At 38.5% G+C, this 141,578-nt stretch overlaps 16 protein-coding genes across 18 annotated transcripts; 9 read left to right on the top strand and 7 right to left on the bottom strand.

Moving 5' to 3' along the window:
- Nucleotides 1-2,984: 2,984 nt before the first annotated feature.
- On the top strand, nt 2,985-11,080 carry gucy1a1 (guanylate cyclase 1 soluble subunit alpha 1). The gene is given in 9 exon segments (XM_034130514.1): nt 2,985-3,383; nt 3,661-3,728; nt 4,397-4,485; nt 4,555-4,931; nt 4,933-5,313; nt 6,759-7,244; nt 8,868-9,011; nt 10,107-10,261; nt 10,540-11,080. Coding segments are annotated over 9 exon segments (2,076 nt in total). The 5' UTR covers nt 2,985-3,131; the 3' UTR covers nt 10,664-11,080.
- A 1,716-nt stretch (nt 11,081-12,796) lies between these two features.
- On the top strand, nt 12,797-25,630 carry gucy1b1 (guanylate cyclase 1 soluble subunit beta 1). Its single transcript, XM_034130515.1, has 13 exons — nt 12,797-12,904; nt 13,234-13,307; nt 15,355-15,455; nt 15,576-15,694; nt 16,082-16,279; nt 17,377-17,607; nt 17,820-17,936; nt 18,611-18,744; nt 19,768-19,965; nt 21,360-21,597; nt 22,320-22,460; nt 23,819-23,973; nt 24,286-25,630. The coding sequence occupies exons 1-13, from the start codon at nt 12,902-12,904 to the stop codon at nt 24,431-24,433; spliced, it is 1,857 nt and encodes a 618-aa protein (XP_033986406.1). The 5' UTR covers nt 12,797-12,901; the 3' UTR covers nt 24,434-25,630.
- Nucleotides 25,631-31,240: 5,610 nt separating this feature from the next.
- Nucleotides 31,241-33,154, top strand: fabp2 (fatty acid binding protein 2, intestinal). The gene is made up of 4 exons (XM_034129318.1): nt 31,241-31,454; nt 32,039-32,211; nt 32,556-32,663; nt 32,904-33,154. The coding sequence occupies exons 1-4, from the start codon at nt 31,388-31,390 to the stop codon at nt 32,952-32,954; spliced, it is 399 nt and encodes a 132-aa protein (XP_033985209.1). The 5' UTR covers nt 31,241-31,387; the 3' UTR covers nt 32,955-33,154.
- A 5,138-nt stretch (nt 33,155-38,292) lies between these two features.
- usp53b (ubiquitin specific peptidase 53b) lies at nt 38,293-57,641 on the bottom strand. Its single transcript, XM_034130225.1, has 17 exons — nt 57,339-57,641; nt 55,648-55,844; nt 55,150-55,310; nt 54,311-54,403; nt 54,000-54,134; nt 53,083-53,196; nt 52,821-52,903; nt 51,769-51,874; nt 49,938-50,084; nt 49,457-49,606; nt 49,183-49,351; nt 45,708-45,830; nt 44,846-45,572; nt 43,585-43,646; nt 42,168-42,246; nt 41,224-42,056; nt 38,293-40,059 (listed from the first exon to the last, which is right to left on the bottom strand). The coding sequence occupies exons 2-17, from the start codon at nt 55,739-55,741 to the stop codon at nt 39,983-39,985; spliced, it is 3,153 nt and encodes a 1,050-aa protein (XP_033986116.1). The 5' UTR covers nt 55,742-55,844; nt 57,339-57,641; the 3' UTR covers nt 38,293-39,982.
- A 1,674-nt stretch (nt 57,642-59,315) lies between these two features.
- myoz2b (myozenin 2b) lies at nt 59,316-65,246 on the bottom strand. Of its 2 annotated transcripts, XM_034130223.1 has the most exons (6): nt 65,015-65,246; nt 63,879-63,995; nt 62,636-62,802; nt 61,650-61,743; nt 60,898-61,060; nt 59,316-60,821 (listed from the first exon to the last, which is right to left on the bottom strand). In XM_034130223.1, the coding sequence occupies exons 2-6, from the start codon at nt 63,958-63,960 to the stop codon at nt 60,596-60,598; spliced, it is 732 nt and encodes a 243-aa protein (XP_033986114.1). In that variant the 5' UTR covers nt 63,961-63,995; nt 65,015-65,246; the 3' UTR covers nt 59,316-60,595. The 2 variants fall into 2 exon arrangements, with proteins under 2 accessions (XP_033986114.1, XP_033986115.1); XM_034130224.1 differs by lacking the exon at nt 63,879-63,995 and having other exon boundaries at nt 65,015-65,115.
- Nucleotides 65,247-65,896: 650 nt separating this feature from the next.
- synpo2b (synaptopodin 2b) lies at nt 65,897-73,908 on the bottom strand. Its single transcript, XM_034130222.1, has 3 exons — nt 73,233-73,908; nt 70,419-72,502; nt 65,897-67,507 (listed from the first exon to the last, which is right to left on the bottom strand). The coding sequence occupies exons 1-3, from the start codon at nt 73,906-73,908 to the stop codon at nt 67,025-67,027; spliced, it is 3,243 nt and encodes a 1,080-aa protein (XP_033986113.1). The 3' UTR covers nt 65,897-67,024.
- A 10,127-nt stretch (nt 73,909-84,035) lies between these two features.
- Nucleotides 84,036-89,243, top strand: LOC117482224 (solute carrier family 22 member 7-like). 2 transcript variants are annotated; one of them, XM_034130265.1, is made up of 10 exons: nt 84,036-84,432; nt 84,516-84,619; nt 85,294-85,448; nt 85,600-85,768; nt 86,019-86,142; nt 86,241-86,350; nt 86,966-87,180; nt 87,726-87,834; nt 87,975-88,181; nt 88,266-89,243. In XM_034130265.1, exons 1-10 carry the CDS (start codon nt 84,058-84,060, stop codon nt 88,303-88,305), a joined length of 1,608 nt encoding a protein of 535 aa, XP_033986156.1. In that variant the 5' UTR covers nt 84,036-84,057; the 3' UTR covers nt 88,306-89,243. The 2 variants fall into 2 exon arrangements, with proteins under 2 accessions (XP_033986156.1, XP_033986155.1); XM_034130264.1 differs by having other exon boundaries at nt 88,263-89,243.
- Nucleotides 89,244-89,849: 606 nt separating this feature from the next.
- On the top strand, nt 89,850-95,288 carry LOC117482207 (solute carrier family 22 member 7-like). Its single transcript, XM_034130230.1, has 11 exons — nt 89,850-89,896; nt 90,589-91,016; nt 91,115-91,218; nt 91,570-91,724; nt 92,110-92,278; nt 92,377-92,500; nt 92,580-92,689; nt 93,121-93,335; nt 93,598-93,706; nt 94,831-95,037; nt 95,121-95,288. The coding sequence occupies exons 2-11, from the start codon at nt 90,636-90,638 to the stop codon at nt 95,140-95,142; spliced, it is 1,596 nt and encodes a 531-aa protein (XP_033986121.1). The 5' UTR covers nt 89,850-89,896; nt 90,589-90,635; the 3' UTR covers nt 95,143-95,288.
- Nucleotides 95,289-95,556: 268 nt separating this feature from the next.
- On the top strand, nt 95,557-99,202 carry LOC117481571 (solute carrier family 22 member 7-like). Its single transcript, XM_034129299.1, has 9 exons — nt 95,557-95,989; nt 96,123-96,226; nt 96,330-96,484; nt 96,593-96,761; nt 97,100-97,223; nt 97,347-97,456; nt 97,617-97,831; nt 98,501-98,609; nt 98,764-99,202. The coding sequence occupies exons 1-9, from the start codon at nt 95,609-95,611 to the stop codon at nt 99,008-99,010; spliced, it is 1,614 nt and encodes a 537-aa protein (XP_033985190.1). The 5' UTR covers nt 95,557-95,608; the 3' UTR covers nt 99,011-99,202.
- A 179-nt stretch (nt 99,203-99,381) lies between these two features.
- On the bottom strand, nt 99,382-107,318 carry LOC117481568 (pre-mRNA-splicing factor ATP-dependent RNA helicase DHX15). The gene is made up of 14 exons (XM_034129296.1): nt 107,144-107,318; nt 105,800-106,136; nt 105,424-105,617; nt 105,149-105,308; nt 104,484-104,702; nt 104,215-104,382; nt 103,671-103,757; nt 103,400-103,549; nt 103,135-103,243; nt 102,841-103,032; nt 101,724-101,846; nt 100,273-100,463; nt 99,943-100,112; nt 99,382-99,832 (listed from the first exon to the last, which is right to left on the bottom strand). The coding sequence occupies exons 1-14, from the start codon at nt 107,206-107,208 to the stop codon at nt 99,715-99,717; spliced, it is 2,283 nt and encodes a 760-aa protein (XP_033985187.1). The 5' UTR covers nt 107,209-107,318; the 3' UTR covers nt 99,382-99,714.
- A 1,219-nt stretch (nt 107,319-108,537) lies between these two features.
- LOC117481572 (extracellular superoxide dismutase [Cu-Zn]-like) lies at nt 108,538-110,574 on the top strand. Its single transcript, XM_034129300.1, has 2 exons — nt 108,538-108,827; nt 109,285-110,574. Exons 1-2 carry the CDS (start codon nt 108,814-108,816, stop codon nt 109,916-109,918), a joined length of 648 nt encoding a protein of 215 aa, XP_033985191.1. The 5' UTR covers nt 108,538-108,813; the 3' UTR covers nt 109,919-110,574.
- A 724-nt stretch (nt 110,575-111,298) lies between these two features.
- Nucleotides 111,299-112,169, bottom strand: LOC117481932. The gene is made up of 2 exons (XM_034129868.1): nt 112,052-112,169; nt 111,299-111,956 (listed from the first exon to the last, which is right to left on the bottom strand). The coding sequence occupies exons 1-2, from the start codon at nt 112,167-112,169 to the stop codon at nt 111,430-111,432; spliced, it is 645 nt and encodes a 214-aa protein (XP_033985759.1). The 3' UTR covers nt 111,299-111,429.
- A 3,689-nt stretch (nt 112,170-115,858) lies between these two features.
- LOC117481573 (extracellular superoxide dismutase [Cu-Zn]-like) lies at nt 115,859-117,403 on the top strand. The gene is made up of 2 exons (XM_034129301.1): nt 115,859-116,167; nt 116,632-117,403. The coding sequence occupies exons 1-2, from the start codon at nt 116,154-116,156 to the stop codon at nt 117,263-117,265; spliced, it is 648 nt and encodes a 215-aa protein (XP_033985192.1). The 5' UTR covers nt 115,859-116,153; the 3' UTR covers nt 117,266-117,403.
- A 6,006-nt stretch (nt 117,404-123,409) lies between these two features.
- LOC117481574 (extracellular superoxide dismutase [Cu-Zn]-like) lies at nt 123,410-124,978 on the top strand. Its single transcript, XM_034129303.1, has 2 exons — nt 123,410-123,691; nt 124,154-124,978. Exons 1-2 carry the CDS (start codon nt 123,678-123,680, stop codon nt 124,785-124,787), a joined length of 648 nt encoding a protein of 215 aa, XP_033985194.1. The 5' UTR covers nt 123,410-123,677; the 3' UTR covers nt 124,788-124,978.
- A 685-nt stretch (nt 124,979-125,663) lies between these two features.
- Nucleotides 125,664-132,903, bottom strand: LOC117481569 (coiled-coil domain-containing protein 149-like). The gene is made up of 13 exons (XM_034129297.1): nt 132,726-132,903; nt 130,254-130,415; nt 130,068-130,106; nt 129,802-129,909; nt 129,481-129,597; nt 128,909-129,081; nt 128,641-128,713; nt 128,383-128,467; nt 128,087-128,234; nt 127,904-127,980; nt 127,742-127,777; nt 127,037-127,102; nt 125,664-126,941 (listed from the first exon to the last, which is right to left on the bottom strand). Exons 1-13 carry the CDS (start codon nt 132,774-132,776, stop codon nt 126,415-126,417), a joined length of 1,662 nt encoding a protein of 553 aa, XP_033985188.1. The 5' UTR covers nt 132,777-132,903; the 3' UTR covers nt 125,664-126,414.
- Nucleotides 132,904-134,438: 1,535 nt separating this feature from the next.
- Nucleotides 134,439-139,886, bottom strand: LOC117481570 (leucine-rich repeat LGI family member 2-like). Its single transcript, XM_034129298.1, has 8 exons — nt 139,656-139,886; nt 139,425-139,496; nt 139,135-139,206; nt 138,827-138,898; nt 138,625-138,696; nt 137,716-137,885; nt 136,966-137,130; nt 134,439-136,350 (listed from the first exon to the last, which is right to left on the bottom strand). Exons 1-8 carry the CDS (start codon nt 139,829-139,831, stop codon nt 135,515-135,517), a joined length of 1,635 nt encoding a protein of 544 aa, XP_033985189.1. The 5' UTR covers nt 139,832-139,886; the 3' UTR covers nt 134,439-135,514.
- Between the last annotated feature and the right edge of the window lie 1,692 nt (nt 139,887-141,578).

Genomic DNA, 141,578 nt, shown 5'->3' with positions numbered 1-141,578 from the left:
GTTTTCCGACCAAACAAGGCCAACAAGCGGTGCTGCAGCCTCATCGTGGCCAATGATATCTATTTTCGACATGTAATGTATTAATGATCACCAAACATGTATAATCAGCACTGTAACATTCCTTAAAAAACAAATGGGATTCACTGTTGCACACACAGATAACACCACACTGACACTAACAGCTGTTGTGCTGTAGATTTGGATATGTTGTGTTAGTAGAAGCTGATGTAGCCTCGAGCCAAAACAATTTTTAACGCTTCAACCCCAGACTTTTTTCCTCTTTCAAAATGTGTCTTCAGACTCAACCGAAGTGACTTCACTTAAGACAATGTATCAGACTTTCCACAGATCCCTCTGGAGCCACAAAATATGGGCTCAGAACAGTCTCATAATACACACATGCACACAGAAGGATTCACACTTGTATTTCATGATCCGCAAAAGGATTCACACTTGTATTTCCGGATCCACACTTGTGTTTGTCAATGCACACACAAATGTGTTCCGTTTCATATACATGTAAATAAAATGCAAATACAGAAAAAAGTTTTACATGTGTATTTTTGATCCTCACATATTTGTTTTCCTTTTAAAACCTCTGCACCTACAAACACAAACCGCTTTCTGTGCATGGATCGCTGTGCATTCGTGTGTGGGTCTTTTGAGACTCCCCTGACGGTCACCCGATTCGTACTTGTCATTTTTTCTATCTATAGCCAATCAGATGTCTCCTCAATTCTAAGCCAATCACATGAGCGCGCCCCCACGAGGGTAGATTTCTTGCGTTCATGACGTAGCGCTTCATGTACGCATTTTGCGCTGTCCGGAGCTGACAGGTCCATGGAGCCTGCCTGCAGGCGCTAATCTCAGGACACCTCCACTCTCAGTACATTGCCACTTTCCGAGCAGGAAATGCACGCAAATACAAGCCTTTATATTATTAAGGTACAGTGCCACTTTCCGAACCATTAATGAATGCTTGTGTACATAAAAACGGCAGGCAAAACCGTTTTAAATGTATGTTTCCTGTATGGCGAATACAGCTGCTTTATTTAAGTCTGTATGAAGTTGTTGTGAGTGTGGAGGGAGCAGCTACAGGTTAGCTTAGCCTAATCGATCAGTGCACTACGAAGCCAGTGCTAGACAGTGAACTGTCAACGGGGGGAGCCCCGCCGGTCATTATCGGCCGATATTCACTCTTAATAGTTTGATCGGTGCTTTCTATAAAGGCCGATCAGGAGAGCTGGATCTGATCGATATGGACATAAACGCGAGTGAAGTTTTAGCGAGCTGCATGAGAAACTGACGGGCTGTCAGGAGAGAGGGAGGGAGAGAGGAAAATAGATGATCCTTACTCCCGTGTTATTAGCCATATCCGGTCATAGTCCGGTAATTACCTGCTAACGGAAACTCTGCTACACAATTCTTCTTCTTATTATTATTATTATTGAAACATGACCGGTAAGTTTCAAATTTGTCCGGTAAAATAAATTCTGTCGGCGGAAACCCTGCTCCGGACAGCGCAAAATGCGTACATGAAGCGCTACGTCATGAACGCAAGAAATCTACCCTCGTGGGGGCGCGCTCATGTGATTGGCTTAGAATTGAGGAGACATCTGATTGGCTATAGATAGAAAAAATTACAAGTACGAATCGGGTGACCGTCAGGGGAGTCTCAAAAAACCCACACACGAATGCACAGCGATCCATGCACAGAAAGCGGTTTGTGTTTGTAGGTGCAGCGGTTTTAAATGGAAAACAAATATGTGAGGATCAAAAATACATATGTAAAACTTTTTCTGTGTTTGGATGTATATGAAACGGAACACATATTTGTGTGTGCATTGACAAACACAAGTGTGAATCCGGAAATACAAGTGTGAATCCTTTTGCGGATCATGAAATACAAGTGTAAATCCTTCTGTGTGCATGTGTGTATTATGAGACTGTTCTGAGCCCATAACAAAAGGCTACTTTATCCACACATGCGGTAGTACTCCCCAAGTCCTTCAAACAGATGTGTCAATTGGTTAAAGTCATTTTAAAGGAAATGTACCCAAACAATTGCTGATACTTACTTCTTGAATGTGAAGATTTGCTGCTTTTCATGCATGCCCAATATGTCGTCTTCGTAGGAATGGGAGCATTTATTGACCATTCTGCATATGAATAAAATAGGTTGTTAGTTCCAGACCTATAAAATAACAATAACATTGGCATTGATGACCAAAAGCAAATATAATATGTGAATTAGGGGTGTTCATGTGTCATTTTTCACAAGTCAAGCGTTGAGACTACTGCCTTTGAGAAGCTCTTGAACAGAAAAGCAAGATTGAAAGTGCTGGTCCTGCAGGGGATTAAACAAAGAGTCCGTGTGGGCCTTTTTTCTTGAGTTTTAATAAAAGCACAAATCGGAACCTTGCTATTTATAATCAGACACATCAGACAGGCGTCCATTCACAGGTATTTCACAGGGGAAATACAGCAGGGGAGTTCCAATACAGGGATATGTGTGTAAGTGTGTGTATGTCATGTGTGCGGGAAACACATTCACAAATTAAGTATTTTGGTTAAAGTATAAAATGGTAGCAAATACACAGGTACAACTATTAGTATTCTGCAAGATTATTATAGTGGCAATATCACCATAAAGACCACAATTTAGCACCACAGGCACATGTACTTGAAGCACAATGTGAATACCATAGAATATGATTATTCGTTTATGCTATGAATGCCACTCTATAGACTGATCTAAATAAAAAAGTGTACTGCATGAGAGTAAGTCGCCTGGAAATAATGTCTCATTGCTGATAGGTTGTTCAGCTACACCATCCCCACTTGCGCATGGATTGGGCTAGTGCTCTTTTTTCTCCAGTTTCTCATTGGCTTTTGGTAATGATAGTTCCCTGCCATCATTTGCTCGTGCAGTTCTCAATGAATATTGTATGTGGTCTCTGGCTTTGGTGCTGATCATTTGAATGAGCGCGTCGCGAGGAGGAAGGTATCTTGGATGAGCACGCACACCAGATGATGGAATTTCTCTCAGAGACCGCAGCTGCTCGACCAGCACTGTCTCCCTCCGAGATGAGATAAGAAGAGCAGAGACAGCAGACCATACAGCGGGAAAGATGTTCTGCACGAAGCTGAAAGAGCTGAAGATATCAGGAGAGTGTCCGTTCTCCAGCAGCAGCAGCAGCGGCGCCCAAAATAATGAGCTCGGAGACTTTGAGGAGCGCTCAACTGACGCCGCGGATTTAATGCCTATTTCTAAAGACGTGCACGGAAAGATAGGTGAGGATCTACCTAAACAGAAGACAAGCAGAGCCAAAGTTAACCTGCATACACTTGGGCAGAGCATACGAAAATTGGCATGTCCCGAGGTGAGTTATCAAAAATAATGTATTCATATTCACATCATGCAACTTCTACAATATGTTACATTTGTGATGGAGAAAAAAAAGCATCTTGACTCCTGTTGTGTGTTTTCGCATTTCTGCCTTAACGCACAGACATCATGAATACTTAGTTAAAGATGTGCTTTTTATATGGCTTCAGAAAATACATTAATATATATTTTGTTGGCGTTCCTGAAATTAAAGCTGCTGTTTAGCCTTGCCAGACGATGACCTTTAACTCGCTTAACACTTTGTCATACAGTTTCAAAGGCTGCACACTGCTCTCCAACGAATGATGAGACTATCAGATCAAACCAGGGACTCTCAAAGGTAACACGTGTGTTTTTAAATACAGCTGCCATCAATAACAACACACTGATCATCCAACAATTAACACAACTAGTTCTGTAAATTATAGGCATTTACTAACAGATTAAAATGACAACCATGGTCAGGTTTCTCAGCGTTCGGCCCTCTGTTTACCTAACACAATCCATTACTAATCTTCCTTGCTGCTCTCACTAGTCTGATATTTATGATGATAACAACAATAAGGTGTGGTGCAGGCTGCTATGGATACCAGGAGGTAGATAGACATCCCTTACAAATCTGCTGAAAGACACATTATTATCCAAAATGGCAAGGAGATAATGACTCATTCTCCAAAAATGTCAAGCATTAGTTGGTTGCAGCTTTTCAAATGTGAGAATGTGCAGCTTGTTTGGGGGGCATAAATGATAGTAAACAGAATATCTTTGTGTTCTGGTCTGTTAGTCAGACAAGCAAGATAAGACATTTAAAGCTTTAGGAAAATGTAACTGCCCTCTTTCACTTTTTTTCTAGGCAAAGCAATGAGTGGATTAGTTAAAGAAATGTTAAGCACTGTATCTGATAATGAAAAACAATTGGTAGTTGTAACTCTATTATAGCGTATTGATTAAAAAATGAATGGTCCAGTGATTAGTTTGTGTCTGACTTTAATCGTTTTCACCTCGCAGTCCCATCATTTGCTGCACAGACTATCAGAGCTGCAGTGATGAACCAGAGCACTTAGTGGAAATGATGAACATGTACTCAACCAAAACAGGTAATTAAAGATCAAACTCTCAGCCTGTAAAAAATATATAAATTATATGTTTTAATTCTGTGTATTCAGGGCATCACAACTTCACCTATTTCCCTTCATCTGTCCTGACAGCAATCCAGATGGAAGCTTTAAAAGTTGCTCTTGGCGAGGAGCTCTTCAACATGTGTTATGAGGAGGACGGACACATTTTGGGGGTGGTGGGGGGGGCTCTCCACGACTTCCTCAACAGCTTCAATGTCTTGTTGAAACAGAGCAGCTCGACGCCCAACCTGGACAGAAAGGATTGTGTAAACGAACCTTCGGTGCTGTGCTTAGACAAGGATGCAGGTCTGCTTACTGTCTATTTCTTCAACCCCCGCCCAACTACTGAGCTCTTCTTCCCTGGAGTCATCAAAGCTGCTGCCCGCCTGCTGTATCACACCAGTGTGGAAGTGTTGATGGACCCCCCCCGGTGTTAAAGACAGCATATTGCAGTCAAGCCCGCAGCCTAGTCTTCTGTACACAGTTGTGGTTAAGGATGCTAAAGATCTGAGCCCCAGTCCGCTGCGGGCTACCTCAGCTGGGACCCTTCCTACCTCTCTGTTCTCCACCATCTTCCCTTTCCATCTGATCCTGGACCAAGACCTTGTTTTGATACAAATAGGACACGGGCTCAGGAAGAGACTGTTCAGGAAAGATTGTCCGAGACGGTCGTCTACCTTCCAAGAACACTTATCTATTGTCTCTCCCCAAATCAAATGTACCTTTCAAGGAATTCTGACCATGCTAAACACACAGTTCCTCATTCGGATCACACATGGATACTCCATCGCAGATAACACAGGGAAGGTATGTTGACATGTCTGGGAGATATAGCTTGAAAAGTGACGTCACTGACTAATGAGGCAAAAAATGTCTTCGGGTCATTGTCTTCTTGGTAAGATAGGGAGAAGAATCATGCTATTTATAAGCAGTCAGGCTTATTAGTGTTGTGTACTCTGGTGCGCCTGAGGTAGAGATCAACATTAGACCCCAACGGAGATCAGAAGCAAATGTCAAACCATTTTATCCATCAAAGGCACAGCCATGCTTGTGCTATTTATGTGAGGTTCCAGAGCATTGGTCGCCATGACAAGAATTTTATATCAGTGAGTAAACATAGCAGTGGTTTAAAGACATTCAGCCAGAGATGATTACTATAACTATAACACTACTCGCCTCATGGTCATTTTACTGTTAGTGGCTACAAACTCTAACTAAAAAAAGGTTAACATTCATAAGTGCATTTGTCTATTTCATCTGGGTTCACAATATTTGTCCACTTTGTACATAAGTGGCTAGGTAAAAAGAAATTCTGTTACCAAAAAAATAAAAATCTATATCGATGGGTATATTGTTGTTACAACAGTCAAGAAGACATGTCTAAACTTAGAGAGAAAAGCTGAGGTCCAGAGATATTGTTTGATCTTTGGTCATGGTAAAGTAAATGTAAACAGAGGCAAAAGTACTGTTGATGCTGTTGTGTAAGTCCTTATTAGTCCTATTAGTAATAAACCAAAGTTCTAGATAAATTAAAACGTTGACCTCGTGATGGCAGTAGATAAAGGGTCAGGAGATCAGTTCACAAAGATGTATTCTATATCGGTGAAAAAGGCAACACATCAAGATCAGATGACGAGGCCTGTAACTTTGATCCAAAAACGTCAACCTCATTGTGACTCCAGAGGAAAAGGTAGGGAATGATGAAATTCAATAGGTTTAAATATTTGGAATAATAAACATCTGTATGAATTTGCGTTGCTAAACCTACAATAGTTGGTTAGAGTATTCCGACCATGGCTTGTTAAAAATGTACGTTGAAAAGACCGGATTGTTTTAGATTTTTCTCCTGGAACATAAACAAACCATTTGGAGTTGTTTACTGTTGTGGGTGAAGGACTGCAGCACCTTCGTGAATACCAGACAGACATGTTTGCTTTTATTTACTTCAAATGTTTAAATGTCTATATATGTTTACATAGGGGGTATATTGTATATTGTATATTTTCAAGGGCACCGATGTCACATGGAGAAGCAACATTATTGTTCCTTGTTTGTCTGTGGGAATTGTGAACTCTAATAAGAAATACTTTTACATATAATAAGAGTCTGTTGCTGCAGTATGTAGCCTTCACAGTTATCGTTATCAATCTTTTTTCAAAATGAATTCATTCAGCTATACATAAACAGGTACAGTTATACATAGCAAATGTCACAAAAGTATTACTTTTCTGATCATCTGATTTTTCTTTCAGCCTATGGACCTCAAAGGTCAGATGATCTACGTTTCAGAGTCAAATGTCATCTTGTTCTTGGGCTCACCATGTGTGGACAAGCTGGAGGAGCTCACTGGCCGTGGCCTCTACCTGTCAGACATCCCGATACATAACGCACTGCGTGATGTGGTGCTGGTTGGTGAACAAGCCAAAGCTCAGGACGGTTTGAAGAAGCGTCTGGGGAAGGCCAAGGCCGCCCTGGAGCACGCTCACCAGGCCCTGGAGGAGGAGAAGAAGAAGACCGTGGACCTCCTCTTCTCCATCTTCCCTGGCACTGTGGCACAACAGCTGTGGCAGGGCCAGACGGTGCAGGCCAAGAAGTTTGACCGCGTGACGATGCTCTTCTCTGACATCGTGGGCTTCACGGCTGTTTGCTCACGCTGTACCCCGATGCAAGTGATAACCATGCTCAGCGAGCTGTACACCAGGTTTGACCACGAGTGTGGGGAGCTTGACATTTATAAGGTGGGTAAATGTAATATAAGTATGTACTGTTGAGCATTGTTTTTGAGATGATGACAAGGCTAACACTTTAGACCACACCTGTTTCTGATCAATTAGAAACGGAATCTGCAACGGCTCAGCCCCAAATACATGATTATTAAGAGAGATCTCATCTAGATGTCTTTCCTGTAATGCTTAAAAGTTATTTTCTGTACTTCTGACACCCCATTAATGTTACAACTCTGCCTCCAAATGTCTACACTGCCAGACACATTTTCTTTGCGTTTCTCTGCTGCAGTCAAATGCTATGACAGATTTTGATATTTGGCCAACAAAATACTCCAAAATGCATTAATAAGGACAACACCTCTGTGTCCTCAATGGTACAGTAGTTATTGCCCTTCCAGCCGCTGATATTGGTGGAAAAATCAAATGTAATATGTATATTTAAAATCTACAGTAGTGCACAGATTGAAAAAAAATATGTACTTTTCTGTATCTAATAATAATAATGAAAACAATTAATAATAATACCACTACTATTACTACTACTACTACTACTACTAATACTACTACTACTACTACTACTACTACTACTACTATAACTACTACTTCTGCTACTACTACTACTACTACTACATCTACTACTACTACTTCTGCTACTACTGCTGCTACTACTACTACTACTACTACTACTACTACTACTACTACTACTACTACTACTACTACTACTACTGCTACTACTACCACCACTGCTACTACTACTACCACTTCTGCTACTACAGCTGCTGCTACTACTACTACTAATACTACCACCACTGCTACTACTACTACCACTTCTGCTACTACTGCTGCTGCTACTACTGCTATTACTACTACTACTACTACTACTACTACTACTACTACTACTACTACTACTACTACTACTACCACTCCTACTACTACTACTACCAATAATAATGACAATAATCATAATAATAAAAATAATAATAATGATAATAATGATAATAATAGGTACTAAATACATCAGAAACTGGCATAGGGTTTATGAAGTTAAATATTTGCCTACGTTTAATAGAAATTGTGTTTTCCATTAAACAAGATAACACACTATTCCTGAACAGGTTGAAAAGACAGACTGAGAGTATAGCTCAACAAACTACCCAGTGTCTGCCAAGGGCTGCTAATCTCCAGGGAGGTTTGATAATGTAATCAAAGTGTCATGAAAGCATAACACAGAGAGCAGCATGTTTGACAAATATCTCGTAAAACGCAAGGAAGTCAGAGGTTCCTTCAGGACCCTGTTTCCACTCCACATGTATGAGCCTAAAAATAGTTTCACTTTGTCTCTGCCACATAGCCGTTGAGTGCTCTCCGGTCCAGAATTACTCGTTCCAAGAAGGAGAAAAAAAACCCTTGTGGACTTGTTAATATGCTCAGGGATCAAGCACTATTAAAATGTAAGTTTTATTACGCCTGAGTTTTCTGCCCTTTGTCTTCTGCTGCAAGATGGAGAGCAAGTCAGATTGTGAAGAGACTTTTATGAATATCCACTTCACATTGTCATCTCGCTAAAGTTTTATAGTTTTCTCTGTGTCAGTTGCCGGGTTAGAAATTATTTTAATGATCATCGGCTGTTTCCAGGTGGAGACCATTGGTGATGCGTACTGTGTAGCTGGTGGCTTACACAAAGAGAGCGAGACTCACGCCGTCCAAATTGCACTAATGGCCTTAAGGATGATGGGGCTCTCAGACGAAGTGATGACGCCAACTGGAGAAAAAATACAGGTGAGGGTCAAGTATTGATTGGTGTCATACTCATTAATCAACTTGATGATGTAACTTTAAACTATGCAAATGAGAACTCATACAAACACTCTATTGAAGTTTAATTTGATTTATTTCATTTTTTTTTTTAAATCTTATATTTTGAAAAGAAGAGAAACCCCTTCTATAACAAAAAGCTGCTGACATTAAAATGACGATTTTAATGTCTTATATTTACCATAATAAACCAGTGAATAAATTAAGAAAGCAACTACCTACCTACATGATTTAGGGTGTGACTGTTATATTATAACTACAAAACATTTATTAGATGGGAAGTATTAAGATATGTTAACTATATAAAAGTAAAAAGTAAAAATCGCAAATTCTATTTCATCTAAATATCCAGCCGTACTAAGTATGGTGTCTTGGATTGAGATGTTTGATTCAAATATTTCAAAGTCAAATAGATGATACGTGGCATTTATTTTGTCCAAAAACAGTCACATATTAAGATGTTTCTCCTCTTCATGTCAGTACGCCCCTAATTCACAGAAGTATTACACACTACAGTTGCTCCCGTAAATTGGTCAGTAGGGTCTAACAAATATTGCAATTTAATTCATTTCCTAATTAAACAATTTTTTGTAAATGTGTGTGCATTGCTTGGAGTAGCTTCTTTTTTGCCTTTGTTCACACATTGCTTAGCTTCTTTGCACCTGACAGCCATCTAATTGAAGATGAGTATAAAATCGTAAACTGAAAGGCAGGAATATGCATGTGCGCTTATATGTAAGTGGTCATGTGCGTGCATGATATAAGCTAAAGGTTATCCCACAAATAATACCACGACATAGTGCTGCTAGTCGTCCAAAAAAAGGAGTATGTTAGGGACAATTTTCAGCCTCAGAATTTGGCACTAGCGAGACAGCAGCAGGATGATGTGTATGTGGGATTGCTTGAATAATCCATATTTTAACTTTTCAGACTATACCTGAAGAAATATAGGATCTGTATTCATTTCATGACCAAAACTACAAGTGTGTATGGTTCAAAAGTGGAGCAACTTTGATGAACAAAAGCCTGAATCGTGTTGAATGTTGTATTTTCCATCAGATGCGCATTGGTGTGCACACTGGTTCAGTACTGGCTGGGGTCGTTGGAGTGAGGATGCCACGCTACTGCCTTTTCGGGAACAATGTCACACTGGCTAACAAGTTTGAATCTGGTAGCCTGCCTAGCAAAATCAACATCAGCCCTACAACCCACAGGTGAGGTAACACAGGTTGCAAATCACTCTTGCATTTACCATTAGAATTACAATGCTTACTTATAACCCCCCTCTTAGATTACATTTGACTGAAAGTATTGTAAATTAAAGTTCTGTTTGAAGTGGTTAGTTACCAGAACCGTTTTTTTCAGAGGGAAAAAAACATAGTGCTCTGAACAGGAAACTACATTTTAAAAGAGCACTGTGTTTCCTCTTGTGTCAAATAATTTGCCATATTGTCTTTAGATTCATGTTTTATTTGTGTTCTCTTTTACTCAGATTTCTGAAGCACCGGCCAGAGTTTGTCTTTGTTCCCAGGAGCAGACAGGAGCTTCCTGCCGACTTCCCAGAAGACATCCCTGGTGTTTGTTACTTTCTGGAGCCGTCCTTCAAAACTTCATAACTGACTATGAAATAAAGTCAAGATGCTGCAGAGCCCAAAAATGTTAGATTTGACGAAATATAAATGTATCCAGTGAACACAGTGCGAACACCTTATATATTTTGTTTAAGTTTGTTTAGATATTGATGATATTGTCTATCAGTCAAACTCTTGCAGCTGTTAATAACTGACATGTCAGTTTGCTGTCAAACATGAGTCTTGTCTTGTCTCTGTAAAATGATCCATATGTAGAGTGTAGCGCAGAGAAAAACTCACTTCCTTCATTTTTCTTCCAGAAGGAGTCATGTCTGCAAATTTGACTTATAGCTTATGGCTTTGTTGACTGTTGTTCATTTCAGAATTTTGGCGTACAATCGTTTAAGTCAGTAGCTGCTTCAGGACTGCTGTAAATAATTAAACATATCGTCTTGCATAATATGATATTACATTTTGGATGTTTATTCTCAATGTGATGTTACTAAACATGTTTCTTTTTTAACGAGATGGTTTTCTGTAAATATTGGACCTACTACATTCAGATTTGTCCATTAGGCACCTGCAAAAACTACATTGGCCTTTTGGTATGGCAGAAAATGTAAGACTGTATTGGTTTTGTGAGTTTAATGGGAGCATTTATTAACAAATAATTTGGAAGAAATTACGAAATGATAATGTTAGGGACCCCATTGACTTTTTAAACTTAGATTCAGAGCAGATTCAGGTGAGAAATATACAGGCAGGATATTATATTTTTCATTTTATTTAAGCTGTTTTTCTTTATATAGATATGGCTCAATATTTCTTCCAGAGGTTTATTATTTCAACTCAGATTATATTTGTTATAACATCTTACATAGACTTCCATTTATTACACACAAAGCATTCTAAGATTGTGATTCCTGATATAATTAATGTATTTTTTACTTTTTCCCCACTGCACACATGTTTATACTATATTTATTACGTTGGGTTCACAGTAGTCCTTTCCTTAACAGCGGGAATACAAGACAACACAAATACAATGAATGTTCTACTGTATCCCTCATAATGATGTGCTTTAATCATTCATGTAATGTAATGTTATCAAAGCGCAATAAATATTGATATTCAAATACGTGACTCTACAGTGTGTAAAACATAGAATTCAGATATTTAGAAATGTGCGATGCTTAATGAGCATTATGATATGATATACAATGGTGTGAAGTAGCAAATTACATTTTCTAAAGTAATAGGCCTTTCTATATCTGTAATTACACGTTTCAAGTACTATAACATTACTGTACTAATGAACTTCGATTTTACATTATACTTCTGCTTCACATACCCTGCAATTAAATGTAACATATTGTACAATACATCTACTACAAATCATGATATTACAGCTGTAGTTACTTGTTAATTTGGAGATTAAGATTTAATAAAAAAACAGCTCAATATATTGACAATGTATTGTAGTGACAGAACAATCCATAAAGCACATAAAGTTGTTAGATATAGCTTCCTTTTGACATTTTACAGCATTGAATTGTTCTTTAGATGTTCAATCATCAACAATGGTGAATTAATAATGAAGTTGTCTAATATATATTAATGTTCCCTTCTGAAAGGAGTCATTTTACTCTTACAAGTACTCTTGTTTTTGTCACTGACATGTAAATACAGTATGTGTGGAATTGACTTTTGTTACTTCAGCTGTAATAAATCTTTTTGCAACTAGTATTATTATTATCACTTAGAAGTACATTTTAGTGATAATACATGCTAATGACCAGAAATATATGTTTGCATTTTTCACTACATTTTCAATAAAGGACTCTTTTATTGTAGAAAAATGTAAGGAGCAGCATTTGTTATATAAAGTAAAGTACTTTTTTCAAATGTTGATAAGATATACATCATACATGTTTTTAAAGATATCTATCTATGTTTTGTTTTTGCTACAGTTGGCAGATATGATTAGTTGTAAAGTTCATAGTGTAACACATGATGTTCAATATCAGAAACGATGTAGCTGCCTGCGGTGAATTCAGGTTCACTAGCATCAGTTGGACAACGCAGCTGCATTCTCATTGGTCAGGGGGTTTACGTAATCCCGGCTCTGATCTGCTATTGGACAGATTCGCTGTCTGTTACCAGCTGAGGGAAAAAAGGGGGAATGGGCGCAGAGACACTCAGCATCTGTACCAAACGATGAATGTTGAGTCACATTCAACGGATTTTGCTTAAAAATAAGGGAAAAGAACAGCTACTGTCATCATGGTATGTTTACTAGGATTTTGTATTATGTATTATTGCTGGTAATATAATGTGTTCGTCGCTCGACGTGGTGTATTTGCGTTAGACATTTCCTGATAGAGACCGCTATGTAGTAGCAGTCATAGCCTACAATAATTGTCTTGTTATACTGAACTGTATTAGGATTATAATTGAACAGAATATGCATGCACATATATTTTTGTTTAAGTATAGTTTTAGGATACAATATATTGTGTAAACACATGCATATATATTTCTAGTAAAGTTACCATTAAATAATATTCACGTTGCTCGTGGATTTTCCATAATTGTTTGTATTTATACATTTACAGTATGGTTTTGTGAATCACGCCTTGGAGCTCCTCGTTTTGAGGAATTACGGCCCGGAAGTATGGGAAGACATCAAGTGAGTCTCTGGAGTGTGTGTTTACTATTCGGCCCCGTTGGTATCATAGGTTACACTGTGGCCAAGCAGACCAACAGGGACACACAGGGCTACTGTACTCTGACTCACTGTAATGATTAACATCCATCCTGCAGGCTCACTGACATTCAGATAAAGTTAGCAAACATCACATTTATATTCTGACCCATAAAAACTCTAATTTTAGTCTGGAGCTTCAAAAAAAGGTAGGAAATGAAATTATGACCACAACCGAAATGTTTGATAGTGAATAAAAGTGTTACCAAAAAAATATGCAAAAATACGGACAAGTAGGCTATTCAATTGAAAGTACACATAATGCCTGCCATTATTCCTTGTGGGTGCTATATTATATTATAAGATATAATTTACAAATATATTAATTTTTTTATACAATTTTATATGTGTAGCTGGTTGATGTTAAAATTCATCTGTTGGGCTTTATTTACTTATTTTTGCGTTGGTCCACTGAAAAACAATGCATCATATTTAAAAAATGTGTGATAAAAAAACTGCTAAGTAGTAACTCAATCTGTCAAATAAATACAGTGGAGTACCGTTGGAAGTACAAAGCAAAATAGAAGCACTCCAGTAAAGTACAAGTACCTCGTAACAGGACCGTAGACAGGGTTTTATAAATATTGAGGTCATTTGTCAGAAACCTGCCATTCCCCAAAAAAAGGTAACCAGGGACCTAAAATAAAATTCTCACAGTTCGTTTAAATGTATAGTATTTCTTTATAAATTTGAAAAGTTTTGATAAAATAACTTTTATTCCCCAAAATGACCCTCCAAAAAGATTAACTTTTAAACTTCGAATAAAAACTTCACAGGTTTTGAAGACCTTTATCAACATGTTTAATAGGTTAAATCTATATGAAATCACTATATTAGGAGACACTGGACAGGGACTGCCAGGAATACGATTCTGGTGGGAAAAAGATGGATCCTATATTTATTTCTTTATTTGTCAGACTACAAGTATATACACAATATCCCCAGATGCAGAATGTAAACTCCATCCAAGTTGCAAAAAACCCAAATTCCCAGAAGAAATACAAAGGGTATGACCTCAATGGTAGCTCTGTTCCTACTTCAAAGCTTAACTTCAGTTCAATATTTAACTGAATCTAACAATATACTGAATATTCCAACATTCCTAGGCTATTAACTGCATTCTGCAAACCTTTTGTATAATATAGGAAGCATATGGTACACCCCATTACAACATTTAGACGTACCGTAGGATGAATGTCTTCCACTATAATAGTAACATGTCATTTTTCAGCTTATTGAAATGTTTGGTTATAAGTGCACCAGATGTGACCCTGCCTAAAAAAAAAGAAGAATTAGAAAAAACATTACAAAAAACAGCCGCAGCTGTCTTGTGTAAATGTTTTTAAAGTGGTCCTTCTTTAGCCATCCAAAAAACACTTGATCTGTGCTGCATCTTGTGTTATCTTTGCAAATGTTACTCATAGTTTTTTTACACACAATTTATCATTGTTGGTCTGTTTTCAGACCTTTGATGAGCTGGATCATTTAAAAATAAAATCTTATTTTCTTTTGAAAAGCTTTCAAGGCTTGGTATGTGTGTTCAGCTGTTACACATCCTGATAACATGGTGGCGGCTGCTGAGGCCTGTAAATCACTTTTGTTTTCTCAGTTAAACAGTACTAATGAGAACATCATTAAGTGTTCGGACAATATTGTAGAAAGTGGGTTGTAAGATGTATAAATAGCAGATGCTCTCTGCGCTCTGATCAGCGTTATATCAAAACCTGAAAATCTGCACTTGTTCAAAAGTTTAGCTTTAGGACCACACAAACACTTCAAAGCTATATGGAAACCTTTTTTATTACTGTAATACAAATCAAGAAGACTCCTACTGTCGGCCACACACGAGACTAATACGTCCCGTAAAAATACTGTAACAATTAAACCTCTTTTGAAAAGGCAAATGCATGAGTTCAAGGTTTGTTTCTGCTTAGATATTTGGTAATGACTGAATGCTTCATTTTGTTTTCAGGAGGGAGGCTCAGCTTGATATCGAGGGTCAGTTCCTCGTTAGAATCATTTACGAAGACGGCAAAACATACGATCTTGTTGCTGCTGCAAGTAAAGTTCTCAGTAAGTGACAGCATGGTTGTTTAGTATAACAAATACTACAGTATATATGTGGGGTATATAACACAATCAAAAATGTGTATTGTTTTCCGGGATACTGATGAGATCCTTTATGTATTTCAGAGATCGATGCAGGAGACATCTTGCAGATGTTTGGAAAGATGTTTTTCGAATTTTGCCAAGAGTCAGGATACGACACCATCCTGCGAGTGTTGGGATCCAATGTTCGTGAATTCCTGCAGGTAAGCTGTCTCTTTGCATGTAGAAAAAGTGGATACTACTAATCTAATGGTTTGTAAATATGCAATCTTGAAAGGGCACTTCACTGATTTTAGACATGGGAGTCTGTTTACATATCTCTAAGAGTGCTGCTCAGCCAATGGAGAAAATAACCCTTGACGATGTCATTGGGGTCATCTAAGTTTAGCTGTGAGACTTTGATTTTCTCACATAAAGCTAGTGTTTATAACTTGGGATGAAGAACTTGAAAGACGTACAAAATCGACCAGGAAATAAGGGTCAAATTAATTTTAATATTTCATGTTTAATGTACTTACTTAACTTATTATATCCCAGCCAGGCTTGAATGAACTTTGATTGAAGGTTGCATAATTCATCTATATTTTCAGAATTTGGATGCTCTACATGACCACCTGGGTACCATTTATCCTGGTATGAGGGCTCCCTCGTTTCGCTGCACCGACGCAGAGAAGGGGAACAATCTGATTCTTCACTACTACTCCGAGAGAGAAGGCCTGCAAGACATTGTGATTGGCATCATTAAAACTGTTGCTCAACAGATCCATGGGACAGAGATAGAGATGAAGGTGCGCTTGGCTGTTTTTATTCTCTTTTCTTTGTGCAGCACTAATGAATCACTTTACTAATGACTGAGGACGGCTTGATGTTTTTCCTTTTTCCTCTGTTCATTTATGGTTCAACATTTATTGAAGCCTTTTAGTCCCTGTAATGCATTATGTCAGAATGTGTGTATGTGTCTCAGAGTGTAATTGAAGAGGTTATAATGTGAGGATTAAATAACAGAAACTTCCAAAACACCCAAACAGGAACGCTGCTGCGCTGTGGCAACTGCGGCTCAGCAGAGAGGTTTTGGCTAATGTCTGTGAGTCAGAGGATATTTTTAGATCTAAGTTATAGAGTCTTTCAGGGAGTTTGTTTCTTTCTCAGTTTTATTTGTACACTGTCAAACTGTGGATGAGTTGTTGTCTATTTACTCCACGTTTATTAGACAATACATCCTGGGCAGAGGTACATATTTCTGATCTCAGCTCATTTTCTCGACCATGCTAATCAGATTTTGTGAAACTCAATATCGTAAACTGTCATTGGTATTTTTATTTGTTTTTTAATGTGGAGGCCACAAATCACAGCCTGTAATCTGTACCAATAACTGCAGCATGTTATCATCCTTAAACACCCTCTGAACTTTGACTGGAGATTTCTCCTTGTTTCATAAGTGAGTGACATTTTATCCCAAACCTAATCATATGGTTCAGGCAGGATCATATTTTTCAGCAATTGTGTGTGTAATGAAAGAACACAAAATGGCAGACGCTCCAAATGTGACACCCAATTTCTGGAAATATTAGCCACTGTTGCTGTGGCAACAGGGTGCAGAGACAGCAGCTTGACGTCATCAGGCCTTATGCCCATAAACCCACTGAATAATGTCACTTTACAATGTCTTCATTCTATAATCATAGACTTTAGGTCATGACATCATGAATGGTATAGTATAAGTGGCACTTATATTGCAGTGGTGAAATATTGAATTGAAAACATTTAATGGCTGTAACCATATGCAGCAATATAGGCATGTGTAATTGTATTTTAACTTGAATATGCCAGTTTTTGCAACAATAACATCTATATTCAATCTATATTTTAACTACATCTTATGCAGATGATCCAACCGAAAAGTGCAGAGTGTGACCACATCAAGTTTCTGATCGAGGAGAAGGACTCGGAGGAGGAGGCTTTATACGAGGACCTGGACGGCTTTGAGGAGAACGGCACACAGGAAACGCGGATCAGCCCGTACACGTTCTGCAAATCCTTCCCGTTCCACCTGATGTTTGACAGAGACCTGATGCTCACACAGTGTGGGAACGCCATCTATCGAGTCCTGCCTCAGGTGTGGATTCACATCCAATAATGTTAAAGTCTGTTTCACTCGCAGCAAACACTATGTCCTCAAGTCAGCACCTGATTATGTTTTATATTTACATGAATTACTCTCTGTCTTAGGTCAGGATTTCCAGCCTGAAGCATTCATTTATTTTATGGATGAAGCAATAACTTCTAATCTCATGTAACTAATTATGCATATTTCATTTTATTCCCCAGCTCCAGCCCGGTACCTGTATCCTCCCTTCAGTTTTTTCTTTGGTCCGTCCTCACATTGACTTCAGCTTCCATGGCATCCTTTCCCACATCAACACCGTCTTCGTTCTGCGAAGCAAGGTACATATACCACATAATTACGTTCTTTGTCACAGTGTTCTTTTGATCAATCACATCAATACATCTTATTATATTAGTTTACATTTTACTGAGAAACAAGCATTCAATCACATCCAAATAAAAATCTAATTACAGTCCAAACTGGGTAAATGACAGAAGGTGTTTATATTACACAACATAAAAATAAAACTGTGCAGCATTTTAAATTGCAGTGTAATGCATGGAGCAAAGACTGAACAAATAACTTGTCTCTTACTCATTACTCAAGCCTGCAAGGTAGATATATTTTTGGTAATGTTGAGAAATGTGAAGCCAAATGTTTTGAGTAGCACAGAAAACGTGTAAGAAATCCTAATTGAAATAAGACAGTTGAAATGTTGGTATTAAAATAATAGTAGAAAAAAATGTAGACTGTATTCATTGTGAAAGGACTGCCACTCCTGAGATGCCACTCCTTTAGCCATGATAAGGAGAATTGATAATCTTTCTTCACATACTATACATAAGATCTGAACTCATTCTGTCCAATGGAGGGAGATGCATGTGACACTTCGGGCAATAAGCCCCATACAGATTTAGAAATAAAGAGTGAGCTGAACTGGTGCCCGGTTTTGAAGCAGATTTAGAGGAGAACCCATAATGCAATATTCATAAGTGTGATGTAATCCTGACAGGAGGGCCTGCTGAATGTAGAGACTGTGGAGAACGAGGACGAGCTGACGGGGGTGGAGATCAGCTGTCTGAGATTGAAAGGACAGATGATTTACTTGCCAGAGGCGGAGAACATCCTTTTTCTTTGCTCACCCAGGTAAATCCAGTCTGCCTTGAAAGGAGCACAGACTACACACACCAAGAAAACACTGCATTTATTTTACTCACTGAATGAGAACACTACCATTTTCGCAAAGATGAAAGTCCTGGTATTTCATATTTCAATGCCGTAAATGTATTTTAAAGAATACCATTACTGTTCTATGCCTATTGAGAAAAATCCAACTATATAAACCAGAATTAAGTAACTATTTAAAAAATGAGCTGAAGGGTAATTTTTTTATATCAAAATATAAAAAAGGGGCTCACAAAGAAATGATGAAGTGGGAATAGAAAAATTGGGGTAAATAGTACATTCGTGAAGGTATATTTTGAGATACAGTTTGATATGCGATAAGAAGTATTTAGGGCAGCAGAGCAGTTTATATGGAATGTATTGAAAATGAAATTACTGTGGAGATGTTAATGATGTTTGTGTTTTCAAAATGGTATTTCATAGTATTTTATTGAGCTTAATTTTACTTCCAAACTTTCATAAACCAGCCTTGTTTAGGTGCATGGTCAGAAAAAATATAAATCTGTGTGCTGGTTATTAAATTGGTTCCTCTGTTGTGACCTCCATTAGCCTCTGTGGCGCCTGTATAACCAATCAGACATTTCCAGTTATAGATTGGACGCAGGAGAGCAGGGTTCAATATATCTTGCCCTCACAGATCAAAGACACTTTGCAGAGAAGGTTGCTCCTAGGTTAGGACGAAAAGGGGCCGAAACATAAAAGCGTTCCTCCTTACCTGACTAGATAAGACTCATACAACACTGACCTTAACATTAACAACAGGGACATTTATCAGGAGACAGGAGGCTCGGCCCTGAAAGAAGGATAGTTTGAGGCTCATCGTCTGTTTCATTTACCCTGATTGAGTAGGTGAACAAGACTCAGAAAAAGGTCTGCAGTTTTCCTTCTGCCCACAGATAGAAATAAGACCTTTTATTGCATTTTGTTTTAAAAATAACACGGGCATATTATACCACTGTTTTCTCCTTTCCTTCTTTCCACTAGTGTCATGAACCTGGATGATCTGACCCGAAGGGGGCTTTACCTGAGCGACATCCCGCTGCATGACGCCACGCGTGACCTGGTGCTGCTGGGTGAGCAGTTTCGCGAGGAGTACAAGCTGACCCAGGAGCTGGAGATATTGACAGATCGTCTGCAGCACACCCTCCGGGCCCTGGAGGACGAGAAGAAAAAGACAGACAGGTCAGACTATTATTCTCAGGTGTAAACTACAGCTTTAGGTTTTAGTTAATGAGTTGCCAACTTTAGATTTCTCTCTTTAGAATAACAATAGAGGAACTTTTACACAGTTGTTTTATGTAAATAGTTTCAGTAATGATTCTCATCATATTTCAAGGTATACTGTTATACCTTATAAACTATGGCATTTCCCTTGTCAGATGGACTTGATCAAGCAAATCATATTTTCTATCTTCTGAAATAGTTTAATTTAAATCCTTTTAGAAGACCAAAGACGTAACAACTGCCCAGAATGTACCACGGAAAAGATAAGACAAATGTCATCAATATTTAATTCATCACTAATTTGTTCATTATGTGGATATCCCTTAAACTTATTTTCATAGCAAAGCAATGTCATTATATTTCAGTTATGAGTCAGCCTCAAAACACACTGGAATAATAGTGCCGTCATTCTTCACTTATCTTACTTTGTTGGAAAAGTAAGTGGCAAACATTGTTTATGATTCGTTTTTAGAGAGATAAAATAGTAGCCTCTGAACTATTCCCTTTTAAGGAAGATTTTGAGACAAGAAACACAGAAGATACAGCAGGACACTAACAGATGTCACTCCCGTACAGCTATGTTGAGTTTACATGACAGTAGGATGACAGGGGTCAAAATCTATTGTTATACAGAAGTGGATATTTGCCTAAGCTACTTTTCAGGTCCTGTTATGGTGAAGAGAGTTGGTTTGGACTCTGGGTTTCAGACACAGCGCCTGTCATAGTCATTTGTGGGTGACAGCATTGCTCTTTCATCCCTATATTATTATTCTCGCCATTCTCCTGTCTCAAAATGCCTTGGGCCTCCAACATTGATTTAAATTCATGGCTCTTCTCTAAATATTAAAGAGAACACCTGCTGCACTGGCTTTGCCTTTTATAAGCTTTAAAACACTGTTTTCCGATAATGAAAACATGCATTTATGCTTTATTTGCTTCTGTTCAGGCATGTACTTTAAGAAAAAAAAAGTATGTTACATGTAAGAGTGAAAGAAAATGTTAAAGATTAATATGTATAGCTTGGTATATAATATACTCCTATTTCCATGTATAGATTTGTGTGTGCTGACCGTTATTTGTTCTGCATGTGTCATGTGTCCACATATCATGATGCATCATGGAAGGTATTTTGCTTTTAACAGGCAGCCATGATCTAAGCAGTTACCATAGAAACACCACCCTCCCATCTGAGAGCAGCTTGTATAGCGAAATGGCCAAAAGGTGGTGGGTGAGCAAATAAAATGCTGATCCAAAGGATGAACTCGGTCTGGCAGTCCAAGCTTATTCTGCTGCTCTCGTACACCACATCTGCAATTTTGCTCAAAAGAATGATTTCCCTTCTTCCCTTTTAGATTGCTCTATTCTGTCCTTCCACCGTCTGTTGCCAACGAGCTGCGACACAAGCGGCCTGTCCCGGCGAAACGCTACGACAACCTGACCATCCTCTTCAGCGGCATTGTGGGATTCAATGCCTTCTGCAGCAAGCATGCCTCGGCCGAGGGAGCCATCAAGATAGTCAACCTGCTCAACGATGTTTACACACGTTTTGACATCTTGACAGACTCTCGGAACAACCCTTATGTATACAAGGTCGGAAGCAAGAATTTGACCATGACAGTATATCATGCATTTGTGTACATTTCTCTCAGTAAAGGTAAAAGAAGAGAAGGATCTATGCAGCAGAGAGATAATAATCAAAGTGTACAAAAAGTCTCAAATGAAGAATTTGTGGGCTTTTAACTGTTCTGTGCTGCTTCTTCAACGTAAACGCACCAGTGAAGCACATCGACCACTTGTTGAATAATGTTACGCAATTACGCACAAGAACACAGTAAGAGTATTTATATCAGTTGACGTGAGTTTTTCACCATAAGAAGAGTAGTACTGACTTCTAAACAAAGTATAGTTTTACAGAGACACTGCACCATTTTATAGGCCTCATGCAGCAGATTTACACTCAAGGCTTTCAGACAAGAATGCACTTTAAGAAGTCAAACAGACCTCGGTACTTCCAGGGGATCGGCTTCAGGCACTGGGTCACCAAAAGAAGTAATATTTACTCTACAAGCAGAAAGGCTAGGTGGTCCTCTGGTTTTAGCAGGGCTTAAAGAGGCCCTGCATGTCTTAAAGCTGATGTAAGTGTTTAAGTGTTTATTTCAGGGTGTTTCAGTTTATTTCTAGCTGTGCAGTGCATTCAAAAAAGAAAACAATCTTTGTAGCACAGTGGGAAAATATGACTTGTCATGAACCAAAGCATAATTGGTTATGATCAAATTAACATAAGGAATGACCAGATGTTTGTCTTTATACAGGTGGAAACAGTGGGCGATAAATACATGACAGTGAGCGGCCTGCCAGAGCCGTGCATACACCACGCCAAGTCCATCTGCCACCTCGCGCTTGATATGTTGGAGATCGCTGGACAAGTCAAAGTGGACGATCAACCAGTTCAGGTGAGATATGATTCTAATGTTTCAGACAGGTTTATGGCTAAATACTTATTGATTTTTGTATAAATAACTGTAAATGTCAATAACTACATATTGTTATGTGTATGTATTGTATGCATGCTAAGCTACTCTGAGCGCACACCAAATAATTTTTATATGGAGTATTTTATATTTCTGTAATAAATAACTATATTATTCTTTATAAACTGTGATCATTTTGCTGCAATATTTTCACAATAATATTTGTTGATGGTTTGTGTGTGCAAATGGTTGCCAACTAACAATATTTCTAATTTTAGTGTATTTATTGTCACAATTCTCAATCTTTCTCTTCACACATTTAATGATTTAACCATTTGTTCTTAGCAAAGCATCTGTTGTTTTGGCACAAATACCTTGGGCATTTTTCGAGATTGTTTTACAAATACTGAGTATCAGACCTGACAAACTGCTCACTGGAATTCAAGCGAATTCGAGCAAAACAATTTTCCCTCAAGAATATTTAATTGATTTTAACAAAAATGTATATCTGCATGTTTTGACGCTGAAGTAATGCTCCTTGAAAAGTTGGATAAAAAACAGCAGACTTTTGTTTAACTGACTGCTGGAGATTGTTATTGTATCAATGACTGTTGAGACTTAGCTTTGGAAAATCATGTCTGGTTAACAAAAGGCTGTTTATTTCGGGACATGGCACTGGCAGCAGAGGAGTGCGGTTTAGCAGCAGAAACAGACTCAAATCATCTCACGATCCTGTGTCTAAAAATACTTTCTCATTTGTCTCAGACGCTCAGCGTGTTCATGCTCTGAAGACAACAGGCACTGAAGTGTAGACAAGTTCAAGTGTAAATATTAGGCTGTGAATTGCCTGGGGCTACTTTTGGAATTGCTTGTTTATTGCAAACCTTAAAGAAAAAGATATATCTAATTTTGTGCATGGAAGGATTTCTGGCAAAGTTACCCTTATATCCACCCACCAAATATTGCACCTTTTCAGATGATAGCTTTAATCATTTGTTCCAACAAACTAAGAGAAGCATTAGGCTGAATATTTGCACAGCTTATTTAGCTCCTTTATCCAACATTTCATTTTTTTTTTATTGTTATGAAAGATTTTACACACATAATACACAAATTCTGCATTTTTGTTAATAAATCAGGTGTGTCATGTGCTGCCTTACATAATGAATTGCCCGCAGATAACTTATGATCAGAGCTCTTATCATATAATAAACATTTAAACTTGGTTTTGACAGGAAATAATGATATCTTTGTCATATGATTTACTTTGATTAAATTATAACTGACATTGTTATTGGACAGAATGAAGAGTCTCCTTTATCATTTTCTTTTCTGTCCAGATTACTATTGGGATCCACACAGGAGAGGTGGTGACTGGGGTGATCGGCCAGAGGATGCCCAGATTCTGCCTTTTTGGAAACACGGTCAACCTCACAAGTCGTACAGAAACTACTGGTGAAAAGGGAAAAATACATGTCTCAGAATATACCTACAGGTTAGTAGGTATATCAGGGGCCTATTGTCATCTGCTTTTTTATTTGTGTAAAGCCATGATAGGATTGTATCACTAGAGAAACGATGTGGTTCTGAAGGAGCTTTGCAACTTGGTATGTAAGTATTAAAAAAATATATATAAAAAAATATAATTATTAGACTTGGAAGGACAAGCTGGACCAATTAAAACCTAAACCAGTCTGTTTTGGTCAGTCGTTTTCATGTTTTTTGCTGACAACATGTTTTCATAGAGTGAAATCCCCCGGACCATAGAGCGCGAGTGATTTACGACAGTGTTGATGTTTTTCTCCAGGTGTTTGCAGTCTGCTGAGAACGCTGACCCTCAGTTTAATTTGGAGTATCGAGGCCCCATCACCATGAAAGGAAAGAAGGACCCGATGAAGGTGTGGTTTCTGTCCAGGAAGCCCACCGGCACAGAGTCCTCCGCAGATACAATCTAGATTGCACCACAAGGTCATCTTACAGAAGCTTCAGTTTGGTTCTGTGAAGTCAAAAAGGTCTTAATAAATGGCACATTTTCAGGGCAGGAGTGAGATGGATCAGGTCAAACAGAAAACCTATCTATCCAAACAGATATTTTAAATATGATGAACCTGTACAGCTGCTCCCCCTGCTCGGTTCTGCTTGACCATGAGCTGTCATGTCCTCACTATATTTTTTTAGCATAGACACAATAGTGAAGTGTTTCATGAATAGTAGCCGTTATTGATATTCAAGTTTGATACATTTTTAGATAAAATATTCTCACATTGTTATTGTATATAAAATCACTAAGGGATTTGATAAGAAAAACATTTACCCTAAACATTAGGTTGATAATTTTGTCATATACTGTACTTGTTCTGTGTTAATAATTGAAAGTATTAACTCTATCAGACCAGTTAGCCAATGAGAGTAAAACAATATATAGCTCGATATCATGTTTGTGCCAAAACATTACTGTCATTTTTTGAGCAGTCCTTTTTTCATTGGCTGTGAGAGTTTTACACCGAATTATGTGACACTGGCATCAAAACCATAAAAAGAAAACATTATTGAGATATTATAGCTGTTGTATTTTATAGAGATATATAGATATCACCACTTTCACCAGTTCTTATGCACAAAAAGTGACCATGAGTCATATATTATAGAAATGTATACATCACTGATAATTAAAAACAACAATACAATACATTATTTAATTGTATTGATTGCACCTCTTTACTCTATTTTTGTCTAATTCTATAATATTGAGTAATATTTTCAGTTCTACTAAATGTTGAGATATTCTAAATGATCCTCATATTTATTGTTAACATTGTGTTATGTATTTATTTGACTGTTTTCAAAAAGGACTAACTAAGTAAATATGGTTATAGGTAAAACTACTGTTTGTGCCTCTATACGTTTAGCAGTATACAGTATATGTGTTGGATTAATTTCACAGGAGTAAATGTATCACATCTTTTTCACCCTATTTTTCCAAAGTCATTCTTATTATTCTTAAAACTTTATGTAATGTCCTTGCAAGCAATCCTCTCCAACCATGCAGCTTCCTGTGTAATAAACAGATGCCTCTCGTACTGTGCATTTCTGTGATTGTAAGACACAATTGTTTTAATTAAACAATGTTTCAATAAAAACAATAAAAATAATTGTTACTTGCAAACGTTTGTAACAAAAGCTTTGTTTTCAACCTGCTGATTGTGGCTCTTAAGAATCAAATTAACAGATGGATAGAGAAAGTAATGCATGTTTTTTTTAAGTGTTTTAAGACATCAGTGATAGTCTTTAATAACAGTGGATTCTTTTGCAAAGAGCTCTACCTGGTGGCCACGAAGGAGATTACCATCCTGAGGATAAAATATCTATAAATTGGAAGCCTCCACCTTAACAGTGAATTTCTGAATCCTTGACCTGCAAGAGTCTAAAAACAGCTTTTTAATAGCTTTGTAACAAAAGCTTTGTTTTCAACCTGCTGATTGATAGTTTATTCAACAATATGGTAAGCGAATGACACTCTGAATATTGTTTTTAGTACATTTATGCTGCTGCAACGCAAACATTTCCCAAATTGGGATCAATAAAGTACTATCTTATCTTATGTACCTTACCCTTTTCTTCAAGAGCACCAGTGTTTGTCAATAAGGCTAGTCTTAAAAGGCTTATATTTAAGCCAGTTGGCGAGTTACGTATATACTTTTAAAATATATATTTTTTTAAAGTTAACTCGCTGAGGGCTGACGAGCTAATTCATGTTTGGTACATTAATCGAGTGTAACTAGGGTTATTGATAGTGTTTGGTATACACAATAATTCATGACGTCAAAACAGTTTTGGTAACTGTAACAGTTTTGGTAACTGTAAGAAAGCGCTATATTAGTAGATAAAGGCCTATGATAAATATATATAAGTGATCACGCGTAGTAATAATAGTTATAAGAAAATTAAGATAATATCTTGAGTAAAACATTGTATTTTCAATATATGTATTGTATATTTGTATTGACATTTAAAGGGGACCTATCATGCAAAATGCACTTTTGTACGTCTTTTATACATGAATATGTGTCCCCGGTGTTCCAGGGAACTCACCAAGTGTCAGAAAACACAACCCTCTCTATTTTCCTCCATACCCAAATCTCTAAAAAAGGGACTGCAACGGACCTGATAAAAACTGATCCAGATTTGAACACTGTCCTGACATCAGGACAGTGGCGCTACGGCTATTGGGCCAACTCCACCAATCAGGAGGAGACAGCCACGGCCATTGCCGTGCGAAAGCGCTGGAGACGCTGTAGTACATATGCCAGGCCTGTAGATGGTGCTGTTCTCACATAATCTGCCCTTGCAAAAACAGAGCTAAAAAATGTCAAATTGAGCAAAATGAAGCATGGCTAAAATGCATGATCTGTTTGATATTTTGAAAAAAAAAAGTATAAATATGCCTTATATAGGTATGGTCCTACACTATATTATTCAAATATAGCATGATAGGTCCACTTTAAGTGAACTAATTTCAGGTGCTGTTGATTTGACTGATTTCCTGTATTTAAAGTGGGATTTGTAGTTATTTTGGGCAATTATATTTCTATATAAAAGATAAAAAATGGGAATGTTAAATAGTAAAGAGGTAATTTTGGAGTATGAAGGGTGTGCAAAGATAATGTGCGACAAGCATGGTGCTTGGACATGTGAATATTTAAAGGGCCCATGTCATGCTTTTCCGGTTATTACCCGTCCCCTTGTGTGTTATGAAGGTTTTTATGCATGTACGTAAACGGTCTGCATAGTCAAAAACCCTCAAAGTACACCTTGTAGCGAGTAAAACTCTAACACAGTCTATGCTGCCCAAAACGCCTCGTTGGAGATTTCTCATTTTCCATTGTTTACTTCCTGGGTACTGTGACTTGTGAATACCCAGAGGCCACACCCTCTGCCAGCATTTCACGAAACAAAGCTTCACAAACCTTTCAGCGATTCATGCCGGATATGTACAGCGTAGGGCACTGAAGAACGATGCTGTTCCTACTTTGTTTGGACCAGCGGGAGATTCGGGTACACAACCTGTAAGTATTCATTGTTGTTTTTGTATTTATGATGTTTAAAACAAACAAGGTATCTACCACGACTGTTTAAATGGGTAAACGTTTTTCGGGCTGCTAAGCTAAATGCTCTCCGCAGACCTATTCTCACAGCATTATAAACCTTTTTCTTACTCAATATCAAGCCACACTTATTGTTTTTACTTCGGCTGTGAGTGTTTGTGTGTGCTCAGGATGAGTTTAGCTTGTTCTCGCTGTATCGCCGCTCCTCGCAGCAGATCGCAGCAACTAGCCTCTCAACGTCCCGACCAATCAGAGCACACTGGGCTCACAGGGAGGGGGGGACAGGGGCTCTAACAAGCCGTTTAGGACAGAGAGTGAATACCGGTGAATACACATACTTTACAGAGATGCTGTATGAGAAACCAATGTGAGTTTGGAAAATTGCACAATTTAAATCTATTCTAGTATACCTCAACAATGAAATTATGATCAGTATAAATGGCCATGACATGGGCCCTTTAAATATGTGGGTGAAAAATGGTTTTCCTGACAATGGCAGTTTAAGTCTAAATCAGTTAGAAAAAATTAAGACAGGGTTTAGAAAAAGTAGAAAATAAACACAAAACAAATACGATGTGGGATTAATCAAAAATACACCTGCTTTGGTAGTAACTCCTAAATCCGACTACAGACCATGCAAAGCCCAGTACCCGGTTAAACAGGAAGCCATAGATGGGAGTAATTGTGCCATGTCCAGACTCACCTTGTCGCACACCTATATTCCCTGTTAAAAAGGCTCCTCAAGAAGGTCAACCCACCTCTTGGCGCTTTGTTCAAGATTTAAAAGCAGTAAATGAGGCAGTGCATGCTAGAGCACCAGTAGTACCTGATCCACATCATATTTTGACTCAAGTTCCCAGTAACAGCACACATTTTTCTGTTGTTGATCTGGCAAATGCTTTTTTTGTGTACCGGTACACCCAGACTCACAATTCTGGTTTGCATTTAAATTGAATGGGAAGTCCTACACATTCACACGTATGCCTATGGGTTACTGTGAATCTCCATCTGTCTATTCTGCAGCATTGCACAATAATTTGGAGGAATTTGAAGCCCAAAATGGCAGTGTTCTCATCCAGTATGTGGATGATCTTTTACTTTGTTCAGCAAATCAGGAAGCTTGTGAAAAAGATACTGTTGCTCTGTTACAATTTTTGGCAGAGCAGGGGCATAAAGCAAGTTTGAATAAACTACAGTGGGTGAAGGAAGAAGTGATATTCCTTTGGCACCACATTTCTAAGAATGGGAAGCAACTTTCCCTACAAAGAGTAGAAGCCATTTTGAAAATTCCAAAGCCAAATACAAAGAAACAAATTATGACATTTTTGGGCATGACAGGCTATGCTGAAATATCACAGCCTCTACAGGGCATGAGACATGACCATGGACTGAGACCAAATGACCTTTTGACCTGGACTCCTGAGGGAACGGATGGTTTTGTGAAACTAAAATAAGCACTGACAGTGACACCAACTCTGGGTCTACCAGACTCAGCTCGACCTTTTACCCAGACAGTTTGTGAAACGAATGGATTTATGTCTTCAGTATTGCTGCAGGAACATGGAGGAAAATTAAGGCCTGTAGCATACTTTTCATCAAGATTAGATCCAGTTGCAGCAGGTTTACCATATTGTTTGAAAGCAGTAGCAGCTGCTGCTTTAGCAGTACTAGCCTCAGAGGGTTAGTGGGCTATCAGGAGTTACATTTGTTAGTACCACATGCTGTTTCCTCTATCCTTTTAGAGCAGAAAACAAGTCAGCTTACACCCGCTAGAATGATGCACTATCACAATGTGTTGCTTTCACTACCTAATGTTCCAACAATGTTCACATCAGTAGATGCACAGTATTGAATCCAGCTACATTGCTTCCTACAGAGGAAGATGGTGAACCACATGATTGCCTGGCTGCCATTTCTGAAATATGTACACCAAGACAGGATTTGAAAGCTGTCCCTTTGTCCAATCCTGATCTTGTATTATATGCTGATGGTTCAGGCAGTAAAGACCCACTGACAAATGAGAATATTGTAGGATATGCAGTAGTCTCTGATCAAGACATACTGGAGTCTAACCGCCTGCCAGGGCATCTCTCAGCACAAGCAGCTGAAATATATGCATTAACAAGAGCTTGCATTTTAGCAGAAGTGAAAATCGTGACTATTTACACAGATAGCAGGTATGCTTTTGGAGTGACACATGATTTTGGGACATTGTGGACAATGAGAGGCTTCTTAACTTCCACAGGGAAAGATATAGCACATGCAATCTTGGTTTCTAATCTACTTGATGCTATTGTACTCCCACAGGAGGTGGCGGTTTGCAAATGCTCATGTCTGAAGACTCTGTTTCTAGGGGAAATGCAAGAGCAGACTCAGCGGCAAAGGCCGCTGCAAAAGCGCCTTCATCTACTGCTTTGCAAATCTCCAAAGTAACCCTAACGCCTTCAGTTTCTTTTTCAGATGTAAATTTGTAAATAATGTTTGGTATGGACCTAATGGTAATCCATGTTTACCTAAATGCTTATCTCCTTTTTTAGCTAGGTTGACACATTCAAAGGATCATGTGTCAAAAACGGGGATGGTAGCTACAGCAAATAACACAAGGCTTCTCAAATTATTCACACAACCTTTATCCAAAGCAACTTACATACTCAATACTATGTGGACAGTCCCCACAAGAGCAATTTGGGGTGAAGTGTCTTGCCCAGGGACACAACGACACTCTGACTGCAGTGGGGTTTGAACCTGTGCTCCCCTGATCCAAACACCAACGCACTAATCCACTGCGCCACGCCTCCCTATGGTTATGGTGTAGGTACTTTTACGGCTCACACTACAATAAGGTTAAAACATTGTGGGAGATAATTCTGTTAAAGATTGACTTTGGCAGGGCTTTATAAAGTTGTTCTCAAACTCGTGTCAATTTCATCACTGCAGTCACAGTAAAGGTCTTTAGTTAGGTCAGCCAAATGTCTCTTGAGCGACATAGTAAGATTAGTGGAGACTGAGATAAGAAATATACTCCCCATGTTGTGCATGTTTTATTGATTTGACTACAGTGTTGAAGAAGTGCTTTTTAATTCTTCCTGTTTGTCCACTCTAATATTTTAAGAGAAGAAAAACTCATTCTGTACATTTACATAATGTTTCTAAACTCCAAAAAACACACACCCTTAAATATTTGCATTTGCTTTATGTTTACCCAAAAGACTATAAAAACATCATATTCTGTTTAGTGTATCTTAATGACACGCAATAGTTTGATTGTTTAATATTAACTTTGAATATCAAAGGTCTCGTTTATACAGTATTGGCAGTCAAAGAAAGGTCAAAGATTGAGTGATAAGAGGTTTGTAAAGATAACATCAGAGCAAATTTAAAGTTGTGGAAAATTGTCTTCCAATATGTTGCAATTTGTTTGACTAGTATTTTTGATTTGTCTCAGCTTGGTGTACAGGGAAGCACAAAACAGACATGATTGTATTCAAGTGACATTTAAAAAATATATTTCAGTTCTAAGTATTGCATGCTTAGTTTATGCAGTCCTGCACTGATGACCATCCCCCTTTGCAAACAGATATACAGGGGAAATATATATGACATATGGTTCGATTTAATGGTTCTGTTAAGGACAAAAGCATCTTCCAATCAGTGGGTACTGCCTTTAAAAAAATTGAGCTTTACACAGCCACATCAGCATTGAGATTAGATGAGGAGATAAGCGAGCTCGGTTTAAAAGGAGGGGCAAACTTTGAGTACGACACTTCTTGCTGCAGACTTGTCCAGCTCACCCTCACAGCCACCATGACTTTCAACGGCAACTGGAAGATTGAACGCAATGAAGACTATGAGAAATTCATGGAAAAAATGGGTGAGTTATATCAAACCAGGCTGATTACATGCTATATCATTTAAGCAAATCATTTTAAATATGTGGAATTTGATGCATTGGTTTAAAAAAAAAAAAAATCATTTTTAATGCATGTAACATATGTAACATTAAGCTGTCTGTGGCTCTTTTTCTGCTGTAACAATATACATTTCCCCTCTGTGGGACTAATAAAGGTATTCTGATTCTGATTCTGATGAACATGAACTCTATGTGTTATGAGATATAATGTACGTACTGTATAACAGTCAAGAAAGCACTGATGATGTTTTAATTTAATCAAGATCTTTGTGTTTCTGTGTGAAAATGTCAGTTGTGCATCAAACTGATAGTCATGCATGTGTTTTATTTAATCACTTTAAAAAAGTTATTTGTTAAAGTGTGTCCTTAACTGCTCAAATAGATGGCCAAATACTGGAGCTTAAGTCTCACTGAACATGTTTGCCTTTTGACTTACACTCTACAAATAATACACAATCAAAGGAACTACATGTGCTTGAAAAGTAATTAAATCCTGTCAAACTTCCTCTGATTGTTCCTCATATTTTCTATGTGTTTATTTATAGGAATTAACATGGTGAAGAGGAAGCTGGCTTCTCACGACAACCTCAAGATAACCATTGAACAGACTGGAGACAAGTTTCACGTCAAGGAGACCAGCGCCTTCCGCACCCTGGAAATAGACTTCACCCTGGGGGTCACCTTCGAGTACAGCCTGGCCGACGGAACAGAACTATCAGTAAGAAAATTATTGGATGCACCTTTAACATCATAGCACTTTATAGTTAACATACTCCAATTCACTCCTATTACCTACGTTTTAGTCATTAAGTGTAATCATTGGTTGAGTTCTTAATACTATAACATAAGCTTGGTATTTCGATCACTTCAAATTTTTGAGCTGCAAGTAGGAGTTCATTTGTTAGCTCAAGGCTTGACTTATGACTTTCATTGTGGAACCCTTGTGCCCTGCGGATCTTTACTCACTACCGCAAACAGTGCCAGTCATAAAACTGGCAACCTTCTGCAAAACTTTTCACACCTAGTATTCCTTTTAAATAAGCTTTATGTTTCACCCCACAGGGTTCATGGGCCATGGAGGGAGACATGTTGAAGGGGGTCTTCAACAGGAAGGACAACGGAAAGCCACTGACAACAACCAGAATCGTCCAAGGAGATGAACTTATACAGGTGTGGTGAATTTATATTATGCATGCAAACTACGACAACAATCCACAGTATATAACAAACACTTTGATCAGAAGGGATACCTGTCAGAATCTGATGTCTATATGTCATATCTATTCCCTTATATGTTATGGATAAGGACTTAAAATGCAGAAATTCATTATTAATCAACCCCCTGATTACTCAGGCAGAAACTATAAAGCAAATATATTAACAGAATCTGACCTGATCTTTTCTCACCAGAGCTACAACTACGAGGGCGTGGACGCAAAGAGGATTTTCAAGAAGTATTAGACCAAACTAATCAACATACCTTGAAAATAAGATGTTTGACATCATGATTACATACAGTATTGTGTTGAATTTCATTTTCTTATACCAACACATCCTGTAAAACAAGCACTACTTGTAATGCCCAGAAAGTTTATGAAACATATTTGAATGTCTCGTGATTTTGATACTTGCAGTAATAAAGCCATACTGTACCTACCTTTTTTCTGTGTTTCTTTTTCTTCAGTTTTATGTTGAAATTATATTTATTTGTGATAATCTGTGGATGTTTTTGTGGAGTTAAAAAACATACACAGTGAACTGACTAATTTGAGAGTGATACAATAATTTAAACTTTATTCAACAATGAATACAAATAAATATATATTATCTACAAAAATATAAAGCGCAGACAGATTTAATGTGTCTTTAAATTAATCTGTTAGTACACAAGTAATGAAGCATTCACTGAAGCACAGACAACTCAATTCAAAAGTAAATTCAGGCCAAATCTGAACCACACACAGACGTATGACATGAGGATTCAGTGATACCCAGGGGGCAAAACCCAATTTTTTAGGGAAATCAGACATGGAATGTTTTAAAGGTTGTCCACCAGAAATGATATCTAGGACCTTGAAGGATCACAACCTGGGTGGACAACCCGGTCAACTAGCTGGGTCAATATCACTATAAAGTAACTTTGGTGTCCCCATCAGAATCACTCAGTTATCATGAAAATGTAGCAGAATAATGAAACTCTGAGGTCTTATTATAAAAGGCCAAACATTTACACACATATCAACAATACAATGATAAGTCTCTTGAAATGTGTTTCCTTCATTTTATACCTTATTTCTTCATTGGATGTACGTGATTTGTCCCACACACTACTCTGCTAACTACAGTGTGTGTAATAAGTGGTTAAATTATACTACATGAAAAAAATGATATGGTTTTATTGTCCACAACGAGTTATTTGATAAAACGAGTCATTTTGATCATGTATATTCTATTTTCATAATAATATTGAGCATTTTTCATGTGTCCCTGACATTTGCTGTCCACCCTGTCATTAAGGGGTAACTGCCCCATAAAAAACCCTCTGATGTTTTCAGTGACATTACTACCACCATTTTGTCTTTCCTCAATGGAGGCTGAGGCATTGGTTAGTTGCAAAGTAAGTTTTTTAACTTATATTTCAAAATTGTAATCATATTATGTGTGTAGTTGGATGTTGTCAAGCTTAACATGTCCACTCTGTCATAGTGAAATGTCAATTAATATAAAAACCTTTCAGAAATTCGAAATATATTTGTTAAACAGTAGAGTACACAGTCACCTTGCTAACTGAAGGTCGACCATGTGCTCATTAAATGCTAATATTAGCCAAAAATGTCCACCCTGTCATTGTCCATCCTGTCAGCAAGCCTTCCATAAATAAATGGGGAAGTCTAAAATGCACCGTATGGTGATATTGACTCTACTGGAAAGCTACAGTGAGGGTCCAAACAATGCAACCTCTATATGCTCCTGGGAACCGAGGAAAAAAAGTGTCTTCCAATTTTTTTGTATTTTTTTTTTTTAGGGTTGAAAAAACATCTTGCAATTTAGACTTTTTAAAATTAAATTAAATTTTAAATGTTACAGTATGTCCACTTCAGAGGACGTCAAGACCATATTATTGTGAAAAGTCCGCCATAATTAACAGATAAACTATAACACATTATGCTTATAGAGTGATCTTAATACAAGAATGCATTCACCTTTATTTAAACAATAAATAAGTCATTCATCTGAACATTGCTGTATATTTGATCACTAAATAACTAGTTTGGTTTTTGGTGAATGCTGCCAAATCTGCAAAGACTTTGTAATCAATATACTGGGAAAAGTACCTCATTGGACTCCAGTCGGCACGGGCTGTAGGGTCATCTTAACTAGATTTATGGATGTGTTCTCCAGTTGACCATGCTCATAGGGACACACTTGGCATTCCTGAGGCATTCTCATTTTTCATGGCTCCACTTAAAATAAAAACAACAATAAGACATACGTGCTACTCTTGGCCCACAGAGGGCCATGTCTTTCCTGCTCGTCCCTATCTGTCTCTATGTCTGTATCTGTGCGCTCATGGAGCCTCCTGCATCTTTCCCCCCCTTCTTCTTGACCCTCTTCTATTCCAGGTGTGAAAGCCTCATCTCTCTCATCATCTGAGAGCTCAAAATCTGAATCTCCTTAACTATCTGGTACAGAAAAGGTCTGATCCAGTTCTGTCTCCTGCAACAGTCATTAAGTCCATGAAGATGGTCCTGATGTCCACTAGAATGGACATTTTTAAAAGAACTGTTGTTTCCTCCATACTCTCTACAGTGTCCAGAATGAGGGAGTTGACAGAGTTGTCATACATGCCAATGACACCAACATCATTACCACATGCCTGTACTATGGTGAAACGCACCTCAGTGATCTAACAGAGTTGTGGGTGAGAACAGGCCAGAATGCATACCTGCCTATACATGAAATGGTTGTGGCACTGGGACCTTCACAGTGTTGTGCCATGCCCTTCATCCACAGTCTGAGTGGTAGAGATACCACGAGTTATCCATATTTCACTGGCAAGAAGGCATGGTTCAAGAGCAGCACGAGTCACTCTGGACATACCTGCAGAGTGAAGAGTTTGGTGAGAGCCCTGCCGATGCCATAACAGATGACCTCCTCAATCAGGCACGAGACCTCACCATAACTGTGTATACATCCAAAGCTGATCACTTTGAGGGCGTTCTGATCTGGGCAAACTGAGAGCATACAAGTTCCTGAACAACAAATTGACACTCCTAAATCTTCATGCCACAAGTCATTTTCTGAGTCACAGCTGCTGTCACTGCTCTCAAGTGTGGCAGTGTGTATCCTTCTGCATGTGATTGCCAGTCCTTGGCAACAGCACCCTATATACTGTAGCATGGAACTGCCTTCTTTGCACAGGAACAGTTCTTCTGATAGCCTTTGAGACATCCACATGAGATTGTCTTGTTCATCGACAAAGGCCAAGCTGGCTTTGTAACCTACTTGCTGCAGGTCTCCCTTGAAAAAGAGATCAATGATCTCAATGGGACCTACCTGGTTAAATAAAGGTTTGAAATGAAATGCAATGAAAAGTAGATGGTACCGGAACTACATGTCCATTGTCCAGAGACCATCCAAATTCTGTGCATGGCAGGATTTCTGGCTTGGCGATGTGTGCGTTCTTGTCAATGATGGTTGACAAGAACATGTTCAAAAGTTAACATGATGGTTTTCCCGAGACCTCACCATAACTGTGTATACATCCAAAGCTGATCACTTTGAGGGTTCTGATCTGGGCAAACTGAGAGCATACAAGTTCCTGAACAGAGAATGCATTTCTGCTGCACCTGAAAAGGTTTTCTATGTTATAAGACAAGGCAAACCGAGTTAAACGTATCTCTCTTATGGAAGTTGTTCCAGATAAGTTGTTAGTGTCAAATAAATACCCTTTTATTATTTGTGCAAATCAATGTCTTTGTTCTTATGCAAAATATCCTATTGTGATCATGAAATAAACAAAATTCCTTCTGGCAAAACATTTATTTCACTTTTCACATACTCTCTTCTTAGTTATTAACTGAAAATTGGCTTTGCCCATCAACAGATACGACACAATTATCAGAAGTTGAACACAACATAATCATTCACATGGCCCAGAACTAGAAAAATTTGAATTTCTTAAGAAAAAAAGGGAAAAAAGTAACCTACACTGAATATACAGTACAAATGTTTTCAATGTACACATGGTGGTATATTCATGGTAGTGTCCCAGAAAGCTTTTTGCACACATAATAAAAGGGTATTGATTTGACATTAACAACTTGATGTCAACTTCCAGATAAGTTTAACTCGGTTTGCCTTGTCCTATAACATAGAAAACCTTCAATTAAAGGGTTTTGCAAAGAAAGTGGTGGCCATTTTGAATTTCGCTGCCTGTAGCTTTCCAGTAGCTAGTTCACCGGGTTGTCCACCCAGGTTGTGATCTTTGAAGGTCCTAGATATAATTTCTGGTGGAAAACCTTTTACAACATTCCATGTCTGTAAAATGACTTTGCCACCTGGGTATGATGAATAGTTCATTCAACCCTAACACATCAGCCAGTAACTTATCAGATCAAATCAGTGACATCCTGATGGGGAAAGTTCACCTTTGTTCTTGAGTGTTGATGCAATACAGCCTAATTAAGTTCTGTCCCTGTATGTTTAGTATAAGATAAAGTAAATACTTTGATGCGATGCCAACTGTGACGTTATGTGACACAGGTCAAAAATACTCTTTGTCAAACAGGCCCCTCGATTACGTAAAGCCTTACTTCGACTGACGACTTTGAATCATGGGTGCATGAGGAGAAACGATTATCAGCTTCCTTTTTCAAGTTTGCACGCAATCAGACACAGAGGCATGCAACACATTGAGGCTCTTTTAAGCTTATAATCACAGATTTTCCCATTTTCTGCAGCTGAAGTTTAAACATTTCAAACTTCTGCTTATTGCACCTGGAGGCAGAGTGAACAGTGAGTTTTCAGCTGTTGCCCTTTTAGCTTCCAAGTCTAAAAAGGGCTTTTAGGAATACTGCAACTGGAACACATCCCCTCCTACCTTTTACACAATAACACACAGGCACACACAGTACAATGGTGCACACAGAGGGGTGTCATCCGATATGTCACTCACTACCAGCATTGCATATTTAAAAAGTATAGCATGACATCCTTCGTCCCTTTCAATAATCACCTTCAGTCCCTAACTATGGTTTCACTCACAAAACACTTGTCCCAATGAAAGATGTCAAGGCACAACTGAAGACAGATTGTTCAAAATGTAAAATAGAACTTGTGTGACTTGATGAAGAAAATAAATTATAACTAATATAATCAATAGTCACAAATGGATAGTAAAACGATTAGTGAACTAATCAATTATTTGGTTTTCAAGGGCCAACCGATTGTTGTTTAAATGGTTTTAGCTTCTTAAATATTGATATTGTATCCTTTCTCTGTTTTATATCGTATTCAACTGATTACCTTCAGTGTTTGGACTGTCAAAACCAGACATTTAAAGATGCCACCTTGGACATTTAAAAACTAGGATTTGTATTTTCACTTATTTCTGATATTTTCGAAAATTATTCATTTTAAAAATCAGCAAAATAACTAATAATCAAATAATCAAAAAAACCTTTGAATGTGAGATGTCATTAAGATAATCTGGTTAATATACTCTAATTGAAATTCATCTAAATCAATAGTGTAGTGGTTTCTTTTCCCTTGAATATATTAGATATCTTATTATAACAGTAAAATTAGTGATTTATTATTACTACAACACAATTTTGTGTAAAGGTATTCTGAAACTATGTTGTTTTATGTAAATTACAGGTGAAGGTGTCCGAAAATATTTAACACTATCCTTTAGTGTCAGAAGGCACTAACACAACACACACAAACTGCAGATTTAGTGACAAAATGTGTGCTTTTAAAATCGTTGAAAAATATCTGGACAAAGGTTGTTAAAAAATAAGCATAAATGACAGGATGTTAAGGAGAAGACTTGGTGAAAGAAAACATTGATATTAATATTGATGCATAATCATAAGTATGTGTCGTTGCATGAGCAAGAGAGGAGAATCAACGTTTCCAAATCCACTGTAGTTACAAATAGTTATTTAATGAATTGATTTTATTACAATTAAATAAAATCCAATAGAATTGATGTTTGTTGGACTCAAAGTCCATTATTATTATCATGCTCATGCTTATGCTGTACACACAGCTAGTAAGACTTTGTAAAGGCCACATGCAGGTTTCAGAACATTAGTCTTACGAACAAGAATCACTGTTGTGTATTATGGTCAATATCAGATAGGCATATTAGTTATAATGGCATCATTATGAAAATACCTGCAAATACAGACCTGTTTAAATCCGTCTACTTTAAAAGGAAGACTGAAAAAATACAATTTGACATCACTGTGAATTACAAAAAAGGATTACAAGAATCAGCACAATTGAAGGTAGAACACACAAGGTGACATGGTGGTACAGTATACAATGACCTACTGAATAACACAAAGGCTGCCCCAACTTCAGTGCATCATAGCCATCAAACGTTAGGATTTGTAGGCTGCAAGAAACTGAACACAGCCATCCCTAATCACATGTTGTGAAATATGTTTACATACTATTGAATGAACCTTAAAAGTGACTGCAGTGGGGCAGCCTTCAGCCATTCATTAACACAAAAAACCTTGTAAAATAACTGATAAAGATAACAGTTACAACAAATCAGTAACTGAAGAAACACAAGTGTTGCAATGTCTGTTCCCTGGTGAGCTAAAGCCCTAATGTGCATATAACAGGTGATCTACCCAGATAGTCCTCCTTACACCTTAAACCTGCTGTGGATGATGCAAACCTGTAGGTATTATTTCATTGAATGACATCATATTCAGTTTTTTATTCCTTAACACTTTTCTCGTCAACATGCTGTAATCTGTCACCACACATCTTTCACCTTTGTATTATTACTGTACAGACCACAGTATTATCAGTCTGTGGCTCACCATAATCTCTCAAGCCTTTCTTTAAATACATTGATATATTCGCAGCACAGAAATACTAGACAAATAAAAAAATAAACATTTTAAACTTGACATAAGATGATTTTAAAGAATAATAAACACTCAAGAAACCTTTGTGCAAACTCAAAACAGTACAGATTTTGGTTAAAACAAAATCTTCTTGCAGCAATACTGCGGGACAATGGAAGACAGTACTGTATATGTGATAGCTGATAATCCTTCAAACTACACGCAACAGCATTTAAATCAGGTTTTACTTATGTGACAAGCTTGCATAAATAAATTCCACTCAATTTGGAGAAGACGCGCTGCAGGACATATCTTCATTCTGTAAACTCTTTGGCATCCAGTTAGCACTCTACTGACCACTGTCCATCCTTGTAAACAAACTTTACCAAGTAACACTCATAAAAAACCACGTTCATCCAGTCCTTTGGCTGTCACTGGGTTCCATTTTGCAGTGGGTTTATTGCTATTATGGCCTGTAAAGAAAAAAAAGAATAATCTTGTTTAAAAAATGTTTTTTGATTCCCCCTCTGCGTACATTAACACCACAACAAAGAATACAACTGAATACCGTCAGGTGGGAATGGGTTATGTAGATAAAACCATGTTATATGTTATTTCATATGGTTTTTAGATATATAGTGAAATAGTGCATTTTCTTGAAAATCAATTAAGAAATAGTGAATGGATTAAAAATGACCAGACAGGAATCAAGGTACTTCCTTACATTTAGGGATGCACAATATCTTTTAGGCCAATAAATTATCAGCCAGTAACGGAAAATGATATTGTTATGTATTATTCCCATATTAAAAGAAAGCCACTAAATGATTGGCCTTTTAATCAAAGCCAAATTGCTTTCATTGAATTAACCAGAGCAGCGTCTACACCAGTGCTTCTCAAAGTGTGGTCCCTAGTGGTCCGTGAGTATATTGGTAACATTTCACATTTGAAATAAATAAATGTATTTAAGTTTTCCACACTCTCGCGGGAATATCTCCGCAATGGAGCGAGAAAGTTTCACTTTCGATTGCATGATATAGCTCAGCGCAACACCTTCATCACACATATTGCCACTTGTTTGTACCATTTTCAGGCGATTTGTAATCTGTTCTAGAAAAACTATGTGTTTTGGGATATTTGTGGAGTTAGGTGGTCCGCGATTGTTTTTTTATTGGTTAAGTGGTCCTTGGTATGAAAAAGTTTGAGAAACACTGGTCTACACACTCGGATACATCAGGTGGTGGTACGCACCCTTTAAAACGTTTTTGCGATCTGCCAATTAAACACAGAGAGGATCAACAAGCAGATAGAGCCAAACCAATATGGACGTTTTGCACAGTTTCAGAGGAGATAACAAAATTGAAATGTGGAATATGAATTTATCCATCCTCTGTCGATATTGTGCATCCCCAATTACATTGATGCAGAAATCCTAAAAAAATCTGATTTTGCCATACCATAGTCCTGATGATTGAATTGCAACATTGTCCTCAATGGCCTGAAATAACCACGTATTAAGGGAACAGCTTCTAAAGCTGCTAACGGTTGAATGTATATAGATATATATAATCTCACATTATATACAGTGTATTATCATAAGGGTTAGCCATTCAGGTTTGCATATTAGAGAGGCTTACTTGTTTCAGGTCTGGCTTTTGGCACATCTTGTGAGTATGTGTCAGTGGGGAGTGTGTGGCTGGTATCTCTGCGCTCAGTCACAACCACTGTCCGCGGCATCGTGGCTGAGAGGACAAGAGGCCTCTGGTTGTGGTACTTGAGACGGTATGTTTCCGTCATACAGTTATCCACAGTGAAGTATGTTGTCAGAGAAACCTCTTGAGCTGGCGTTGCTTGTTCCAATCTGCATCCGGTCAGTCTTTCCTCACTTTCACATGACGACGGGGTACTCCTCTCTGGGTCAGAGCCCGACTTGGAGCTTGCATCTGAGAAGGTTCTGAGGCCTGAAATGTCTGGCCTCCTGTGAAGACTAACAAAAGACGCGGATGAAAGACGAGGACTCGATGGAAAGGGTTCTTGATGAAGCATCCTCGGACGAAACACTGCGTGGCTAGTTTCCCCCTGGTGAGGAGGGATCCGCGGGGTGGTCCGAAGGTGAGGGGACCCTGTGGTGCCGAGCTGCCGCTGAGAGTTCAGTTGGAGAGGTTCTGCAGTCACATTGCTGGGAGGGTGGTAGGGCAGAGTCATGGGAGGACACTGGGATTCAGAGGCCTCGCTGTTGCTGGAGCGGTATGAGTTTTCTCTGTCCTCGGGCTCAGAGAGAGCCAGATCATCGGAGCTGTTCCATTCGGAGCTGCTGGTTTTCGTAAAGTGCCTCTGGGCTGTACTTTCCACAGAGTGCCCTCGACAGTTTGTCAGATCCTGCTGCTCACACTGCCTGTTATCTGAACCAGCGGAGTCCCTCTCTGAGGAAACTGCTTTTCTGGAGGTACTAGTGTTCTTTGATTTCCGTCTACGAGAGAATGATGGAAATGATAGTTTAATAAAATGGAAATCCAATGTATGAGTCCTTGTATGTACATATTACCACAAGTTATATATAATTCATATCAAAGGGCACTACCTCGAACTTGGACTGCACTTTAGATGTGAATGTGAAACTTGGTCATGGTTCTTTCCCTGAGGTTTGGGTTGATGTTTACCTATAAAATATAAAACAAAAGTGATAAAAAACATAGTGACAGAAAAAGGAAAATAAACAAAGGAAAGGTCTGCTTTTGTGGCAAAGTAAACTTTGAACATACTTAATTAAGGCAAAAGATAATGTATTTGTATCTTCTGACTTTTCCTACTCTTTTGAGTTACTTTTACCAAGACAAAATGTCAGAAGATACAAATATCAAATGTACAACAAATGAGAACACATTAGCCAAAAAAAAGAATCTAAACCAGTAGTAGTAGTGAAACAGATTTGAGCGCTGAGATTAATGACTAAATAAATGTAGACATTGAAAACAGAATCAAGAAAATGAAGTATGAATTCTGCCAAAAAGCTGATTTTAGACTTTAATATCATCGTTAATATTTATTTTTCTCAGAATGACAAGATTAATGTCAGAGCTCAAACTATTTTATTCAAATGTTCCTAACCTTCTTTCCTACTTTTGAACTATGCAGTTAGGCACACACTAAAACAAAAAGTGAAATTAAAGTAGAGACCAAGCAGAGACAAAATCCTCTGACTATGAAAGCATCATCCTCTCAGGACTCAAGGTGGCAGCAGCAGAGCGTAAATCACACTCCTCGACTTTCTCCCAGCTGCAGCTGGATCAGCCGTCAGCGAGAGGCAGCGTGGTGCTGAATTCCTGCCCTTTAAAAATAGATGTGTCATTTTTTTCCTTTGCTGTTGCCCTGGAGAGGCCCATGCAAGGATAAAAGCTGTAGCTGTCTGTTGGAAACACTGGCTCTAGATGCACATAGCCTCGATAATGTATCAAGTGCAGCACACTCAAAGTACGGCACGAAACAGAACGATATTTATGACAATGCCAGCAGCCACGTCCAGCTGTGCTATCAGAGTGAGCTTTGTGGGATTATCATCAGATTAATGCCTGCGCAGGGCCGCTGGGTGAAGGGGTTAGAGAAGCCAGTCCATGCTCAGAAACCAATCTTCAATTACTCTCACATTATCAGCTCGTCTTATCTTCATTCAGTATTACAATAGTTTTACTTTACAAATACACAGTTTGCCCTGACAGAAAACTTGTTTTTCTTACATTTACAAGTGTGATTTACCGAAAGACAATTTTGTGTGTTTTTTTTTTTTCAGTTTAGATGTGAGATCTACCTGACCCTGATTTATATGCTCTCAATTAAAGTTAGATTTTTCAAATTTCCTAGAGTTGACTTGATGTGAAGTTTTGCCAATTATTAATTTAACATTTTGCCAAACACATTGTTAGGCGACAACAGTGCATAAACCATACATGTATCAAATGTATTGGACTCAGAAAGGAGGTCCTTAAAACTTTGTGACATACCATTGTGTGAAGGGGAGGACGTTGAACTTGTTTTGGCATCGCCTCCTTTTTGGTGCAGCTGACTGAAAATGAAAGACTAAAATTATACTACAACCATTCTCAATCAACCCTGTTTTCATAATTAGACAATTAGTATTTTGAACAATAATAAACAAAGAAGCATTTGTGGTATTTTTAGGAAACAAATATTGCAAAGCCTCTTAAGAAATTGACTCAATATCATTTCCACAACATTCTTTAGGATATCTCATTGGGCTCATGTTTGAAAATAACTTCACCTCCAGCGTATTTTCTCCAGTATTTCAGAAACACAATTGAAACAAAAAGTGACTCTAGCTGTGCAAGCTGTGATGTTCACTGAGGAAGGATGAAACAATCTGTGTGGATCATGTGTTACATGTAAACGTTTGCATAAAAAGGTCAGTTTTATATGTCTATTTGATGAACAAATATATTTATAGAACAAGTTATTTATAAACTTTAGCAATTCAGTTCTAGTCTAGTTTCCAAGAAAATCATAAGTATTTCTGAGTGATGATGCTTAAATAAAAGCATTATGGCCTAATATGAATCTCAGAATGACAACAAACCACTGAAACAAGTGAACTGAGAAATGATGGAAAAGGACTTAGTCTGTCTATGTTTTTTTTTATTATGAACTACTTAAAAAAATTTCATTATTTCCATCTAATGGAACCAATAACTTGTATTTTTTCTTTTATGGAAAAAAGTTGTTGAAGGATTGCTTCACAGTTTAAATAAATATTTTCAAAGCAATAGTTAGGCGCCCATATTAACACTAAAACAGTTGTTCCTCCTTTAATCATGTTCCTTCATGTTCATACTGGGCATTTACATATCAGATTATCATCACAATCCACAGTCTTTGTTCCCTGTGAAAATGTATTGCATGTGTAAAATTAAATTGATATACATTTGAAATAAAACTTCATGCGTCCAAATCTGTCAAATCAAGTTATGTTCCAGAGTTACAGAGTTTTTCCTTCATAATCCTCACTTATTTGTCACTATCACTGAAGCTCAGCTAAAACAATGTCACTTTTGACAGCCCAAGATTTATATTATATATCAATTTAAAATTATATTATTACACGTAACATTTTGTTCCCAATCACTTCCATTGAAAGTGAATAAGGAAGTGAACTTTAAATGGCAAGAGTGAACAGGAGAAATTATTACATCAAGCAAACCCTGTTATAAGGTTGATACAAAATATCCATTAAACACTGTTGTTTCCTACCTTTGCAACTTTGCCTCTGGTGTTGATCTCTGGTCTTTAACCACAAAGCCATCGACGCCAGGTGAGTCAGGATTGGTGGAGCCACTGCTGAGTCTATCGCTGCTCTCATAGCCAGACTCTGTCCTCTGGATGGTCCAGGTGTCGCTACGCAGCAGCGTCTTGGGCCCCCCCTTGAGTCTGCTGCCCCTCTGCTGGTTGGCTCTGCTCTCTGACTCTACAGAGCTGTGGCTCTCCGTCTCATGGCGCTGCTCGTCCTCATAAATAGTCATTAAGCACTTCTGCTTCCGATCTTCTCTGGTTCGTACGTATTCCCGCTCGTGGTCTCGACTTTGTTCCTTGTGCACTTTTTCCTGGGACGAAGGCTTGCTGTGTCGCGGGCTGTCGTGCTGCTGTTGACGCCGCTGCTCCAGTTCGTTAAGCACAGTGTCCACATTTAACACCTCCCGAATGGGTCTCCAGGTGGACTTGGACTTATTGCGGGTTCCTTCACCTCCATCTTTTTCCCATTGCTCCTGGCAGCCATCCTGATCATAGCGACTTGAGGAGGTGTTGTTCCTGCGGCCGTGCCCTCCACCCTGCGTACCGAAGGACGGACCACGCTGATCCTGAGGTCCTCTGCTCGAATGGTTCGATAACTTCTCAGCCCGTGGATAGCTTTTACATTTTTGGTCCACAGGCGGCCTGGGTCCACTCTCTGGAGGAGATAGAGATCTTGCATGTGCCATCTCTAGAGAGAGTGTATACATGGATTATTGATCAACATGCTTGACTTACAGAAGTTATCTACACTAACTTCCTTGCGTTGCTTCTCTAATATCAGTGCTTCTTATAAAAGGCATTGCTTCCTATGCAGACACTCTACCTTTGTGTTGTGATGAGTCTGTTTTCCGATGCCCTCGATCCTTTTTGGAAGTTTCACTCGGCCTCTGCAAATGCTCCATGATGGGATCCTGGAGTTTGTTCGGACTGCCAAGGGGATGTTTCGCTGTGGGAAAAACATATTTAAATGGCATATGAGTGGTTGGTCTTGGTTGCTGTTGTCAGTGATGCAAATAATAAGTATGTTTTATTTGTTTTTAAAGCCCTAAAAGTAAACTGTGTTGTGCATTGGAGGTATTTAGCTTTGAGGTAGCAGGGTCCACTTCCTAACCAGGTCATATTTTGGTTAATAATACATTTAAATGCAGCTAACATTTTTATAATTTGGCCCTCTTTTGTCTTTCATCTGTGAGCCACGAGACAAAAAGAAAAAACACCAAAGAACAGATGCTAGTGCATCATTAGCAATGTTAAAATACTCTTCTGCTTCCACATTTGCCAACCCTGTGGGGTGTTTCTTTGTTCTGCAGCAAGCAGGTCACTGTAAGAAACAAGAGATGCTGTGAACTGTGAACATCTGCCTCCAAATCATCCCATTCGCCCAACAGCTGCACTGTCTTCCACATCTCTCCACCCCTCCTGTCTCAGTCTCCTCCTAATCTTTGTATTTTTTGTTTTAGGAAAAGATGGTCCATGTTTGTGTGAAGATTTAGACTAAAACATAATATAACATTGCAGTATAAAAGTCTCTCTGAAACATGAAGTAGGAAAGCATAATGCTGTGTGCATGGCTGCTGGATGTTACAACAGCAGTGAGTAACAGCAGTGAGTAAGCTGTAGAATTATGACTGTCAACATTTGTTCACGTAACCATAATGCTGAGATTTAGGAAGTTACACTGAAAACAGATACTAGATTTTAGGAGTAAACTCTAACACCTTAAGTAATTAAACAGTCCACACTTCATCATGTTGCCTGAAGTTATACAGAGACTCTTAGGGTTAGTAATGCACGTACAGTTAAACGCTGAAGTTGTCTATTTAGAGTGGAAACGATAAATATACATTAACATTGACTAATTCAACAAAAGACATATCAGTTAATAAGGCATACAAAGCATAATATAATGAAAAAACTGAGCCATATCTCACTCTCAAACAAAAACAGTCTGTTACTTACGCTTTTCATAAAAACAAGAATCCAGTCCCATGCCAGTCAAAGTCTCTAGGCACAACACTAAAGCAAAAACAATCTATCTAAACAAGCAAGGCACCACTGCCAAAATAAACAAGCAGATAAATGGATGGACGCAAACATCGGAAATGTCTAGGGGAGGAGTGAGAACCGCGGAGCAGGAGTGCGCTGTGCCACAGGAGCAGGGATTAGGGAGGGAGGCGTGGGTGGTAATCTGTGTGCAACAGAGGCATCATCCTCATGTCAAGTTCAAGCCAGCACACAGGGCAGGACAATCTTTCTGCCTGCGGTTTAACAGCCCTCTCTCAATCCCAATGCAAACCATAACTGTCATTTGCAGACAAAAATATCATAATGCCTATGGGTACTGACATGGTTTGATGATTAATCTTGCCTGGCGATAAAAAATGGTCTGATGCGCAAACATTTTGGGACTTATGGAAGTCAGTGGCTCAGTCAGTAGGGGCCTGGATTGGGAGCCGTAGGGTCGCCGGTTCAAGTCCCCCACCCGACCTAAAATATGGAGTGTGGACTGCTACTTGGAGAGGTCCCAGTTCACCTCCTGCCCTGCTGTGGTGCCCTTGAGCAAGGCACCGGACATCCCCCTTCCCCCCTCACTCCCATTGCTCCCTGGGCGCTGTACAATAGCTGCCCACTGCTCCTAGTACTAGACTCCTGGTACTAGGATGGGTTAAAAGCAGAGAACACATTTCACTGTGTGTGCTGTGTGCTCTGCATGTGTGACCATTAAAGAGGGTTTCATCCCTCCCAATTCTATTCTATTAAATGATTGGTCAAATTGAAATTGATGATCATTATGATCCCTATAACGATCTGTCATCATGTTAAATTTACTGTATTTTATAAAGCTTTGTATTCATGACCCATTAAAGTCAGCATTCCCCTATTCACACACATTCATACAGAGGCAGAGGCTGCCATACAAGGTGTCCTCTGCTCAGGGAGCACACACATTCACACACAATTACTAACTCTTGGCCATGCCATCGGGAACTATTTGGGGTGAGGTATCTTGACCAAGGACAAAACGACCATCATCCGAGCCACAACAGCACCATTACTATACATCAATACAAAATACACTATAAATACTGTACACAACTTTCTGGCAGCTACTAATTCTCTTCTGAGAAAAACAATCTCACTGTATACATTGCAGTGGAAGTACAGTTAGATAATCCAAATCACTTGTCAAATCATGTTTTGAGAAATTCAAGAACATAGTAAATAATGCATTTTGTAATAAAAGTAAGGCATATACTGTATGCTCCTTTTAAGAAAAAAACATGTCTTGCATTCAAATCCCATTTTACTGGGTACATAACCTGAATACTGACGGGGATATTAGCTGCGAAATGTTACCTCACCATCATGAGTTACAGTGAGACTCATTGTTCTGCTTGCAGACACTAGTTTTATGGCCTTTTACAAAGTTTACCTGTGTGTATAATACTTAAGGTGATCATCTTAGAGTAATGGCTATTACTATAACTCTGTTATGGTAGTGGTTTGCATGATACCATGGTCTATGTGAATGTGATTGTTATGGTATCATTGCTAGGTAAAACGTAACTTTGATCGCCCTATACTCCGCTGAGGTAAAGGCTTTATCACTGTCCTGAATGAATAAGCTTGAAGGTTCCTCTTCAATTGTTTCTAGATTATAGGTTTTCTACTTGTTAGAGTATGAAGTCATATTTATTCATGACATGAACCTGACACAAAGGTTTAATTATTAAGGGGGTGTTTTCAGGTGGATTGTGCCTATCTTGGCTCAGCTCAATTTCGAAATCAATTAATGAATTCCTTGAAAAACATTCTTTGATTTCTGTTGTGCATGTTGTCATGTCATGCATGCAGTCCACAACTATTTGACAAACGATAGTGAGGGTTTTTTTCTGAGAGATCTTTTTTCTTTTTTTAGCAGCTGTCTGTGTGAAAACATCAACTTGGATAGTTGGCTTTTCAACAACAAAACATAACGTTTCACCCCTTGTTTTCAATCTCAACCTACAGTCTATCATTCTAACAGAAAGATAGAAATATTAATAATTCACAAAAAATAATAGCTTTGTTTGCTGGACTGAAATTGTATCAGCAAATGTTAATAATGACATCTGAAAGCCTTAACAACTTAATGCCAAAAAAAGATAAATTGGCGTTTTTTTACCGATAGATCTAAGAAGGAAAATCCATGGTTTAGGTTTAGTAACACGGATGCCTGACAAGGTGTCCTGAGTTAAGAAAATGATGCATGTGAAAAGTGCAGATTAGGTATCCTGCTAACTATAGGATAGTCTTACCTGTCATGTCACCATTTATCTGAGCTTTGTACCGAGGACACATGGTGGTTTGTCTTGGGGCATCTTCATTAGAAACTGGAGATCCCTCAGGATTAGTGTAAAATAAAAGAAGAGGCTGGAAATGTCCCCTGATACATTTAGAGGCAACATCTTTCCATTTGGATCCAATCTGTGAAAAATGGAAAGTGTGATATCAGAGCATTTAACACACAGTAACAAGTAGCAGACTTTTGAACAGCGATAAAGCAGAGAACAGCATAGTGTAGTTCCTAACCTCCTTTACAGTAGCATCATCGAAAAACATCCATTTTGAAGATTTGGTGTGATAGGCGAAGGCTGAGTAATGTTTACTCGAAAAACAGATCATCCCCACCAGATGAAGCTCGCTGCGTTTGGCGTTTTCATCAGTGACACGGTTGAAAAGCTGAAATGGAGCACGTTGAGACAAGTTTGATCTCCACATGTTGCTCTCTGGCAGATGCTAAATCCTACGTGTGTGTATTTGATACTCTGTTGGAGATTAAAGCAGACTGACCCCATCATTACTATTTTCAGGATAACAAATAGACAGTAACTCAAAGGCATTTTAGCAAACAAAAACATCTCTATATAAGTAATATATTTAGAAACATGATGCAAATATATATAAACAGTGGATCAGGAACACTTTGCCGTTTATTAAGATAATATCTATAATACTTATGCAGACATTACATTTATTTTGTCCATCTGGTTAAGTTTTCTTCAGCTCTTACCCCACACAGATTCAGTCGTGGGCCAAGTGACCGAATGACATCGTCCGTGAGATCAGACTGCTCAGCATCCCATACAAATCCAATGGTGACGATCTCTGGACAGTTCATGAGCACACGGCGGATCTTGATACTCTGACCGCAGTTACTCTGCAAAATAATAATAAAAACGTATTCAAAGTCTGTAATAATTATAAAGTACATACAATAAAAAATAAAAACACTGAACATAGAATTAATACAAATTAATACAAAACAAAATAAAGATTTCAATGTCCATTTTAATGTGGGTTCAAGTTTCAACCCCCCCAAAAATACATGTTTGAAATCAAAGGGGCAAAAACCAGCAACACCAATCTTCAAAATTGCATCAGACAAAAAAACAATTTAAAAAATACAGGAGTAAAAGTTACTTAATACGTCAATTCGTCATAAGATACAAATAATAAATATTCAGCAAGTAAGAATAAAATGTATCTTTGTTTTTAAATCTCAGCAATGAATAAACGAGTAACTTTTCCCAAGAGTTGTAGGTTAGGGCTTTACTCTACTCACTCTACACTTAACCCTCCTGTTGTGTTCGGGTCAAATCTGACCGATTTACTACTTTCATCAATCATAACTTTTTTGTTTTACATTCGATTGCATTAAGGCTTTATGATATCGTTCACAGTAGACATTTGAACATGTAAAATTGCTGATCTACACTTTCATTGAATTTTGGATGATTTAGTCAACTTTGTAACACCCATGGTGTTCCCGGTCAAAAATGACCGGCATAAAGAAATGGAATTAGTAACCAACTAGATGTGTTTTCCCCCCCTTATGTGCCCATCCCCCCATGTGAATCACACCTGGCACACACACACACACACACACACACACACACACACACACACACACACACACACACACACACACACACACACACACACACACACACACACACACACACACACACACACACACACACACACACACACAACAATTTGATACATTTCCCACTCTTATGTGCCCATCCCCCCACATGGATCACACATGGCACACGCAATACATGTTCAGTGTCTATTATTTGTATATTTACTGCAGTTGTTCATGCATACCAGTAGTCTGATACAAAATGTACAGTTTGAAAGGGTGTTAAATTAAATTTGGTGATGATTAATGTTTTTTGTGTTAATGTAATAGCAGTTAAAACAGGACCGGTCAAATTTGATCGCGAAGACCAAAGTAAGGGGGGGGGAAACGAATACAAAAGGAGGGTAAGTAAATCTGGTGACTTATCACTACAAAATGTTATAATAAGGATTATTTCAAAGATGGAAAAAGAGACAGACAGCTTGTATTATCTGCACATCTGTATCATCAAGTCATTTCTGGAGCTTTGATTTGTCTGGAAGAATAATGGGTCAAGGGAACAGAGCACTCAGGTTCACCCAACTGATGCACACTGAAGAGGGAGACAGCGGTAGCAAATACAGATGAGAGAAAACGTGGATATAAACCCTTACTTCGTTCTATTTATATCCTAACACTAGTCTGGCACTGTCTCCTTCCGGCCGCTTCAAGTGCAGAGTCACAGCAGAAAGCACAGAGTGTACTCTGCATAGCTGCAAGAAGCATCCTTGTGTCCATGTTACCGTAACATGATAACTGTTCAGCTGAACGGCTAGAGCTTTCTGTGACAAATCAGCATTTTCTTTAATTATGGTTGAATTCAGATGCTTTCACAAAACAGCAGAGCGGGAAAAGTTATTAAGCCATGACTCCAAGATGTCAGATTTGTTGACATAACCATCACATTAAAAAGAAACATTGAAAGTAAGTGACATACCGGGCAGCTTCGGAGGTCACCTGTGTTGTTTGCTGCCTGCAGCAATTCTCCAAACATGTCTGACCTGAGCCGCTCGTTCTTCCCCAACATGCGCTCAACCTGTTGGCTGTGCATAAAAACATAGACTGTATGAATTGTAATTGATACCAAGTATTATATTTTTCACTAAACAACTGAATATTCAATAACCCCAACTTGTGTGTATGTTTAACAGACAAAAACATTGTTCTAGTAATTAACATTAAACAGTTAAAATTGGGATATACATGTATTAGGTACAACAGATTTGCAAGAAGTTTTACATTTAGGAAGATAACAATATTCAGTTTTTGTTGACGCTGTCGGAAAAGTGTTTATTCAACTGTGTGTTTGTAATTGAGCTCGTAGTCATATACTGTCCCCCCCCCCATCTGTGTGAATGAAGTAAAACAAAAGCAACTCATATTACAAGGAAGTCAAGTTTAATAACACTGAAAACTTCCACTTCAATAAATTAAACAAATGCTTCAATCAATACCCCTTCGACCGTGTCAATCAAAACTAAACATTATTTTCTATATGAATGTTGAATTTATGGCATAAAAGACTATTAATAATTAATTAATATATAACAAACAATGTAATTAGTTTGAAAGCACAGCCCTTTAAAATAAATATAGAATACATTACAAATGAATAGGGTTGTTCCTGTTAACACTCCTTAATTATTGATAATGAGCTTAAGTACTTTCTGCAGATTGTGGATTTCCTGAACATACATACAGAAAGTGAGATGAGGAGGAATTGTGCACCTGTTGCATGAAAAGAGAGAAGAACCTTTATATAACCAATCATTATCAGTCCTAGTGGACATTAAATGGTAGCCAGTGATAAAATCCCCACTGGGTTTTTAGGCTCTGCTGCAGTAGGCAAATTGATCTAATATGCTTAGAATTACTACCAAAAGTTGTTTTTATATTAACCCTATTTAATACTTTGATATTTAAATCGGGATTAGCACTCTGGACTAATTTTTGAATAAAAAATCAGGCCAGAGTAAATCACGTACTCACCATAACGCAGTCGTTGAAACATAATGTACGAATTCTGAGAATGGGTGCGGGTCTGACGATGCTCCACAGCAGCGACACACAAACTGCAAAAGAAACATGTTGCATTATTTAAAAGATACTATGTTATGTTTAACTTTTAGTCAATGACTTGTGCTGTCACCAATTATCTACTCTAACATTTAGTTATAGTAGACATTATTATTCTACTAGCAGTAATTGTACTTCACATGAATTAACATATTACATCTATTTTTTTGGTTACCTGCTCATAAAGCATCATGGCGAACTTCTGATGGGTGATGCAGGATTTGGATGAGCATGCATCAGTCGACGTGTCAGAAACGATGTGTAAATGAATCCGCTCCAGGATGTTCTCCTAATATATAAGACATAAAAGTAGAATACAAATATTTAATTCATGCAAATACACATGATATATAGACAGCAACATTGCACAGTGCTTCCATACAACTGGTGAATTAATCAAACCCACTACAAAATGTATGTGAAACACTTAAAGGTGGGGTAGGTAATTTTGGAGAAACCAGCTCGAGTGCGCTAGAATTTGAAAATGCACAACCGGAAAAAATCTGCCACTTCCTTACAGAGCCCCTCCTCCAACACACACGAACGCGCACATGACTAATGAGGGCACGAGAAAAATGTGTGCACAGATGGAAGGCTGACAGGCAGGTAGGCCATCCAGTTACTTTAGCCGGGCCGGCTAAAATGATTACTAATGAGTACTTTTTACAGTACTACGCTTCCACAGATGACATCTTTTTATGGATTTTTTGTCAAAGCACTTAAGATATTCATTGCTATCGGGATGTTAAGAGCATTGCATGGAATATAACAAAAAGTGTATCTCGAGCCGGTTTCTCAAACTTACCTACCCCACCTTTAAAATATCTATAAATATACAAATAGATAAATATCTATATTTATCTACTAGGTTAGGATTTTAAATGGTTGTAGATTGTAAAATATGTTAAAATATATCATTTACATACAGTAGATAGATTACACAGAGCCAAGGCATTTTGTCAGTGGTCTCTGCTTCTTTTTACCGTCAGTGTCACACGGGAGGAAGTGCCATAATAATGTTTAATACACACAGTTACTGTGGAAAGGTCTTTTACTGGATGTTACTTTGATTAAAAGCCAAATGCAACGTACAAAGCACTCAGCAGCATCATCCATCAGGCCGAGCTGGAAGCGTTGCTCATCCTTAAAAGTTTCAGCTAGCGCGTTACGCAGGCTGTCGGAAGGGAGCACACGCTCTCTGCTCTGCTGGAACTGGCTGAAGATGCTCTAAAACAGAAAAACAGTGATTAGCTATTGTCATACAATTGTCGGTCCTCACCAAATTACACTTTTGAGACAGTTATTATGACATCAAATGGAACCAGTTTCTTAATGTAATGAAGACAATGTTTAACAATACTACCGACAATGCCATGTGAAGCTCAAAGTGCAGAAACACACACCTTTAGAGCACAGAAGATGCAGCTATCACCGAGACAGAAGTGACCTGAGAGCTGCCTCAAACTCCTCCTGAAGATGTCCAGCTGCCAGAGCACCTGTGAAGGTTAAAACAGCAAAAACATAAAAAATATTGACATGCAGAGAAATCTATTTCAAAGATTTTCAAATGCTCGAGTTGAAAAGAAAGATCTCACAAAGAAAATGTTTGGTGTTTCCATTGAAAGAGTTGTTGTACTTCTAGACCCACTGAAACTTAACACTCAACTTAGCAGCTTCTCTCTGCTTTTAGTCATTTTCAGCTCATTATTTTGGTTTGCTGGTCCATGTGGCTGAGTCACGGCATCTCTCAGTTACCCACACGTTAAAAAAACATGTTCAGCTCACACACACATTATTGAGACATTGCCAGGGAAAATTGTTTAAAAAAAAGAAAAGGAAATCTAGCGAAGAGACATATTTAATTCAGAAGTTGATATACCAAATTATTTATAAAAAAACAATTTAATGTTGGTGATTCCAACCACTTTGCTGTTTGTACTGACTAAGAAATGTTGGAATAGCATTTCCTAAAATTGTTTCCCAAAAGAATGATATTGCAGAATATTTTGGAGTTTGTTTTTGGATCTATTCTTGCTGTCAAGTGCTCACGAACCGCTTTATTCAGCTTTCTACTGTGGTGTTTTAAAACAGTTTACAAGACAAAAGTGAAGAAATGTTGGAAGGAGAATGTGTTTTAAATTGTTTGAGCACTGAGACAGTGTTTCATTATTTCAGTGGAGTGAAGTAAGTTAATTGAAGTATTTTCTCAGTAATAAAGAGCCGGTAGAAAATGGTGCTTTACCTGAACAGCGCTGTTTAGGAAGCAGCTGTTCTGCCCGGGCTCATTCAGCAGGCCTTTGGTGAGCGCGAGAGACAGCATGCTCCCAGGCTGGTAGGATTTCTTCAGGCCTCCTCCAGGTTTTTTGAACATCTTCACCCATGCCATGGAGTTAGAGCCTGCAGCTGATTAAAAAACGATTGGGCTTTGTAACTCTTTCTATGTCTTCAAGTCTCTTAAAGCAATTCACACCACATGTGTAACCTCAAAATGAGCATGTCATATCATTATAACGTTTGCCACTCAAAACATTTTAAACATGTTTATTTCCGTAGACATCTATTCATTTCCCATTAAAGTCTCCACTGGTATGTTTCAAAATGTGATTATTATTGCATGGCATTACGTAGGCATTTTAAGCAATCCTGGATGAAAATGTGGTTAATCTTGGACACAGTTTTCATTACATCACTAATCCAAATGACTGTTTTGGTTGGTTGCCAGATAAATCATGTCATCTACCTTCTCCAGAGTTGGGGGGAGACTTGCTGCGGCTGGACATGCTGAGAGGTGGGAGCTGGTGCGCTGGTCTGGCCATGGGCTCCATCCATTTCATCCCCACGCACCCCCGGAGCGGTTGGTTGAAAGCATCATCAGGATCAGCCGCAGGGCAGCCTCAGCCACGTGCTGCTGGACATTGAATGGCAACTGGACAGTATCTGGGAATATGTGGAAAGGAAGAGGGAAACAATTAACGTTAGCCAATTTATGATTAAAAGGAGATGCAGTAACCCTTTCCAGCAGCCTAACTTCAAGAAAAAGGAAACTCAAGTCCATTTCTGAGGTATTTTTCAGATCTCCTCTTCTAAAAGAAGATGCTTAATATAGCAGATACAATTCATTCCCAAACAATAGATTTTAAATACTGTTGTATTTCTTTACTTGCTCCACAGTCTGCATAGTGATCACTATCACACCGGCTGATGAAAGAGTATTGCAACATTTGTTTTAATATTTTTAAACTCATAATCTAAGAAAGACAACCGAACTAGAATAGATGTTAGGTCTGTTATTATTTTAAACATGTATCTATCTATTAATCCATCTATTTTTACTTGACCATCCTATTGTTTAATCAATCATGCAGAAACAGCAATGAAAACATAGAGCTAGAATAATAATGCAAAGGATATAAACTATACCTGTACATAACAAAATAATACATTAATCTCTCTTTAGAATATACAAAATTCAAATAAATCCTTAAAATGATGCTGTTCTGCTTAACGTGACCTTTGTAAGGATAGTATCCAGTGTGGCTTTACTCAGTAACCTTTTATTGTTCTTATAAATCAGATAAAGGGTCATCATAAAAGGTGCATTAGCAAACTAACAATCCACATACACAGCAGATTGTCTCTTTAAATCAATTACATGAAACTATAAGCCACAATCGCTGGTATTATATAAACAAGAGAATAAACCCACCTCCAAAATATCTGCAGCCTGTTTTTATGTCAGCAACAAGGTCCCACATGAGACAATAAGAATTGTTATGGTTTAATCCTGAACTGCAGCACTGGTTTGTTTACATATGCTATGTTTACCAATAGAGGGAAATGCATTTGTTTTTAAAATAACCATTAGATAAAAAAGAGAGAGAACATGTATATATTTTAAAGGAAAGTGCAACTCTTAACAGGCACATAATGTCATGTTGTTATTGTCTTATTTTTAGAGGTAGCCTACTTTAAAATGTATATGTTAAATAATACTGATAACGGATCTTTAAGTCGTTTTTGAGTTACATAATGACCCACTTTACTTATTTTATTATACTGTTTTCATAATGTTAATTCTTCTTAAAGCGTGTATTGTCAGTGTCCACATGTGTGTGTGTGCAGCTCCTCTAACAACATGTGATGCCCGTATAGGCCTATACGGTCTGACATAAGCGCCCATCTTTGCAGCAGGGATCATAAAGAGGACATAAATCCTTCACTGAACGGGATTTTATGGTTATCTAGAGCTTTTCTGCATTAAAAAAAACCCTAAAGCTTCGACAAGCGCGCTCCCAGTGCAGGAGACATGCTGCCAGTGTTGCACCATGCAGCATCCCGGGGAACTGTTACAGCGCCCGGTCAGACACAGCAGCACCAATATGCCGCAACTTGCATTCAGGCATTGACAAAACAAGTGCTGAGCAGACTCACCTTAAAGGGAAGCGGACACTTCACTGCCTCCAATGAAGGCGCAGGGCGGTCCAGCTGTCAACGCGCAAAATCGCCACACTTCTCCCCGATTCCTCCAAATAAAACTGTCTAGAAAACACTGCAGATATGTCCAGACGCATGTAACGCACTATCCGTCATAGTGCAGCATTCCCAATCTCTTCGACACGCACACAGCTCGAAACGCTGTTTGCTGACACACACACCCGGGCGGGACAGTGTTATTTCGCTGAAAAATGCTCCCTTTCTCCGTACTAACGAGGCCAGTGATGGCCTGTGCCAGAATGTCCGACGCGGATTAGTGATGTTTTCAGACTTGAGAGGTCAAACTCCGCCCCTAGTGTAGCCTCAAGTGCACTGCTGCTGTATTGCAATCTTCAATCCCTGCATGGCAAACTGTGTGCTGGCGGAAGGTCAGACTTCCAACTTGTCATGATGATGATGATTAGAGAAGCCATCACATGACTGCACTGGTTTCATAATCATGCAGCACTGTGGGGACTAAACCCTGCCTGTGTGTGTTTTTTTGTTAATGCTCTCACTTAAATGTCAAACAGCAGAACAGAATTGCGTTTTTCTGATTTTATAATAGCAATTGTGTGAATATGCAACAAGGAGTTGTTGTGAATGTATCCTCTTACTTAACATGTGTTACTCTGGTGGAAATAACACATGCATTTATTTATTTTAAATAACAAACTAATATTATAAATCTAAAATGTCTGTCTCTGTAAATCCACAGGAATCAGGACATGGAATCACGTAAATTGGGGCAGATGGAGGATGTAGAGCCTGCAGAGCTGAGCAGGTTTTAAGCGGAGACAGGTCAGGAGGACTGATGGTGCAAACACGCCACAGTCAGCAGAAATCACACTCACTGATTGGATGATCTGATTTTTCAGTTTGAGTGGGTCTGTCCAAAATAATGTTTGGGTGCAACAAGCATTAAAAAAAGGTGAGAAATAAGGAATAACAGTACGATTTGCTTGTTATATATCAAAGATAATATGAATGATCTGAAGACTTATGCATCCTTTTGAGCTACGTTTTCTTTATCAGTGTCTGTTGATGTGTTTCTGCGTGTGTGTGTGTGTGTGTGTGTGTGTGTGTGTGTGTGTGTGTGTGTGTGTGGGCCAGCCTGTGTAAAATAGAGTAATTCACTCTTGATGACTTACTATACAGAGTGTGATTTTGACACCAATAATGACATATGTTTGAGAAAATATTAAACAGGCACATCTGCTATTTTGGTTTAACACTGACAAATACAGCTTTACTAATATTTTCCTACAGTTCCTGGTATATTCAGCACTATTACTACATCGAGTATACGGTATAAGTGAGGACCGTGTGCACTGAACAGGATGGTACAGTCTTACTGTATTTAGATGTTCTCTGATCCTATCTCGGCTCCAGCAATAGCACTGAAATGTCCCTTGAGACACATGAAGTGTTTTTGGTATTTTTTATTTTAGGCTCCATATTTCACCCTCTGAATGTAGCACAGCTGAGCTCTGTTCAGACGAGCTGTCAAACTCTACTGTTCTTTAGTTTATTTTTGGAGCCCATTTTTTTGTGTCTGTTTTGTTCTTATTTTTTTGACAATTTCAAGAGTTTAGTAGTTCAGCCAGAAGTGACTAAAATAGATTCCCAGCAAGTGCAACTATAAATCAGTGGCTACAAGGGCAGCCAGAGTTTTTAGTGTGATTTAGGTTCAGTTATTTCTATTGTTATCAGGTTTTTGGACTTTTATCACCCAAAAATGCTCTTAATTGGCAGTACACCTTCCTTAAAAAACAGGATTTAAATTGTCTATGTCAGATTTATACTCGATACACGTCCATTATATTGAACCTGCATGTATGGCGTTGAGTTATAATTCTGTTAAAACTCAACATTGTCCACCGCGCAGACTTTCTCATGGTCAAGTCTCAAAACATTGAATAGGTCATTTTGGGATTCAGTGAGAATTGTATTTATTTGTATTCACAGCTAACGTGTTATTTCATTTAAAATTATACAAATCGTCATTTCTGATCATGACAGTATTTGGAAATTATTCTATTTTCAATATTTGAGTATATACAACCCAGATGTTTTCAATTGTATTTTCAGTTTCATTCAAAAGCATTAAATGAAGTGCACTGAAGTTAGTTTTTATAATGTATAATATACATGAAAAAGCATTACACCTAAACTGTATAAATAAAATCATGCAGCTTGATTTCAGCCCAGTTATTCAGAAACACAGTGATCTAACTTCAATATATCACTCGCAAACATTCAGTGTATTTTGCATACAGTATTGTCACATTATTGCCACTTTTACATTTTACATTAAGTGTTATCCCACTCCAAACAAGACCATAGCCATGTTGTACAGTTATCACTTGTATTTGTAAAGGAAACGTTTGTTTTTTTTAGTCCATGAATATGCTGTGTATTTTTCATCAATCAGTTCCTTGCCATCACAGTTCAAAGTCCAACAAAAAAGAAAATTGTCCAGGTTTCTCAGTCCTCCTCCCAGCTACCTCTGTTATTTCCTCAAGAATAGTTCACTATATTTCAGCAGTCAAAAATCAATCCGAGGTTCAAAACAGAGTTCCTGCTGCTCTCTCTACTGTAAATATGAATTGGTTTTGCATTACATTTTTAGATTCATTTAAGTGAAGTATTATAATACTTAAATACTTTGTATTTGTATAGTTGGTATTTGCATGCTCTAACATAAAGTTTAGCTCTTTATGTATCATGATAAATGAATAACAATTAACATAATTTTTTGTGTATTTTGTGGTAAAATAATTATTTACAATATATTGAATTGATTTAAATAATAGTAATAATAACTTTATATAAATTACTGCACGTTCCAGTTGTGTACCATCAATAAATAAGGTACATTTTTTATTTACATTACATATTCATCAGGTCATCGTAACATGTATAACATTTACAGTTTTGCTTTCACTTTGAGTGGAAACCCTTCAACATCTTGAGTTGTGTATAGCCCGTTCATTTAGCTATTTACATGATTTTCTTTAAATACAGTTTAAGTGCACACCAAACACACAAGTCAACAAATGCATGAAACATGGTGTCTATTGGGGGGGGGGGAAATCCAACACATTGATAGGGAATAGTGACTGTGCTACTAAAATAACATTTTGCTGTCATTACAGGCAGGGCCAAAATACTACAGCCACTTCCTGTTGCCAGGTTACCAACAGAAATACCACCTACAGGTCATCAGACTCTGGGACTGGGATTGGCTCCAGGGTGACAGTGGGGAGGATCAGATGGGTGCCCTCAGATATCCACCCACAGGCCGTCCTGTTGAAGGTGGGTCTCTTCACCCCGGGCTCCTGCAGCTCGGGGTACTTGAGGGGGTTCAGGTCTATCTCCGGGAGCTTGAAAGTGATTCCTCTGGGAGCTTTGTCAAAGCCCCCAAAAGGAGTGGCAACCCTGTAAACGACATCAAGTGTGAACTCGTTGCTGCGCTCTGTACTAATTCAGTAAAATATGCTTATAGTTTTCTCACCGGTTAAAGCTTTTGAACTCGGGAAGGTCTTGTTTTGGGTCTGGTGCTGAAGTTTCCAGTTTAAGAGTTTCTGCGAGGCTGGGGTCCATGAGGATGGCCTGGTCCCATGGGGAGTGGTAGGACTTATGCATAGCTGTGGTGCTTGAATTCTCTGCAGACATGTCTTCAAGGAGACAAAACCACAGAGGCACCATGAGTTCATATTGGGGAAGATTGTCCCAGCATTGAAACAGTTGACATTTTGGGATGCAGTTTACGGGGTTAATGCTGAGCGCTTTTCTCAAATGGGAGGAGGCTAAAGATTTGGAGTGGGAAGGATTATGAATAGAGACTGGGCTTAGAGAACACTTACACAGACGGACTGAGTTGTCTGTCATTGAGATCTGAGGCCTTAAAATAGCACATAGTCGAAGTGTGCACTCATCATATAATGTGTCGACATGGGATGAAACCCTACTGGAGCCTTTTAGAATAAGCATAGGACTGTTGGCTTGTCTAAATATAATACAATTAAAACAAGGCGTTTAAAACGTCCCAGAGTGTTTAATGAATCAAAGTTACATATTTACAGTGAGTTGCTTTAGAGCTAGACCAGCTCTTATGACTGTACCAGTTGTCATTATTATGACAGCATTACAGAATCAGTCACTGTTATTTTACTGTGAAGTATTGGTAGTTTTTTTATAGATTGACAGTAGAAGAAATAATACATATACATTACGATTCTTTTGTAAACAGCATACAGTATTTACCTGAAACAGTGATTTCTGGTGTAGCAGCGTTGCCATCAGCGGGTGGGTCCACTTTAATTTCCACAGTGTGAGCATTCTGAGCTAAAATATCATTCTGCAAAACAGAAGAAATAAAAGTAAAGTACAGAATATGTAATAAGTTTCAGGTAACAGTTAACACATGTAAAACTGGCACAACTGTAGCTGCTATCTTCAAAGCACTTAGATACATACAAAAACACGCACACACACACAATACCAAAAACACTTCATGTGTCTCAAGGGACGTTTCAGTGCTATTGCTGGAGCCGAGATAAGATCAGAGAACATCTAAATACAGTAAGACTGTACCATCCTGTTCAGTGCACACGGTCCTCACTTATACCGTATACTCGATGTAGTAACAGTGCTGAATATATCAGGACCTGTAGGAAAATATTAGTAAAGCTGTATTTGTCAGTGTTAAACCAAAATAGCAGATGTGCCTGTTTAATATTTTCTCAAACATATGTCATTATTGGTGTCAATATCACACTCTGTATAGTAAGTCATCAAGAGTGAATTACTCTATTTTACACAGGCTGGCCCACACACACACACACACACACACACACACACACACACACACACACACACACACACACACACACACACACACACACACACACACACACACACACACACACACACACACACACACACACACGCACACACACGCAGAAACACATCAACAGACACTGATAAAGAGGGCAGCAGCTCCTCAGCAAAGTGCCTGTGCAGCCTCTCAGAAGATGTGTCTGGACGATGTAAAAGGCACACGTCTCTTTTTATCCATGTGACACTTTTTTCAAGAGCATATTTCCTAGTACATTTACTTAATGAGTACAATAATAAACAGATAATGTTACACATGTCTGTGCAGGATAAACACAAAAAAGTCAGATTTTAAGCGTTCATTCAATCCAGTCATTATTAATTGACTTAATAACACATGTAGGTTGACTTACATTCAGCAGTGTGTTTGCTTCATTTTGGATACTTTCAAATGTATATTTTTCAGATCTTCTCTGGCGCATTTTGAAAAGCCGGGACCCTCTGTTGGAAAGTAATGACAACTCCTCCAACATAATGTCTTTAGGGGTGCTGAGCTTCTTTCCCAGATCCATAACGTCACCTGTGGACCAAAAATATATAAAGATGAAGAGGAAGATAACAATCTTTAAAACCCACATTTAGTAGACAATCCTTAATCATTTTTAAAAACTAAAACGTGGACTTGTGCCAACACGTATTATTAAATCAAGGAAATTGTATACAAATAATAACCAAGCAAATGATTTGCCATTGATATTATTGGGCCATTTATGGGCAAAAGTGCCTCAGGGGTCCCAAAGCTTACTGCAGGTCTCCCTTGAAAAAGAGATCGTTGATCTCAATGGGATTTTTCACCTGGTTAAATAAAGGCTACAAACAAACAAACAAAGCTTATAGTGTGGGAATTTTATTATTTGATTAATTGCACATTTGTTTGGCAATCATAAAAAGCATAATTGAGACTGAATTAGGGAATATCTTTCACATTAACTTAAGGGTGTCTAGTAGTCAGATCCTGGGTCAGATAGATACCGTTTAGGGGTTAAAACTATATTAACATTGGGCATATGTTGAAATGAACTTCATATGACTTGATCATCACAAACTGACTTGAAAAAGGGGCGGGGGGATAATGGCAGGTGTTGGAATAGTGGGTAAATCCAACCTGGTTTTACACCTGGAAATTGCTTCAGACACTAGACAAATATAGGCACAGAAATATACCCTGATATCATTTTGTAAGCTGAATAGGTTTGAGGAAGGGTCCATAGATGAAAACAAATCTGTCAAAAAATTCAAATGTTCCATGATGAAAGCCCTGTCATGGAATATGAGTTATCATTGTACTTGAGAATTAGTTTTGGATGGACATAATACTTCCTCCTCCACCACACAGACGGTATGTACCGCAGCTGTCACAAACCTTCACGTCATCCAAATGGCTACACACAGTTGGCCCTCACAACTTCCCTCCCCTCTCCACAAATAGACTTTTGAAAAGGACATTGACAAAGGATTAGCCGGCATAGATAGTAAATCATCTCATTAGCTTATTTATGGCAATTGCTGGAGTGTAGCTCTGACATTTGAACCCAGATCATATTCTCATTTAGTCTGTGTTTGCCCGCTGAGCCTCAAGTCTAACATTGATCATACCATTGGTACCATGGACCTCTCGGCAAATAGCTGCTGCGCGCTGCTTCCTCTCTCCAGTTGGCATTGTACAGAATTGTGACATTTTGGCTTTGGCAAGGTTGGCAGAACGCAGTAGTGCTGGAAATACATACAGGACACAGGATGTAGTTGTTCTGCCCGAGTCATAAAGAAGGAGTCTTAATCCAAACACTACGATCCCCCAAAACATCGATGCAGCTATAGCCCTTACGAACAGCTAAACACAGAGATTACTGTTTATTTATTACGTTTAAAGTTATCTTTGATCAGATTTTAAAACTCATATCACACAGAGTTATATCTCAGTTATTTCCTGTTACATAACTAGCATAATACACAGTCTTTTATAAAGTTCTCCCATTGGCTGTCAGCATTTATTGAAATGGAAAGATTAATGGAAAGCACCCAGGTGATGAAAAATATGCCATATCAGTGTCTCTCCTACGAATGTACGAATAATCTCTCTGTAGCGGTAGTATTTATGAAATTACCATGCATTGCATAATCCTAGACCCTATTGTTCTGAGGACCACAAACGTCATTCCTAAATCTGGCCTCGTCAGTAGACAAGTATCTGTGTACGTGAACAAATGTTAGTGGTATCCCCCTCTATTGCTGTCACATAAATCACCTGTATAAAGGTCAAGGGTGACTAATATGCGCTGGGTTTATGCGTAACCGAATAAATGTCCAGCAAGAGACATCAAACATACAATCCAAAATAACTTTCCTGCATTACAGTGACTGGTTCAATCATATTATTTTAGCTTTTCTCTGTTGTCAAATGCTGAACATGATGCTACAACACTAAATGTTTAATGTTTAATATCTGAATTATGCCCATTTGCTGTCTTTGTGGCATTAAAACTAGTTTTATAGATGTGAAGTTAAGACATAGCAAAGCAATTGAATACTAAAGATAGAACATATTTCCAATTAACATATTATGCTTCACCAAATGATGATACAGTAAGAAAGTGACTCCCATTATTCATTTAAAAACCAAGCCACATTTATTTTTACCCACAAACAATGACTTCTCGAATTGTCTTCAACCGAACTTCAAAATAATTTAAATATACCAAAAAATACCCCCTGACGAAGCGTTGTATCCGTACCTGTGCTGGGATCCCTAGTGTGCCACCTGTATCCTTGAAGGGGAGACACGGACTCAGGGGTCAACCTCCAGGAGGTAGTTTGATCTTCCCTGATCTTCACACTCCCGGACACTAAAGCCAAACTGTGAGTGTGTCCCTGTGTCTGTTGTGAATGGAATGCAGCTTACATCAATAGGCTAAATTTAACTTGCCAAACACTCAAAACCACTCTCTAACACCATGGGGCAAGGATAGCTACCAGAGGGAGAGAAAGAGAGAGAGGAGAGAGGATGGACAACACATGCCCACTGATGTACTCCGAGGCGAGGACTCCCCTCGAGAAACACATTTCCTTCCTCGTGTAGAATCTTCAAAGTGAATGTGTCTCCGTGGGTGAAAATAACCTCTGAGGGATTGTAACCTCCAAATCATGGAGGTCTTTATTGCTGGGCACAGCTGCTGGGTGTGGACGCCTCGCTTTAAACTGAGTTTTGTTACAGCTATTATGTGTGATCACTGACATTGGATAATGATATACAGACCAGTGAGGCGGGGATTAGAGGGGGAGTGGGGTCTCATCCCCGAAATGGTGATCAGCCATTAAGATTTTTATACAGCAGCATCAAGGACATTACCCTGGCAGCAAAACATGTAGTCATACTCCCCCCTTTAAATAACCAGTGAAAAAATATAATGTTGATACATGAGAGAAGTTCCTGATCTAATCCTTGATAAGGAAGTTTACAAACCAGTATTACCTTAATGTTTGATTTGTATTATGCTATGTTTTCATGTTTTGTATTTTAAAAAGGACAGAGTCAGAGAATTAATTAAATTCCCTCTTCACCAAAAATGATGCTTACTCCATGCCAAAAATAACACTTCAAACATTGAAAGCATCTTCAAGTATTTTAATTTTTCAGTTTGTGTTTTAAAGGTGCAAAAACATAACATAACTTATAACACACGGGTAAAGCTCATTCCATAATTAGGATAAAACCATGGCTGAGTCAGACATTTTGAAAACCCTGACACTCAATTAATGAATCTGCAGTTCTACATCTTAAACACCATGCCGTGTGTAATCAAAACGTCATGAATGTATGCATGCAACATTAACGTCTCTCTTACATTCTCTCACACTGAGGTCATCACTATGAATGAGCGCCATGTTAACTTATTGCAAGTTTTTGTAAATATGCAGTGTGGCTTCCTTGTAGCAGAGAGAGATATTGTATGTTATTACTCAAAGTGCTGCATATTAATAGAAATGTTCACTCTTTTAATATTATTGCAACTATTAAATCTGCAGTGCGAGAAAAGACGAATAAAAACAAGATAAGTAATATAATTGTTATCGCTGTGTGAAATATTGAGATGTGCTAAAGTGATCACAAAGCCACAGTGAGTTTTTAGGTTAAGATATGTAACTGAAAAGCCACATTTTGATTTCTTAAAGTTCCTTATTTCTTACTAAATATTTGTAATATCAGTGAGCAACAAAACTCTAAAAAAAAGTATCTACCAAACACTCCTTTCTTCACGTTCACTTCCGCTCTCATAACACTTTTCTTGACTGCAGTGCAACCATCCTAAATGAGTCTGAATTGAAACAACAAGATTCTAAAATGATCAATTAGACACAATAACAACATTTCCCATCTATGTGTAGCAGTAATATCTCATCAGCATCACAACACAATAGCTACAGTAAGTAAGTTGTTGTGCTCTTCAAACCAAGTGACCACTCATAAAGATAGCAATGTTTATCACTTCCTTTAACAATTTAAAACCAATATTATAAATCATCTAAAATATTCCTCTTACCTGTATAAGTCTGAAATAACACAGGCCAACAACAGCCTTATTTTTCATCACATTCAAGCAAACATATTGAATGTTTTTAGGCCAAGCTAACTATTTTGTCTTCCATGTTCACGATACCATCATGTAATTATGTGATGCATGTTTGACCTCATCTTAGTAACTTCTCTGGGCTTCACTTTTCAAATGGGAGTACTTCTCTGGACCTTATCCCATGTATCCGATACTGGCCCTGCTGCCGGGCCTCAGAGGCTGGGCCGGTCTGAAGGGGGGCCCATAGAAGGCTGGTTTCTCAGGTGGAAATGTCCTGCTTATGAACGGTGCCTGAAAAGCTGGGGCCGCATGATAATGACCCATCCCGACAGCTGCAGGATCAAGGGACACCCTGCGCTTCCACTCATCCGGAGGCTCTGGCAGAGATCTGCGGTGCCCTGCAGCTTTGACATTAGAGGCAACAGATGACGGGAGGCTCTGAAACACAAAGGCATCGTCCACTGAACAAGTGGGGCTTCTGGATGCTGCCTCCCACGGACTCAGTGGCTTGTAGACTTTTTCTTGAAAGGATGTTTGCCTCTGTGTCGGTAAATAAAACGCCTGGATTCCAGGTGTGCTGGCAGGTGACAGAAGTCTGGGAGAAGGCATCGAATTCAGTCGCCTGGGTAGACTCAGGGAGCGGCTTCTTCCAAATCCCTGAAAGAAAAGCAGATATTTGACTGGTGGGACAGCAGTGTTGCAGGCTTTGCTGCCACCCTCTGGCTTCATGTAAACCTGGAAAACTAATAATGTGGTTTGTTTATGTTTTATTTGACCTTTTTCCTCTTTAAGCTTAGGGGTTGCACACTGTTGAATGATAGTTTTGCTAAAATAACTTTACAGTTCAGTAGATACATTTACGAAAGAGGCTCTTAAGATGCAAAAGAATCAACTGATTTCAAGTGCAAAAAAGTCCTTTCTTTACCTAATAAGTTGCACATGGAATACATTAATTTATTTGCATCTTTAAAACCTCTTTATATTTTTGTTTTTGCAGTTTTTCTATGAAATGATTGATTTCAATTCAGCTACTCTCACGCCTAAAACTCTCTTTTGAAAAGTGTTAAAGTCTTGAGCAACATTAGAGATATTAAAAAATATTGAGAATAAATAAATACTTAAGAACTTACCTGCTGTTGGTTCATTAACAAAACAATTGAAAGACATTAACAAGATTATGAAAGTTTTTTGGAACTTAAAGGGGAAATCCACTTTAAAACACAATTAGCATGTGTCTGCTCAGCCTAAGATCAGCTGTGTGGGTTGTCCATGCCTGTGCAGGGGCCTTTATCTACATAGCAGGACCTGAACTGCAACCTAAACTTTCTCAAAAGCACTGCTGTTTGAATGATCAATATTCAGGGATTCTTGACACCTAAATAAAGGCTTAGTTTTCTGCAGTTAGGTCTAGTTAGTTAGAACAATGACCACCTCAGTATTAGCCGTGAGCACCTACAGTATGATCTTCTTCACTAACCACATAGCCACAGGAAATGTTGCAGCCCTGGCAAATCAGCTAAAGAATGAAAAGCCCAGGACTTGAGACGTTCTCCAAGCATAACCCCATCTCAACAGCAACACGCTGACAGCTAACCACTTAGTAAATCATTTCCATTTTTGACCTTGTACTCCGAAACATGAATTGTGTAGCGTTAGCAAGTATTGATAGCAAGATATCACAGTTTATATGGGCCTGTTTGACTGATCCTTTTCTTCTAAGAAACCATTTTGTGAGTGTTGGCTGTGTGGCATCTTGGTATGTGGAGGGAGTGTTTTGTTTTTTGTACTTAAGAACTACACAGAATCCGGCCTGTCTTTAAATGTCAAAAATACTTCATATATATAATTCAATGCATGCAAAAATATTTTCGAATGTGTTATAAGGGTTAATTTTACTTCACTAGACCTCAAAACAGTGGGCAGAAAATATTTTAAGAGGCACAATCTTTTCACAAACTTAAAGGCTGATTTAAAAATCCTGTGATTAAAAAGAAGAGCAAAGGTCCAGAAACATCATGTCAGTGATTCAGTGACAGTGTTAACCTTCAGCAATTTATCATTTTATATAAATATAAGCAATGAGTTATTACAAATAGCCAAACTTGTAGTGCATTTTAGAAAAGTTTGCTGAAGGTTTAGTAAATATGAGTAATTTCTGTGTGAAAGGGTGAGGCAGTAAGGAAGATAAAGGTAGAAGAAAAAGTGACTCGGTAGTTCAGGAAAAGTGAAAAGAAGCTCATTACACAAAGTTCACACGTAAAGGGAAAGACATTTAATTGTGCTGAGGACAAGAAGTGCAATAAACAATGATATTTGTGAAAGACAGATAAGACAGTTTCATTTTGAGTTGCTACTGACAGTGTGAATAAATAGTCAAATATCTGTGATAACTCATGTTTGACTTCAAGGATGAGGAGAAAGGTAAATAATTGGCCATAACTGACAACTGCAAGAAAAATATCCACATAAAAACATTTAAAGTCATCAGGGTTAGTAATCACAACTCAAGTTAACGCTTGCTGTTGTGATGCCGTTAAAGGAATGAGACTGAAGAAATTGCAAGTTGTATGCATCCCAAAAAAGAAGTGCATAGACAGTTCCCCTCCAGATAAACTAAATAATTAAGCATATTCTTTAACTATAATCAATAGTTACTGTTATCTCAGATGTTAGAATTAAGAAAAGTATCATTGTAAGTTCAATTAAAAGAATAAAGGTATATTAACACATTATATTGTTGTGTATTTTTGGTGTCAGTATAATAATGCAAGTTATGCAAGGTGATAATGCAAGTCAGGCATGTCATATTATTTATGAAGAAAAAACAACTAAAGAAAAACAACTCAAACTAGACACCTCGGTTGAACAAGGTTCTATTCACACAATATTGCACATATAATAGCACTTCCTGAGATTCACTCAACATAGCCTCACATTTTCTTTTTCAAGCAAATATGCACCTCCCTATTTGAGGAAGATAAGATAATGTGCTATTTTTTTCATTTATATATTAATCTACTTTATATTGCATAGATGTACACTTTTTAATATAGCTTTGCTGTTCATTTAACATGTTTGCCTTTCATTTCCAGCTAAATATAACTCTGTACTGCATACTGTAAGTTATTTTGGATTTGACCAACACTTAGACTAGAGTCTCTACATTTTCACCTGTTAAATAAGACATTTTAGATGCTACCGAGTTGCAGTTGTTATTATTTCCCTATCGTTTCAGTAAAGCATGACCGTATGAAAACTAATGAAGAGCAGCAACAGACTTCCATTGTTTGCCTGTATTGAAAGGCTTCTTAGCAGAAAACGTTGGGCGAGGTGCCATTTGACGAGCACCTCTAGCAATAAGGGATGCAGGAGAGAAAGCTGAAGCTAAGCTGTCACCCATAGATGAATGCTGAGAGGATGCGCTTGCAGGTCGGGCGCTTGGTGCTTGCTTGGTGGTTATGTGATGGGCTGCAGGAGTGACAGTGGGCTTTTTATTCAAGCGCTTGTCAGATGCAAGAGACTCAGTTGATCTTGTGATTTGGCAGGCAGAAGAATTTTGGGAACTTACCGATACAGGAGACTTAGCAGGGGCTTCGGCCTTGTTTTGAACAACAGAGGCATTATAAGGAGAATAAGAAGGGTCAGATCTTTGTTTAAGGTTTTTGGTAACCTCAAACTTTGAAATTTGAGTTGGTTTGGGGCTTTTGGTATTGACTATCTTTGATTCTTCAGTTGGTTTGGGGCTGGCACTTTTGGCCACAGGCACTGCATCGTACTTGAAAAGTGAAGAGTCCAACTGATAGGGCTGATGTTTCATAATCTCTAAGGGGTTAAGGTGCTTTGGGGCTGCTTTGGGTTTGGGTTTGGCTTTGGTCTTAGGCTGGATTTTGGGGCTTGTGGACGGGGGTTGCTTGGCTGCAGATTGAGGGTGGAAAGGAGAAAGAAGGGGGTTGTATGATGAAGTCGGTGGCGCACGAACAATGGAAGAATACCTCCAGGAGTTAGGGAGTGACGCGTTTGGGGAGGGGGATCTCGCTTTGTTAGCTTGCACCTTTTCACCATCGACAACAAACTTCTCCATACGGGACTGTCTTTTGGCAAACAGCTCCGCCCCTTTTCCCGCCCTGGTTGCACCATCCCCAGCCCGATTAATACCGACTTGACCCTTTGGAGAAGCCTGTGATCCTTTTAACGCAGGAACGTATGACTTTTCTGCTTCTGTTGGGTAAGAGGCCACTGAATTTGGTATACCGTCTAAATTATTCCTTGATGGTGAAGGTGGGTGATGTGGGCTATAAGTAGGACTGTGGGCCTGCATACTCACAGAGGACTGTGACGGCTGTTGACTCCAGCTATTTGTGGTTGGCTGAAGATGAAGCTGAGAAGAGGAGTTGACGGGAGCACAGGCATTGGCAGGTGTTTGAAGTTTTGCCTGAGTTTGATCTGGTGCCCAATGGTTGGCCATGTGTTGAGGCTGAGCCTGTTGCTGTAAGTAATGCTGACTGTGAGGCCCCATAGGATTGTGAGAAGGTTGTGAAACCGGACTTCTTGGGGGAATATGGGGCTCACCTAAGGGGCTCCTCATCATCCAAGGTGGGCAGGATGGGTCGATGGTAGGTTTGGGCGCAACTGGAGGGGGATTCTTGAGTTTAATTGTTCTGGGTTGCATAAAGTTACACGCTTCAGCACCTAGACTAAAGAAGTCTTCCTCACACTCAATATAAGACTTCCTGTCCCCTTTGTTTTGAAGGCGAGGATCTGATCCCTGCTGCATCATGGATGACTGTTTATTATTGGCTTTCCTTCTAGACTCGGGTAGGATACCAACCTTTATTGCTGGCACAGATATTCGCTCATCTCTTGAGGCTATGATGTCTCCAGTTGGGGACCAAACCTGTGGGTTAGTGTTAATAGGCACACGTACTTTAAATCTCGGTTCATGCTTCCTTGGCACTGGATTGACGCCACCAGGCATGGCAGGAGCAGACGTGCTGATGTGAAATCCAAGGAAAGGCTTCGCAGTTCTGTTTGGCACCAAGGGTTTAGGCACGTTGGATTGGTTGTTCATCTGGTTAAAACTTTCTTGGTATTCTACATGCTGCTTGACATTTGCATCCATGTAGTTGGCTTGATCACTATGCATGTACATCTCGTCATTGTCATAAATATTCTGGGCTTCTGTGCGCTCTGGTTCTGCTAATGTCTCCACAGGTAATCCTTTGTTCCTCAGTTCTTCCTCCTCCGACGCAAGTTCATCTATCCGTTTACGACGTCGCTCAAACATCGAAACACCCTTTCCTGTCGTTTCTGCTTCCATTTTTCGAGCACTTGCCCAATTCAGATTTAAGTTATGCTGCTGGTGATAAACAGAATACTCCTCTTCAAACTCAGATTCACTTGTTGCCACAAAGTTATACCCGGCTGCTCTGACGTCTTCAGTTTCCTCCTCTATTTGGTCTTTGCTGTCAAGCTTGATCTCACCAGTCCCGTAACTCACTAGTGTATACTTTTTAACCCTCTGGCGACGTTTTTTAAACAGCAAGGCTCCCTTGTTTTGAGGGTTGGGTGCATCTGTTAGCAGCCGGGCAATTCGCTTACATTTGGACTTGGTCTCCTTGACGTTTCTTTCTGATTGGCTGTCGTGACTGAGCTCTGAGACAAAGAAAGAGAGAGGGACAGTGAGAGGGAAACAAAGGTTCATAAGATAAAAACACATTTTATATTGATATGTTTGTGTTATGAAGATGAAACCATTATTATTATTATTAACTTTTGGTTTGTTTGGTTTTTAATAATTATGAATGTAATCAATGTTTCCCCTGCTTAAGCAAGCATACTAAAAAAAGCATCCTATTTACTTACAGCCAACTTAGGGGTTCCATGAGGCAAAAAAAGTGAGGAGCTCATTTTCCATTGCCGTCAGTGTTACGACTGAAAAGGAGTCAGGTAACAGGCCGGGGTGACACATGCTGGTGTCAGTCAAATGTGTTTCTGCCGGCCTCATCATATGGTCATATTTTATTATTATCCTGCTCTGACTATTAAAGCCATGGGAATTCTCCCTTTAAGTCCACCTCAAATAGACGCCACATTACAGCATGAACATAACTAGCACCCACAGTGCTTTGCACAAGTTATTTATCCATTAAATGTACTCATATAACACCAATACAACCCACAAGCTTAAATGTAATTTAGGATACTTATCAAAATACAATTCATGCTTTTTGTAAGCAAACACAAAATAATATATTATGTTTTAATAATTTGCAAGCCATTCAAATAAAAGCAACACAAAAAACATTTGATATTTGCTGGGCAGTTGGCAACACTAGCTTCCTGCGTCTACTGAAACCTATGAGTGTTGAAGAAAGATACTTACGTGTGGACCTTGCCCTGTGCCTCTGCGGTCTGCACGGATCTGTGTCAGAGTCCGAGTTCCACTTCTCTGCATGCTCTGCAGCCTCAGCTGAAATTCCAAAGAAGACAGAAGCAGGAGGTGCTTCACTGCTCCCTCCTTCCTCTGAGGATTCAACCCTCCTGTTCCCAGTCCCTGGGCCCTGCCTATTACTGGCTCCAAGGGGCTGCCCTGTGGTCAGGGTCAAGGCCGGGGTCACATCAGCTGCAACGCCAACAGAGGACAAAGATAAGCGGGAATGCGGCCGTGATTTCTGGCCAGCGAAATGTTCGGAGTCGGAGCATTCTGGTTGCGGGGAAAGTGATGTTGGTGAATGTTGCATGTGAGGAGACTCTGTAATGGACTCTCTTGATTCACTAAGGTAGCTGTCATCCTCATCTTGGTATTGAACATCCTCTTTACTTCCACTATGTTCAGGCAGGGACTGTTGCTCCCCTGCAGATTCCCATTCCTGTGACTGAAGTTGTTCTGGGGACTCAGGATCAGACCTCTCGGTGTGAGCAGGCAGAGGGTCTAAAGGGTAATCTGCATCACTCACATCATCTTCATTGTAGGACTCACAAGGTTCCTGGGAACCATCTGAACCGGACCATGGGACCAAGTTATCATGGCTGCCTCGGTCTTCAATTTCTGGGTCCATCTCTACAGCTGTTTCACAATGTCCTGGGTATCACCAATAACACCTTCAATAAGACAAAAAACAAACAGTCAAAGGAGCCTTTTAATATCATTAGAATTTTTAGCACACTATTTATTTTGTACATATTATGTACATAAAAGACCCCTAAAATAATCTCCACCTGGAGTAACTTTAGTGTTAACACTTGATTTAAGGATTTGCCAGAGTAACCACTTTAAAGGTTGCAGAAATAATAAAATTCCTACAAATATATCTACACAGGAAATATTGGTGAGTATTTTTTCCAGAGTAATTACTATTTTGCTCTGAAATAGTGATATTTAATCATTTTGGAGTGTATTTATTACTCATAGCTTCTAGAGTGCGATCAAAAATGCAGAGTCAATTCTATTGGAGTTAAACCATGACCACGCTGTAACGCCATTGATCTCGGTCTCCGTTACGGATTATATAGCTTCATTATTGGCGAAGTATATTCATTTGTTCCACGCTAAAACATTGCACAGGAAGCATGTGATTATATGTCATTTATGCATATATTAGTCACGATCTGTCTATGTTTTAGTTTGTCTGTCTCTGTTTCCTGTTTTAGTTTGAAAAGTGTTCCCCCTCCCGTCTTGTCTGTTGCTGGTGATTGTGTTCACCTGGTGCCCTGTGTTTCTCCTCCCTCCTCACCTGTGTCTTGTTGGTTTGATTAGTCCTGTGTGTATTTAGGTTCTGTTTTCCTGTTAGTGTGTGTGTGTGTGAGGTCCTTGTGGCTGGTGACTGTGTTCACGTGAGACAGTCATATTGAGGCTGTGTATCCTGTACCACAAAGAGGAATAAATGCCCACACCGGGTTGTATTTGAACTCTCTGCCTCTGCCTCCTTGCTTGGTCGGGCCGCTCAATGGTCAGCTTCACACACGCCCACTCATGTTCCTTAAGCACTTTGGTTTATTGACCTTTTTTATTGTAAAGATCATTATGGTTCATTTATTCTATTCTGAGTAAAATTACCTTCTATTGGGAGTGAAATTACCTTCTATTGGAGTGAAATGACGTTCGATTGGGAGTAAAATGACCTTCTATTATGAGTCAAATGGCAATAGAGTTGTTTTTAATATACACTACATAGAGTAAATAACCATTAAGCAGAGTCAAATCTAAGCACATAATAGAGTAAAATGAACTCTAAAAATACAACTCTGAACAAAGAGTACATTTTACTCTATATAGGTTGGGACCAAATGTTATATTTTTAGAGTAAAATTTTCTTCAATTTGAGTCAATTTTACTCAGAGAAATTTACTGTGTATAAACTCCTTTTCCTTTAAGTGTTTACAGTTCATATGATGTCAACATTAGTCCACTGTTATATTTCGAACTACTATGCATTTGCCTGATTATTCCTATCCCCAATAGGAAGTGCAGCTTTTCTTTGGCAGTCGCATCAGGGCTGCCATCGCTCTAAATGGAATGGTATGTAATATCAAGGGGGAAGCGCATCCAAGAGGATAAGCAAAACAAATTCGATGGCTGTTTTCCGAACTCCTGTTTATACAGGGAGGTTTCGTTCCCTCGGCTGTTCTCATCTATTATTGCAACAAACATCAGCACTGCAATCAGCATCTCCATTTAAGAACTGAATCTGAAAGACTATTTGTTTTATACATAGTAGAAATACTAGGCCTCCTTCTCCTCGCTGAGAGTCTGTGTTTGTTTTGGTCCTGAAGTTAAATTATGCCATTGCTTCATCCAACAAAAAGGATACTAAATTATCCCAAACTGTTTTCTAGTTATCAGTTATTTAATCACATTATTGAAATATCAATATTTTTAAATGATCCAGTGCAAATTGACAATTGACAATGTATTTTTCCATCTAAATGATTAAAGCCAAACCTGACATTACATTTACACCCTTTTTTGATTAGTATATGGATAGTAGGCTAATATAAAATGGTGCTTTCACAACCTACTGTAACATGATGCTATAAAATTAAATAATCACAACTTGTTAGTAAAATGTGTTAGTTCCTACATCATTTTAAGATTAGGGTTTATAACATAGGAAGTTTTAGCAGTTTGATGCTATTTGAATAACTGCAGGATATACAAAACATGTACTGTTGTTGCAATCCCAAGCCTTATATTTAAAACATAACATATCCTGACATCCACCAGAAGGTAGCGCCATAACCCTGCAGCCTGTGACCTAAACTAATTCCACTTCTGATCACCAGAGTTAAAAAAAAAAGCCATGTTAAGAGTAAGAAACTCCACAATCACAGACAAAACACATTCACATTTTGCCACTTTACAAGCTGTAATTATTTTTAAGTGTTTACAACAAAATCCTTAATATCAGCTGTGCAAAAAACAGAATGATGTGTGAGACAAAACGTTGATAATGGTTAAAATCAGTGTTCAAGGAAGTAGATCCTTTACCTTTACAAATACTATGGTCATAAAATACTCTGCTACAATAAAATTCCAGATTTAGAAAATGTTAATTAACCCTCCTATTGTCTTCGTTTCCCCGCCCCCACTTACTTTGGTGTTCGCGGTCAAATTTGACCGGTCCTGTTTTAACACAAAAACCATTAATCATCACCAAATTTCATTTAACACCCTTTCAAACTGTAAATATTGTATCAGACTACTGGTATACATGAAAAACTGCAGTACATATACAAAGAATAGACACTGAACATGTATTGGGCACATAAGAGCAGGAAATGTGTCAAATTGTTCTGTGTGTGTGTGTGTGTGTGTGTGTGTGTGTGTGTGTGTGTGTGTGTGTGTGTGTGTGTGTGTGTGTGTGTGTGTGTGTGTGTGTGTGTGTGTGTGTGTGTGTGTGTGTGTGTGTGTGTGTGTGTGTGTGTGTTTGATCTGATCCGGATGAACACAATGGGTGTTACAAAGTTAACTAAATCATCCAAAATTCAATGAAAGTGGTGATCAGCCATTTTATATGTTCAAATGTCTACTGTGAAGGATATCATAAAGCCTTAATGCAATCGAAAAAACATAAATATGTGTCCCCGGTGTGTCAGGGAACTCACGCAGCGTCAGAAAATAAAACCCTTTCTCTTTTCCTCCGTAGCCAAATCTTTTAAAAACGGGGGCACAACCATTGATACAACTAGCGGATAAAGATTTGCTGCCGATATGATGTCAAATTGGCGGCGGACCCACAGAAAGTTGCTATCAGAAACAATGCCTGACGTGTTTTGGACGTAATCTCGTCTTTGTTTACATTAGCAGGCCTCGCTAACACTGTTTCAGAAATAATCCTTGATGTGGTTTAGAACAGGATGGCGTTTTATCACAGCAGAATTTAACTTTATCTCTATATCTCTATTTATCTCTGTATTTTAAAGTGGACCTATCATGCTATATTTGAATAATATAGTGTAGGACCATACCTACAGTATATAAGGGATATTTATACTTTTTTTTTTTCAAAATACCAAACAGATCATGCATTTTAGCCATGCCTCATTTTGCTCAATTTGACATTTTTTAGCTCTGTTTTTGCTAGGGCAGATTATATGAGAACAGTACCATCTACAGGCCTGGCATATGTACTACAGCGTCTCCAGCGCTTTCGAACGGCAATGTCCGTGGCTGTCTCCTCCTGATTGGTGGAGTTGGCCCAATAGCCGTAGCGCCACTGTCCTGACGTCAGGACAGTGTTCAAATCTGGATCAGTTTTTATCAGATCCGTTGCAGCCCCTTTTTTAGAGATTTGGGTATGGAGGAAAATAGAGAGGGTTGTGTTTTCTGACACTTGGTGAGTTCCCTGGAACACCGGGGACACATATTCATGTATAAAAGACGTACAAAAGTGCATTTTGCATGATAGGTCCCCTTTAAGCAAAAAACTTCACAGACATGTTTTGTATAGGTATAGGCCCTACAATATATTTTTCCAATATTGCATAATAGGTCCATTTTAAGTGCAAGTAGTAAAGTATTAGCATCAACATACACTTCAAGTAAAAGTGCTCATTATGCACAATGGCCTGTTTAAAAAATAATATAAAGTACAGAAGTTGTATCAGTTAAAGGTGGGGTAGGTACGTTTGAGAAACCGGCTCAAGATACACTTTTTGTTATATTCCATGGAATGCTCTTAACTTCCCGATAGCAATGAATATCTTAAGTGCTTTGACAAAAAATCCATAAAAAAATGTCATCTGTGGAAGCCGTAGTACTGTAAAAAGCACGACCAATCATTTTAGCCGGCCCGGCTAAAATAACTGGATGGCCTACCTGCCTGTCAGCCTTCCATCTGTGCACAAACTTATCTCGTGCCCTCATTGGTCATGTGCGCGTTTGTGTGTGTTGGAGGAGGGGCTCTGTAAGGAAGTGGCAGATTTTTTCCGGCTGTGTATTTTCAAATTCTAGCGCACTCGAGCTGGTTTCTCCAAAATTACCTACCCCACCTTTAAATGAATTTCAGTATTCGTTATTTCAGTACTCGTCATGCAGAATTGATATTTTCACAGTATTATATTATTATGGTTATTATATTATCCTGTTTTTGTTCATGTAAGAGCATTTTAGTATTGAAGTTGGTCAAGTGGACAATATTTGGATACTTTAAATATGGTGTCGATTAGTAGTACAGTACTGCCTTATACTATGTCATGTGTTTTTCTATACAAAGTAACCGTGAGTGCTAAAATAAATGTAGTGGAGTAAAAAGCTAAATATTTGCCCTCTGAAATGTAGTGGAGTAGAAGTACAAAGCAATAAATAGAAATACTCAAGTAAAATACAAATATGTCAACTTAAGTACAATACTTGGGTAAATACACTTAGTACATTTCCACCAGTGGTTATAATGTACATGTGCATTAGTTATTTTTTTAGCAGCTAGACCCGTTTTGAGGGCAATAATGTGGAATAGTGTTACAAAACACTTTAAAACTTGTTTTCTACACGGTTCCAAACATATTATAGCTGTTGCTCAGAACAGACAATAATAACACAAAGCAATATTGGAGGATAAATAAATTAAGACAGAGACAGCATTGCACACATACAGTTCATGCACACATTTTTTTACTTGCAGAATGTGGCATGGTTTTGTGTGGAACAATTTCACTGGTTTAAAAGTTGTCGAAGCCTCAGATATATTACATTTGACCACTTTGCATTTTTCTATATAGCTATAAAGAGGTTCAATGCAGCTCAAGGATTAATTAAGTTAAAGTCCCTTAGACACTTATGGCCCACGCTTCCCTTCACACTTGGTTCCACTTCATTTTAACAATCAACCATCATCAAGCCTAACTTTGGTGCTGCAGAGGTTTCCGTTTCCTAGTATGGCAGTATCTTCAGTATGATGACTCATTGCCATGGAAACAGGGAGTCAGTATGCCTGACAAACGAGTGACCTTTTGGTCTGTGGGATGACCCCTGCGAGGATTGAGCCAGAGCGGATTAGATGTTTTTCCACACAATTAGACTGCCTTGTTTCAACCACTAATGACTAACATGGATCATTTTTAAACAGCCTCCTTTAGTATGCATGTAGAGAGCCTTACGACTGTACATAATTAACTGAATATAAGTAGTGGTAGAAGTACTCAGATATTGTAGAAGTACCAGAGTGTAGGAATACTCTGTTACAAGTCAAAGTCCTGCATTCAAAATCATACTTAAGTAGAAAGTAGAAAAGTATTAGCATCAAAATATACTTAAAGTACCAAAAGTAAATTATGCAGATTGGCACATTTCAGAATAATATTAGCTATATGATTGATTGATCAAGATTAATGCATTATTGAGTTTATCAAAGCTGGTAACGGTGCAGCTAGTTTTAAATACTTTGTTAACGTCCAGGGTAGCTTGTGAATGTTAGTCAAGGTGTAACAAAAGTATATTTTTAAGTGTTGTTTATATTTTCGATCATTAATCCAAATCTGCAAAGAAATTAAAGGTACTAAATAAATGTAGTGGAGTAAAAGTATACTATTAAAACCAATACATGTTTAAAACAGTATGCACAGAAAAGTATTTTGATAAAATGATATTTAAACTAATTTAATTAGTTGCAGCAGCAATTACAGCCAGTATTTAGCCTGTTACTTTATCACTATACATAGCTGTATCCATCAGAGCCTAAAGCAGACTTTGAGAAAATCTCAATAGTAAAAAGTACAATGGTAGGATGAACGTGACTAAGAGATATGGCTTATGGTAAAAGAAAGACACCATTAAAAGATCAAAGGATTTTCTAAAAAAGGAATAACTTGCCAAACATCATCCTTTACTTACAGTTTGAAGCAACTGCAAAATACAAATTGTTTGTCCAAAAAAAGGCCTTGAGTGAATATCCAGCGCTGTAGACTTTACATCCTGATAGTGTCAGAGCTTGAACGCAGTGTAGACCCTCTGAGCACTTGTCGTGGACTGCAGAGGTTCGGGTTCAGTTCCTGACACCTTGCTCATCCATGTATGCCAAAGCATTTAAAGACAAAGAAGAAAAGGTATCCCTGCCCCCAACCCCCATCTAGACAAGTCCTGTCAGTGTCAGGCAGCTGCAACAAGCTGACATAATGAACTTATAAAACAGTCAAGATATTTTTTATGTGAGATGAAATGGTATCAGTATAGGTGATTGGCATTTATATTAACTTCTCTTGAAACTACAGAAAGAAATACAGAGAAATTAACAAACTACCTTTTAAAAAAATCTACACACATCCACTTCACGATAGTTTTTAATGACTACAGTTACAGTCTGCAATAATAAGCATTTTATTTTTTGATTGCTGTCAAAATAAGTTATGAAACAGGGTTACTAGAATCTGGGGTAAAATGTCATTATAAAGCTGCTGTAGAGTAAATAGATGATGTAAGACTGCTGTTCTTTGACAGGATGCCCTTACATGGACCTGAAGTCTGAATTTCAAACTGAGGTTCGCAGAATTAAAACAGGAATGGAGAAATAACTCCATCCATCACACACACCAATAATCAGTCAATTATTATTTCTAGTTGGATTTAAATTCAAAGTCCACTTATATATTTGGCACCCTGCTTATTGTGTGAAGATACATCAATGGTTTGTTTACCTGATTAATACTCCCAAGAAGATGTATGCATCCCACAATTTGAAAGTGTCACTCATTGTTTACTCAGGCTCAGGTCAACACTTTTTGTTGGGCTAAACATGTAACAGATCACTTAACCTGCAATTACCACAGTCGATACAGTTATGCACTGCTAATTGTAATTCAATTATACAATGTGCTGGAGTGCTGGAGTGCTGGCCAATAGAAGCAAGTGTTACCTTGGGATTTTAGCTTTGGCAGACCATTTACATGCACAAAAACCTCAAAACCACAATAAGCAATAGGGCTGAATGATGAAGCAATGTTTCACTTGTCTACTTATGCTGAGCAGCACCCTCTCATCTCCGTGTTAAAACCACAAACTGTTTTTTTATAACCTTTCTCTTTGTGTATGGAATTTTATATTAATAATTATTTTTCAACATATCAGAGAATTAATACAAGCATTCTTCTTCAGAAAAAGGGGTCATTTGTACTGTTGTGGGCATCTTTGGAATAACCACGTCAAAAGCTTCATTTATGATCATATTCCTCTTCGCATTATTTCCTACTCTCATATGGTTAGTCCACAACAAACCAGTGAGAATGGCCTGTTTTATTCTTTGATACAACCGGTTCACATTACATCAGTCATTTTATTTTTCAGACTGAATGTTAAAGCTACACGTCTGCAATCATGCTATTTGAGGACATAGCATCTCCTTCCTGCAGTCACTTATCATGCGGAGGCAGTTGGATATGGTTCAGCAGCTTCCTTCCTGCCAGACTCATGGAACGAACGTCTGCCGAACACAAAGAAGAACCACGGTAAAGAGGAGAGAAACATATATGTCATTCAGGCTCCTGTAAACCATTAGCCACATCACTATACTTAACTACTAAAGATCAATCCAGGCTAGATAACTCACCTGCTACAGCGTGCAGCCCATCCCGCCTGCTGCCTTTTGCCTGTTTTCAGTCTATCTGACCTGTTTTTGTGATCATAGCAAAAGGCCAAAAATGATCAACAAAAAATAACAATCCATAACTAATTCAAGTATTGTCAATATAGCAGGGAATAATCAACAGGCAACAACAAAGTGGCATTTTCCAGGTCTGAAAGGGAAGTCAATGTGGAAAGGCTTTAAATGAGCATTCTTTCAAATGGTCGTTTAGGGACGTTTAAACATTTTTTATAGAAGTGTATGCGAGAATTACCCTAATTCTCCCTTGATTTATTACCTCAGCACACATTTTTACAATAGGATTATAGTCTCAATTGCTAGTTTCTTCAATACAAAATGTTGTTATGTTGTGAATGATAAAGCTTTTTTAGGGAGTGTGGCTAACTTGACAGGTCACGAGCTCACGACAGTGTTGTTACGCTAGGTGTTATTTTAACCCTGTTGCTGTATGGTTTCAGTTTAATGAAAACTAAATGAAACATTGTGCCAAAAACACAACATAGTGAAGTCCAGAATGCCAAAATCAAAGCCTCAAACCGGTTGGGAACAAACAATAGTTTTTATGACTAGGTCCACTTCCTATATGTACAGTTTATTGGAGTTATCAATCAATCAATAGGATACGGCTGTAATAGGCCTAAGGCCTTTTAGTCGCTCATAAATAAGTAGATCACTGTTCTTTATATACTATGGATGCTGGCAACAGTCACATAGTCCAAAGTGAAGGTGATGTTTGACCAGTAATGGTCGAGGCGGGACTTGAGACAGTTAACCGTCTTGGATGTGACAACGCTTTCTGGCAGATCATTCCACAAGTCAACCACACGCAGGCTGAAAAAGTTGCGGCGGATAGCCAGTCTTGAGTACTGTTTCTTCAACTTGAGGCAGTGTCCATGAGTCCTGGTGTTATAATCCCATTGTAGTGGGCATGATGTTTTGTAGATGTTGTGGAGATATTTGAAAACTTCGATCATATCTCCCCTTCTATAATACATACTCGGGATCTTAAGACTTTGCAGTCGTTCTTGATATGGTAGGTCCTTTAGTTCTGGAACCAGCTTCATTGCCCTTCTCTGTATTTTCTCGATGAGCTCAGCATCCTTTTTGTACATGGGGGACCAAGCGACATTCCCATACTCGAGGAGTGGCCGTACAAGAGAGATGTATAAACTACGTACTACGTCAGAGTCCAAATAAGTGTATGATCTGCGGATCATTGCTAGGATACCAATCGCTTTGTTACTTGCCCGACGGATATGGTCACTAAATGTCAGGGTATTATCAACATTCACACCAAGGTCCTTTTCATTCTGAGTCTCGGATAGGTTTATAGTGTTTGAATTATCCCCCATATTATACTCATATTTTGGGTTCTGAAAACCTAAGTGCATTACTTTGCACTTTGCTGGATTGAATTTGAGCTGCCAACACTCGGACCACATCAGCATTTCTCTGAGATCTGACTGGAGTTTTTCTGCATCCTCTTTACACTTAATTAAGTTATGCTTTCCCCTTGAATATTTGAAAGCTGTATAATCCAATCTCTTCATTTGTTTTAAAGCTTTAAAAAGGCTTTTTTTCCCTTGTTTGATATGTAGTGACGTTGTTTCTGTTTGTCTTATTATGTTGTTGTGAATGTTTCTACTTCTCTGGTCTCTCTTGGAAAAACATCCTTATTATCTTAATGAGGCTGCCTGATTAAAGGGAACAATAAATCAACATTGTTCGATGGAGTTACCCCTGAACACATGGTGCTGGACCAGCTTTAATGGGCCATGTTCCCAATTCTGTTATAAGATTATTTGATAATTATTTAAGCTGCTGGCGATGTTTTGGTATAGTTTTTCATCGCCCACATGCGGTCTTTACCCTGATTGCTCCGGATTAGCACCAGACTGAATAGGCAGGAAGGAGATTCCAACTTATTTGCGCTCACTTGACAACACGCATGTACTTTCGAAATATTGCAGATGATTAATTTGCAAAAATATGTTACTTGTCAGACAAACTTTCACTGAGCTGACCATTAACTAACAGCAATATACAGTGTTCAAAAGGCTTGTGCCTCAATTCCAAACATATTATTCTCTGAGCTTCTTTCCAAATTGAAGTGTTGTAGCGTTTATTCTCAAGATGAAGTTTGAGAATGTTCTGGCAGTGGTGGACGGCTTTGGGAGATTCCAACAAATGATAATCCTCATGAGTGTAATACCTCGTATGACTTTGCCTTTTCACTTTTTGCTGAATAATTTTGTCGCAATTATTCCCTCTCACCACTGCGACATCAGCTCTCTGGATGATGGAGGATATTTTGGGAATTTATCCCAGGAAGAGAGGCTTATTGTTGGTATTCCAGTCCAGGAGGATGGGACTCCAAACTCCTGTCAGATGTTTGCAGAGCCTCAGTATCATCTGCTGCTGAACTCCTCCAGCATGACTGAACTACCAACAGTGCCGTGCCAAAATGGATGGGTGTACGATACTTTCAGGTCTTCTCTGGCCACTGAGGTGAATCGTTTTTTCTGTTTTAAATTAATATAAATAATTGATATACACTTTGATATTCACTTTGTTGTCTGTTTCCCTCATAGTGGGATCTGGTTTGTGATCAAAGAAAAATGAACACAGTCACAGCCACTATCTTCTTCTTGGGGGTCATGTTTGGAGCAGCAGCGTTTGGCTATATTAGTGACAGGTGATTATGCCTTTATAACTCTCAATTCAGAAACAGTATCTGTGGTTAAATTACACTACTTGATTAGAGAAAATGTATACATTTATGACTTATACATTTAAAGGGGCCCTATTATGCTGATTTCTAGGTTCATATTTGTATTTGTGCCTGAATTGTGACTTGTTTACATGCTTTAATGTTCAAAAAGGTCTTTATTTTTCTCATACTGCCTGTGTTGCAGCACCTCTTTTCACCCTCTGTCTGAAACCAGAGCCCAGTCTGCTCTGATTGGTTAGCTGTCCGGCTCTGTTGTAATTGGGCAACCTCTTAGAGATGTCCCGCCCAATGTCTGTACAATAACTGTATGTAGTCAAGAGGTGTGTCCAAAAGTTGAGGTATTAATTATGCATAAGAAACAAGAAAAGAAGCTTAACTTGTACTTACTCCGAAAGTCCAAGGTTAATACTCAATAGTGGCTAATTAAACGTTCATATACAGAGGTTTAATGACATGCCATTCAACTCCTGACCTAATCTAAACCTTAACGCCAACCATAATATTAACCCTCACCCACACATTAACAGAGACGAGGAAGAAGGAATGTTTGTCTGTTGTTAGGCCTTTATTTGTGTAAACAAATATGTGTGTGTTTTTAGCAATTCTACAGATTTATTCATAATCATTTTGTACCACAGGTTTGGCAGGAAAAACTCTCTTCTGGTGTCCTATGTGACAACGAGTCTCTTTGGATTTACAAGCGCTCTCTCATATAATTTCACCATGTTTGCTGTCATGAGGTTCCTGACAGGATTTGGAATTGCCGGAATAAGTATAACCAGCATCGTCCTTTGTGAGTTTAATCTCATAGTATCTGTGAAATAAAATGTCTGAATTGTACATTTCAGAAAACAAAAATAAAAATAAGAATAAATGTATGTTGATTTAATGTTATTGAGTCTACGTATTTGATTGATTTGATTTATTATCATTGCTTTTGATAGGTATTGAATGGGTGGACATCAAGCATCGAACTAAAATTGGTGTCTTAATGAGTCTGGACTGGAGTATTTTTACGGCTCTGCTTCCTGTTATGGCCTATTTTGTGAATGACTGGAGGGTCCTCACTGCCATAGCAACCTCCCCGCTGATTCTGGCAATGATTTCTTGGTGGTAAGGATAACACAATAATTTAACCATCAGCGAAAACAAGCACGTTTATTGCCTTTTAATGTCTCCAAGACAAAGCTGCTCAAGTTAGGTCAGAACCATATAAAAATGTTAAGATCATTTTCAGCATTTTGAGCATCTGAATACCAGCATGGCTGCTATGTTTTGATGAGAGAGGCATGTTACTCATACGCAGTTTGTCTGAAAATTATTTTTAAAATCTATGATTTTTTCAATTAACATTTTAATGCAGGTGGCTCCCTGAGTCTGCCAGATGGCTGATAAGTAATGGAAAGGTAGAAGCTGCTCATTTTTACTTGAGAAAGTGTGCAAAAGTGAACGGCAGAGAGCAGTTCATGGCTGACTTAAAGCCCGAGGTACAAGATTTGACATGATCTGATAACTTCTAATCAGAAATATATTCACTCTACTGTATAACTACAATGCTGACCAAAATGTATTTTTTTCTCTGCAGAGTCTGTCGAAGGTAATACTTGTGGAAAATGAAAACAGAACATATTCCTATTTGGACCTTGTGAGGACCCCCAGAATGAGGAGACTGGCTATACTCACTGCCATTGTCTGGTACATAAATGTCTTTGTTTTTTATTTTTCTGTCTGGGCCTCTCAATTTCTGCAGCCTCTTTGGTGTACTTGTCTTGTATATGTTTTAGCCTCATTATTGCAGTACAGACTGCTATAACACTTAAGGGGTTTAAAAAACATTCAGCTCCCCAAACAATCTCTGAACAGTCCATTATTAGACAGGCACAAATAAAAGTGTCTGATCCAGACCAGATTCTCCACACAGTTTCAGCAATTAGCTTTTAGTAGAAGATGCAGGTTTCCATTTAGCTGCAACACCTATCTGAAGTGTAATGTGGATTTAAATGTTGGCCTTGAGGGTTGTGCAATAAGTCACCATTTTCAGTAGATGTATGTGTATATGTGTATGGGCAAACTGTGTATGGAAGCATCTGATGGGTTTTTTGTGCAGTATATTATATGATTTTCATCTTTTGTGGAACTGCACAACGGAGACCTTAATAAATGTCCCTACTGGGACAATAAAGAATATCTAATCGTATGACTTGTAGTGCCAGTGGTTATGTAAAACAAAGTATTATTTAAATATGTTCTTTTCTATGGCAAATGTGTAACTCAAATTGTATTTTGATATAATTTGCTCTCTGTTGACAGGTTTGGAGTGGCCTGCCCGTATTACGGAATCATTTTCAATGTCTCTGGATTTGGTTTGAACATCTATATCACACAGTTGATCTACGGCTTGATTGAACTTCCAGCCAAAGCATTAATCTATTTTGCTATGAACAAAGTAGGCCGAAGGTCGAGTCAGGGTGGAGCGCTTGTTCTGACTGGACTGTGTATATTTTGCAACATGTTTGTCCCTCAAGGTAAATGATCAACAGTGTGACTACTATAGCTACTTCAACAATAATAGACAACAACAAAGCTACACTTTAAAGATCCTATATAGTAAAAAGAGAGATTAACAATTATTTGTAATTATTTGAAGCAGATCTAAGGCCTATATAAATGCTCTGAAACTATTGAAATTCTCAATCAACGGATATATGCTCACATACCCATAATCAGAAACTGTGCCTTTAAATTATCTGCAGGACTTCTGTTATTTCATAATGTGATAGATATAGAGATAGAAATACAAATATATCAGAGCAGACTGATTACCTATCTAATATAGTTTTAAGAAAGAAAAACAAGTCAAGATTTTTACTAGGCTGGTTTTTGTATGGTTCTTCTTATTTATGGTTTATGTTGGTAGGATGATGGTAAAGACTAACTAACTACTTGATTTCTGATAAGCTGATAGTAAAAATGGCCACTATGGTTCATATTTAGTCAAATACTGCACATAGCAGCCTTAAATACAATAAAAGGTGGGGTCAAAATGTTCTATGACTATTTTATTTTTCAGATATGGGGCTCTTTCGGACAGCTGTGGGAGCTTTGGGCAAGATGTTTTCAGAGGCATCTTTCACATGTGTATATCTGTACACAACAGAGCTTTACCCCACAGTAATGAGGTTAATAAACTTATAAAAAAATATAAAAATCTTATATAGAGCTTATTCCATGCACATTTACAACAGCATCTAAACTCAAAAGTAGAAAAACTAGAAGTAACAGACATCTGGATACTGAACCTGTATTTTTGCTTATACAGGCAAAATGGATTGGGGTACAGCTCCTTCATGGGCCGTGTAGGCGTGTCTGTTTCTCCCCTCATCATCCTCCTTGAAGAAGTGTGGAGCCATTTACCGAGTACCATATTCTCTCTGGTGGCGGTCACTGTAGGGCTGACATGTTATTTTCTTCCTGAGACACAAAACATCCGTTTACCAGAGACCATTGAAGAGGTGGAAAACCCAAGGTAATGGGCCTTCATTTGGATTTAATCTAAACATTTAAACAAAAGTTGTATTTCAACCCAAACATGTATCTTGTGTTTCAGAAGGAGATCAATCTCCGCATCTGATGAAAAATCACAACCCTGAACAAGTGCAAACAAAGGCCCAAAGTTGCCGGGCATATAAGTGTTGGTAGTATGTTTTTGAAGTGGTTTCTTTTGAATAATCGCAACCTATATATCTTTCTTAAAAATAATATTTTAATAAATGTGCTGTGTTTAAGAATCCCACACAGGATAATATAAATTAAACAAGCCAGATTCTCAGAGGCAAGGCGTGGCAGGATATGTTTGTCTGCAGGTGCAATAGTTAGACAGTCTGTGAGAACGGATATGAAGGGTTAGAGTTGTCAACTGCCATGTGGTCTCCATTGTTCCCACAAATTCATCCATCTTTCCAAAATAGCATTCACTGTTTTATATGATATGCACAACTCATACATTTTTTGCTAAACGCTATACTCGTTTTTTCATTCCTGAATAACTAATAAGTGTGATGGAAACTTCTGGATTAATGGAGACGAAACTCTGAGAGACACAGGGAGAGCTGGAGCTTTGATGGCAAACACTGAAGGTTTATTATGAAGTTAACGGCCGGAGAACTGACAAGACATGTGCTGCAGCCACGAGGTGACACAGCAGTAGCCAAACCAATTCTGAAGATCTCCACCTCAGACCCATGTATTTAGCTGGTTCTGAGAGAATAATCAACTTTGTGCATAACAAGATAAAACAGGCAAAGCACTATAACACCTCTATCAGCTGACGCCAACAGGCAGGAATAAGGAGACAAAACACTGAGAGCACAGCACCTAAGGTTGCAAGCCTGTGCTCAGTGAGGGCAGTACAAACTGATAAACTGGGTCAAAGGAAAATATTTCCCCAACAATAAGTAGTAAACAAATATTTAATTGATAAAGAATTTGATTATGTTGCATGTGTGTGAAAAATATTAAGGTCACTTTATTATTTTTGATAGTCCTTTATGTGTAATCACTCTATATCATCAAATGAAGGTATAAAATGCCAAATAAGTATATATTTATTTTAAGAACAAATATGAAATTCCAGAATGAATGTGTTTACTGTTCATTAAGGAAGATTTGTGTCATTTTTGTATTGATTATATGTTTTGCAATTAAAATGTGTTCTTCAAAGAGACTGGAACTCTTGTGTCATGCTAAATAGCAGATGTGAAAATCCACCAACGGTAACCCATGACTACTATTAACTTTATTCATTACATTTCACACAGCTCACAATTGTTTCCATCATAAATGTGTATTTTCTAATCTTGCTTTACCGTGATTTGTAACAAACATTCGCACCCTGTGAGAAAGCCACCACACGACACCCCAAATCCCCCTCCCAACATACACACATGTACTATGCACACTTTGCCGAGAACTAGTTTTGTTGGCTTGCTTGTTCTATTTGTTTGGCACTTAAGTGTATGCCCTTTATGACAACAAGCTGTTTAATTCAGATAAAGAAAGGGAAAAGAAAAAGAAAAGGACGAAAGACAATTGGCCTAGCTGCCGGTGAACAAAGCATTGGTCCCTCCCTGCACCTCCTCCCTTAACTGATTTAAGACCTGTCCTATGCTGCAATCTCTCAATTTAACTGAGCTGACTTCCTGTTTGACATGTGGACTTTGCACAAGGGTGGTAACAGGAGAGGTAACAGACAAATTATAACAGATTAAAACCTTTGTAACTTGGGAAAATGTCAATAAGGGACCTGGGAGTGAAAAGTTGTGTTCCTTGAGGACATTTCTTACAACTGCTAACCTGTACAGCTTAGCAAACTGCAATTATTTAATTGTTAGCTAAACTGGCTAGTCATGCTAACGTGATTGCTAATGCTAAAGCTAATGCTAGCACTGTAGTTACATACTGGGGAAATAGTGCACAAATGTTAGCCTAGCAAAACAAAAGTAGCAACAACTGTTGGCAGACTAAGGGGAATTAAAAAATAGAATTGTGTGTTGTTTGGATGCATGTAAGAGCTGTGTGCAACCTACTTATAAGCAAGAATAGGGTAACCCTGTAAATCGCCTAGTTACAGTATTTGACGAACATCATTACTTTCTGTGATTCACAATGTCTCCCTTTAGACTGCCTCCCAGGCTCTCACTCAATATTACCAAAGTAAGGTGCAGATTTACTTCTAAAAAGCTGACTTTGGCACATGGACCTAATGTACTTTGGTCGTTAACAAATGATTAATTAATCTAACTGACTATGCATTGTGTTTGCACTGTCTTTACAATACATTAACATATTCTCGTTGCTCTCCGTTATGCAAAATAACAGAGACTCACTTCCACACTTACATGTTTTATGCTTTTTGTTCTACCTTTCTCCCTTAGGAAAATATATCCAACCGTAATTTTTTCTTAGGTGCATTATCTTGAAGATGAAGTTTGAGAATGTGCTGGCAGAGGTGGACGGCTTTGGGAAATTTCAACTAATGACAATCTTCTTGATGGTAATACCTCGTGTGACTTTGCCTTTTCACTTTCTGATGAATAATTTCATCGCAGTTATTCCCTCTCACCACTGCAACATCAGCTCTCTGGATGACAGAGCAGTTTTTAAGAATTTATCCCAGGAAGAGAGGCTTGTTGTTGGTATTCCAGTCCAGGAGGATGGGACTCCAAACTCCTGTCAGATGTTTGCAGAGCCTCAGTATCATCTGCTGCTGAACTCCTCCAGCATGACTGAACTACCAACAGTGCCGTGTCAAAATGGATGGGTCTACGATAACAACATCTTCAAGTCTACTCTGGCCACAGAGGTGAATTTTAATTATATTTACAATAGTCAAAGTAATCTAATTCCCAGATTAGCCACTTTAGAGTTCACTTTGTTGTCTCCTGTCTGTTTCCCTCATAGTGGGATCTGGTTTGTGATAAAAGAAGAATGAACAGAGCCACAGCCTCTATCTTCTTCTTGGGCGTCATGTTTGGAGCAGCTGCATTTGGATATCTTAGTGACAGGTGACTTTAACTCTTAAATAAATCCAACTACAATTTATTGGTTTTACAGGGTTTTGATTTAAAATTGTAGGTCAGTTTTTCAACAGTAGAATAATTACAGTTTCAGCTTGCAGACACTGCCATTCTGTGGTTTATTTATCATCATCCCGATTGCACTAACACAAACATTGATATATTATAACACAAGTAAGGACATCTGTGACTTTTTCTTGGTCAGATAGTTAAACTTCAGATAGAAGTGAAGTTAATAATTGACTACAAGAGTGTCACCTGCTTCAAAACCAATGGTACGGAAGATTTTTGTTTTCCTAACAAACCAGGGTGTTAATCTATAATACATCTGTCTCACAGGTTTGGCAGGAAGAGAACGCTTCTGATCTCCTACATGTTAACCACCGTCTTTGGATTTGCAAGTGCTTTTTCATACAATTTCACCTTGTTTGCTGTCATGAGGTTTCTCACTGGATTTGGAATTTCTGGAGTCAACATAATCGCCATTGTCCTTTGAAAGTTTTATCTTATAGTATATGTGTTTGTCTATTCACATCAAATGAATGAATTGATATATAAAGCTTGTGGTAATTCGTAACAGTCAGACAGACATTTAGCACAAAATCGAACATAGCACAACATTAACAACATTATCAAGCAACAAACATTGTTCATTCAGCTGTATTTACTTTTAAACTGTGATGAATAAGCCAACATAGATATATTTACATCATTTGTTGTTAAAAGGCAGGTCTGAATGTCAATCCCAACATTAAAGTTAAAATCAATCATAAAAGAATAAGACCCGAGTAAAGCGTAAACAAACATACCTCACATTACTTCTATCCTACATGATAATATTCTCTTAGATTTGATTTGATTGGTCATTTTCTATCACAGGTATTGAATGGGTGGACATCAAGCATCGAACAGCAGTTGGCATTTTAATGAGCCTGGACTGGAGTATTTTTACGACTCTGCTTCCTGTTGTGGCCTATTTTGTGAATGACTGGAGGGTCCTCACTGCCACAGCAACCTCCCCGCTAATTCTAGCAATGATCACATGGTGGTAAGGATAAAGTACCACATGGAACAACCAACTCCCTGCCAAAATGAACGTTCATATATTTTATCTTGTGTCTTTAATTGAATCATATTTTGCCACAGGTGGGTCCCTGAGTCTGCCAGATGGCTGATAAGTAATAGAAAGCTGAAAAGTGCTCATTTTTACCTGAACAAATGTGCAAAAATCAACGGCAGAGAGCAGTTCATGGCTGACCTGAAGCCTGGGGTATATCATACATATGGTTTACTTTTTTCAGCCATTTGTATTCTATGTAGCTGACAAATGGTTTCTTTTTACACTTCAGGTTCTGTCCGAGACTACTGTATTAAATAAAGAAACCAGAAAATATTCGTATTTGGACCTCATAAAGACACCCCAAATGAGGAGACTGACTCTTCTTACTGGCATCTTGTGGTATGTTTGTTTTATAGTTTTAAACATTGGAAGCATTTAGCTATCATACTGTATATGGCTGTACTATCAGCATAATAAACTGAGTTGTCCTGATATAGGAAATAACTAGCTCAGCACATAGTTCATTTCTGCCTTGTTTGCAAAACTCGTCCTGTGTTTTATTGCTCGTGAGATTTGACTCATTTCATTTCAAACCTTTGACTGATAAGAATTATCAGAACGCACAAGTACTTTTGCTATGGATACCTGCATATACCTTGTACACTGATAGTGTGGATACATTGACTAAGTTTATCTTTATGTGTCCTGTTGTACTATTGTAGAAGACACCTGCTTAAAAACAGCAATTATGGTTTTCTGTTCAGCCATTGTGTCATATTTCTGTTGTACATTGTTTACATTGAATACATTTTGTCTTCTTTTCCACATAGGTTTGGCGTGTCTTGTACATATTATGGAATCAGCTTAAATGTTGCTGGGTTTGGTGTGAATATTTTTGTCACACAGTTCATTTACGGCGTGATTGAAATTCCAGCAAAAATCTTCATCTGTTTCACATTGAATAAAATAGGCCGAAGGATGAATCAGGCTGGCACACTTGTCCTGACTGGATTGTGTATATTCTGCAACATTTTTATTCCTCAAGGTAAATTATCAATTCATTTTTGTATTCTTTTGAAAGATTCAGGTTATATAGCTCCTGCTATAGTAGCTTACCGACAACAACACAAATCAGAATGACTGCCAGAAATTAATAATTTCGTGGTAGTATTTTTTGTAACCTTCAGTAATTAAACTGTTCAAATATGACTGTAAAAAAAGCCTTATTCCAATAGAACAATTATTGTAAAACATAATGAATTGTACCATGGTTTATACAAGCTAGGGTTATCATTTTATTTTTTCAGAAATGACTATCTTTCGGACAACTGTGGGAACTTTGGGAAAGATGTTTGCAGAGGGAGCTTTTACAATGGTGTTTCTGTACACATCAGAGCTTTACCCTACAGTAATAAGGTCAGTGAAATATCTCATGCAAATATTTTCTGTTGATCATGCAAGATATGGTAGCAACAGACTAACATCAAAGCCAAGATGTCCTTCTCCACAGCCAAATCCTAAAGTTTCTTCTTGGGGATTGTAAGGTGCCTGCTGGGATATGAAAACCTTCACGCATGGTCCAAATCTGTTGCACTGACCTGCCCAAAATACCTCCACAGAGAGGTCTTCATGATGTTGGGGAACTATTTTTCTAGGCCCATAACTTTGACCCAGTTTATCAGTTTGTACTGCCCTCACTGAGCACAGGCCTGCAACCTTGGGTGCTGTGCTCTGTGTTATGCACAATGTTAATTATTCTCTCCGAACCAGCTAAATACATGGGTCTGGGGTAGAGATCTTCAGAATTGGATTGGCAACCGCTGTGTCACATTCGTGGCTGCAGCACATGTCTTGTCAGTTCTCCGGCCGTTAACTTCATAATAAACCATCAGTGTTTGCCATCAAAGTTCCAGCTCTCCTCAAGTCTCTCTGAGTTTGGTCTACTTTGCTCCAGAAGTTTCCATCACACATGAGGCATTCTCTTTCAAGACAGAGATCATCATCCTTTCTAAGGGAACATCCAGTCACCTTGTGAGGGGAACATATTTCAAATACTTTCATCCGAGATCTGATTCTTCTAGTCACTACCAAGAGTCCCGATTATGGATGAATCACCCAAACTACCAATTGATCAACCACTCCATCTTTCTCTTGTGATCGACGCCCCAGTATACTTGAACTCCCTAATTTGGGACTTTGACTAGCTCCTAACTGAAAACAATCCATCTTGTATTGTACAACGCAACCAATATCCATCACACTAGAAGATGAAGGTAGCAGAACTACATGATCTGAAAAAAGAGATGACCGTACTGGACATCATTCTGTCTGTGAAGATTTAAATATGTAGGGGATCATGCTCAACTTTGCCAAAGGTTTGCATTCACTTAAATGCACTTTACCAAACCACCAAGTACTAACAATTAAGTTCCCCTCCCTGGACTGACTTCAAAAGTGTGCCCCCAGTCTCCCTAATCTGAGGAAGTTACACAAATAAGCCAATAACTTTCCTTTTGTTTTTGTGTCTTTTTGTTACATAGGCAAAGCGGATTGGGTTACAGCTCCTTCATGGCCCTCACAGGTGTGTCTGTGTCCCCTCTGATCATGGTTCTTGAAGAACTGTGGCTCCCTCTACCGGGTATTGTCTTCTCCTTGGTGGCCTTTGCTGCAGGGCTGTCAGCTTGTTTACTTTCAGAGACACACAATAGCCGTTTACCAGAAACCATTGAAGATGTGGAACAGACAAGGTACAGTCTTTTGTAACAGAATTTTGAGTTTTTAACTGTCATAACATGAATGTATGAAAATTATATTTTTTTGTATTTCACAGGGCGATCAGTCCGGACATCTGAAGAGACTTCTTCTGTTAATTCATTTTTTATTAGATATTGGAAGATTATCGATTTTAAATAAAGAAACTGTAACATGTTTTATGTTACTTGTGTAAGTATGTCTTACATAAGAAAAATTCTGTATGCATTTTTATAACACACTATTAAAAAACTACCCCTGATTCATATCTGCTTTTGTGTTGTAATGCATCAAAGAAATTATACTGTACTTCTTAGAGATTTTTATAAATTGATGACTCATGCTGTAACTATTAACACAAATACATTCTTTGTTTTGCACTTACACATACAAAAGTTATTTAGTGGTTAAGTGAGGTCAAATATTTACAATTTTCAACTGCAATCCCTGGGTTAGAGAAAAGCCAAAGGTAGTCTTGTCTTAGTCTTTTTCAGTCTGAAGCCATGAGCGTATGAGGATTAGTTTTCTCTTAGTTTCAAAGGATTTTGCACACAGGTCGAGGCCACTATGAAGTTCGAGAACATTCTGGCTGACATTGATGGATTTGGAAGATTTCAGATAATGATAATTGTGATCAGCTTCATCGGCCGCTTCACATTGCCCTGCCACTTCATGCTTAACAACTTTGTAGCGGCTGTTCCCTCTCACCACTGTGACATCAGCTCTCTGGATGACGGAGGATTTTTTAGTAATTTATCCCAGGCAGAGAGGCTTATTGTAAGTATTCCAGTCCAGGAGGATGGGACTCCTGCATCCTGTCAGATGTTTGCAGAGCCGCAGTATCATCTGCTGCTGAACTCCTCCAACATAATTGAAGTACCAACAGTGCCGTGTCAGAATGGATGGGTGTACGATAACACCACCTTCAAGTCAACTGTGACCTCTCAGGTGAACTTCATTTCTTGTTAGTTGTAGAAGATCAAACAAAATCTGATGTATTTTTTAACACCATGAACCTTTTGAGAAGCTCAAGTCCTCAAACACCAGAATGAACCGGTTTCTTTCTATATTTGTATTCCAGTGGGACCTGGTTTGTGATAAAAGAGGGAAGAACAAAGCAACTGCTACAATCTTTTTTATTGGAGTGATGTTTGGAGCTGTGACCTTTGGAAGTCTGAGTGACAGGTATCCGGCTGGGCTGCTTAGTATTCAGCTTCAAACTAATTACCAGGTGTTAAAACAAAATTCTTCTTCAATTAAATATTGGAGACTTTTTGCCTTTCCGTAGGTTTGGCCGAAGGATCATGCTGTTGGTGTCCTATGTGTCTGGAATGCTCTTTGCTATTGCAAGTGCTTTTTCTACGTCCTACTTGATGTTTGCAGTGCTGAGGTTCTTCACTGGGTTTTGCATCACCGGCATCGTCATTGTCTCAGTAGTCCTGAGTAATAACATGTTTTCACTTCTGTTGTTACATTCTGTCTCATGTTGAGCTCACCTCAGAAGTTTAGGCCACCAAATGCAGAAGTAAAAACCTGATTTCATGTTTGCAGGTGTGGAGTGGGTGGACATCGAGCACAGGAAACTGGTTGGGGTGATTGATAGCTTATCCTGGGCATTTGGGAACATAGTATTTGCAGCTATTGCTTACTTTGTGAATGATTGGCGGTGGCTAATTCTGAGTGTAACCTCACCTCTAATCTTGGCCATCATCACCTGGAGGTAAGACTCAGAAACTCAGCTTTTGTCTAATATAAAGTCCCTACAGAAAGCCCGGGAGGTGTAGTGTTTGGGTTGCTTAACATTTGCATTGTTTAAAGATAAACATTGGGGGTTGAAAAAGTGAAGTCAAATTTAATTGGATATTTCGTTTTTTGTGTCTTTTGCCTCTCTTTTGTCGGTACACGGTACATTTGTGCTGCGCCTGTACCCAACTGGGGCTAGATAATATACTTGATTAGATACATTTCTTTCATCATCTTATTTTTTTTATGTAAACATGCAATACAATTCATTGCCATGTAAAACAAAAGGATTCATATAAATCATCTTTGTCTTAGGTGGATGCCAGAGTCTGCAAGGTGGCTCATTGCCAACGGAAGGCTGAAGGAAGCTCAGATATATTTGAAAAGATGTGCCAAGATGAACCGAACAGAGGATTCTATTCAGACACTGAACACAGAGGTTATGATATTCCATGTGATGCTTAAATTAAGAAAAATAACAAGATTGCAGTCTTGGCCCTGTCATTTTTCAATGTCATTTTTGACTTTGCAGAGGTAATAATGCTGCTTTGCATTCTTTCAGACACTAGCAACCATTGTTGTGACTGAGAAAAGTGATCGGACCTATTCCTACCTCGATCTGATACGAACACCAAACATAAGGAAACTGGCTCTACGTACTGGTGTAGTTTGGTCTGTATTCCCAATGCCATTGTGCTCAACGATTTTAGTTCTTAAAATACATTATGTCTTTGTGTCAGAAAAGTCAGTTATACCTTATGAAAGACACAAGGTAAATAATTCAACACAAACTATCAATTTGATTAAATGAGTCTCACTTTTCTTTCCTTAGGTTTTGCGTGGCAACTGCATTTTATGGTATCAGCTTCAACCTCACAGGCTTCGGGCTCAACATCTACCTCACTCAGTTTGCCTATGCTACCATTGAGCTCCCAGCCAAAGTTGCTATTTACTACTTACTGGATAAGATCGGCAGGCGACGCACTGAAGTGGGAGCTCTGCTGATGACTGCTGCCTGTCTTGGAATTAACATTGTAATACCTAAAGGTACAGCATTCATTGAAGACCACTGACCTGCATACATCTAAGGCAGGGGTGTCCAAACTTTTTTCACCGAGGGCCACATACAGAAAAATATATGAAGGGCTGGGCCACTCACTAGAGGTTTATTGCCTCATAAGTTCAGTTATAAGTTAGCAAAATCAATCAAATGTAGGTAAATGATGCTTGTGAGTGTTGGCAGCTCATCCCTTAAAACAGAAGCCTCAGATTGATTATAATAAGGAGAAATAGGAAGGGTGTATTTCAAGCTTGTTATGTAAATAAGTCATTGGGCTTTTTTCTTATCAACTAAGATATGTTAGAACATGTTTCCAACTTTAATTGACTGAATTTTATTTGAAAAGTGGTCTATTAACACATGAATACTACTGTGTAATATATTTTTACATTAATATTTAAGAAGTACAATATAAGACAAGTTTCATTTGTGGGCCATATTTCATTATACTTTTTTAATTTGCTGAGGGCCGATTAAAAATGGTCCATGTGCCGCATTTGGCCCCCGGGCCGTAGTTTGGACACCCCTGATCTAAGGTTTCGGTTATTCTGCCTTTTCAGCATGTTGCCGTATATATATAACAGATTAAACTCATTCCTACAACCAACAGCTACAACAATAAAAAGCCATCCGTGTTGCTGATGTTCTTCTTTCAGATATGTCTGTTGTCAGGACAGTGGTGTCGGTCCTGGGAAAAGGGTGTTCTGCTGCATCCTTTGGAACGATTGTGCTCTACAGTTCTGAGCTTTATCCCACTGTAATAAGGTAAATATGTCTTTTGTTTTCTTATCAGTCCTTCCACCTTTTTGATTTGTAACATACAGTACAACACTAGTGAACATTGAATAAATCAACTTTTTCTACCTTAATGAAATCAGCATTTAGGGCCCTAACGTTGGTCTCCTATCTGTTTTTTCAGGCAGAACGGTATGGGTTACAACTCCTTCATGGCTCGGCTGGGTGTAGCTGTGGCTCCTATGATTCTATTACTGGATGAGGTGTGGAAGGAGCTGCCTCAGGTCGTCCTTTGCTCTGCGGCAGTACTGGGGGGGATAGTGGCAAGTGCGCTGCCCGAGACACGAAACCGGTGCCTGCCAGAGACGATCGAGGACATTGAAAGCAGTGGTATTGAAAAGTCACTGGAGAAAAGCGTAGAAATAAAGTGATATATATTAGTATAATTATCTTCAAATACATTTTGGTTGGTTGTGAGGAAACTTGGGGAGGTGTGAGGAAAACCGTCTGGAGATTAAGCTCTGTAAAAGTTGTCACCATTTTACCTGTATATCATAAGTTCCATGTAAGGTAATGCATAAAACAATAGTTGAACTTTAATAAAGTAACCACTGAAAAAACGGTATTAATCATACTGAAATAAATGAAATGTGTTGGTTTATCTTTAGCAAGCCTAAACTCCTGTTTATATATTTATAATCAAGCAAATTATGGGTTTATCTACTTAATCAGTATCTTATCACAAGAAGATAGGCACCACACTACTTTTGCAAGGCTTTACTAATGAATATGTACGCAGCGATTAAGTCAAAGCTTCTTTATTAAAGAAACAAAGCAAGCACAATTGTTTTTATGACTCGGCAATCTTCTTAAGGAAAGTCAACCACATCTAAATGACATGTTCCTGATATTCCTTTTGAAAATCTTAATAGCCAGGTCTAATATTTGCGGCTGATATTTCATCTGACATTACACTTAGTTACAGAATTAACATTGATGGGGAAAACAAACAAAAAACAAAATAAAACAAAATATAAAAATCAAAATGCCAAATTTCAACATTAAGATACAATGATACAAGAAAATCTAAAACTAAAGGATGCAGTTGTTTTCCAGGACAGTTATTGGCTGTCGCTCAGTACTGGGAATACTCCTTGCTATCTAGTTTGGCAATGATTCGCTCCAGCTGTCTTTTAGCTTCACATTGGGGGAAGTTACCCATTTCATAGTACTGAGGGGCAATCTTCACCAACCTGTAACAGAAGAAAGAAGGAAATCTGTCAGGAGATCATGTGCGAACCATATTCTATTATAACAATTCGTCTTTATGAATATGTATTACTAGAAAAATGACTGCACATACCACTCTGGTTTGATGTCTGTGCAAGTGCGAATGTAGTTTTTGGTGGTCAGGACAAATTCATTATAGAGCACCCACTCGGGCTTGTGGTCCAGGACTGTGGAGGGATGGAGTTGGACCACTTGGTTGTCTTTGACAGTGAGGTAATGACCTGTGCGCTCCAAATGAGCCACCTGGTGGATAAAAAAAACCAGATTCAATCAAATGTATAGAAGAATTCCACAAACATCTATGGTACACTCTTCAGTTATATCCTGTAAAACATTGTGAAATATGTCATTTGATCAGCATCCTATCACAGAGCTGCTTAAACATTTCCTGATTGGTGTTCACCTGCATGAAGAAGCCGGTGCAGAGCGCCCTGCGGATGTTGGTGTAATAATCTCTGCTGGTGAACTCTGTGCTCCGGCGCGGCAGGTTGAAGCGGTCCATGATCCTGGACAGCTGCTGGCGCACGTTGTCAGCTGACATCAGTGAGCGGTAGTTGACAAAGTTATCATAGCACCACTGGTTGGCCTCGTGGTCTGAAAAAAAAGAATGACAAGGATTCAGACATTTGATTAAGTCTCGGGAATTTACGAGAAGAATCATATTTATATTTGTATTATTAACAATTAATTAAATTGTTGTGTGTAATGTAAAAGGAGTCGCTTAAAATGACATATGCCACTGAGAACTATCATCCACATTTACAGTCACTGGTGCAAGATACACAACATAATAAAACTTCTTATCAACATTTCTTTCAGTGTAGAGCAGGGGTGTCAAACTCAATTTAATCGCGGGCCACATCAGCATTATGGCTGCACTCAAAGGGCTGGTTGTAACTTATATATAAATATATATATAAAATAATGTATTATATTACATTATTGCCTCTGCATTGGATTATTATCTGATAGGGTAATAACTTCATAATTAACTACGTCTGAAAGCAGAAGTCTGGGGCAAATAATTGCAAGTCTCTTCAGTGAGAATGTCACAAAATGATTGACATTTTTTTTTAAAGTAACATTTAAAAAAAAAGAGTCAAGTTCTGAGAAAAGGGCACATTCTAAGAAAAAAGGCATATTTAGAAGAAAAAAAGTCAAATTCTGAGAAAAAGTCTAATTTGAGATGCATTGTGGGACATGTAGTTTATGGGCAACGTGCTTCTGTAAATCATCATGTAACCGTAGAATAAACATATTATATTCTTTGCAAGCTCTTGTGAGGCCACAGAAAAATGAAGTCACGGGCCGGATTTGGCCCCCGGGCCTTGAGTTTGACACCCCTGGTGTAGAGGGTCTTACAAACCTGCAACCCGCCCAGCAATAAAAAGTGGACAAAGTAAGAGACAAGATGTAACAAAAAGTGGAGCATCTATGAATCCAGGAAACATTTAACACATGACTTAGCTGGACCAAATTAAAGTGTTACAGTAGTGCAACATGACAGAAAGACACATTTTGCAGAACTCTCCAAAGTCAACTTGACCTGCTTATCTTTACTTCGAGTGGATGTTTAACTTTTCACTGAATGCTGCTTTTGCAACGTTTGGTTTTGTGACATCACCACAGGCTACTGGTACCTAAACCAGTTTGATGTTGACATTTAAAGCCTCAACAGTATATAGGAGAATGAATGGTGACATCTCAAGATAGCTTTCAAGATCAACTTCTCAAATAAAACGTTTTTGCATATTCATAGAGCCAATGTCATAATTTTTGACAAGGTAAATTCTTTCAGACACAAATCCTTATTTCAACCTGAAAATACACATCTCAGAAGGGAGTGACGCTCACTTTGTTTGAAGGCGTGGTAGACGTTGAGCAGCGTCAAGTGATCTCCGTCGATGTGAGCAAACCTCATCTTGGACTCGTCTGCCGCCTTCTTAGCCTCCGTGGGCCGGACAAAACACTGTGGGACTAAACAAGGTTGGTATAGGCCCCAACAAAGCCGCCCATAGGGATGAGTCAAATATTCACAGAAACATGGAGCAAAGCCTATGATGCTAGGGCACTCGACACTGCGTTGGGACAGGGCAGGACCACAAGCTCTATCAAAGGGGGCTGCAGTCTTTTCTCATGGTCATTCCAACTGTAAGGGCTATTAGCTCGTAGAGAGGGGATCATTTAACCACATCTGTAAAACAAGAGTTTTCACACAACTACAAAGTGTTAGGTACACCAGCAATGCTTTTACTTTTCACGATTCAGAAATGTTACTTTTTCGATTCTAGACATAATGCTAGGTCTTTAAGAGAGCACATAATAAAAATACTTCCAGGCTAAATTATATCTATATATAACGACAGAAGTTAAAATTCACAATGCATTATTTCAATGAAAAGAAAACTGATAAATGCGATTCATATGAATAAAATATGATGTGGTGCCTGCCCTATCCACCTCTTAGTGCTGAAACTATTAGAAGTCAACAAAGTTTTGGAGTGCTTCAAATTTCAGAGTTAACCTGTAGCGACTTCACTTTGTGAAATCAAATGCCTGCTGCATGGTTATGAAATAAAATGGTATTGTTGCAGATATTATTAATTATTAGATAAAATAATGATTATTTTAAATACAATATATTATTATACAGTATTTCCTTATCACCAATTAAAATCTTTGTGTAAACTTTGTTATAGGCCTTTTTCTTGCCGTTTCTTACATATGGATACAACCATCTGTATGTGTCACATTAAAAGGTGACGACTGAAGTGCTTCAGCTACCTAATACATGGGTATTAAAAGTGTTTTAAACTGCCCTGATTCACATGGGTTTCAAACTTATTTGAACAATCTTGATTATAGGCAGGACACTTTTCCCCAAAACTACCCGCGAGTAGTACTACGTTTAACCGCAAGAGACTCGGCCTACAGAAGGCAAGGAAGACTTCAGCCCAAACCTGGGCATTACCTGACAGCATGGCAGTAATGGAAAGGATCTCGTTAGAGCAGTTAAACTCGCAGCTGGCAATGACCATCTTAGCCAGCTGGGGGTCCAAAGGGAACTCGGCCATCATGGAGCCCAGCTCCGTCAGGTCGCCGTCATCATTGAGAGCTGCCAGGTAATTCAGCAGCTCGAGGGCCCTCATCAGCGTCTCTGGAGCTGCAGGAAGGGAAGAGGCCGGCCGAAAGGTCAGAGAGTGATGCCAGAGTAGAGATTCAATAAATGTTTTAATAATTATATCTGAAATGCAGACCAACTCACCTGGGGGGTCCATGAAGTCAAAGTGCACAAGGTCATCGATGCCCAGCTTTTTCAGCTGCAGCACAACAGATCCCAAGTTGGATCGAAGAATCTCAGGGTATGTGTTATCCTGGAGTGGGGGTGTGAACGTTTTAATAAACAAAAATAATCTTGAATGTGTTAACAATGTGTCTTCATTCTAAGAACATGCTTAACTAACTCATGTTTTGTTTTTGTAGACTTCTAAATCTCAAGTGAAAATACGAGTGAAGCGGTTGTGACTTGCCTGCATCTCAGTTTTGTAGGCCTTCTCTGTGTAGAGGCGGAAACATTTCCCTGGACGGGTTCTGCCGGCTCGACCCGCCCTCTGCTGGGCCGAAGCTTTACTGATGGCCGTGACAAGCAAAGACTCGACTCTGATACGGGGATTGTAAACCTGGAAACACATTTGAAAGCATGTTTAAAGAAAATAGTTGACTCAAGACATTGATGTGGTACTATATTAAAAACAGTATCATGCAATATAAAGCCAGTGAGTTGAAATAACCTTTGCCTACCTTTTGCTTTGCAAATCCAGGATCAATGACAAACACCACACCGTCTATTGTCAGAGAGGTCTCAGCAATGTTTGTAGAAACCACAACCTGAAGATGAAATTAAAAAGGGAGCGTCAGATATCTATTATCAAAATATGATCTAATAGGGAATATGTATATGCAAATTGCACATCATTTAAAGCCAGCCAAGGAGATACATCGTTTTATCTGGTGTGATACTCCTTATGTATTGCTAGCTCCTCTTAAACTGCTCCGTTTGCTGCCTTCTGGCAGGCGGTACCGCAGCATCAGGACAAAAACCACCAGACTCGGAGACAGTTTCATCCAACAGGCCATATGACTATTTAACACCTGAGCTGGCACTATTTTTATTTTTGTGTTTTTTATATAAATGTCTTGTAATTTGCACTGTTGAGGAACCTGCGATCTAAGCTTTTCATACATTACATATTTACACCGTAGTTGTGAGTATGTTATGACAATAAACCATTGAATCTTGAATCTTAAAGAGACAAATTTAACATATATATTAGTTCAAATGTACCTTTCTTCCTATTGCACCATTGGGCTTTCTTGGAGGAGGAGCCTCAAAGATCCGTTGCTGCTGCTGCGGTGGTAATGTGGAATACAGTGGAATGATTTTGATGTCTCCAACATCAGGTCCTAGGTCATCTACCTCACGCTTGATCCGTTTGCAGGCCTCGTCGATTTCCTGAAAGAAAATGTTAATTGAACTTTGTGAGTTGAGGAAACGGAACAATGCAACTATGATGCCAATTTAACTAACAGTAATACTAGTGCCACATGTCTTACCTCTTGACCAGTGAGAAAGAGCAGGGCGTCTCCTTCTTCTTCCTCACACATATGAATCTGGATGACAGTGCGGATCGCTGCCTCGAGGTAGTCTCGCTCTGGTTCTGGAGTGTAGAAAATCTCTACAGGATGTGTACGCCCGGGAATAGTGAGGAGAGGGCAGTTGTCGAAATACACCTGAAACTTCCCGGCATCAAGCGTGGCACTCATGACGATCACCTGAGTTTGAGGACAAGAGTTTGTTTTAGTTTTTTAGACTAAATTTGGTTTATCTAAGCACCAATATGATGCAACGGTCAGACAAAGTACTACCACATTCCCCTTTATTTGTGGAAAGTGTTACTAAATAATCTGTGTACAGTCCAAATGTAAATGTGATTAGAATCAAAAAGGGACCAGCTAATTCCTCAGACCATGCTGTTAATCATGTTTTTTTCTTTTGATATTTCTATTTTATTATATAAGAAGTCAGCTGCTCGTAAGGAGGAAAGGGAGTGTTCCAGCAGTGATGTGAATCTTTATGAAGAACGAATTAATGGTCCCAGCTAAGTATTTTCCCATAGTATTTTATTTTGTTAGCCTGCCCATTAACTAAAGTGCCTGGTAAAGAAAAACTTAAAAGGAAATAATGGATTGTCGTCATTAAAAAATGAATAAATAAGTACCTTCAGATCTCCTCGTTGACGCACCACCTCCTTGAGTACTCCCATCAGGATATCTGTGGCCAGGGTTCGCTCGTGGGCCTCGTCCAGAATGATCACACCGTAACGCTCCAGCAGCGGGTCATTCATGGCCTCTCGCAGTAACATACCATCTGTCATGTACCTAAAGAAATAACAAACATGCTTGTTAGATTGAGACGGTTGGAACTAACAGTTAGACTTGTTGCTTTGTGCCTATAAAAAGAAGCTATTGGGCATTACAGGCTCTATTCGCTTACTTGAGAATAGTCTTAGCAGAGCTGCAGTCCTCAAATCGAATAGAGTAGCCGACTTCCTGTCCAAGCATGATGTCCATTTCATCTGCCACTCTTTGAGCCACACTCATAGCTGCCACTCTCCTGGGCTGAGTACAGGCTACAGCCCTCTTAGGTCCAGGCTGGCCCTTCACCATGTCCACACACCACTGTGGGATCTGGAGATTGAAGCAAAAGTTGCAATTAATTGAGATAAAAATAATTTAGAGGAGAATTCACTTTTATGCAGCAAAGTGCCATCATACTGGATTTGCTGGTACTTACAAAAGCTTTCAACAAGGATTGCAAAGCTTGTAATGTCTGACATTTAGAAGTCTGGCCAGTATATTGAATTTCTGACCTGTGTGGTCTTTCCAGAGCCAGTTTCTCCAACAAGGACAAAGCTCTGATGACGTGTGATGATATCGCTGAAGTTTTCCTTGTACTCCCACACTGGAAGTTGTAACCGCTTCTTTAGGATCTCGTAGAAGCGTGGAGTGTGCGGCAGGTTGGTGAATGGGTTGATCTGCTGTTGCATAGCCATCTGCTTGATGGGTGCCAAGCAGGGCATGGGCACTGTGATGTTAGACGGGCCAGTAGAAGGCTTTGAGTCTCTGTCCCGGTCTCGATCCCGGTCCCTATCTCGGTCCCTGTCCCTGGAGCGGTCCTCACGGTCTCTGTCACGATCCCTGTCTCTCCTGTCAACATCAGAGCAGGGCATCATACATATTTCCAATGTAAATGATATCATTGTAAAGCTACTTTGTCACCGTCTGCCTATTCTGATGTAAAAATTGCAAAGGTTTAAGTATTTGTTTATACCGGTTAACATCATGTGGGTTGAGTAACAGAGCATTTCTTACTAGCGTTGGTTGTATAATGGTTTAAATACTGTTTTGTTTTTATCTAGCCAACTCTCTTGCAAAAGTAAAATAGACACACATGCAACTCAACTGCATCAATTAACAATAAAGACTATAACACCTGGATGTATTTTAGTAATTGTAATTGCTATTTCTTTTGTTATCTTTCATATTTTATGCATGCCTGCCAAATTATTTTTGCTCTTTTTGGCTCTTCACTTTAGTCGAAGCAAACCTAATTTCGCCTCTGTGGGCGGGGTATTCTGATACTGAGCCTGTCACTACAAAATGCATAAACACCACAACAGAATGAACTCATAGTTCAGACTAACATTAAAACTGAACATTACAACCTTCATATTGGTGTAAAGTGACCTAACAAAACAAAATGAGTGAGGTCTTAATAAAGCGGTTGTTTCTTGTTGTGGTAACGAAGTTTCGGTTAGCAGGGCAATAATGCTAGAGCAGAATAAGGTTTGTTGGGAGCTCTTTACGTGATAATTCATAGTAACAAGTTATAATTCCAGAACGTAGAACGTTAGCCACATACATACGTGCCTGTATGGTGAACGGTTGTTAGCTTTAGCCGTCCTCCGCAGCTAACACTGACATGACGTTATAGCAAAAACACAATATATGTTTAACTCTATATAAGGAGGACATTCGGGTAAGGGTAGGCAGGGACTACAACCAAAGCTATACAATGGTTAGGTTATGGTTCTATTGTCCCGGTTTTGATTACCCATCCATGGTGGCTATTAGCCAAATGATCTAGCTTCAGCTAACAGTTAGCTTGTAGCTAACCGCTTAAAGCGACATGTTTCCTCTGGAGCTTCACTCACCCTTCAGACCTCTTCTTGGTGGAAGAGTAGTCATCCCCCAAATCAAGGCGATGTCTTTTTGACATCTTTAGGTAATTATGTAGTTTATATTTGATCAATTAGCGCGGATACAATTCCACCGGGCAATATGCTAACTCCAGATTCTTGTGATTATTATTTCTTTTTTTCACTTTTGTTGTTGTTGCAGTTGCTGTACAGATTTGATTACTGCCACCTGCTGGTCTGGAGTATGCACTGACCTTAGCCATTTTCGTCAAATTGTTTATGATCATAGGTGTGATTTGCTTCTGGGGACTTGGGACATGTCCCCACAACTTTTTGAAATAGCCAATTTTGTCCCCACCATTTTTAAAAGTGTAACTTATAAATATACTGAAAAATTGCGTGCACAAAGAAATGTAACAAACAAGAACACTGGTTTATTGTCAAGATGTGCAATTTGGACATGTTAATACACTTTTTATAGAATATTAAGCCCAATTTCACAAATTGTTATTTTGTCTCAGGAGGCTTTACAGTTTATACAGAACATGAATACGCCAGAAATTCCCGGTGCTGTAAGTTTTTTAAATATTTATTGAAGAGAGAAGAGTCACCAAATAAAAGTGGAACTGGTCAGAGGAAGTGAAATGAAATATGATAGCAACTCAAAGATATTGTTAAAGACACGTGCGCTTGTAGAAACTTTCAGAGCAATTGAAAGTACATAAAGTTATAAATGTTGTCGTATCCACAGAATACAAGGCTACCAAGCAAAACAACATTGTGTGAAACACAGACACAGAAATGTATGAATACATGAATTTAAGTGTAAATGTAGAAATACATTAAAGATATATAATAATGTGTGTTCTGTTTTATTCCCAACTTAAATTTTTTTATTTATATATTCATTTATTTTCATTTTTTTCTTGTGTTTATTTATTCCTGTATTTATTTATTTGTTCTTGTGTTTATTTATTTGTGCTAACTTTTTTCTTTAGTATTCTAAAATGTTTTAATTTAAATGTGTTTTGTGTGGCACACATTTTTGGATTGGTGATATGCCCTGAATTTATATATATATATAATATCAATGATTTTTAATGCTAAAAAAATAGGAAAAATGTGTGCTATCTTAACATCCTCACACACATAAAGGGTATTTTCCAAGGTTTGTAATAAATTACAATAGAACTTTAGAAGATCATTTCAATTGCTTCCACTTCCATGTGATGTGATCCATTGTTTTATAAGAATATCTGGATTTAGAACAATAGCAGAATGTCCATCGAATATCCAACCTCAAACTAACTTCACCCCCCCCCCCCCCCCCCCCCCCCCCCGCCCGTGATGAGCTGATTATATGCAGCTGCCGAGTGAATGTATAGTATATAGACCTACCCAGTCTTCCTGAAAGAACTTGCGCTGAACTTCATATCCACTATAAAACACGAAGGACGAGTTTTTGTTCGAAGAAGGCAAATTAGATTCAGCAGCACGTCTGGAAGAAGTTGCATATGTCTGACTCATGAAAAGACCGATGCTCCACCCTCAGCAAACAGAAAACAACGTCCACTGACAGCTAAATACAAGATTTTTTGGGCTCGACAGGCTTCAACAGGGTAGAGTGTATCATCAGTAAAGACCTTTCAACAAGTTGTCGTTTTTGATGGGATTTGTTGCTTAACATGCGTCTACACGGGTAAGTCGATTTTAGGCTGCCTGAAGTCTGCGTTTTGCTTTTAATTAACTCCATCTGCAGAGTAAAAGATTGCGACATTGTATTTATTTATCGTGTACGCTTCATTTAGCTTGTCTGATTTCAGATTTGATATCCTAAAGATATGACGATAATGTGACTGTCTTACTGAAACCGCCCAATTGTATTACAAGTAGCTCAAAAGAACTCAAACATTTCTGCAATATTAAAATCCTTCTAACATGTTGATTAACCCCATAACGTGAGTTTTTCACCTTGTTTTTTTTCCCGAACGCCTTTTGAATAATGCATGACTTTTACCAGGAACAGAGTAGTTATACAAATGCTACTACTTTAACTTAAATTAAGGAATCTAAATACAGCAATCAATGTTTATTGTCATGCAACACATGAGTTTATCCATTTGAGGCACTCTCCTAACGATTTTAACATTTTTCAGGTCAATGAATATACTAGGAGCAGCAGTGTTGGTTCTGCTGGCCGGCTGTCAGCAATGTGTCTCCACTGACACTCCACCAGAGGTCAGGCAGAACAATAGTACTCTGTACTCAGCCTGCAAAATGAGACCCAGCACCTCACTCCCTGAAGGCCTGCCAAAAGTGTACGGTCAGGTGCTGTTTAAGCAGGAATATCCTGAGGGGAAACTCAAGGTGCTCCTTCAGTTCAGTGGCTTCCCCACAGAGAGCGCCCCAGTGCCCAGAGCGGTGCACATCCATCAGTTTGGAGACCTGAGCCAGGGGTGTGACTCCACTGGAGGCCACTACAACCCACACAGCGTACATCACCCAGACCACCCTGGAGACTTCGGTAACTTTGTGGCTCTGAAAGGAAAAATCAATACGATGATAGAGTCTGAGGCCACGCTGTTCACAGGGCTGTCTGTGATTGGAAGAGCCGTGGTGATCCATGAGAGGGAGGACGACTTGGGGAGTGGGGGAGACGCTGGGAGCCTGCTGAGTGGAAACGCAGGCCGGAGGCTTGGCTGCTGCATCATTGGGATTTCTCCCCCCAGCCTCTGGAATATGAAGTATGAGGTGTATAATAAACGTAAGCTTGTGGATGCTGGCATGTAGGGCAATTAAAGAGATTTTCCCTTGATTAAATCATTGATTGGATCCATTGGATCCATTGTATCCCTTGTGTGGCTTATCAAAAATGGTGGGAAAGTGTCTTGAGAATTCAACTGCTCCAAAAATAAAATAAATGCTCAGTTCTTTAATCCTTGGTGATTTTCTGACTTTTCCTTAAACACCATCGGTTTAAATTTGTTTATGACCAAAGTAGCGACACTACCCGAACTAAGAAGGTTAACATGGTATTCATTACAAATGCATTCATTTGCATGTGAATGTCATTTCAAATATATTATCACGCTTACAAAAACCTCCATTACATCCGTGCAGTGCAGGTTTCTATATAATTCTATACTTAAAACATGTTTTTATTCAGTTGAATCATTTATTTTGCAGAAATAAATCCATGTTGTGCACATTCAACAAATATACACGTATGGTTTTGTGGTATTTCTATCTGATGAGTTAATACTTTTTGCTACAAAACATGACAACGTCAGTGCTGGTAATACTACATGTTGTGGGTTCTTTGTGTAACAGACGAGTGAACTCTTAACTAAATTTATGTTCAAAGTCAACTGTCCTTAATAAAAAGTGGTTTGGAAATGTTTGCATTGTTTTTAAAGAAAATAAATAAAGTTTCTGCTTAAGCTAAACATCTGGCTGATTTATTTGTTGTAGAGATCGTTAACATGGTTTCCTAAATGTGGAGGCAGAGGCATGGACGGAGGTAGAAAGATAAAGGAGAAATCCTAAGCAACACCTTTAAGTTCATGTCAAATGCAATTGCACGTGTCCCTTTATTTTTTTGTTAGTTCTATAGAAAACCTAAACCAGTGTCTTATTCCAGAGATAACATTAGACATGTTATTAAAATGACATTTTCCTTCAATGTTGGGTTCATATTCAGTCTTAAGTAAATCTCAAAGACTGACATTGTGTCAATGCAGAGAAATCTAAATCATCCCACCTGGTATATGAAACACAAATTCTACAGCCCTTTTTTGCTACTTTTTAAATGAACTTGAATCATAGTTCCTCCCGCTCTGATACAAACGCATAAAGCTTCAAACTTTCTGGCTGAGGTTTGGGTTTCCTGTTTTAGAAAGGAAGCTAATCTCTACCAAAATGAGCTCCAAAAAAGTTGTGGAGGCTGTTATAGCAGCGTATTGTTCAACAATCACATGCGGGTGTTACGGTCAGGTTTCAACATTCTTTGGACCATTTATACATAAGACTCAAAACAGATCAAATTAAAGCATAAATAACATTGTTGGTTACTGACAGTGGACATATAGATATTTGTTTTGTTTCTCAGGAGGCATTCCCGTTCCTCTGACAGGGATATATTCATTTTTCTACTGTCAGTCAATCGTAACAACTCAGGTGTGTTTCATTATTCATAACAATGAATAAAGTAGCATTAATAATGTTCAAATGTATCAATTATCCTCATGTTTCTGAGGATTTCTCCTGATGCTCTGCACCACGAGAGCGGCTCGTGGAAGACTTCACATTTCCTGACTTACACAAACATCTGTCTCCTCTGTAAGCTCTGTCTCCTGGTTTGACTGGACGTCCTCCTGCTCTTCGTCAGCAGGTGACATTGTGCTATTGATGTTTTCCTGTATCAAAATACACTCCGTTTCAACATTTTCAGTGCATTTCTCTGACTCTTCCTCACTTTCTCCTGTGGGGTCAGAGTTCTCTAAAGTTTGCTGTATGTGGCAGAGGTCTGACGGATGTTGGGTTGGAGAGGAGACACTCACACACTCCTCTTCTCTTGACTGCTGAATGGTTAAATCCGTTGTGACCTGTGATTGGCCGATGTCAAGACACTCCTCACTGTCTGGTGTTTGTGTCTGAGGGCTGGCTGGCTCTTCCTCGGCTGGTTGGCATGTTTCCTCGCTGGAAGCCGATGGTGTCTCCACGAGAGGCTCCCCTCCATTACCTGACACAGCGGGGGGTTCAATCTCTTGGATGGAGATTTCTGTGGAGCTCTGCTGATCCACGGCTATTTCTTCTGACACTTCATCACCTATATGAATAGAAGATTTAAGAAATGTAATCTCTGCAACACAGAACCATAGATGGCGTACACTGAGAGAAGTTTAGGGCACATTGATCCCTCACCTTCCTTTCCAGGAGACTCTGTTGTCTCCGCCTGCTGAGTGTTCAGGATGATGGTTTCTTTTCCTCCTATTATGACAAAATATAATTCAAAGTAAGCCTTAATAAAAGCACGAGACATCCAGAAAGCTGTATGCAGTGGTGGACAATGACTAAGTCCATTTAATTTACTTATGTCCAATTTTAAATTATTTGTACTACATGAGAAAATCTACTCCACTAGTCAACAAATGTACTTAGATTTATTTCATAAGTTAAGTTACTGCTAATAATGCAATATATTAACAAAAAAACACCATATAATGTATTGAATTGAATAACAATTACTTGGTGATATTTATAAGTTATTAAGCAGTAATATTTAATAAAAAATAATCGACACCTTTCAAATCTGCCACATTTAAGGGTGGTACATTTTAATGCATCAACAATTATTTTGGTACGTTAAGTATGATGCTAATACTTTTGAATTCAGAATTGCTACTTGTAATAAACTATTATTCTACATTTTCATTTGCTATTTCTATGAAAACATCGAGTATGAGTTCCAACAATGCTTGTCACTGTTGTATTGAATAGAAAAGAGTACATTTAATTTGGGAAAGTATGAGAAGTTATTGAAGAAGATGAAGTTTGCATGTTAAAAAGTATTAAGAGAAAGTGAGAGAAACGTACTTCCATATATTCCCAGAGACACATTATAAGTCAGGCCTTCAGGAAGCAAGAAGCAAAAGGACAGAAGGAAGGATAAGGCATGTCAATTATTATTGTGTCACCTTCATAATCTAAATTATTGCATTAAAACAAATAAAAACAACAACAGGAAGCAGCCCTCTCACCTGCTCTCCGGCTCTTTCTAACTGTCGGACCAGATCCTCTCGCTCATGAGCAGGAAAGTGTCGAGTGCCGACCTCCTCGTCTCCAAGCCTCTGTTTGGTGATGGTCATTCGTAAAAGCTGTTGGGAGAGAGATACATAGTTTTGTATTTTGCACAGTTTTCCAGTTTTCTGCTTTATTTAATCTGATAAACCTCTTTTTCTGCATGAACTTTTATGCCGACTCAAATCAGATACATGTATTCTTAACTATAAATATTTGTAATATATGCAAGACCGAAAAAGAGAACTATTCATATTTAATTTGATTGCAATGTCCAGTATGTTGAACAGTGTTTACCTTGTTGTCACCTTGAGCTTCCACCAGGCGTTGTTTCAGCTCCTTCACCTCCTCAGAAAGTTCACTGCTCTTTTCTCTGGAGTCCCTCAGTAGCTGGGCTAAATTCACCTGAAGAGGACATGAAGATACAATCACTACCACTACACAGACTTATAATTGGTCTGTTACATTAATATATCCACGATAAACAATTAAAGCTATACAGAACAATAATTTTATGTTACAGTTTTTCTCGATTGCTAACACACTTTTTTTTTTTAATTGCTCAGTTTCTCAGAACACTAAACACAATTCACAAAACCACACACCCAAAGTGCAAAACACCTAATTTCTCCTGTTAAGTGAAGAACTGCACTCAAAACTATATAAACACTTACCAAATGCAAACTTTTGCACCAAATATAACACACTTCATTCATAATACTAGATTGTTTGACCACCCAACTACACACTGCTGAGCATAATCTAAAGCACTTTCATCTTTTATGAGCTATGCTCTGTACATAGAGGTTTCTGCAGAGAAAGATTGCTTGAGTATACAGAAATACAGTAAATGAAGAAATACAAATGAGTTGTTGAAAAAAATCATATTTTATTCAAAAATAACATTGTGCAACATGCATCTCAGCCCATACAGTAGTTACTATGCTTCAGGGAGGCTGTGGCTCGGTGAATAGTGTGCTGGACTTCGAATCAGGGGATAGCAAGTTCGAGTCCCACTGCAGTCAGCATGTTGTTGTGTCCCTGGGCAAGACACTTCACCCCAAATTGCTCCTGTGGGGAATGTCCACAGTATTGAGTATGTAAGTCGCTTTGGATAAAAGCGTCTAACAAATGACATGTAATGCTTCGGATCTCTCTAAGTTTGATGGCATTGTTTGCCAAAACCCAGTTTGTAACTGCTGCTTCCTGTGCCTCATTGAAAATCCTTAGCTTTCCACCTGCACCTCTTTTTTTCTCAGTCCTTCAGATAAACAACAAAGATATAGTGGTTGGTCAGTGTCTGTGTTGCATAAAAGTCAGTTTACCACAGTACATTGTGCAGGATTTTTGTACAGTTATATGCAACATGCCAACAATTCAATTACAGTAATGAAGTAAATACGTTTCACACAACAGATGATATATCATGAATTATGCAGAGCTAAAAACTGGTAACTAACCTGTTTTCAAGTCTAAGTGTCCGGATTACAGAGGCAACAGTGAATCGGCTTAGATTAGGCTGAACCCTCTGTCCAGCCTCTCTCATCGTCAACATGGTTGATAACATTTCATTTCATTAGAGAGTATTCTTCTTTGTCCGCCGCATGCGGGCCGCCGGCTCTATCCACTGGGCTATCTATTCTTTAAACTGTTTAATTTTTTTGTAATAATCATAATTGTCTTTTTGTTCACAACTTCTCCACATTTTGAAGTGCAAATCAACATGGCACTTTTTGCAAACCACTGCACACGTTTCTCCACGTAAGACACAGGAATCTGACATAAAGTCACGTGTTAGCTGATTTAAAACACTGATATTCAAAATGCCTCACACATGGACCAATAATCAAGAAACACATTCCACCTGACCAAACACCTGATAGCATAATTGTTGGCACATCAATCAGGATGTTAGCACTATAAAAAGACCACAGGTGAGTACTTTCTTACAGCAACAATGGAAGCCAACATGGAAGCAAGAGCAAGAGCAAGAGGAAGAGGAAGAGGAAGAGCTGAGCTGAGAGTGAGAGGAGGAGGAAGAGGTGGGGTGAGAGTGAGAGGAAGAAGAATGAGAGGTAGAGGTAGACCTGGAGGGGCGACGTCCTCCACTGCAACTGGTTCAAATCCTGGTATGGATGAACTTTTAATCATTGTCCGCTTTTCAACTTTAATACTATAACTGATAAAAGGTGTGTGTGTGTGTGTGTGTGTGTGTGTGTGTGTGTGTGTGTGTGTGTGTGTGTGTGTGTGTGTGTGTGTGTGTGTGTGTGTGTGTGTGTGTGTGTGTGTGTGTGTGTGTGTGTGTGTGTGTGTGTGTGTGTGTGTGTGTGTGTGTGTGTGTGTGTGTGTGTGTGTGTGTGTGTGTGTGTGTGTGTGTGTGTGTGTGTGTGTGTGTGTGTGTGTGTGTGTGTGTGTGTGTGTGTGTGTGTGTGGAATATTTTTCAAGGCAAAGATACGTTAAACCCACTGCAGTCTTGCACTTCGCCAGGAGAGGTCGCTGTAACTGAAGCTTCGAGAAATGAACCTATTTCCGACACAATTGTCCAAGTGGTTCGATGATTCATTCAAAGCTTCATTTGCCCATCACTAGTTTAGAGTTTTGGAGATTTGAGCAGATGTTTTGCTCTTTGAGTGTCAGTTAAAATAATTGTGCTTTATGTATAATTGTAGTGTGTTAACAATCGAGAAAAACTGTAATAGCCATTTCAGCCATTTAGAGTATGTCAAATTCACTTGATTCCTTGGGAATGGTCATTTAATGCAAATTGTAGAACCTTTATTTTTAGACAAATATCTTTTCTGTTTTGCCATTTATTCCTTCCATTTTAAAGTGTGGCTGCAGCACGGTAATTGGCTGCTGGAAAATGAGGTGAAATGTAATAGGTTAAAGAGACGCCCGTGATGAGCTGATTATATGCAGCTGCGGAGTGAATGTATAGTATATAGGCCTACCCAGTCTTCCTGAAAGAACTTCATATCCACGATAAACACGAAGGACGAGTTTTTGTTCGAAGAAGGCAAATTAGATTCAGCAGCACGTCTGGAAGAAGTTGCATATGTCTGACTCGTGAAAAGACCGGTGCTCCACCCTCAGCAAACAGTAAACAACGCCTACTGACAGTTTATACAAGATTTTTTGGGCTCGACAGGCTTCAACAGGGTAGAGTGTATCATCAGTAAAGACCTTTCAACAAGTTGTCGTTTTTGATGGGATTTGTTGTTTAACATGCGTCTACACGGGTAAGTCGATTTTAGGCTGCCTGAAGTCTGCGTTTTGCTCTTAATTAATTCCATCTGCAGAGTAAAAGATTGCGACATCGTATTTATTTATCGTGTACGCTTCATTTAGCTTATTTGTCTGATTTCAGATTTGATATCCTAAAGATATGACGATAATGTGACTGTCTTACTGAAACCGCCCAATTGTATTACAAGTAGCTCAAAAGAACTCAAACATTTCTGCAATATTAAAATCCTTCTAACATGTTGATTAACCCCATAATGTGAGTTTTTCACCTTGTTTTTTTTCCCGAACGCCTTTTGAATAATGCATGACTTTTACCAGGAACAGAGTAGTTATACAAATGCTACTACTTTAACTTAAATTAAGGAATCTAAATACAGCAATCAATGTTTATTGTCATGCAACACATGATGAGTTTATCCATTTGAGGCACTCTCCTAACGATTTTAACATTTTTCAGGTCAATGAATATACTAGGAGCAGCAGTGTTGGTTCTGCTGGCCGGCTGTCAGCAATGTGTCTCCACTGACACTCCACCAGAGGTCAGGCAGAACAATAGTACTCTGTACTCAGCCTGCAAAATGAGACCCAGCACCTCACTCCCTGAAGGCCTGCCAAAAGTGTACGGTCAGGTGCTGTTTAAGCAGGAATATCCTGAGGGGAAACTCAAGGTGCTCCTTCAGTTCAGTGGCTTCCCCACAGAGAGCGCCCCAGTGCCCAGAGCGGTGCACATCCATCAGTTTGGAGACCTGAGCCAGGGGTGTGACTCCACTGGAGGCCACTACAACCCACACAGCGTACATCACCCAGACCACCCTGGAGACTTCGGTAACTTTGTGGCTCTGAAAGGAAAAATCAATACGATGATAGAGTCTGAGGCCACGCTGTTCACAGGGCTGTCTGTGATTGGAAGAGCCGTGGTGATCCATGAGAGGGAGGACGACTTGGGGAGTGGGGGAGATGCTGGGAGCCTGCTGAGTGGAAACGCAGGCCGGAGGCTTGGCTGCTGCATCATTGGGATTTCTCCCCCCAGCCTCTGGAATATGAAGTATGAGGTGTATAATAAACGTAAGCTTGTGGATGCTGGCATGTAGGGCAATTAAAGAGATTTTCCCTTGATTAAATCATTGATTGGATCCATTGGATCCCTTGTGTGGCTTATCAAAAATGGTGGGAAAGTGTCTTGAGAATTCAATTGCTCCAAAAATAAAATAAATGCTTCCTTCCTTTAATCCTTGGTGATTTTCTGACTTTTCTTTAAACACCATCGGTTTAAATTGTAGTTTATGACCAAAGCGACACTACCCGAACTAAGAAGGTTAACATGGTATTCATTACAAATGCATTCATTTCAAATATATTATCACGCTTACAAAAACCTCCATTACATCCGTGCAGTGCAGGTTTCTATATGATTCTATACTTAAAACATGTTTTTATTCAGTTGAATCATTTATTTTGCAGAAATAAATCCGTTTTGTGCACATTCAACAAATATACACATGGTTTTGTGGTATTTCTATCTGATGAGTTAATACTTTTTGCTACAAAACGTCAGTGCTGGTAATGCATGTTGTGGGTTCTTTGTGTAACAGACGAGTTAGTGAACTCTTAACTAAATTTATGTTCAAAGTCCACTGTCCTTAATAAATAGTGTCATGCAGCATTTTATATAGCTGTGATATTTTTGTGATTACAAAAAAATTACTTTAGTGAAAGTGTTTAGCAAAAAAGCAAAATATACCACATTTTATAATTTAAGAGAATAATAAATGAAGTGGTTTGGAAATGTTTGCATTGTTAAAGAAAATAAATAAAGTTTCTGCTTAAGCTAAACATCTGGCTGATTTATTTGTCGTAGAGATAGTTAACATGGTTTCCTAAATGTGGAGGCAGAGGCATGGACGGAGGTAGAAAGATAAAGGAGAAATCCTAAGCAACATCACCTCTTTACAGTAAGTTCATGTCAAATGCAATTGCACGTGTCCCTTTATTTTTTTGTTAGTTCTATAGAAAACCTAAACCAGTGTCTTATTCCAGAGATAACATTAGACATGTTATTACAATGACATTCTCCTTCAATGTTGGGTTCATATTCAGTCTTAAGTAAATCTCAAAGACTGACATTGTGTCAATGCAGAGAAATCTAAATCATCCCACCTGGTCAAACTATGAAACACAAATTCTACAGCCCTTTTTTGCTACTTTTTAAATGAACTTGAATCATAGTTCCTCCCGCTCTGATACAAACGCATAAAGCTTCAAACTTTCTGGCTGAGGTTTGGGTTTCCTGTTTTAGAAAGGAAGCTAATCTCTACCAAAATGAGCTCCAAAAAAGTTGCGGAGGCTGTTTTAGCAGCGTATTGTTCAACAATCACATGTGGGTGTTACGCTCAGGTTTCAACATTCTTTGGACCATTTATACATAAGACTCAAAACAGATCAAATTAAAGCATAAATAACATTGTTGGTTACTGACAGTGGACATATAGATATTTGTTTTGTTTCTCTGGTGGCATTCCCGTTCCTCTGACAGGGATATATTCATTTTTCTACTGTCAGTCAATCGTAATAACTCAGGTGTGTTTCATTATTCATAACAATGAATAAAGTAGCATTAATAATGTTCAAAATGTATCAATTATCCTCATGTTTCTGAGGATTTCTCCTGATGCTCTGCACCACGAGAGCGGCTCGTGGAAGACTTCACATTTCCTGACTTACACAAACATCTGTCTCCTCTGTAAGCTCTGTCTCCTGGTTTGACTGGACGTCCTCCTGCTCTTCGTCAGCAGGTGACATTGTGCTATTGATGTTTTCCTGTATCAAAATACACTCCGTTTCAACATTTTCAGTGCATTTCTCTGACTCTTCCTCACTTTCTCCTGTGGGGTCAGAGTTCTCTAAAGTTTGCTGTATGTGGCAGAGGTCTGACGGATGTTGGGTTGGAGAGGAGACACTCACACACTCCTCTTCTCTTGACTGCTGAATGGTTAAATCCGTTGTGACCTGTGATTGGCCGATGTCAAGACACTCCTCACTGTCTGGTGTTTGTGTCTGAGGGCTGGCTGGCTCTTCCTCGGCTGGTTGGCACGTTTCCTCGCTGGAAGCCGATGGTGTCTCCACGAGAGGCTCCCCTCCATTACCTGACACAGCGGGGGGTTCACTCTCTTGGATGGAGATTTCTGTGGAGCTCTGCTGATCCACGGCTATTTCTTCTGACACTTCATCACCTATATGAATAGAAGATTTAAGAAATGTAATCTCTGCAACACAGAACCATAGATGGCGTACACTGAGAGAAGTTTAGGGCACATTGATCCCTCACCTTCCTTTCCAGGAGACTCTGTTGTCTCCGCCTGCTGAGTGTTCAGGATGATGGTTTCTTTTCCTCCTATTATGACAAAATATAATTCAAAGTAAGCCTTAATAAAAGCACGAGACATCCAGAAAGCTGTATGCAGTGGTGGACAATGACTAAGTCCATTTAATTTACTTATGTCCAATTTTAAATTATTTGTACTACATGAGAAAATCTACTCCACTAGTCAACAAATGTACTTAGATTTATTTCATAAGTTAAGTTACTGCTAATAATGCAATATATTAACAAAAAAACACCATATAATGTATTGAATTGAATAACAATTACTTGGTGATATTTATAAGTTATTAAGCAGTAATATTTAATAAAAAATAATCGACACCTTTCAAATCTGCCACATTTAAGGGTGGTACATTTTAATGCATCAACAATTATTTTGGTACGTTAAGTATATTTTGATGCTAATACTTTTGAATTCAGAATTGCTACTTGTAATAAACTATTATTCTACATTTTCATTTGCTATTTCTATGAAAACATCGAGTATGAGTTCCAACAATGCTTGTCACTGTTGTATTGAATAGAAAAGAGTAAATTTAATTTGGGAAAGTATGAGAAGTTATTGAAGAAGATGAAGTTTGCATGTTAAAAAGTATTAAGAGAAAGTGAGAGAAACGTACTTCCATATATTCCCAGAGACACATTATAAGTCAGGCCTTCAGGAAGCAAGAAGCAAAAGGACAGAAGGAAGAATAAGGCATGTCAATTATTATTGTGTCACCTTCATAATCTAAATTATTGCATTAAAACAAATAAAAACAACAACAGGAAGCAGCCCTCTCACCTGCTCTCCGGCTCTTTCTAACTGTCGGACCAGATCCTCTCGCTCATGAGCAGGAAAGTGTCGAGTGCCGACCTCCTCGTCTCCAAGCCTCTGTTTGGTGATGGTCATTCGTAAAAGCTGTTGGGAGAGAGATACATAGTTTTGTATTTTGCACAGTTTTCCAGTTTTCTGCTTTATTTAATCTGATAAACCTCTTTTTCTGCATGAACTTTTATGCCGACTCAAATCAGATACATGTATTCTTAACTATAAATATTTGTAATATATGCAAGACCGAAAAAGAGAACTATTCATATTTAATTTGATTGCAATGTCCAGTATGTTGAACAGTGTTTACCTTGTTGTCACCTTGAGCTTCCACCAGGCGTTGTTTCAGCTCCTTCACCTCCTCAGAAAGTTCACTGCTCTTTTCTCTGGAGTCCCTCAGTAGCTGGGCTAAATTCACCTGAAGAGGACATGAAGATACGATCACTACCACTACACAGACTTATAATTGGTCTGTTACATTAATATATCCATGATAAACAATTAAAGCTATGCAGAACAATCATTTTATGTTACAGTTTTTCTCGATTGCTAACACACTTTTTTTTTTTTAATTGCTCAGTTTCTCAGAACACTAAACACAATTCACAAAACCACACACCCAAAGTGCAAAACACCTCATTTCTCCTGTTAAGTGAAGAACTGCACTCAAAACTATATAAACACTTACCAAATGCAAACTTTTGCACCAAATATAACACACTTCATTCATAATACTAGATTGTTTGACCACCCAACTACACACTGCTGAGCATAATCTAAAGCACTTTCATCTTTTATGAGCTATGCTCTGTACATAGAGGTTTCTGCAGAGAAAGATTGCTTGAGTATACAGAAATACAGTAAATGAAGAAATACAAATGAGTTGTTGAAAAAAATCATATTTTATTCAAAAATAACATTGTGCAACATGCATCTCAGCCCATAGTTACTATGCTTCAGGGAGGCTGTGGCTCGGTGAATAGTGTGCTGGACTTCGAATCAGGGGATAGCAAGTTCGAGTCCCACTGCAGTCAGCATGTTGTTGTGTCCCTGGGCAAGACACTTCACCCCAAATTGCTCCTGTGGGGAATGTCCACAGTATTGAGTATGTAAGTCGCTTTGGATAAAAGCGTCTAACAAATGACATGTAATGCTTCGGATCTCTCTAAGTTTGATGGCATTGTTTGCCAAAACCCAGTTTGTAACTGCTGCTTCCTGTGCCTCATTGAAAATCCTTAGCTTTCCACCTGCACCTCTTTGTTTCTCAGTCCTTCAGATAAACAACAAAGATATAGTGGTTGGTCAGTGTCTGTGTTGCATAAAAGTCAGTTTACCACAGTACATTGTGCAGGATTTTTGTACAGTTATATGCAACATGCCAACAATTCAATTACAGTAATGAAGTAAATACGTTTCACACAACAGATGATATATCATGATTTATGCAGAGCTAAAAACTGCTAACCTGTTTTCAAGTCTAAGTGTCCGGATTACAGAGGCAACAGTGAATCGGCTTAGATTAGGCTGAACCCTCTGTCCAGCCTCTCTCATCGTCAACATGGTTGATAACATTTCATTTCATTAGAGAGTATTCTTCTTTGTCCACCGCATGCGGGCCGCCGGCTCTATCCACTGGGCTATCTATTCTTTAAACTGTTTAATTTTTTTGTAATAATCATAATTGTCTTTTTGTTCACAACTTCTCCACATTTTGAAGTGCAAATCAACATGGCACTTTTTGCAAACCACTGCACACGTTTCTCCACGTAAGACACAGGAATCTGACATAAAGTCACGTGTTAGCTGATTTAAAACACTGATATTCAAAATGCCTCACACATGGACCAATAATCAAGAAACACATTCCACCTGACCAAACACCTGATAGCATAATTGTTGGCACATCAATCAGGATGTTAGCACTATAAAAAGACCACAGGTGAGTACTTTCTTACAGCAACAATGGAAGCCAACATGGAAGCAAGAGCAAGAGCAAGAGGAAGAGGAAGAGGAAGAGCTGAGCTGAGAGTGAGAGGAGGAGGAAGAGGTGGGGTGAGAGTGAGAGGAAGAAGAATGAGAGGTAGAGGTAGACCTGGAGGGGCGACGTCCTCCACTGCAACTGGTTCAAATCCTGGTATGGATGAACTTTTAATCATTGTCCGCTTTTCAACTTTAATACTATAACTGATAAAAGGCCCTCCCTTTCCAAAAAAATGCCTTTAGAAAAATACAAAATAAAAAGAATAATTACCTCAATAAAGTTTTGAGTGTTCCCCATCCCACAGGATCCCCCCGTGCCATAATTACACAAGCACACCCAACCACTCTCTTCTCAATAACCCAATACACACAATTATCAATCTTTAATTGCAAATAGAACATGATATTCAGTCTCAGAGTGTGTGTGTGTGTGTGTGTGTGTGTGTGTGTGTGTGTGTGTGTGTGTGTGTGTGTGTGTGTGTGTGTGTGTGTGTGTGTGTGTGTGTGTGTGTGTGTGTGTCGAATATTTTTCAAGGCAAAGATACGTTAAACCCACTGCAGTCTTGCACTTTGCCAGGAGAGGTCGCTGTAACTGAAGCTTCGAGAAATGAACCTATTTCCGACACAATTGTCCAAGTGGTTCCACTGGTTCGATGCTTAATTCAAAGCTTCATTTGCCCATCACTAGTTTAGAGTTTTGGAGATTTGAGCAGATGTTTTGCTCTTTGAGTGTCAGTTAAAATAATTGTGCTTTATGTATAATTGTAGTGTGTTAGCAATCGAGAAAAACTGTAATAGCCATTTCAGCCATTTGGAGTATATGTCAAAATCACTTACTTGATTCCTTGGGAATGGTCATTTAATGCAAATTGTAGAACATTTATTTTTGGACAAATATCTTTTCTGTTTTGCCATTTATTCCTTCCATTTTAAAGTGTGGCTGCAGCACGGTAATTGGCTGCTGGAGAATGAGGTGAAATGTAATAGGTTAAAGAGACGCCCGTGATGAGTTGATTATATACAGCTGCGGAGTGAATGTATAGTATATAGGCCTACCCAGTCTTCCTGAAAGAACTTCATATCCACGATAAACACGAAGGACGAGATTTTGTTCGAAGAAGGCAAATTAGATTCAGCAGCACGTCTGGAAGAAGTTGCATATGTCTGACTCGTGAAAAGACCGGTGCTCCACTCTCAGCAAACAGTAAACAACGCCTACTGACAGTTTATACAAGATTTTTTGGGCTCGACAGGCTTCAACAGGGTGGAGTGTATCATCAGTAAAGACCTTTCAACAAGTTGTCGTCTTTGATGGGATTTGTTGTTTAACATGCGTCTACACGGGTAAGTCGATTTTAGGCTGCCTGAAGTCTGCGTTTTGCTTTTAATTAACTCCATCTGCAGAGTAAAAGATTGCGACATTGTATTTATTTATCGTGTACGCTTCATTTAGCTTTGTCTGATTTCAGATTTGATATCCTAAAGATATGACGATAATGTGACTGTCTTACTGAAACCGCCCAATTGTATTACAAGTAGCTCAAAAGAACTCAAACATTTCTGCAATATTAAAATCCTTCTAACATGTTGATTAACCCCATAATGTGAGTTTTTTTTACCTTGTTTTTTTTCCCGAACGCCTTTGAATAATGCATGACTTTTACCAGGAACAGAGTAGTTATACAAATGCTACTACTTTAACTTAAAGTAAGGAATCTAAATACAGCAATCAATGTTTATTGTCATGCAACACATGATGAGTTTATCCATTTGAGGCACTCTCCTAACGATTTTAACATTTTTCAGGTCAATGAATATACTAGGAGCAGCAGTGTTGGTTCTGCTGGCCGGCTGTCGGCAATGTGTCTCCACTGACACTCCACCGGAGGTCAGGCAGAACAATAGTACTCTGTACGCAGCCTGCAAAATGAGACCCAGCCCCTCACTCCCTGAAGGCCTGCCAAAAGTGTACGGTCAGGTGCTGTTTAAGCAGGAATATCCTGAGGGGAAACTCAAGGTGCTCCTTCAGTTCTGTGGCTTCCCCACAGAGAGCGCCCCAGTGCCCAGAGCGGTGCACATCCATCAGTTTGGAGACCTGAGCCAGGGGTGTGACTCCACTGGAGGCCACTACAACCCACACAGCGTACATCACCCAGACCACCCTGGGGACTTCGGTAACTTTGTGGCTCAGAAAGGAAAAATCAATACGATGATAGAGTCTGAGGCCACGCTGTTCACAGGGCTGTCTGTGATTGGAAGAGCCGTGGTGATCCATGAGAGGGAGGACGACTTGGGGAGTGGGGGAGACGCTGGGAGCCTGCTGAGTGGAAACGCAGGCCGGAGGCTTGGCTGCTGCATCATTGGGATTTCTCCCCCCAGCCTCTGGAATATGAAGTATGAGGTGTATAATAAACGTAAGCTTGTGGATGCTGGCATGTAGGGCAATTAAAGAGATTTCCCCTTGATTAAATCATTGATTGGATCCATTGTATCCCTTGTGTGGCTTATCAAAAATGGTGGGAAAGTGTCTTGAGAATTCAACTGCTCCAAAAATAAAATAAATGCTCAGTTCCTTTAATCCTTTGTGATTTTCTGACTTTTCCTTAAACACCATCGGTTTAAATGTTTGTTTATGACCAAAGTAGCGACACTACCCGAACTAAGAAGGTTAACATGGTATTCATTTGCATGTGAATGTCATTTCAAATATATTATCACGCTTACAAAAACATCGATTACATCCATGCAGTGCAGGTTTCTATATGATTCTATACTTAAAACATGTTTTTATTCAGTTGAATCATTTATTTTGCAGAAATAAATCCATGTTGTGCACATTCAATACATATACACATGTGGTATTTCTATCTGATGAGTTAATACTTTTTGCTACAAAACATGACCAAAATGTCAGTGCTGGTAATACTACAGTACATGTGGGTTTGTTTAACAGACTAGTTAGTTCACTAAATGTTATCTTGACTAAATTTATGTTCAAAGTCAACTGTCCTTAATAGTGTCATGCAGCATGTTATATAGCTGTGATACATTTGTGTTTTTGTGATTACAAAAAAATAACTTTTGTGAAAGTGTTTAGCAAAAAAGCAAAATATCCCACATTTTATCATTTAGGAGAATAATAAATGAAGTGGTTTGGAAATGTTTGCATTGTTTTTAAAGAAAATAAAGTTTCTGCTTAAGCTAAACATCTGCCTAATTTATTTGTTGTAGAGATCGTTAACATGGTTTCCTAAATGTGGAGGCAGAGGCATGGACGGAGGTAGAAAGATAAAGGAGAAATCCTAAGCAACAACACTTTAAGTTCATGTCAAATGCAATTGCACGTGTCCCTTTATTTTTTTGTTAGTTCTATAGAAAACCTAAACCAGTGTCTTATTCCAGAGATAACATTAGACATGTTATTAAAATGACATTCTCCTTCAATGTTGGGTTCATATTCAGTCTTAAGTAAATCTCAAAGACTGACATTTTGTGTCAATGCAGAGAAATCTAAATCATCCCACCTGGTCAAACTATGAAACACAAATTCTACAGCCCTTTTTTGCTACTTTTTAAATGAACTTGAATCATAGTTCCTCCCGCTCTGATACAAACGCATAAAGCTTCAAACTTTCTGGCTGAGGTTTGGGTTTCCTGTTTTAGAAAGGAAGCTAATCTCTACCAAAATGAGCTCCAAAAAGGTTTTGGAGGCTGTTTTAGCAGCGTATTGTTCAACAATCACATGTGGGTGTTACGCTCAGGTTTCAACATTCTTTGGAACCATTTATACATAAGACTCAAAACAGATCAAATTAAAGCATAAATAACATTGTTGGTTACTGACAGTGGACATATAGATATTTGTTTTGTTTCTCAGGAGGCATTCCCGTTCCTCTGACAGGGATATATTCATTTTACTGACAGTCAATCGTAACAACTCAGGTGTGTTTCATTATTCATAACAATGAATAAAGTAGCATTAATAATGTTCAAATGTATCAATTATCCTCATGTTTCTGAGGATTTCTCCTGATGCTCTGCACCACGAGAGCGGCTCGTGGAAGACTTCACATTTCCTGACTTACACAAACATCTGTCTCCTCTGTAAGCTCTGTCTCCTGGTTTGACTGGACGTCCTCCTGCTCTTCGTCAGCAGGTGACATTGTGCTATTGATGTTTTCCTGTATCAAAATACACTCCGTTTCAACATTTTCAGTGCATTTCTCTGACTCTTCCTCACTTTCTCCTGTGGGGTCAGAGTTCTCTAAAGTTTGCTGTATGTGGCAGAGGTCTGACGGATGTTGGGTTGGAGAGGAGACACTCACACACTCCTCTTCTCTTGACTGCTGAATGGTTAAATCCATTGTGACCTGTGATTGGCCGATGTCAGGACACTCCTCACTGTCTGGTGTTTGTGTCTGAGGGCTGGCTGGCTCTTCCTCGGCTGGTTGGCATGTTTCCTCGCTGGAAGCCGATGGTGTCTCCACGAGAGGCTCCTCTCCATTACCTGACACAGCGGGGGGTTCACTCTCTTGGATGGAGAATTCTGTGGAGCTCTGCTGATCCACGGCTATTTCTTCTGACACTTCATCACCTATATGAATACAAGATTTAAGAAATGTAATCTCTGCAACACAGAACCATAGATGGCGTACACTGAGAGAAGTTTAGGGCACATTTATCCCTCACCTTCCTTTCCAGGAGACTCTGTTGTCTTCGCCTGCTGAGTGTTCAGGATGATGGTTTCTTTTCCTCCTATTATGACAAAATAGAATTCAAAGTAAGCCTTAATAAAAGCACGAGACATCCAGAAAGCTGTATGCAGTGGTGGACAATGACTAAGTCCATTTAATTTACTTATGTCCAATTTTAAATTATTTGTACTACATGAGAAAATCTACTCCACTAGTCAACAAATGTACTTAGATTTATTTCATAAGTTAAGTTACTGCTAATAATGCAATATATTAACAAAAAAACACCATATAATGTATTGAATTGAATAACAATTACTTATTATTAATTAATTAATTAATTATTAATTATTAAGTTATTCAGCAGTTATGATAAGCAGTATTATTTAATAAAAAATAATCGACACCTTTCAAATCTGCCACATTTAAGTGTGGTACATTTAAATGCATCAACAATTATTTTGGTACGTTAAGTATGATGCTAATACTTTTGAATTCAGAATTGCTACTTGTAATAAAATATTATTCTACATTTTCATTTGCTATTTCTATTAAAACATCGAGTATGAGTTCCAACAATGCTTGTCACTATTGTATTGAATAGAAAAGAGTACATTTAATTTGGGAAAGTATGAGAAGTTATTGAAGAAGATGAAGTTTGCATGTTAAAAAGTATTAAGAGAAAGTGAGAGAAACGTACTTCCATATATTCCCAGAGACACATTATAAGTCAGGCCTTCAGGAAGCAAGAAGCAAAAGGACAGAAGGAAGGATAAGGCATGTCAATTATTGTAAAAGGCAAGTAGAATACACATTTCAATGAAGCACATTAGTTTCAGTATATTAAGATAATGGTGTTCACCTGGCAGGCTCCATAATCCAGACATTTCTAATGATTTTAGTTTCTTCTCCAGCTCTGCTACTCGGTTTCCCAGAATCCTAACAACAAAAAGGAACAAAAACAAAGATATTTGCATGTTTTCTTCCGGCCTTATCGATAGAGATTACAGTGTATATAGAGGGTGTTAGGTACGAGATTGAGTACTTGTTGATTTGGCGTTGGTGCTGAATCACCATGTTCTTCTCGTGGATGGTTTCCAGCAGAGCTGTGGCGAGGGACTTGAGGTCTGAGATGGACTGAGGAGTCACCGGCAAACTGCAGCCGTTTTCTTCAGACAGTAACAATTCCTTCACTGCACACACATCATTATTCTCAGTTAAACTACAGTCACCACGTTAGGCTTTCTACAAATTAAGGGTTTCTAAAACTGCATTTTCCTTCAAAGCTTGTGTAAATGTCTACATGTGCATTTTGTTTTAAAAATATCTGATCCTTCTGACCTTGTTTAGCAGAGAGCACCCCAGTCAGTGCACTACTGTTAGGTTTCCCACAGATTTTAGAGGTTTTCTTGCAGTCCAGCGCACTCTGAAATCAGAGGAAATTATTAGACATGAGAGGTTTGTGATCTGAGAGAAAGGTAATTCACATTTAACATTTGCAAAAAGTTAAATGGTTTCATTTAATTAATAAGTAGTTAAAAATACTGTAAGAGTAAGATATTTAACAAATAAAAAAATCACAATAAAATATGTAGCTACCTTGTACTTCACCAGGTTTGATTTGAGCAAGTGGATTTCTTCTTGAAGTTGACAGAAACGCTCATGCAAATACCTGGGATATAATTATAATAATTATTATAATACTAGAAGCCAATCAATAAATGTACATTCACATTTTGCCATCATCATTAATTTACCAGCTGATTAAACATAAATATATAATCCAATGTTATAGATTGACCCTTAAACTGTGAAATAACTGTTGCAGAGACACAAACAGTGACATTTTTATTTTAAAGAAACAAACCTGTTCTCCATGCAGAGTGCATCGACGTCTAAAATGCGTATCTCATCGTTGCCCAGGATGTGGTTGATCTCCGCATTGAGCCGATGAGCCTTCTGCTGAAACACGTCCCGCTCCGCTCGAACGTCCTGAAGCTCGTCTGTGAGCGACTTCACGCTGTGCTCCAGGACCTCGTTCTGCAGACACACAAAACATACCAATACATTTGTGATAAACATTGTAAGTTCACCTCTCTAAGAAAGCCTCCTATAGTTGGATAGTGTTAGTAAGAAAAACTAACTATGTCAGGTTGGACTACATTTAAATCTAATAACAAAGTTGTTGACATTAGGAGGTCTTTTTGCTTTGAATAAGTTTAACCAGGTCATAAATACAATATCTCTTTGTACTTACATACTGTTACAAAAGTAATGTTCATATTTTAAATGCAGGATTTTAAGAAAATGTTTACAAGTACTACTTCTGTTAAATGTCATGATGCGTTCACCAAAAAGCCATTAACTGAAAGTCACCTTCATAATCTAAATTATTGCATTAAAACAAATAGAAACAACAACAGGAAGCAGCCCTCTCACCTGCTCTCCGGCTCTTTCTAACTGTCGGACCAGATCCTCTCGCTCATGAGCAGGAAAGTGTCGAGTGCCGACCTCCTCGTCTCCAAGCCTCTGTTTGGTGATGGTCATTCGTAAAAGCTGTTGGGAGAGAGATACATAGTTTTGTATTTTGCACAGTTTTCCAGTTTTCTGCTTTATTTAATCTGATCTGAACTTTTATGCCGACTCAAATCAGATACATGTATTCTCAACTATAAATATTTGTAATATATGCAAGACCGAAAAAGAGAACTATTCATATTTAATTGTATTGCAATGTCCAGTATGTTGAACAGTGTTTACCTTGTTGTCACCTTGAGCTTCCACCAGGCGTTGTTTCAGCTCCTTCACCTCCTCAGAAAGTTCACTGCTCTTTTCTCTGGAGTCCCTCAGTAGCTGGGCTAAATTCACCTGAAGAGGACATGAAGATACGATCACTACCACTACACAGACTTATAATTGGTCTGTTACATTAATATATCCACGATAAACAATTAAAGCTATACAGAACAATAATTGTATGTTAATAGCCATTTCAGCCATTTGGAGTATATGTCAAAATCACTTACTTGATTCCGTTTCTCAGGAGGCAGAGTGGGATCTCCATCCTGTTAGTAATAAAAACAAGGGAATGGTCATTTAATGCAAATTGTAGAACATTTATTTTGGACAAATATCTTTTCTGTTCTGCCATTTATTCTGCCTATTTTTTTACGATGATGATGTATCGTTACGTCTGTACTATTGTTGCTTACAATGAGCTCTCTGTACTTCTTCTTGAGTCCTTGGTGTCTCTCCCGCAGCTGGTTGGCCATCAGCTGGTACTGATCCCTCTCCTGCTGGCAGGTGTCCAGCTCCTTCGACAGAATCAGGAGAGCTTCCTTCTTACTCTCCAACTTCCGCTTACAAACGAGGAACTGCGTGTAAGAAAAAATGTTTTAAGAGAAAGTTAAATAAATGTGTTACATGCATACTGAATCATACTGGCTAGGTAGGCAGTGTCATCTTTCAAAAGCCAGCAACTTAGTATTATTGTTTATAAGAAAAGATAATGAAGCAGTGCAGCCAATATTCAAGATATTGCATATTAAAATAACCACATGAGAACTTGATTTTTGTCATGACATCTGTTTAGGTCAGAAATTGAGGCTGTGGCTCAGTGGGAAGGTGTGCTGAACTTAGTGCGCTGAACTTTGAATCAGGGGATAGCAAGTTCGAGTCCCACTGCAGTCAGCATGTCGTTGTGTCCCTGAGACACTTTACCCCAAATTGCTCCTGTGGGGATTGTCCCCAGTACTGAATGTATGTAAGTCGCTTTGGATAAAAGCGTCTAACAAGTAATGTAATGTAAAAATTCCCCTTTTTAGGGCTGTAAATTATGATTATTTTCATTATTGATACATCTGCTGTTAAAGTAACTATAAAGTAACTTTGGTGTCCCCATCAGAATCACTCAGTCATCATGAAAATGTAGCAGAATAATGAAACTCTGAGGTCTTATTATAAATGGCCAAACATTTACACACATATCAGTACAATGATAAGTCTCTTGAAATGCGTTTCCTTCATTTTATACCGTATTTTTTCATTGGATGTACGTGATTTTGGCATGTCCCACACTACTCTGCTAACTACAGTGTGTGTAATAAGTGGTTAAATGATACTACATTTTTTAAATAATGATATGGTTTTATTGTCCACAACGACTTATTTGATAAAACGAGTCATTTTGATCATGTATATTCTATTTTCATAATAATATTGAACATTTTGCATGTGTCCCTGACATTGCTGTCCACCCTGTCATTATGGGGTAACTGCCCCTATAAAAAACATCTGATGGAGGCTGAGACATTGGCTAGTTGCAGAGTAAGTATTTCAACTTATATTTCGTAATTTTAATCATATTATGTGTGTAGTTGGATGTTGTCAAGCTTAACATGTCCACTCTGTCATAGTGAAATGTCAATTAATAGAAAAAACGTTCAGAAATTCGAAATATATTTGTTAAACAGTACACAGTCACCTTGCTAACTGAATCATGTTGCTAACTGAAGGTCCACCATGTGCTCAATAAATGCTAATATTAGCCAAACATGTCCACCCTGTCATTGTCCACCCTGTCAGCAAGCCTTCCATGACAGGGTGGACATGGTACAAATAGTTTGCCATAATTTCATTATTATCCAAATACTTTTTCCATTAACTGAAATATATTGTTGAGAAAGAGACTAAATAGCTTTTTGAAAATGTACATTTTATAATCACTATGTAATTACAATGTATTTACTCTACTTTGAATTTGTCCATGTCAGGGTGGATACATTTTTGCTGTTTGCATGTACATTGTCTGCCTGCAGTTAATTTATAAAAAGTGTGGGAGCTTGACCAACATCCATTTCTAACAGCATAACATATACTTACAATGAATATGAAGTTCAATGGAAAATCTCAGCTTTTTTTTTGGAAATGGGGGAGTCTGAAATGCACCTTATGGTGATATTGACTCATTAGCCAATTAAAAAGAAAATACAGAAAAATGCCCAACAAAATGTCCCGAAACCCAGAGATATTGTATTTCCAATCATATAAAAGGAGCAGGAACAGATCTTTTTATTTTTGCTCAATAAATGATCCATCAATTATCAGGCCTGTTTTCTATAAGTTTTCTGTCAATTAACTAATGGATTTATTAGACCTGCACTTGCTAAAGTGTTGAAACATTCTGCTATATAAATATGGTTTATCATTTGTACAACAACCTTTTGGAAGATGTAACAAATTATCCCAAACATAGGACAGTAATGTTGTTAGTCATAACAGACAGTAAGATTTCTACAATTGACTGGATCTGACTATAAGACATGTACATAAACTCGCCACGAGCTGTCATCTAAATGTATTGATTGTGACAGATTATCCGTAGTGAAAAGTAAATACACCTGCAGGCTGTAGTTACATGTCATCATCTCTGTATGGCATCAGGCTCTGCATGTATAAGAGGAAAACACAGATACTTCCTTACACAGGCAGAGATGTAATCCTCTTTACTCCGTTAATCTAAACGACATCTTCACCTGGCTGAGGATACAAGCAGGAGGCAAAACACCGCATTCAAAGAGTGTGAAACGACACAAATGAAGCCCTAATGCAATAGTTTGCTGCACGAACACTGGTGGAGGTTACGAGTGTATCTGTCACGCTCCTCTCTGCGGATTTCTCCTCACCTCGTTCACCAGACCCTGCCAGTCGCTCTCGCTCCTCCTGCTCGGATCCATCTCTCTCTGCACTGCAGGGGGGAAATATATAGTAATGACGCAAGGTGAGTTTCAAAACAGCATCACTGGGTTGTGATCGGATTTAAAGACGCATCAAAACCGTGGATTAACTGATCGAGGAACAGGAGCTGTATCACTTCCGGACGTCACTGACGTGAGAGATGCGTCACGACGCATTTGGAAACCCTCGTAAAAATAGGAACTAAGCGTTAATAGTGGACTAGTAGCTTTGTATGGAGACCTACATTGGTAAACAACGATTTAGCTTTAAATACATTAAAGAGGCAACATGAGGTTAGTATATATGATAAATAATTATAAAATATATGATTTTAGCTGCTTATAAGCTTGAGAAGGTAAAACAAATCTTTATTTATCCACTGATTTAAATCAAATATGCATCTTAATTTAAAGGTTCATGTCCTTATAGATACAAATTGAAGTATAGGAAACTGTATTTTTATTTTGTGCAAATCAATTAAAAAAAAAATCGATAGTAGATAAAGAACAGTAAACATGGAGTTACTTGGCAGCAGAACGATACAGTCTGGGGAGCAGGAGGGGAGGGATCTGACAAGATGGTTTATCTCAAGAGGCTTTTAAAGCTGTATCAATCACATCAAAGCCTCAAGACTGAAAGACAATAACACTAGACGATGATGATGATGATGATGATGATGATGATGATGATGATGATGATGATGATGATGATGATGATGATGATGATGATGATGATGATGATGATACTCGCTTTGTCTTCCTGTTCTTTTCAATAACCATATGATTGTGTTGTGTGTCCTCTGCTGCAGTTAAAAGGAAATGCTGTCTCAGATGCCAGATGCCCTATCAATTTCAAACGTGCTCACTGAGGCACTTTGTCTCTGCTTTATGGACACAATGCACAGTATGTGCATCTGCAAGAATGGAGGACAGAGTGAAACACAGATGAGTACAATACATGTGGTTAAATGCTCTTTAATGCGTTTACACAAACACATTCTTACAAGACTGAAGGCTGTCAGTGAAGCGTTATAGCTCTATAGAGTCAAAAATAAATATATAAATAATTGTCAGGAATATTACAGAAACATAGAAAGGCAAAATGTTTTTTAAAGAAATCTGAAATGCTAACAAAATATTGCTTATGCTAGATCTTGTAAGCATTTTAATTTAAGATGTTGTGACATGGCCTAATTTGAACATCATGCCATTGTAATGTCAAATATGTATATTCGAAACCAAACTGACTGTAATTAAATCTGTACAATACATGAAAAATATCAAAGGATCAGTAAATAAAAAGCAAACATGTGTGTCTTAAGACCGTGTAAATGTCATTTCAAGTCACATAGCAGCACACAATTAACCTCAATTAAAGGTAGGGTATGTAAGTTTGAGAAACCGACTCGAGAAAATCTGCCACTTCCTTACAGAGCCCCTCCAACACACACGAACGCGCACATGACCAATGAGGGCACGAGATAAGTTTGTGCACAGATGGAAGGCTGACAGGCAGGTAGGCCATCCAGTTATTTTAGCCGGGCCGGCTAAAATGATTGGTCGTGCTTTTTACAGTACTACAGCTTCCACAGATGACATTTTTTAATGGATTTTTTGTCAAAGCACTTAAGATATTCATTGCTATCGGGATGTTAAGAGCATTCCATGGAATATAACAAAAAGTGTATCTCGAGCCGGTTTCTCAAACTTACATACCCTACCTTTAACCTCAAGATTGTTATTTAGAGCAACAGTCAGTATTTTACATTTTGCATAGTAATAAGGGAAAATTACATTTATTTCTGACACCAATCAGGCACTCTGTTAATAATGTAGCTTGTTATGAATGCAGTGCAGTTAGGCGTTAGTCTTATAATATAAAGCTAATACATTCAGCTGCGTTACTGGGGATAATGTCACCAAGAAAACCTCTGTTTCATGCACATTTTAATCATCAGTCATGACAGTAAGTAGTTGTTCATTTTGTCCAGTAATCACTTCAGATACACAGTTTTGTGCATTTTAGGGTTACATTTGACTTTTTGCTTGCAGTGGTTGGGCCTGGTGTCTGAAACAATCACTGCTTTCCAACACAACCATATCTTCATGTGTACAACCATGTGGTACACCATGCATACCTTCTCAAAGTGTGTGACATCATCCCTATTTTTAAACCATTATCACATCTTGACCCTCTCTATGACAGCAGACTTTTCAAATGTGACCTTACGTAAGAGCTATTAACAGCTTTTCCAGCATACCAACACCTTGAGAGTTGCAGCGCCATAGGCAAAATAGTTACTATTTCTGGCTTCTCACTTTAAATAAGCACCAACCTAACAGGTGCAACATTAGATAATCATATATAATAGTCTATGCCTTTTTTATATCCCTAAAGTTTTCCTACTACCTGTGTGGGGTGGCCAGACTAAAGCTATGCCCATAATAGACACCTTTTAACATAATATGTAGTTTGCCATAACAATATCTTCATGCTGGTTTCATTTCAAAGGTTGAAAGGCCATCTTTAAGAACAGCCTTTAGTTAATGTTTACTGGGGACCTAACATACCTCCAGAATTGCTGGAAAGTCATATGAGTTACAGGAACCTGGCAAAGATGTTTGTCTCAAACCAAGGAAGATACATGTTTCATCAATATACAGCATTTGAGACTGCTTTTTAGCATTTATGGAACAATTATTCCGATAAAGTGATTAGTCATTATCTTTGCAAGGCTTTATAAGCTTAAGTCTACCATTACATTCTCAAAAACCATAGATTTGCCCTTGAGGCTGGAGGAGAAGATGAAATTCCTCCGCTCGGTGGTTACTACTATAAATGAGCGGGGCGACTGCACATAAATGTCCTTGAACTTGTGGAAGGTTTTGGTCTCCGCATCCCAGAGGTAGATTTGTGTGAAAGAGTAATCGCTGCCCAGAGCAAGGTAATGCTTGTCAGAGATTATGAAAGGCTGGAGGATCATCGCTCCTCGAGAAGGAAGAGCCTGCACATCAGTGAACTGCTTGTTGGTCCACTTCAGAACTTTTGAGTCACCGATGTAGCAAGTCATGGCCAGATACAAGTCCTTGTCTATCCGGAAGGCTTTGACTGCCACCACGTCGTCAACATTTGTGATTTCCCCATGATATATGAACTTCAGGGTGCTCTTGTTCCAAAGGTAGATGACAGGTGGCTGAGAGCGGCTGGTTAGGATGAGGTAGGACTTCCCCTCCCATTCGACGAACTCAGCATCTGTATCACGAAACCACTCGTGGAGAAACTGGTAGGAGAAGAAACCCGTTTCATTGCGGTCTGGTTGGTCGGTCCACTTGTACAGAGTAGACATTCCTGCCTTGGAGCTGTCCACGATCACAAAGTACCAGTCCCCGTCCATTTGGAAGACCTCAATATCGTTTGGCTTGGAGATGTTAAATACCTCAATGGTTTGAAACTTTGTGAACTTGTTTTGACGATCGTCAAACTTGTAAATATGGGAGCCGCCAAAGAGCTGGGTAACAATTACTAAGACATGGTTGTCGATCAGGACAGACTTGCATCCAACAACAGACTTTCCTGTGAGGATGAAAAAGATGTGTGGTATTAAAACACAGAACATTACATCAAAGTTGATCATCTATCTACCCTTAATCAACCATTTCATTATAAAGCTGTTCTCTTCAATTATTTTCTATTTTTGATATTGTCAAATTAGCTGTGCATTATCTGTGGCTCTAGGTCCAAAGCCCACTGGTTCTAAAAAAAAAACACATTATTTTAAAATAGCACAATCATTTCAAAAATACTCATTTTAACAAACATTTCTCAAACAGGATTACAATTTGAAATGGTTGGGAAATATTTGTAGCTGTGCATCGACACATATTTGGTGATCTGGACAGTATTTACAGCACCAGGACAGTGTTTGTGGGATTAATTAAAAATAGACGATAGTGTCCATGTTCATTGAAATAAAGTAACCTGTCAGATGGGGTAAAATGTGTTTTAATAGATTTTAAACAACAATTGAGTTTTACAACAAAAAACTGATTAAGCTGCATTACTTGTTTCTAGGACCAATTCTTTGTTGGTTTTGGCCTTTTCATGAGATGTTCTGACTATAAGAAAATACATGAATATCACTGGACTCATCCTTTAAAAAAGAAAGACTTTTGGTGAATGTTATCAAACCTGTTATATTGTCAAATTTCCTGAAATTCATTTCCACGTGATCCCACTCCATGACCACACAGCTGTTGGAGATGGGGGAAGCCATCGCCACGTAGATGTCTTCTTTATAGGAGAAGATGTCCGCTGACATGGACTGAATGGGAATGTACTGATGACTCACAAAGTCTGTGAGATGCAGAGAAAAACTAAATCTACTAGTCTGCTCAAAGAAAAAGGGAAAGAATATACATGTATACACTTATAGTATGTTAAATTACATAATGCTCCGTCAACATGCAACAAATTAATGAAATGTAATTTATTCCAATACATAAAGGTCTTACTTAAAATACTTAACAAACACCTACAAACATTACATCCCCACCAGCTGCAGTTGTTATAAAGATGATTATATGATTATATGGTAAACAATATACGTCAGCATTTTAGTTACCATGCTGACCATACCATTTAGCTCAAAGCACTGGTGTGTGTGTGTGTGTGTGTGTGTGTGTGTGTGTGTGTGTGTGTGTGTGTGTGTGTGTGTGTGTGTGTGTGTGTGTGTGTGTGTGTGTGTGTGTGTGTGTGTGTGGTGTGTCTGTTCAAAGGCACATATAAACAGGCATTACATCCGCTTGTTTGTTTTTGAGTGCATGGTAGTCTCCTGTTGAATTATTTAACAGTTTTAATGATTTTATTTACCTTTTTTTAACATTGTATCTTTAGCTGTGCCTATTCATTATTCGTTTGATGGCGTTTGTGTAATTTTACCTGTGGAGATACACTCGCCCGGTGGGATAGGAAGGTCATTGAGCCGCTTGCCCTTCATGTCACTGGGGCCGGCGCAGAAGACATCTGACACTGTGGCGTTGGTGTTTTTCAGCCACATCATCAGCCACTTGTTCTCACAAATACACTGGAAAGAGTTGCCTCGCAGATCCCTGTTGTATGACATGGTGAAATCAGCTTGGACACACTTAATATATTTAAAAATTCAGAAGAAGAAGTATTCAGGTGCCATAAAGGCTTGAGAAAGTAAAGTCCTTAAAGATGTTTCTGCATGTGATAAAACTAAGTAATATTCAAACCCACTTTATGATGCTCAACATGATAATGCTGCATGCTTCTGGACATAAACCTTGCACCTTTTAAATGCATTTTCAAGAACAAGCATATACAGCAGTTGGTCCAGATTGATGATGAAGTGTTTTGGAATGTATACCCATTGACCTTACCTTGATTATTTAAGCCACATATTATGTTTCAAATAGGTTTCACATTTCACTGTAGAATGATTTATTAAAATGAATTAAGAAAGGTAACAAAATAGCTAGAAAGAAAATCTTAAAAATTGTAATGCAGTATCAAGGAAACAAACAAAGAAACTCGATAATGCTATCCATATCATCATTCTTGTGGGGTTTAATGCTGCCAAACACAAACTCCGCCTGAGTCAGCTTCACTTAGCAACGCAGTCGAAACACACACACAAACACACACACGCACACACACACACACACACACACACACACACACACACACACACACACACACACACACACACACACACACACACACACACACACACACACACACACACACACACACACACACACACACACACACACACACACACACACACACACACACACACTGCTGACGCCACAACTGCTTACTCACAGTTCCAGCAATGAATCCAAGTCAAAAAACAGATCCCTTGGCAGAAACCTCATCTTGTTATTGGCAAGCGATCTAAACCAGAATCACAAGGAGACCAGTAAAAATGAACAAATATGTAATGTATTCAGTCTTTCTCTGTCAAAGTAAGGTGATGGTGCAGCAGATTATGCATGTGTGGTACAGAAAATGACTGCAGACTTACAGATGAGTCAAATCTCGCAGACCACGAAAGGCATATTTGGTGATGGTTTCAATCGTGTTCCCTTCAATAAATCTGTTCAGTGAGTCAAACAATGTGGTTTCACTTGAAGTTAATAAATGTCATATTCAATCATTTCAGATAATGATAGACATGTCAGAATATTATGGATGGGTAGGTTATAACGTTTTGGAGAATAAGATAGTATATAGTCAAATTAACTTATATGCAAGGCAAAACATATCTGAAAAACAAATAACATGATGTAAGTTAACATGATGCATTAAGTAAGCATTAGATTTGATACTCACAAATATTCCAGATGTGGTAGGCCAGAGAAAGCATCATCTTTTATTGTTGTCAAAGAATTTGCATTTAAAAGTCTGCAAAGGAAAAACACCCAAACAATTGAGTAAGCCAATCAATAACACTCCCAACACTTCTGCTTGGTTTTCAAATAACCATGACACACAAAAAGATCAGACAAGTTAGCACTACTATAATCTATATGTGTGTCTGTGTGTTGCACTGTCTCTAAAATATACCCCTGATATAGCCATGAATGATCAAGTAGCCTAATCAATAACAACATTACACTTACAGCAGCTGAAGAGAGGGCATAAGAGAAAACATTCCCTCTGTGATTTCAGAAATGGATCCATTAACCAGGCTCCTGTTGGGAGTAAACAAACACAAATCAAAGTCTGTACCAGACACACCGAGAGCCAACTCTGCAGGGGAGCACCGCGTGGCAAGTTCATTGTCTCCTTGAACGCAACATTGGCTGTTTTATGCTTAACAAAATAAATAATCCACAAACACTGATACTCACAGGGAGTTGATCTCACTCGGTATGGTCCGTGGGATCTGTAAAGTCCCGACGCAGATGATGGTCTCCTTGGTGCAGGTGCATCCTGAAGGACATTTGAAAATCCGTTTGGATTCAACTGCTGCATAAATGCACAGGAGCGAGAAACAGACCCGTAGCCACTGCTGAGACGATGTCATGTTGCCTCTTGAACATTAGTCATATAAAATAAGGCCGTGATCGGTGCTAGCTGCAGCTTTTACCCGCCTGGCCAACAACCAAATGCAGCAGTGGTGGGAAACCCTGACACAGGCTGACACAGAGCGTCCCGGAAGGATGCCTCTCTCCCGGACAGAGGGGGGGGGGGACAGAAACGTCGAGTCGTCAGTAATCACTGTGGTAATGTGTTGAGACACGCAATAATGTGTTCAGTGGGAAATCAATGACTTAACGTCCTAAAACATATTTAGAAAAGTTATATTCAAGGTGGTATATCAATACTAAATCACAACAATGCTTTAAGCTTTGCATACTATTCTGCACAGTTTCTATCATATTCTGTGTCTATTATATTCTATTTTATTTTATTTACTAGTACTCTTGTATCTGTTTTATTGTGTTGCACTGTTAGAGGAGCTTGTGACCTAAGATTTGCATTGTCATAACTACACTAGCTATGCAAACATGACAATAAAAGCCTTGAAACTTGAAACCTTGAAAAGGTGGATATTTCAGCACCATGGACAGCATTAACACATTGATACATTTACATGCAGACTTCACCACGTAGTTATACCAGATGACTTCATCAGTACAGAAAGCCCCATCAAGAGGAAATGCATTAACAAATAATGCAGCCTGCAGGCCACCAGTTATATGAAACATGACCTCACAAAACGTGTGCCCAAAACTTCCTCCTTGTCAATTGTTCTCCTCAAAGCTTCAGTTATACGTGTCCAGCTCAGTTTAATTATTAGGATATACAGTATATTTAACTAATGTCTGGTGTAGTGCTGTTACATGATTATACCACTAGAGGGTGGCTATTGATAACTAAAGGGGGAACAAACTCCAAGTCTGACCAAGTTTACAGATTTGTTCACTCAAAGAAAAAGTAAGCTGCTATATTTATCTATTTATATGATTTAATATGATGCAATTATTTTGATAAGGTTTAGTTTTCTAGAAGAAAATCATCCATGGAGCATTTATTGATTTTAGCTCCTCCATTATTGTGTCCTCAAAGGAATATTTTTAAAATCCTACAAACTATAAAATATGGGATTTGTGAGTTAAATATTTAGTAATACTTTGTTATTTTATTTGTATTTAATCGTTTATTTGGCATTTGGACAATGCACAGTAATGAACACTTAAAACATTCAAATGTATCAAGCATAACAGTGCCAGATTTAGCTTTGAGCTCATTTCCATCCGCAGTCCCTCACATAAAACATTTAAGAAAATTACATTTTACAAACATGGCAAAAACAAAATACATGATATGCAAAAAGTGCAAAAGAGCAAGAGCAGCATACACGAGTATTTACCACATGGCAGTACAATATAGCAGCTACGACATATAAGGTACAAGAGTTGATGTTTCTTTTGTTACTGCAGGAGTCTTTGTTGCTGTCTTGGTCTTTCCTTCTACACATGTATTGATGAACAAAAACACACAAGAACACAACATTTTCTTGGGGTTCTTTATTTCCGCCACTTTCCCTTTTCAGGTTATTTTGTTTTATTATTTACAAATTGTAAACAATTTAAAAAAGGGTTTATATCGAATGGTTTAAAACAAACTACAAGATCACAATAGGACACACTTCATTTCACCCTATTCATTGGATTTGCAATCCACAATCATGACCCTAAAGCTTTCAAATAGATGTTATTAAGTTTGCTTTAACAGCCAGATAGCAGCATTTTTCATAGAAAGAAGTT

Source organism: Trematomus bernacchii, unplaced genomic scaffold (genome assembly GCF_902827165.1).
Source record: "Trematomus bernacchii unplaced genomic scaffold, fTreBer1.1, whole genome shotgun sequence".
Lineage (NCBI taxonomy): Eukaryota > Metazoa > Chordata > Actinopteri > Perciformes > Nototheniidae > Trematomus > Trematomus bernacchii.
Note: the sequence above shows the minus strand (reverse complement) of the source record. Positions and strands in the feature narration are given on the sequence as shown.

Excerpts from the sequence above, each read along its gene's own strand:
- gucy1b1 (XM_034130515.1), top strand. Across the intron at positions 17,608-17,819 it reads TCTATCGAGTCCTGCCTCAG|CTCCAGCCCGGTACCTGTAT; the intron begins GTGTGGATTCAC and ends TTTATTCCCCAG. Across the intron at positions 19,966-21,359 it reads GAGAAGAAAAAGACAGACAG|ATTGCTCTATTCTGTCCTTC; the intron begins GTCAGACTATTA and ends CTTCCCTTTTAG.
- fabp2 (XM_034129318.1), top strand. The coding sequence starts at position 31,388 with ATGACTTTCAACGGCAACTGGAAGATTGAACGCAATGAAGACTATGAG. Across the intron at positions 32,212-32,555 it reads CCGACGGAACAGAACTATCA|GGTTCATGGGCCATGGAGGG; the intron begins GTAAGAAAATTA and ends TTCACCCCACAG. Across the intron at positions 32,664-32,903 it reads AAGGAGATGAACTTATACAG|AGCTACAACTACGAGGGCGT; the intron begins GTGTGGTGAATT and ends TTTTCTCACCAG.
- usp53b (XM_034130225.1), bottom strand. The coding sequence starts at position 55,741 with ATGAAATGGATGGAGCCCATGGCCAGACCAGCGCACCAGCTCCCACCT. Across the intron at positions 55,311-55,647 it reads TCCCCCCAACTCTGGAGAAG|CTGCAGGCTCTAACTCCATG; the intron begins GTAGATGACATG and ends TTTTTTAATCAG. Across the intron at positions 54,135-54,310 it reads GCATCTTCTGTGCTCTAAAG|AGCATCTTCAGCCAGTTCCA; the intron begins GTGTGTGTTTCT and ends TTTCTGTTTTAG.
- myoz2b (XM_034130223.1), bottom strand. The coding sequence starts at position 63,960 with ATGTCACAATTCTGTACAATGCCAACTGGAGAGAGGAAGCAGCGCGCA. Across the intron at positions 61,744-62,635 it reads AAGCAAACACACTGCTGAAT|AATGATATTTTAGCTCAGAA; the intron begins GTAAGTCAACCT and ends TCTGTTTTGCAG. Across the intron at positions 60,822-60,897 it reads GAGTTCAAAAGCTTTAACCG|GGTTGCCACTCCTTTTGGGG; the intron begins GTGAGAAAACTA and ends TGTCGTTTACAG.
- synpo2b (XM_034130222.1), bottom strand. The coding sequence starts at position 73,908 with ATGGACCCAGAAATTGAAGACCGAGGCAGCCATGATAACTTGGTCCCA. Across the intron at positions 72,503-73,232 it reads GCACAGGGCAAGGTCCACAC|AGCTCAGTCACGACAGCCAA; the intron begins GTAAGTATCTTT and ends TCTTTGTCTCAG. Across the intron at positions 67,508-70,418 it reads CTGCTAAGTCTCCTGTATCG|GGATTTGGAAGAAGCCGCTC; the intron begins GTAAGTTCCCAA and ends CTTTTCTTTCAG.
- LOC117482224 (XM_034130264.1), top strand. The coding sequence starts at position 84,058 with ATGAAGTTTGAGAATGTTCTGGCAGTGGTGGACGGCTTTGGGAGATTC. Across the intron at positions 85,449-85,599 it reads TATAACCAGCATCGTCCTTT|GTATTGAATGGGTGGACATC; the intron begins GTGAGTTTAATC and ends TGCTTTTGATAG. Across the intron at positions 87,835-87,974 it reads CTTTACCCCACAGTAATGAG|GCAAAATGGATTGGGGTACA; the intron begins GTTAATAAACTT and ends TTGCTTATACAG.
- LOC117482207 (XM_034130230.1), top strand. The coding sequence starts at position 90,636 with ATGAAGTTTGAGAATGTGCTGGCAGAGGTGGACGGCTTTGGGAAATTT. Across the intron at positions 92,501-92,579 it reads TGGCTGACCTGAAGCCTGGG|GTTCTGTCCGAGACTACTGT; the intron begins GTATATCATACA and ends TTTACACTTCAG. Across the intron at positions 92,690-93,120 it reads CTTCTTACTGGCATCTTGTG|GTTTGGCGTGTCTTGTACAT; the intron begins GTATGTTTGTTT and ends TTTTCCACATAG.
- LOC117481571 (XM_034129299.1), top strand. The coding sequence starts at position 95,609 with ATGAAGTTCGAGAACATTCTGGCTGACATTGATGGATTTGGAAGATTT. Across the intron at positions 96,227-96,329 it reads TTTGGAAGTCTGAGTGACAG|GTTTGGCCGAAGGATCATGC; the intron begins GTATCCGGCTGG and ends GCCTTTCCGTAG. Across the intron at positions 96,485-96,592 it reads CATTGTCTCAGTAGTCCTGA|GTGTGGAGTGGGTGGACATC; the intron begins GTAATAACATGT and ends TCATGTTTGCAG.
- LOC117481568 (XM_034129296.1), bottom strand. The coding sequence starts at position 107,208 with ATGTCAAAAAGACATCGCCTTGATTTGGGGGATGACTACTCTTCCACC. Across the intron at positions 104,703-105,148 it reads GTCAACGAGGAGATCTGAAG|GTGATCGTCATGAGTGCCAC; the intron begins GTACTTATTTAT and ends CCTCAAACTCAG. Across the intron at positions 100,113-100,272 it reads GCACCGGCTTCTTCATGCAG|GTGGCTCATTTGGAGCGCAC; the intron begins GTGAACACCAAT and ends TTTATCCACCAG.
- LOC117481932 (XM_034129868.1), bottom strand. The coding sequence starts at position 112,169 with ATGTCTCGTGCTTTTATTAAGGCTTACTTTGAATTATATTTTGTCATA. Across the intron at positions 111,957-112,051 it reads AGAGTCTCCTGGAAAGGAAG|GTGATGAAGTGTCAGAAGAA; the intron begins GTGAGGGATCAA and ends CTATTCATATAG.
- LOC117481569 (XM_034129297.1), bottom strand. The coding sequence starts at position 132,776 with ATGGATCCGAGCAGGAGGAGCGAGAGCGACTGGCAGGGTCTGGTGAAC. Across the intron at positions 130,107-130,253 it reads AGAAGTACAGAGAGCTCATT|GATGGAGATCCCACTCTGCC; the intron begins GTAAGCAACAAT and ends TATTACTAACAG. Across the intron at positions 129,598-129,801 it reads AAGCTCAAGGTGACAACAAG|CTTTTACGAATGACCATCAC; the intron begins GTAAACACTGTT and ends CTCTCCCAACAG.
- LOC117481570 (XM_034129298.1), bottom strand. The coding sequence starts at position 139,831 with ATGACATCGTCTCAGCAGTGGCTACGGGTCTGTTTCTCGCTCCTGTGC. Across the intron at positions 137,131-137,715 it reads GGGCGAGTGTATCTCCACAG|ACTTTGTGAGTCATCAGTAC; the intron begins GTAAAATTACAC and ends TGCATCTCACAG. Across the intron at positions 136,351-136,965 it reads GAAATTTGACAATATAACAG|GAAAGTCTGTTGTTGGATGC; the intron begins GTTTGATAACAT and ends TCATCCTCACAG.